Here is a 121,896-nt window from a genome sequence, read left to right on the forward strand (position 1 = left end):
CTGATCCCCACAAAATTCTATTGCTATGTATCCCCAGTTTTGTTTCTGCCCCCAAAGCCATATTTTTTAACTACTAATCTTTTCTCTTTGTTTCCCATGGTTGTATTCCAATTATCAATAATTACCTGCATTGTGAGTTCATGTTTAATCAGTTTTGGACTGAAGAACTTGGTAGCAGTCTTCAATTTTTCATCACTAGCTTTAGTGGTTGGTGCATAAATTTGAATAATTGTATTCATTGAACTTCTTTGTAAATGTATAGGATTATTCTGTCGCAGACAGTGTTCTACTTCAAGATAAAATCTTGAAAATCTTCTCTCACTCTTCTTTTTTTCTTATGACGAAGGTAACACAATTCCTCTTGATTTTGCCATTAGCCTCACCTGCTGCATCCTTGGAGCAGGCTAAGATTGCTGTTTTAGCATGACATGAATCACAGAGTGCAAAATTCTTCAGGGAAGGTGTACTCAACTTGATGACTGCATGTGAGTCAATTTCTATAGAAGGTTTCAAAGGACATAAATCTTTTCAGCCTGAGACAGTCTCATCTTTCTCCAGTGAAGTGCTGATGTGGCTTTGAAGCTTTAACCTTGCAGCTAACAATCCCACATTTGCCCAACATCACTACCAGGACTTCTTTCAGGGACATTTAGATATATGGAAGTACCATCTTCTGAAGTGTATAGATCTAAAAAGAAGATATGTCAAGAAACAAGAGCTACATATCTCAAAAAAATTAATAAATATGACTTTTTTTTATTTGTCTTTGTGTATGTCTAAGTTTCAACCCAGGTACCTGTGAAGGTGACTCTTCTTGGAAATAGATTCTTTGAAGTTTTACATGAAGTCATACTGGAGTAGGATGGTCCTTAATTCCATGTGACTCACCTCCTTATAAAAGAGGAGAAGGTACACAGCGACAGAGGCAAAAAAAAAATCTATGTGGCAAAACAGTAAATCTGTGTGGCTGCAATTAAAGGAAGTCAAGGAAAGCTGGGAAAAGGGCATAGAAGAGTTGCTCTTTTGAGCACTGAGAAGAAATCAATATGACTGCCACCCAGGTTTGGGGTTCTAGCTGACAGAACTAGGAAGGAAAACACACACATATTTTCTGTCCAGCCATCTACTTTGTAGAATTTTCTTGTGGCAACCCAAGTAACTGACACACACAACTTAGCTCTTCTAACACAATTCTCTCCAAGGAAATGTGCCTCATAAATTTTCCTTGATCAACAACTGACCTTATTCTATCCCTTAAGAGGGTAAGAAATATTAGAATCATGCAATTGATTTCTGAATATCTACTTAGAAGTTCCTACATCCCACTACTGTTCATATGGTGTTCAGTAGTTAAATCCTTAGAATTGGACTGCCTATTCCATCTTTCTCCTCTGTTCTTAGAGGAACCCTGGTGGAATAGTATCTACATTGCATTAGTCTGCTAACCACATAGTCAGCAGTTCAAAAACACCAGCCACTACTCGGGAGAAAGATGAGGTTTTTTACTCCCATAAAGAACTTCAATCTCAGAAGCCCCTAGGGGAAGTTCTACCCTGCTTTCTAGTGTCACTGTGAGTCTGAACCAACTACATGGCATCTGTTCTTAGTTTAGTACCACCACTGAGACCTGTGATCCTGCTGGCATTTTAAATACCGTAGGATTACTTTTTGGCCTCATAGCAACATGCCAGACACCATAGTATGACAAACTGACAGACAAGTGTGCAACAGAGGCAGACATTGCTTGGTCCTACACCATTTTTCAAAGCATTGTTATGTTTGAACCCACCATTGCAGTCACTGTGTCAATAGACTCAAATATAACAACATTTTTGATGATAGCACCAGGTCAGGTGATAGGTCTGTTCTACATTGGTTTGCTATGCATCAAAACTGACTTGATCGTACCTAACAACAACTTAGACGTGCCATTAGGATGCTCTATTACATTGTTGTTTTCTGGTATTTATAACTGGTTCAGCCCAAAATTTCTATTATAATTTTTTGTTCATTTCAAGTACTTATACAGAGAGCCTGTAGCAGCATCAAAACCCATGAAGTCCTCAGATAAAAAATTAAAAGGGGGAGTTCCGGCAAGATGGCGCCCAGGTAAGCAGTCCACATTGGGAACTCTGTGGTGATCAGTGAACCAATGTCGAGGAGAATGAATGGGGGTGTTCAGGTAAGTTGAAAGACTCCCGTGACAGCACAAGTACTGCCTCAGGCTGGGAGGTAATATTTCCCCCACTCTACCCACAGAGGTGAAATTGTCATTATCCACAGATGATATGATTTATATATGCAAAACTCCAAAAGCTAGACAAGAGGAGTACTGGAAGTAATAAAGGAATATGACAGAATGGCAGGATACAAGATCTTGATAGAGCAGAGAACTCCTCAAGAGAAAGGACAAAGCTGGAGGGCTTGCTTCACCTGACTTTAGCACCTACTATACAGCAACAGTGGTCAAACCATGTGGTACTGGTATAATGACAGCTATTCAGACCAATGGAAAATAACTGAAAATTCATCAAAGAAACCATCAGCATACAGGCAGTTGATCTTTGATAAGGGTCTAAAACACATCCAATGGAAAGTCGATGCCCTCTTCAACAAGTGGTGCTGGAAAAAAATGGATATCTACCTGCAGAAAAATGAAGCAAGACCCTTACCTCATTCCATGCCCAAGAATAAACTCAAGGTGCGTAACAGACCTCAAGGTAAAACCCAAAATTATTAGGGCCATGAATGAGGGAATTGGGACAAATCTAAAAACTTTGGTGCAGGGATTACATAGGCAATCAGAAATAAGGAAGGACACAAACACAGAGGAAGCACAAATTGACAAGTGGGAGGTACTAAAGATAAAGCACCTGTGTACATCAAAAGACTTCATCAAGAGAGTAATAAGAAAGCCCATAGACTAGGAAAACATCTTTAACAATGACACATCAGACAAAGGCCTTATTATTGAAATCTACAGTACTCTGCTAACCTACAATAAGAAAAAAATAAATAACCCATTTAGAAGATGGGGGAAAGACCTGAATAGAAGTTTCAGAAGGGTGGAAATCCAAATAGCCAACAACCCTGAGAAAACGTTCCCAATCATTAGCCATAAGAGAAATGTAAATTAAAACAGCTAAGAGATACCATCTAACAGCCTCAAAGAGCCCAATTAAAAAAAAAAACAGAAAGCAACAAGTGTTGGAGGGGATGTGATGAGATAGGAACTCTAGTCCACTGCTGGTAGTCCTGCAGGTATGTGCAGTCACTATGGAAATTGATATGGCCATACCTAAAACAAATGGAAATCGAGCTACCATATGACTAAGCAACCCCCTACTAGACATATACCCAGAAGTAAGAAACAAACCACAACCACACGTATGTGCTCCAGTGTTCATCGCAGCACACTTCACAATTGCAAAGAATTGGAAACAGTCTAAATTTCCATCAAACAATGCATGGATTAAAAATCTCTGGTATATACATGCAATGGAGTACAACGCATCCCTAAAAAGTAGTGATTGATACATGAAGTACAGTGGTGCATGGGAAGATTTGGGGGAGATTTTGCTGTGCAAAGTAAGCCTAGCACAAAAAGACAAATACAATATGAGTCTACTGATGTGAGCTTAAAAAGCACAGGGGGCATAGAGAAAAGCCACCAAATGTGAAATTCCTGGGTTGAGATCTAGGCACTCTGGCAGGGGTCAGACCCAGCTCAGGGATGCATATGGCAGCCAACTAAAGAGGTGGGGAAAAGAGGTTAAAATAAAAAGGAGGAGGACATGAATAGTTTAGGAACACGGCACTACCCCACACAGAGGGAGGGTATTGTTCATCTCTCCACAGGAAAGCGAGAAAGAGACCAGACCTCCACCTGGGGTGCCAAGCTTTGAGGGCAACACATCAGCCTGAATCAATGACCTAACAGAGAGGTCTGTGAAGTAGGTCCCAATCCCAGATAAGTCACCCCTTCCCAGAAGAATGTGTAACAGAGGACAGCACCAAGACACTGCATGGGGAGAGTGATGGGTCTGACCAGACCACACTGGAGCAAACTAAGAGGGAAACACACACACACACACAGAGAGAGAGAGAGAGAGAGAGAGAGAGAGAGAACACATCATCCTGGCCCACCTAGTCTCAAGGACAACATTCCTGTTCAGAGCAGCCAATGCACACAGAGGACCATGGGGCTGGCTCCATGAGACACAATGCCCTCTCACTGGCCCACAGTGTTAAGATGGACAGCAATGGAGACACAATGCAGGTATTTTGCCTGGTCTGACCCCACACACACAAAGAGCGAAACACGAAGGGAGCGCACCAGAGCAGCAAGGGTAACAAAACAATGAAGACCCCGAGGAATAAACTCTGGAATCGGTGGGCAGGGCGTGACACTTCACCATCAGAAGGGTCATTTCACCATCAGAAGGGTGGGGGTGGGGCCCGCATGGGAGAGAAGGGAGAGGAGAGCCAACAAACCCAGGGACACAGGAACAATAAAAGATCTAAAATTGATGGCAAGTAGGGTATAAAATTCCTGGGGGTGGAAGGGTTGATGAAGCACAATGTAGCCAAGAGAAAATACTGAGAGTCAAATGAAGTGTGAACATGGTAGTGGGACAGGAGGAAAGTAAAAATAAATAGAGGAAAGAACTAGGAGGCAAAAGACATTTATAGAGGTACAAATATAGGCATGCACATATGTAAATATATTAATAGGAATATAGGTCTATGTACATAATTTAAATGTTAAGTGTTAAGGTAGCAGATGGGCATTGGGGTTCTACTCAAGTACTCCCTCAACACAAGAACACTTTGTGCTATAACCTGGTATTCTGTATGCTCACCTTTCTGACATGATCACTAAAGTCAAAATGGGTGCATCAGCAAATGTGAAGAAATAACCAGGCATATTTAAAGATATAGTGCCTGCGGTCTTAAAGGCTTGAATTAAACAAGCAGCCATCTAGCTGAGAAGCAACAAGCCCACATGGAAGAAGCACATCAGCCCGTGTGATCATGAAGTGTTGATGGCATCAGGCATCAAGTAAATAAATATATTGATGCAGATGATGGGGTCAGAGGAGAGACCCAAAGCCCCTTTGTAGACAATTGGATATTCCCTCACAGAATGGTCACAAGGAAGGAAAGAGCAGCCAGAATGCAGCATAGTAACAATGAAACATACAACTTTCCTCTAGTTCTTTAATGCCCCCCCAATCATGTCCCCAGTTCTACCTTACTAATCAGACTAGACCAGAACATGTACACTGGTACAGATAAGAGCTCTCGAAATGCAGAATCCAGGACAGATAATCCCCTCAGGAACAGTAATAGGAGTTGTGATACCATGAGGGTAGGGGGAAGGTTGGGAGAAAGGGAGGAGAAACAGGGAACTGACTACAATGATTGATGTATAATGCCCCCCCCCAACCCTCCAGGGGACGAACAACAGAAACATGGACAAAGGAAAAGAGTAGACAGTGTAAGATATGAAAATACTAATAATTTATAATTTATCAGGGGTCCATGAGTGTGCTAGTCTGGGTACTTTAGAGAAACAAATCCACAGGAACTCATGTATAAGACAGAGTTTTATATAAAAGTTAAGTGCATATCAAGAAAATATCCCAACCTAGTGCTGCCCAAGCACACAAGTCCAACATTAACTCGTTAACCCATATATCCAACACCAATTCACAAAGACCTCCATCTCACAAAACAGATGCTACGACGCCGACTACAGGAGGAAAGCCAAATCAATGAACGTATAAGTATCTCACCATTGGCAGGGGTCTCCACGCGGCTCTTCCAGCACCCAGGGCTGAATCAAGTTAGGTCCACACGGCTTCTCCTCAGGGATGCTTTGCAGGAAGCGATTCTTGTCAGCTGAAGCAGGGCACTGGCTAAGGCAGCTGCATCCTGGTCCGACTCTCAGAAAGCAAGAGACCAGAGAACTAGAAAGGCGAGACTCATCAAGCCATTTATCCCTCTGCCCTTTAATTAACCTCACATGTGTGCATCTGCCAGGTTAGTACAATAAACTAACTAACTCAATGAGGATGAGGAAGGGAGGGGGAAAAGAGGATGTAATACCAAGGGCTCAAGCAGAAAGAAAATGTTTTTTTAAATAATGATGTCAACATATGCACAAATGTGTTTGATACAATTGATGTTCTAAGAACTGTAAGAGACCCCAATAAAATGATTTGTTAATAAAAAATGATTTAAGAGTCTCCCCTTGGCAGAGTTAAAAAACAGCCCTGTGTCATGTCTTTCCTGGAGAACAATTGCTCATGACCACTCCATGCTCTATTTCTCATTCCTAAGATCATCTGACTTGGGGGTGAAAGATTGACAAGTGGCATTTCTTGGACTCAATCAAAGGACAGAGCCACCTTGGCTTTCTGACTTACCTTCTTCCTTGATCTACCTGTAATTGAAGAAGGCTTCCCTCAATGAGGGATCGACGTAGGTTGAAAAGGTATGTCAGTTCAACTTGGTAAGATTTCAAGGGAGAAAAATGTCCTGAGTCTGTACAAGTCTGTTTCCTGCTCTGACATTTCATAACTCATCCATGAACTTTATGTTGTCTTTTAAATAAAAACGTAATTAAATCTATAGTTCGACAAGAGATTAGAAATGAGACCACAGTGGAGGAGGTGGGGAAAGGAAAATAAAAGGATGAATATAAGGAAGAAAAGGGGAGCGGGGCATGGGGACACTAACCCACCCAAGGGGAGGGTATTGTTTATATCTCCACAGGGAAAGTGGGACCAGACTTCAACCCAGTGCCGCAAGGTGTGAATGCAACATTCCGGCGTGGAGTAGGGAACCAATGGAGAGGTCTGGGAGGCTGACCCCAGTACCAAAAATTAAGTGGATTCCTGCCCCTCCCCCGAGAAGAATTTGTTTCAAAGGACGACATTGATTCTGCAGCTCCGGGAGATGGACATATCTGATCAGAGCATACAGGAGAAGATGAAGGGGGAGGGGGAGAGAGTGGAGCACAGCCTGGCCCACCAGGCCGTCAGGATATTGTTTTTGAGTAGAGCAGCCAGTCCACAGAGAGAACAACATGGCTGGCCCCACTATGAGACATGATGCCCTTCAGTGACCAAGGGTGATACAGGGGACAGCACCGGAGACACAGTGTGGGAATTGCACCTGACCTGATCCCACCACACCAAGGCAAAGCACTGGGGGAGTGCAGTGGAACAGCAAGGGAATGGAGTGGCAAGGTCCCCAGGGAATGCTGAGAGTGGACTTTGGGGCCAGGGCATGGTGCCCCAACAGACTGGTCTGGAAAACACTCCTAAAGGCCAACAAACTGTCCTTGAACTAACTACAAGCTTTTCTTTCTTGATGTGTTTTGTTTTGTTCTTTGTCAGTGGTTTGTTTTTGTTGTTTTGTTGTCTGGTTGTACACTGTTGCTTTGTTTTCCTCTGTCTTGTTTTCGTGCATGTTATTGTCTCCACAGGTCTGTCTAAATAAGACAGGCTGGATGAACTATCTGGAGAAAAAACAACGGGACCCACAGTTCCGGGGGGACTTGGGATAGGGGGAAGTGGGGGGGTAAGGAAGTGGTGTTAATAAACACAGGGACAAGGGAACAACATGGGACCCAAAACGGTAGTGAGGGAGGAGTGGCAGGCCTGGTAGAGAATGATCAAGGGTAAGGTTACATAAAGAAGAGGTATAGCTGTAACCCAGGTAGGGACGGAGCATGGTAGTAGGGCAGGAGGAAAGTCAAGGGAGATGGAGGAAAGAGCTAGGAGTCAAAGGGCATTTATAGAGGTCTAGACAAAGACATGTACATGCAAATATATATATGAGGATGGGGAAATAGATCTATGTGTCTGCATTTATAGGTTTAGTATTAAGGTGGCAGAAGGACCTTGGGCCTCTACTCAAGCACTCCCTCAATGCATGAATACTTTCTTTTATTAAATTGGCACTCTACGATGCTCACCCTCCCGACACAACTGCTGAAGCCAAAACGGGTGAACAAGTAAATGTGGTGAAGAAAGCTGATGGTGCCCGGCTTTCAAAAGAGATAGTGACTGGGGTCTTAAAGGCTTGAAGATAAACAAGTGGCCATCTAGCTCAGAAGCAACAAATCCCACATGGAAGAACACACCAGCCTGTGTGATCATGTGGTCCCGAAGGGATCAGTTATCAGGCATCAAAGAAGAAAAATCATATCATTGGCTGTACACCTACATGATATGATCGCTGAAGACAAACGAGTGCATAAGCAAATGTGGCGAAGAAAGCTGATGGTGCCCGGCTACCAAAAGAGATGGTGTCTGGGGTTTTAAAGGCTTGAAGGTGAACAAGCGGCTATCTAGCTCAGAAGCAATAAAGCCCACATGGAAGAAGCACACCAGCCTGTGCGATCATGAGATGCCAAAGGGACCAGGTATAAGGCATCATGCAAATATATATATGTATATGTATGTATATATGTGTATATATATACCATAGTGAATGAAGGGGGAAGTGCAGAGTGGAGACCCAAAGCCCATTTGTCGGCCACTGGAGATCGCCTCACAGAGGGGTTTAGGAGAGGAGATGGGTCAGTCAGGGTGCAATTTAGTACTGATGAAGAACATAGCTTTCCCCCAGATCCTGGATGCTTCCTCCCCCCCCAACTACCATGATCTGAATTCTACCTTGCAGGACTGGATATGGCAGAGGTTGTACACTGATGCATATGGGAGCTGGAGGCACAGGGAATCCAGGGTGGATGATACCTTCAGGATCAGGGGTGTGAGGGGCAATACTGGGAGAGTAGAGGGTGAGTGGTTTAGAAAGGGGGAACTGATTACAGGGATCCACATGTGACCTCCTCTCTGGGAGATGGACAGCAGAGAAGGGGGTGAAGGGAGACTCCAGATAGAGCAAGATATGACAAAATAACAATCTTTAAATTATCAAGGGCTCATGAGGGAGAGGGGAGTGGGGAGGGAGGGTGAAAAAACAGAGGACCTGATGCAGAGGGCTTAAGTGGAGAGCAAATGCTTTGAAAATGATTAGGGCAAAGAATGTACGGATGTGCTTTACACAATTGATGTATGTATATGTATGGATTGTGATAAGAGTTGTATGAGCCCCTAATAAAATTAAAAAAAAAAAAAAGAAATGAGACCACTTAAAAACTTTATGTTGTGTGCCTTTTAAATAAAAATATAATTAAATCTATAGTTTGACAAGAGATTAGAAATGAGACAACTTAAATATATACAGGGGTAGCACATTCTTTGATTATTCTGGAATGCTAATTTTTAAAAATAGATTTTATATTTTTTAGCGTTAATGCTGGCCAGTGTAATGAACAATGTTTTAAAAATCACTTGAATCCCACCAGTAGAAATATCCATTATTTATATTATGTAAACAATTTCAGACATCTTCATGCATAGGTATAGATACATAAGGAGAGACAGTGCTATGAATTAAATCGTATAACCCCAAAATATATGTTAAAATCTTCATCCTTGTATTAAATATAACTTGTTGGGAAACATGGGCTGTTGTTCTGTTATCGTGGTCATATTGATGTAGAGTGAGTCTTACACCTGACCTGTTCTGAGTTATAAAAGAGTAGAATCGACACAGAAGGAGCACCCACAATCCCTAGCAAACACCAAAAGCTAGGAGAGAGGCTCACAGAAGAAATCAACTTCTGTGACTCTGGGTGAAAATATGTAGCCTCCAGACTTTGAGAAAATGAATTTATGTTCTTTAAAATCACTACTTGTGATATTTCCATCACATAGCACAAGGTTGCTAAAGCAGACAGCTAGTTTAATTGTCTATACATAGAGAAGGAAAGAAATGATTTTATTCTTACATTTAAAAGAAACAACAGATTCTTTCTTTTAAAGATAAGAAAAAAATTCATCTAGCTTCCTTAAGTTTCTTTCTAAGCATCAAGTACGTTAGCCTGCATTACACTGATTTATGAAGATGTTGAAGGTTTGTTTCCATCTCTAAGAGAGTAAGAACAAAAAGGAATCGCCTTCAGAGGTTGCTGAAGAGGAGTCAGTTGAGAATCCGGGATGGATCCCTGAACTGTTCACAAGGCGTTGTCAGATGCTGGAACAGAGAGAGACTGTGAGACATTGAAGGCTATATGAGCTCCTTAAGAGGGCTTGGAGATTAGAGGACTTTTGCTGTCATGCTGGTTTGAACAAGAACTTCAACGACATTTGAAATTCCACTGTTGGCATTTTTTTTTAGCTCTGGTCTTGTATTGTCTGCATTTTACTTATATAAAAGTTAATATTGTGACTGTAAATGTCTGTGAACTTATTTTTAACAGCACTCACTTGACAGATACTCTAAGAGATGAGTCCAAGACCAGCTTTGCGCTCAAATTTTTCCCAGTACCATGAGGAAGTAGCACATCATTGAACAGTGACAGTAAGGTGTGCTAAATACTACAGCAAAGTTATTTGCAGAGAGCTATTAGGGCCCCCTTCCCCCCCCCCCGCCCAAAAAAAATAAAGAAAACGTCACTTAGTCCCAGAAGCAGTCCTGGCAGAGGAAGTGGTGTGTGCAAAGATAGGGGAAGTGACAACACAGGATTTATTTCTGGAACAGAGACTAGTTCCACAGGCAGGCAGAGGAGTCTGGCTGCCTGGTCAGCATTCATGGCTGAGTTTGTTGAGTCAGATGTACACCTGTATAGGCTGACAGACATTGCATACATTGAGCAAGAGGAAATGCTTTTGTGTGTTACCCGGATGCCCATCAAGTCAAGGTGAAATCCTCAAACCAACTTGGTGTTTAGGTTCAATGTATGCCTCAGAGCCAGCCACGTCACTCTGTCTGATTCGCCATCAAAGAACTCGTGTCCCTGACACACACACACAGAGAGAGAGAGAGAGAGAGAGAGAGAGAGAGAGAGAGAGAGAGAGAGAGAGAGAGAGAGAGAGAGAGGCTTCTAGTGAACCAAAACAGCATGCTTTCTTTTCCTTCCCCTGCCTACAGATCCGTCTCTCACCTTCCTTTCTTCCTACTTAAAGCATATCGGAAAATTAATGTTTTCTTTGCAAACAGAAAGGATCTTAAAGATATTGTTTCATTTTCCTTAAGCCATCCTTCTAAGAATTCTGTAAAGGAAAGGTGACAAAATGCAAAATATGGTTATTGGTAATGCCTTCCCTTAACCAGGGTATTTAAAAAAAATAGGTTCTTCCAGATCATCAGCATCACTTGGGAATTCATTAGAGGGACCAGCCCATACCCACTGAATCAGAAACTCTTGGAGTGGGTCCCAGTAGTCTGCAGCCTAACAAGCCCTCCAGGCCATTCTGATGCAGGTTTATGTTTTAGAACCACATGACCACAAGCACTTTTCATATAAGACTGTCAATTATGTTATAAGAATTTCCATCGCTTAAAGGTATTTCTTGGGAGTAATGCACAAACCCCTTAGGGTAATGAGGTGAATACCTTCCTTGAGAGAGTCATGTTAGAAAATAAAGACTCGTGGAGCTAGAGCAGTGCCTCCAGGATATTCCAAGCCTCTTCTTTTACCAACGATAGGACCCAGGTCCAAATAGGCCATGTAATTTGTCTAAGGTCATAATTAGTAGCAAGATCAGATATAGCATCTAGATTTCTTGACACTCAATTACAAGTCTATACCGCAGATACTAGCATAAATATACAAATAAATTCATGGACCCTGAGTCAAACAAGCGATTCAAAGAAATGTACCATGGGGAAAACAACTTATTTTAAAATATTTTTTAATATTTTCTTATGAGGAAAGTAATAAAGGTTCACTCTAGAAATATTGGAATGAGTGAAACATATAATTAAGATTTTTTTAAAATAAGAAAATACCAAGACATAAGTGCGTAACATTTCAAGTCATGTGTGGATAAGTGTGAACGTACATAGAGGATCGATACAGAATATATATACACCTATTTCTCACTTAGCAGCATGGTTAGGTTCCAAAGACCAGGTCATTATGTAAAAATCATTGTTATTCAAAAATGGAGAATGATTACATCAGATCAAAAAAATAATTAAGGATGATTACTTCATTACACAACTGCCAAACTACATCATTATATAACTTCCATACCATTGACCATCATGGACCAGATAAGTTGACACATAACATTAACCATTATAGCCAACATTACTCTTGCTTGGTATTCATTATTGCCAGACACACATCATTAAAAGGTGGATAATACAGAGTGCAGTATAACACTGATGAGACACATGACTATCCTCTAGTTCTTTAATATTTCTTCCCCTTACTATTATGGTTTTAGTTTCACCTCATTAATCTTATAAGACCTGTGTATGTTCATTTGTACAGTTAAGATTGTTCTATGCATGAAATCCGAGATAGATAAACACTTCAGAAATAGTAATGGGAGTAATGTTTCCCTGGGGGTATAGGAAAGGAGCAGGGAGGAGGAACTTATAGCAATGATTATGGTATAACCCCACTGAGGGGACGAATAACAGAATTTTAGGTGAATTGATACATTGGATGGGGTAAGATATGGCAAAAAGAACAACAATAATAATATAATAAGGGCTCCTGGATTTAGGGTGGGGGTGGAGGAGATAAAGGGGAGCTGGTATCAAAGAGTTCAAGAAGAAAGAAAATGTTTTGAAAATGATGGTGGCAACAATTGTCCAATTATGCTTGATCTAATTGAATTATGGATTGTTATAATATCTGTAAGAGCTCCCAATAAAATAATTGAAAAAATAATTGTATAGTAGGCTTTTTTTGCTATTGGTATGAATGTGAAATGTTGACTAATAAAATGGTTAATAAGTGATTGATTGATATATATATATATTAAATATATATATATTAAAGGGCGGCTTCAAAAATTTCTTGGAAAAATGAAATTAAAAGATAATTGGATTTTTCCACAAACTTTTTTATGCCTCACTGTATATAGAAAAAAAATAATTTTACATATGAATTGTATAATCACATAGAATTTTGTATCTCTTTCTTTAATTAAAATGTACTTAATGATCAGAAACCCTGTTTTAATAATGATGGATTAATATTCTTGCAGAAATACTATTTTGTAGCTATTCCTTTTGTTTGACATTTGAGTTTTCCCCATGTTTTGCTCTTATGAATAAGGTGGTGGGTGAGACTTGGCGTTTCTCCATGTTGCAGGAAGGTGTCTTATGTAAGTAGGCTATAGTAGAAAACTTAAGAATGAGTCTCTTGGCAGCCAGAGAATTGAAGGGTTAATAGAGGCATCCTAATTAGGGTGGTGTGGGGGTTCTTCTAGTGTCATGTTTCCTGCAAACACCCGAGAAGAATAGATGATTCTAATGTTGTCATAGGTGCCGTCCTGTGTTTGGATGAGGCAGCTTCATCCAGAGAAACCACCTCAGGTGATCCCAGGCCAGCCCAACTCTCTATTTATGAGTCTTAGAGAGAAGCCACCTTTCAAGTAAGCCTCAGCTACGTAATAACAAAGCTTCTCGGTCCTGCATTTAGTTTGGAAAGAACAATTCAATCAAAGCATTGCTTCAGAAGACTTCATCAAAAACTGCAGCTGTTTTCTCCTTAAGCATTCTTAATCAATGCTTTCTGTTTCCACTCATGTGAACAAAGCCCATTTTTTATTCTAGTACCAAAAAAAGTTTCTCAAATAATGATGGATGGTCTATTTATACCATATAAAAATTAGAGTATATTGGCTCTGGCCTAAAGGGCTATATTTAGGTTGTTCAGCTAAAACATTCTCTGGCTATAAAATATTTATAAAGTAATTTTCCTGTTTTGGCTTTTCAACATGTTTGCAATTAAAAAGGTAGTGCTTGGGTGGACAAGAGGTTTGTATTTTCCTAGTTCAACTCTTTTCCCAAATGCAGAAGCACCTGCCTTCAATGGCTCCTTATTCAATAAGACAATGCTTATTTCTTCTTTCATCTAAATTGAAGTGAGAATTTTAATATCCCTTCCAAGTGATAAAAGTTTGCTTTGAGTTGAAATTTAACTCAAACTCGTACGTGGTCACTTTCATTTGCACACTTTCATTTTCAACTCTTTTCTTATTTCCATATCCAAGAGATTATTTCTAAAAGAAGGATCTCAGGTGGGTTTGGGATTGAAGCATTTTGTTAAATGAGAAGATTCTCAAAGATTAGATCATTTATAAAGTTCTAGAATCAAGCAAGACAATGCTTCTGTTGTGAAAGGCCAGGTATTCCCATAGGAAGCATGGCTTCAGTCTAAGGACCCAAACTCCTGAGCACTTCACATCTATAGACGCAAAACTCACCTGTTAGCGAGTTGATCTGACTGATAGTGACTCCAGACGACAGGCTTTAACTCAGCCTTACTTCTCTGTTGAAGGGAGAGTGTCAGTTTGTTAGCGCTGCTGTATTCAAAATCCCTCAGAGCGGGCGGCATTTTCTCCCGCTCTGGAGTCTCAACGTCCAAATCAGGGTCTCCTTGCTAGTTTCTGATCTCTGCTAGCAGTCCATGGGGTTCCTTTGCTTGTACACAGGCGCGCGTGTGTGTGTGTGCGCGTGCATGCGTGCACTGCGTTTTTGTTAAGACTACTCAGAAGAGATTAAATTGAGGACCCACAGTACTCTGAAATGACATGATTAACATAACAAAAGAAATTGTATATCTAAGCCAGTTCTGAAGGTACTCAAATAACTGCCTTCCTGTACACTCCAACTCACTGCAGCCCTCTAGGACGCAGTAGAACTGCCCCTGTGGGTTACGGGAGGAGAACACCTCATCTTTCTCCTGGGTATCGGCTGGTCCATCCGAACTGCTGACATTGCGGTGAGCAGCCCATGCCTACCCCACTCTGTGTAAGAGTAAAGGGGTTAGGATTTCCAGAGTTCTACATTTTATGAAACACATTTCATCTAGGACAGAGAGAATTCTACTTCAGGAGTCCACCAATAAAGACATCCATCAATCTCTAAAAGAATGCAAAGAAAATTACTTTCTGAGCTTTGCATTGAAGTTATTCCCACAAACAAATTATCTGAGGAAAACATTTCTGACATTTTGATTTGTGGACCTACTTCTTCCTTGAGAGGGTAATGATTTTTTTACTGGTTTAAAATAAAGATGATTTCTTTGAAGAACATTTTAAAATAGTTAAAGAAAGTGAAGCCATTTGACGTATTAAACTGCACACACACAAAAAGGAGTTAAGGGAAACAGGATTAGAAGTGAGGATGACAAGACTTCATCTCATACTTCAGACCCACAAGAGAGACCAGTCCCTGGAAAAGGACAGCATGCCTAGTAAAGCAGGGGAAAAAGAGGAAGACACTCCATAAAGAGGATTGACCCAAGGTTTCCAACAATGAGCTCAAACATAAAAACAGTGGTGAGGATGGCTCAGGACTGGACTTGTTTTCTTCTGTTGAACCTGTGGTCGGTGGGAGTCAGAACCAATAAGGGGAACAATGTGTGATATTAGGTTTATTCTGCCAACCTGGCCAATAAACACATGTGGGGTTAATAAGGTGGCAGTTTAATTGAAGGGCAAAGAGATAAATGGCTCAGCAAGCCTCGCCTTTCTGTCCCTTGTTCTCTGGTGACCAGACCAGTATGCGGCTGCCTTGGCTGGTTCTCTGCCTCAACGTGCAAGCTACACTGCCTACGGGACACCCAAGTTGTGGACCGTGCCGCTGTAGTTTACGTTCCTTGAAGACCTGCTTCATCACACTGCTGGTGTATTCATCACTTGAGCTGGGGACTGTCGGACCCTGCCTTCTGGCTGACTGTGGGAGACCTACCCTGCTGGTTGCTGCCTGTGGTCAGACTGTCTGTATTGCTCTACAAAAGACTCAGCTGTCTGCTTCTTGACTTGCACTCAGCAGCCCTCGTGAGTTGAAGGACTGCCAGTGTATGAACTGTCTTTCTTCTCCCTCCCTCCCTCCCCCTCCCTCCCTCATGAACCCTTGATAAATTGTAGATTACTTTTTCCAGATCTTACATTGTCCTCTGTCACCCCTCGCCCACTTTTCCATTATTAATCTCCCTGGGAGGGGGTTCTAGATTGATCCTTGTGATCGATTCCACCTTTCTGCCCCCACCCTCCTCTAATCCTCCTGGTATCTCTACTCTTGTAGGCCCTGAGGGGTCTATCTCTCCTGGATTCCCTGTGTTTGGGGCTCTTGTCTATAGGAGTGTGCATGCTCTGGTCTAATCCAGTTTGTAAGGTAGAATTGAGGTTTTGTTGGCAGACTCCAACACTTCTAAATAGCATGGCTGAGTCCTCCAAAAAATGCCAAAACTGTTATTTTAAGGTGGTATAAATTATAGTGAAGAATTATTATGGGAAACATGATAACTGAATCTCAAGTGGCTTCCAGGAACCCTAAAACACCATTTTCCGAAGTGTCTAGATTTAGATGGAGGGTATGTTGAGGCATACTAGCTTCATATCGATAGTTTGGTTTATGGAAGGGTTCTAGAGTATGGCTTGCCCTTAAATATTCCCCATTCTGCAGGAGTAATGCTGTGGTCCGGGCCTCCTAGTAACACCTTCGCCCTTCTGCTGGATTAAGGGTTTGTGGAATCCAAACTGAAATTAAGAGAAAAGTAAATTTCCTATGAATATGAAACCTTTGCAGTTTCCTTCCATTGACCCATCCTTGACTTCCCCGAAACAATAATGAGGAGTCCAAAAGAGGACTACTTTCTGCCCGGTCCCTAACCAGGTTTTCCCTGAATTCTATGGGACTCCAGGGTGACTGTAGCCTTCAGTATGATCTGCAAATCAGTGGGAAAACTACCAAAGTCCTTACAACTGGGCCAACAGATAACACCACAATCAGAAACCCATTGCCATTAAATCGATTCTGACTCATAGCGACCCTATAGGGACAGGTAGAAATAGAAAAAGACAAATGATTAAGTTTAAAGAATTTCACCTTGCTTGGATCCACGACCAATGCTCATGAAAACAGCAGTCAAGAAATCAAATGATGTATTGCACTGTGCAAGTCAGCTGCACAAGACCACGTTAAAGTGTTGAAGAGCAAGGATGTCACTTGGAGGATTAAAGTGTGCCTGACCCAATCCCTGGTACTCCCATAACTTCAAACCCAGTGGGCGTGAATAAGAAAGACCAAAGCAAAGTTGATGCGTTAGAATTGTGATGTTGGGAAGAATATTGGAAGTGCCATGGACTGCCAGAAGATCATACAAATAGGTGTTGGAAAAAGTACAGCCAGAATTCTCCTTAGAAACAAAGATGGCAAGACTCTGTCTCCTGTACTTTAGACATGTCAGCGGGAAAGACCAGTCCCGGGAAAAGTTCATCATGCTTGGAAAAGTAGAGGATCAGGGGCAAAGAGGATGACCTTCAGCAAGATGGACCACCACACAGTGGCTGCAACAATGGGCTCAGACAGGACAATTATAAGGATGGCACAGGACTGGGCAGGGTTTCATTGTGTCGGTCACGGGGTCACCATGAGCTGGAACTGACTTGACAATACCTGACCACAGCAACAAACTAGAGTGACCAGCCTCCAAGGAATTCCTTGGGCTCATGACTTTCAGTGCTAAAATTGGGAAAGTTCTGGATAAACGGGGAAAGTTTCACTCAATTTTCAGGCACACCACTTAGATTGCAGTCTTTCCTAGTAGCAGGGGCTCCTTTCCACTGATTCCTACTTACAGCTCTCATTCTAGGGAAACTGATAATTATCTGGGTCCTGCAGAGGCTCAGAACTAGAGTGGGGCCCCTTCCCTTCCTCCTTCAGCATCCCCAAACTCCCTCCCCATTCTCTGCAGAGGCCCCTTTGTCCATCCTAATGCCTCTCAGATCTTGGACACAGAATACCCTATCCTGCTTTACTTCAAAAAGCAGCCCTAGTCATGTAGTGGTTACACATTGGGCTGCTAATCACAAAATCAGCCGTTCAAGACCACCAGCCGATCCTCGGGAGAAAGACGAGGCTTTCTACTCCTGTAAAGATTTACAGTCTCAGAAACACACCGGGACAGTTCTATCCTGTCCTATAGGCTCACTCTGAGTCAGAATCAATCAACGGCAGTGAGTTTGGTTTGGTTTGGGTTTATTTTTCCCTTCATTAGTTTCTCATTATAGCCTGAGCTCGCTGTTTGGGGAGCATTCAGCTACTAACCACAAGACCGTAAAACTCATCGGTCACTCCACAGGAGGAAACTTAGTCTGTCTGCTCCTGTACAGTTTCAGTCTCAGAAACCCTACTGAGGAGTTCTCCTCTGTCCTACAGAGTTTCCATGAGCTTAAACCAACCAATGACAGTTAGCTCAGTTTGGTTTTATCATGATTATAGCATCTCATTTTATGAGATAAATTACCTGGAGACTTCATCTCCCTGAGGTCTGGACACAGCAATCGGGTGCTCCCTCTAGACTGCCATCTCCTTGCCATGATACCTTTGGATGCTCTTTCTACGGAGTCATGACTTGTGACCAATGGGACTGATAAGACCTCCTGACACAGTTTCATCCGGCACTGTCTTGGCCATCCGTGGCTTCCTAACATATCTGTCCTCCTTCAGGCAGAATTGGGAGAAAGATGGGGGTTTCTATTCCTGTAAATGTTTCAGGATCTGAAACTCACAGGAGCAGTTCTACTCTGGCCTACAAGGTCACTGTGAGTTGGTGTTCACTTGATTAGGGGCAGTGAGCTTGGTTTCTTTCTTTCTCTCTCTCTTTCGTTCTTTGGTCTTTAGGCAGAAAATAATACACATTAATTAACAGGTGCTAGAGACCAGGATGCACATCTATTTCCATTAGTTTTGGTATTTTTTTTTCTTACAATAAGACTCTCAGCTTGGAGGCAGTAACAGAGACAAATTTCAGGAAGAGTCCTGTAAGACAAATCATACTTCTTCAGTAGATGAGGGGAAAGAAAAAAATCTTAACTATTAATGAAAGTTGTTGGAGGGAAAATGGATCTCAGCTTAGAATCCACTGGATTTCCCTCCAGTTGTGAAATGAACATATCAAAGGGACAAGAAAGGTGAGATTATGTGAAAAAAACATGATACAACCAACCCAGGAACAAGAGAACAGCCAGTGATCTAAAATTGATGACAAGAAGGGTGTAAGTTGCATGGTGGGGCTTAATCAAGGGCAATGTGGTCAAGAGGAATTACTAAAACCTGAAGGAAGGCTGAACATGATAGTGGGACAAGAGGAAGATAAAAGGAAATAGAGGAAAGAACTAGGAGGCAAAGGATATTTCTAGAGGTGTAATATAGGCATGTACATATGTAAATATATTTTTATATAGCACTAGGGAATATGTTTATATTTTATATACTTTTATATTTATATGTTATGTATTAACATATATTTATATGTTAAGTATTAAGGTAACAAGCAGACATTGGGCATTGGCTCTAATAATCCAGCATTCTTTGATGCTCACCTTCCCGACATGATCACTGGAGACAAACTAAGCAAACTTAGTAAAGAAATCCCGGCTATTGAAAGATATAGCAACTCTGGGGTCGTAAAGGCTTTAAGATAAAGAAGAGGCCATCTAGCTGAGAAGCAACAAAGACAGCATGGAAGAAGCCTGTGTGATCATGAGGTGTCAAGGAGATCAGGTATCAGGCATCAAAGACTCAAAACAAAAATCATAGCAATGTGAATGAGGGGAACATGGAACGGAGTCCCAAAACCCAACTGTCGACAATGGGAGGGTCAGAAGAAAGGGATGAGCCAGTCATGGTGCAATATGTACTGATGAAACATAAAACTTTCTCCTAGTTCTTTAAAGCTTCCTCCTCCCCACTATCGTGACATCAATTCTACCTTGAAAATCTAGCTAAACAAGAGCATGTTCACTGCTACAAATAAGAGTTCACAACATAGAGAATCCAGGGCAGTTAAACCCTTCAGGACCAATAATGGGAACAGAGATACCAGGAGGGGAAGGTGGAGGTGGGGAGAGACTGGGAACAGATCACAATGATCTACATATAACCCCTTCCTAGGGGGATGGACAACAGAAAAGTGGGTGAAGGGAGACAGTGGTTGGTATAAGATATGGGGGGAGAAATGATAAATTATCAAGGGTTCATGAGGGAGGGAGGGGAGGAGGGGGGAAACGAGGAGCTGATATCAAAGGCTCAAGTAGAAAGAAAATGTTTTGAAAATGATGATGGCCCCCTGCTTGCTTCCTGTCTCTCCTCTACAAGACATCAAAGGAGAGCGAAGCCAGCTGGCAGAGAGGATGCTGACTCCCATCAGCAAACAAGGAACCCAAATTTACTGCCCTTGCTCTTAGAAACCCCCTGCACGCCCCCCATGGGTTTCTGAGACTGTTTAAGGGAGTAGAAAGCCCAGTCTTTCTCGTGTGTTGCTGCTGGTGGTTTCAAACTGCCCGCCATGCAGATTTCACCCAATGCATAACCACTACGCCACCAGGCTCCTAGGAGACAATCATTTCCTTTGAAGACAAGATTCCTGCCCTGGAAACATTCTTGACTCAGTAGAACATGAATGCCCAGACACGGAGACCTCCAAGGAATGTAGGCACCTCAGATGTTGTAAAGAGACCAGTACTTTCTACAGCCAACCTGTTGAGAACCTTATTTTTTTTTAAAACAGCCACGTCTACATTTCTTTGTCCTGTACCTCAAGGTAAACAGAATAAAGTTCTCTTTGTAAAGCCAAAAAAAAAAAGAAAATGATGATGGCAACAAATGTACAAATGTGCTTGACACATGGATGGATGGATGGATTGAGATAAGAATGGTAAGAGCCCCCAATATAATGATTTTTTTTTTCAAAGAAAAGACTTGATATCTGGACTTGTTTGGTAAGGATTTTCTATGTACTCTGTTTCAGCCATGCATATATACTAATATTTCAAGCTTTCTAATGTCCAATCAGCATGAGAGTAAATTGTTATTCTCCAACCAATAAAATCTTAGCTATGTTTACAACATAATGACTCTTTGATTACTTGAAATATATTTGTTAAGCTTTAACAACTTGAAATATTATACACAACACAGAGGAAAGCGATTGGTTGTACTTTGGAGAAATTCTTACATATTTCTTAATGAGCACAGGGCCATGAAAAACTATGCAGAATTCCAAAATAAATTTACTTTTGCAGACACAGAGTAGTTAGTCTGAGTTTGGTCCATAATAGATTTATCACATTTTACCAAGATGGGGGAAGAGGCCTGCATATATATATATATATATATATATATATATATATATATATATATATATGGATAAATTTGAAATTGAGACTTGAACACATTGGCAAGGCAAGATGAAGTTTTAAAATTCCTAATGTTCCATATAACTTCCATAAAAGTTATTTAAAGCATTAAAAATCATTCAATACTGACTGATTCACTATCCATCTCACAACGAGGAGCCCGGGGGCGGGGGGTGTTGGAGGTGGGGGCTGAGATCCACATGGTCAGTAGTCTGAAACCACCAGCAGCTCCACGGGCAAACGCCTGGCCTTCCCACTGCCATGAACAGTCACAGGCTCGGAAATGTACAGGGGGTTGCTATGAGTCAGCACTGACTGGAAGGCAGTGGGGTTGTTTTTAGCTTATCCATCTCACAATTAAAAGTGATACTTACTAAATCAGTGGGTTAGTTTACAACTTTGATTCATAATTGGAAGCTTTTAAAAAATAAAGATGCTGTTTAACACTTCATTTCTAAAAAGTATGTGCCATATTTTAAAATCATTTATGTCAATTAAGGTTTTTCTAGTTAAAGTAAAAGACAGCTCCCTTCTAGCTGGTGTAAACAATAAAGGGATGACATTGTTCTACACTTGAAAGTCTAATATAGGCAAGGGTTTTGTTGTTGTTGTTTTTAAATCTTTTTATTGGGGGCTTGTACAACTTATCACAATCCATCCATCCATTGTGTCAAGCACATTTCTACATTTGTTTCCCTCATCATTCTCAAAACATTTGCTTTTTACTTGAGCTCCTGGTATCAGTTCCTCATTTTCCCCTCCCTCCTGCTCCCCCCTCCCCTATGATCCCTTGATAATTTGTAAATTATTATTATTTTGTCATATCTTACACCGTGCAACGTTGCCCTTCACCAACTTCTCTGCTGTATGTCCCCCAGGGAGGAGGTTATATGTAGATCCTTGTAATCTTTTCTCCCTTTCTCCCTCACCCTCCCTCCATCCTCAGGGAATCGTCACTCTCACTACTGATCCTGAGGGGTTCATCTGTCCTGGATTCCTTGTGTTTCCAGTTCCTATCTGTACCAGTATACATCCTAGGTTCCAGCTGAATTTGTAAGGTAGAATTGGGATCATGATAGTTGGGGGGAGGAAGCACTCAAGAACTAGAGGAAAATTGTATGTTTCACCATTGCTACACTGAACCCTGACTGGCTCATCTCCTCCCCGCAGCCCTTCTTCAAGGGGATGTCCAATTTCCCACAGATGGGCCCTGGCTCCCCACTCCATACTCCCCCTCATTCACAATGCTATGATTTTTTGGGTCTTTGATGCCTGCTACCTGATGCCTTCGATGCCTCGCGACATCACAGGCTGTTGTGCTTCTTCCATGTGGGCTTTGTTGTTGCTCAGTTAGATGCCCACTTGTTTACCTTCAAACCTATAGGACCTCAGACACTATATATTTTGATAGCCGGGCACCATCAGCTTTCTTCACCACATTTGCTTTTGCACCCGCTTTGTCTTCAGCAATTGAGGTGGAGCAGGCTGGTGTGCTTCTTCCATGTGGGTTTTGTTGTATCTCAGCTAGATGGCCACTTGTTTATCTTCAGGCCTTTAAGACCACAGATGCTATATCTTTTGATACCTGGGCACCATCAGCTTTCTTCACCACATTTGCTGTGCACCCGTTGTCTTCAGCGATTGTGGCAGGAAGGTGAGCATCTCAGACTCCTGAGTTGTTAAAACAAAGTGTTCTTGTGTTGAGGGAGTGCTTGAGCAGAGGTCCACTGTCCATCTGTTTCCTTAATACTAAACCTATAAATATATTTACATAGATCTATTTGCCCCTCATTGTATATAAATATATTTACATCTGTATGTGCCTGTATGTAGATCTCTATAAATGCCCTTTGCCTCCTAGTTCTTTGCTCTATTTTTTTTTATTTTCCTTTTGTCCCGCTATCATGTTCAGTCTTCATTTGGGTTTCAGGAATTCCTCTTGGTTACATTGTCCTTGATCCAGCCCTGCCAGACCTCCTACGTCCTCCTTAACACTGATTTTGGATCACTTGTTCCCTTGTCCCTGGGTTTGTTAATACCCACTTCCTTTCCCCTGCCTCCCCCTCTCCCACGTCCCCCCAGAACTGTCATCCCATTGTTCTCTCTTCTGACTTGTTTATCCCATATAGGCAAGGTATTTGATGATGTCTGAGCTAGTGGCTCAATGAAATCATGAAGAAGCCAACATTCTTCTTATTTTCTGCTTTGCCTTGCATAGATTTGCTTCATTATAAGACTGGACTCAATGTCCCGGCCAAAAGTTGGCCTTTTATCCAAAATTAGATCATATGAAATCACCAGGGTGTATTTCATGATCCTCTTTTGCTTCATCTTCTTCCTCTGTACTTGTGTTTCCGTTCCCACTTGTCTAAACCTAGTCACAAAACCCGAACCACCCATGGGTTTCAAAGAACCCAAATCAGACATCAGACTAGGCTATCTTTCATGCTAAATTGCATCACTCTGGAAACTGCAGAAGACTTGAAGCCAGAGGAGGGGGCACCTCAAACCCCACAAATTCTACACATCTAGGTGCTCTCTCTTCACTTCCCAACCCCACTATTACCTCTTAAGAAAAAAATCAGATATAAAATTGGTGTGTGGATAGCTTCTGACAACCTCCAACTTCATGAGGGGGAGGATCTGCATCAGCAGCCAAAGGTCCGACATACTTCCACCCTCCAAAATTTTTATCAATTCTTACACCAGCCATTCCCAACTCCTTCTGACAGAGCCCGCTCTACTTCTCTGATAGGCTCAATAACTTGTTTCAAGGGCCACACAGAACTCTCAGACTATACTCACGGTTGTGGAATTTATGATGGTAGTAACACGTTAAAATTTAGGAGCAGGTACCATTCAAAATACAATTCTTCAATCAGGACTTGGCTTCTTCTCAGCCAAGCTCACAATCATCCTCTCTCTGGTCCTTGGCTCATTAGGCCCTTGGCCCCTTGGCCTTGCCTCTACCTTCCTCAGGCAGGTGTTAAAAGGTTTTCTAGCTCCACTGACCATTATCAGGAGATGCCCTACTCTGCCCCAGAAGACTCCTGTCTGAAGGTGCTCAGCTCTCTTCTTCTGTGGGTTGGCATTTCCACTGTAACCCCCCAGCTATGTGGCCGAGAATCCCACTGTACCATCTCAAATCAATCTCCTGCTTCTACTGCTGCACCTCTGACTATCTTGTGCCATCTCGGGGCAGCTTTCTCCCTCTCGTTGCTGTGTCTAGAACCCTAAGAGGTTCTCAATGTGCAAACCCCAGCTTCAAAGGACGTGAGCTGTTCCCATCACTTCTTCTTGGGTCTACCTTTCCACCTCTGGGATACTACTGTTGCCCGAACGTTCATGGTTCATAGTCCACTCAGAGACACCTTGGAAGAAAGGCCAGGCAATCTACTTCTGAGAAATCAAATTTTTTGAAAACATTATGGAACATAGTTCTGCCTCTGACACACCTGGAATCATCATGGAAACTTTTTCTTTATTTAATATACACTCTCTTCACTGCCACCTAATGAGCCCTGGTTGTGTGTGCTGCTCACAGAAAGATCAGCAGTTTGAAACCACCAGCTGCTCCACGGATGAAAGGTGGGGTCTTAGGGGTAAAGCGCTATGGTCTCAGAAACATGCAGGGGCAATTCTCCCTTCTCCTCTGGGGTCGCTGTGAGTCAACATTGGCTCAATGGCAGTGAATGGCATTTTCACTCTGGCTCCCACCACCACAGTTAAATGCAGGCCAGTTGCATGGCTCTCCAAAGTTCCTTATGCCCTTCCGTGCCAATGGCAGCAGGGATTTACTTTATTATTCTTAAAGCTCATATGCACTTATGTAAACATTGTACAATGGAGGTAGCATGGAAAATAATCTGCTCATTAGTCATAAACAAGGTTCTAATCACATCAAAGCCGATGAAACTTCTCAAAGTAGAGATGCCATTGCCACCTTTGCTGACATCTGAAGGGAATCATCCACCTCAAAGAAAGGGATATTTTACGTTTCTTGGCATTTTCTGAAATTCTAAAGTTCTCTTACGATGACTACTAAGATAAGTACTTAATATGTGTCAGTGGGCAGGGGAGAGGGAAGCAAGATAAAGGGGAAAATACTTCAATAGATATTTCAGCATACTTCATGTAAAATTATGCAGGTACATATGTGTAGAAATTAAACAGAACATCTAAAACATAAATATAATTAAAGAGATACCTCTGTCCTTGCAGAAACATTGAATGTTTCCGCCCAGTTCCTTTCATAACAATTCTTATTTCATGTCCCATCAATTCCTTTTCGTTTCATCTTCAGGGTTGCTGGGCGGGGGACGAGCCGCAATCTAAAACAGATTATTGACAGACGGAAGTCAAGACGGAGATTTGGAGTAAAAAGTGCTTCCTCAGCCTGAAGACGAGCATTTCTCTTCTGAAAGTGCTTCCCTGCCTGCTCCTCGAAGGATCGATACTGGCTCAGTCGACTGTTTTCCCTGTGCTACCTGCTAATGGACACAGAATTGCAAAATCAGGAACCAAATATTAATTAACTCCAGGTCCTAAGGCCCTCATTGATTCTTGACAGGTGGAATCTGTGTAAGCATCTAGAATTAGTCAGTCTCTCCATCACGATGGAAGACTGATTTTATTCCTGGTCAATGCACCTCACGCACAGCCATCTCCACATGTCTAGGAAGGTTAACCTGTTGCCAGGATGCTGAATAGGTTACAGCATAGCGTCCAGGCTATAAGAGACTAGAAAGAACGGCCTGGGGATCGACTCAATATCAGCCAGGAGATCACAACCATCAGCTCTCCAACTGGTCATAGGGATGGACAAGATCAATTGAACAGCAGCTAAGAATAACAAGTGAGCCTGCTTACTGCAAGGGAGCCAGTGGTTAAAAAGCTTGTGGTTTCTTTGAAGACTTCTCAATAAAATGTAAAATTGGGTGCCCTCTGTGGCAGAACCTTTATCCCAACCCTGACACTCATAACAAACCCTGTTAAAAATGTACAGCAAAGGAAAAGCAGGCTGTCTTTTACTTAGTCACTGAATAATATTGAAATACCTCATATTTAGAAAAATATAAGAAACTGAAAAGAAAAAAAGTTGCCTATAATCCTACCTCCACCAAACTATAAATGCTCTGATAGAATTCTCTTGGTAATTTTCCTTGAACATAGTTGAAATTGAACTGTATACATTTGTATCCTGATTCTCTACTGAACATTGTAACCGATTCATTATCCACCTCATGATTTTCTAAGAGTATTATGGTTTGGGCACATGCAAACTTCTAACAGCTCTCCAGGAGGAAGCCCTAATTCCTTAGCTTGCCTTCCAAGCTCCCCATTTCATAGCTGTATCCAACCCCCGGGCTCCTCTGACACCTCTCTGTCTCGGGTCCATGTCAGCAGGACACTCAACATGCTCTGTCTCTATGCCACAAAACTCAGCAGTAAATTTCAACTCACATGTTGTCAAACGACCTACTGGGAATAACCGCCACTGTCTAGTCTCTAACCACATTCTCCATTTTTTGAAAGTGGGACTTGGATGTGGGTAAACAAAGCAAATCCATTTTCCTTTCAACAATCCATTCACATTTTGTCAGTAATTGCAGTCCCCATTTCCTCTTCCGCCTTCTCTCCCAACCCTCCTAAGCTTTGTCCTTAAGTAAATGCTTCCCCTCGCATCTCAAACGGGTGAGTATTTTAAGGTGTGCACGCCTCCCTATTCTTATTGTTCCCTTCACACACCTGTCTGTTGTTTAGCTTAAAATTGGGCCACGAGTGTGAGTTCCTCTCCAGACATAAAAGGTAGTGAAAAGGCCATGGACTCCATCCATCTCTATCCAACCAGTCAGTAATCCTAGTCTCCTTTATGATTTTGAATTTGATTGACATTCTTCTCCTGCTCTATCCAGGAACTTCCAATGTGATCCCTCTCGGAGCATTTGGTAGCAGTGGCTGGGCACCATCTAGTTCTTTTGGGCTTGGGGTCATGGAGACTGATGGGTGCGTGCTCCTTTAGTCCACTGAACTAAGGTAAGTGTTGTGATGGGCCTTCAATTTTCTTCCCTCTTCTTCTTCTGGAAAAGACCAATTAGTTGTGCCTTAGATGGCAGCTTACAAGATTTTACCACCCTAATTGCTACTCACCAAAGTAAAATGTAGAACATTTTCTCTGTGGATGAAGCTATGGCAATTAACCTTTGTGTCCCAAGAGATTTTGGTCCTGAGTCCCTAGACACAGTGACTCATCCCTGCAAGGTGTTTAGTTATGTCTGAATTTTCCTCACTCTGCCAGCTGTGTGCTCCACGACATGCATGTATATATTTGCAGCCAAGGTAAATGTTCATTTACTAATGGACCCAGATACATATACCCTCTGTCAAACCTATATTTATTCATGTATACAATTCATATATGCACTCAATCAATCTAACTTGCCCTTCCCTCACCTCCCATCTCTGGTAACAACCAAAATTGCCTCATTTCATGTGAAGCCTTTTCTTGTTTTTTTACAGTAGTTGCCTAATATAGCAATTGTGTTTTCCTGAGGGACAGATTTCCCTCAGCAGAATGCCCTCCAGGTTCCCACCTGTTAGGCGGTGTCCCACAGAGTCCGGCATTGGTCTTTCAGATTTGTGCAGCATTCCAGTTTGCGTGTATTCCATAGCTCATTCATTCTTGGTGGGCACTTAGGTTGCTTCCATCTTTTTGCTACTGTGAATAGGGCTGCAATGAACATACATGAGGGGGTATCCCCTCCCCCCTCAAAACAATATTTTTTCCAAGCTATGTGTTTAAATTTTTTTTTTAACTTATCACCTTCAAAGTGCTATCCATTACATCTACTACACTTGTCAAATATGCAATTCCATTCTTGGAAACATTTTTCAAATCCATCTGCTCAAATGGCTGACAGCGCCTCCCTCATGTTTCTCTTCACTTCTTCTATGTCATCAAATCCCTGTCCTCTCATGTCCCTTTTCATTCTTGGAAAGAAAAAGAAGTTGCAAAAAGCAAGGTCAGGCAAGGAAGGTGTGTGGAGCAATAGAGGCATGATATTTTTGGCCAAAAACTGGCGCACTGAGACGGCTGTGTGAGCAGGTGCATTGTTGTGGTGGCAAAACCAGTCCCATCTGCCATAAATCAGGACTTTATTGTTCCACGTGGTTACACACTCTTTTCAGAACTTCTAAATAGAAAGCTTGCTTAAAAGTCTGACCTGGTGGAATGACCTCCAAATGCACTCTCCCCTTCCCATCCCATCAGGGGGTTTTGGTACCCCTTTGTATATTCATGCTGTAACCTTATTTCTCGAGCCTATATGACAAGTAGGGTCTTACAGCATTTCTATTTCTAACAATAAAATTATTTTATCTTACTCTAATTTTTGAAACTGTAGGCTATATTCAATAGTGCTATAGAAAACGCCTTAGCAAGTGGATTACGAGCAAGCTTTTACAAGGCTACTGAACCCATGGCCATACAGAGATGATGTTTTTTTGTTTTGTTTTTTGTGGGAGGGTGAGTGAGTGAGTGAGTGAGTGAGTTAGTGAGAGAGTGAGTGAGTGTGTTAGTGGGAGAGTGAGTGAGTCAGTTAGGGAGTTAGTGAGAGGGTGAGTGAGTGAGTGAGTGAGTGAGTGAGTGAGTGAGTGAGTGAGTGAGTGAGTTAGGGAGTTAGTGGGAGGGTGAGTGAGTGAGTGAGTGAGTTAGTGAGAGAGTGAGTTAGTGAGTGAGTGAGTGAGTGAGTGAGTGAGTGAGTGAGTGAGTTAGGGAGTTAGTGGGAGGGTGAGTGAGTGAGTTAGTGAGAGAGTGAGTGAGTTAGTGAGGGAGGGAGGGAGGGAGGAAGGGAGGGAGTTAGTGGGAGGGTGAGTGAGTGAGTGAGTTAGTGAGAGAGTGAGTGAGAGAGTGAGTAAGTAAGTTAGTGAGAGAGTGAGTTAGGGAGTTAGTGAGAGGGTGAGTGAGTGAGTGAGTGAGTGAGTGAGTGAGTGAGTGAGTGAGTGAGTCCAGAGATGATGTTTTATATAGAACAGAATCTCACGTGATTCAATGGTGACACATAAGGGTAGCAAAGGAATTTATCTTTCTTTTTAGGTTCCATTACTCTATTTATTGGTAAGACAAACACATACAATATTATATTTCATCCTGGAGCCATTTGGCTAAATATAATGATGTCTGGGGCTAAAATTAAATCCATTGATTTTGGGATTAGACACTATTTATATACTTTTCTTTTTAAGTCATTTTATTGGGGGCGTGTACACCTCTTATCACAATCCATACATACACACATTGTGTCAAGCACATGTGTACATTTGTTGCCATCATCATTCTCCAAACATTTTCTTTGTATTTGAGCCGTTGGTATCAGCTCCTCGTTTCAAAGAGATATACCTGGTCACCTTGAAGTCCTCGTGATACACTGGGTGTTGGGGACACCAGTCTTACTCTACAACAAAAATAGGATTGTGGGGATCATGAGAGCAGCAAGTTGGGGTTGCTGCCCACCACCAGCCTGCTCCTGGCAAGCTGACATGCTCAGGAATGTTGAATCAGGATTTTTCACAGCAGACATGCATCCCCAAAGGCTTACTCAGGGGCTCCTTGGCAGAGCAAGCTACTTCCCTGCAGCAATAGATTTTGGAAGGAAGGAAGGGAGGGAGGGAGGGAGGGAAGGAAGGAGGGAGGAAGAGCCAGGGTGAGTGCAATTGACATAAATATCCCTACCGCCAGTGTCACTGAGAGCCCATACATGAATGTAGCAACAGCACAGGACTTTCATTTCCCGGCAATAGGCCTGGGATTCCTGTACTTGGAGTCTACATAAGAAATTGCCTTTAGTGATCTCTCACTTTGAAATATGAACTGACCGACCTTCGAACTGCACCATCTACCACGCGGGATTTTTGTCACTTTCATTTATTTGTTTGTTTCTCTCTTTACACCTGTGACTATGATGACTGACGGGTACACAGAGATACATACAGGCTTCTTCAGCGTGTGTCTATGTGGCCCCTTGAAATTTTATTGTATTGGAAATGATTGGAGTGACTATGTGTAAACACAATGCACATCTTAACATGGCTCATCGATTTACTAGGCTGGGACTAGCCAGGGCTGGTTAAAGGGCAGTGGGAGCTGGAGGCAGGAGCCAGGAGCCAGGGGAGGTGTGGATTTGCCAGTAACCTGAGGACAATTAGGTGTCTGGGGAGAAGCTCTTTGTTCAGAGACAGATACAGCAGTGATCACGGGAAACCAGAGAGGAGAAAAAGAGAGGCTTGCCAACCGTTAAAGAAGTGGCCGGATAGGAACAGGGAGGGAGGGAATGCAAATTGCAGGTTGGCATCTGAAGGGATGCTTCCCTAGAATGTGGCTTTACCTTGGGAACAATATCTCGCAAGGAGGAAAATTCCCCACACAGCTCCAGTGTGGAAATGTCACTAAACACAGACTCTACGGCAGATTGGGGATGGTTGGAATGTTTTATAAGAATACAGTAAAATTTCAAGAGTACCAAAGAGGCCTTCTGACCAAAATCGTCTTTCCATAGTTCTTCAGATATGTCACCTTTAGAAATTCTGTCCTTTAGGGGGTTTTTGTTTTGTTTTGTTACTTTTTATTGTGAGGCTTTGGATTTCTGGATTGAAACTCGCTGTTCACAAACTCATGCAGGTTTACTGGTGGTGGTGTTAGGTGCCAGCCAGTCATCTCTGACCCATTGCAACCCTGTGCATGACAGAACAAAACACTGCCGGGTCCTGCACCATCCCCACAAGCGTTCCTATGCCTGAGCCATGGATGCAGCCACTGTGTCAATCCATCCCGTTGAGGACGTTCCTCTTTTTCGTTGACACTCTACCAAACATAGTGTCCTTCTCCAGGGGCTAGTCAAGACCCTGACAGGATGTCCCAAGTCTATAAGACAAACTCTTGTTATCCTTGCCTCTGAGGAGCACCCTGTCCGTATTCTTCCAAGACAGATCAGTCTGTCCTTCTGGAAGTCTAGGATGCTTTCATTACTCTTCTCCAGCACCACAAGTGAAATGCACTGATTCTTCATTATTCAATGTTCAGCTTTCACGTGCGCTTGAAGCAATAGAAAATATCATGGCTTCAGTCAGGTGCATCTTACGCCTCAAAATAATATCCTCACTTTTTCTTCTTTAATCATTTTATTGAGGGCTCATACAGCTCTTATCACAATCTATACATCCATCCATTGTGTCAAGAACAATTGTACATATGTTGCCATCATCATTCTCAAAACATTTTTGTTCTAGTTGAGCCCTTGGTATCAGCTCCTTATTTTTTTCCCCTTCCCCCTCTCCCACCATCCCTCTGTCATGAACCCTTGATAATTTATAAGCTTTTTTTTCATGTCTTACACCATTGTCACTTTTCAATACTCTAAAAAGGGTTTATTCAGCAGGTTGACCTAAAGCACTCACTCTTTGAACTCTTGACTATTGCTTCCTTGATCATTGATTGTGGGTCTAAGCAAGACAAAACCCTTTACAACTTCAGCCTTTTCTTCACGATGTTATCACGATGTTACCTATTGGTCCAGTTGATCTTCTTGACATTGAAGTCATAATCCATACTGAAGACGACCATCCTAAATCTTCATCAGCAAGAGCTTCAATTCCTCCCCCCTTAACAAGCAAGCTTGTTTCATCTACATATGGCAAGTAAGTTGTTAATAAGTCTTCCTCCAATCCTGATGCCACACTCGTTTTCATATCATCCGGCGTCCCTGAAGATTTGCTCAGCATACAGATTAACCAAGTCTATTGACGGGATACAATCCTGATGTGCACCTTCCGTTTTTTTAAACTCTGCAGCATTCCCTTGTTTCATTGGCACGACTGTCTCTTGATCCATGTATAGGTTCCTTATGAACACAATGAAGGATTCTGGAATTCCCATTTTTCTTAAAGTTATCCATAGTTTATTATGGTCCACACAGTTGAATGACTTTGCATAGTCAATAAACACGAGTAAACAACTTCCTGGTATACTCTGTTTTGATCCAAGAACCATGTGACATTGGCAATGATAGCCCTTGTTCCACATCCTCTTCTGAACCTGGCCTGAACTTCTGGCAGCTCCCTAAACTGCTGAAACTGTTGGGGGATGAACTTCAGCAAAATTTTACTAGTGTATGATATCAATGATATTGTTCTAAAATTTGAACATTCTGTATGACCAAGAAATTTAGAGTTGAGGAAACTCGCCAGGTAAGTTTTATACCCACTAATGTTAGACAATGCCTGGACTAGGCACCATCCCTGGTCAGCTTTCCACTCTATTACACTGGAGCTAAAATTACTTCTAGTAGACAGCCAGCTAGAGGTAGAGCAGGGAGCACCTCTGTTTTATAAATTTCTCATAGTTCAGACAAAATTCCACTTCTTCCACCCTTCATATACATTCATCTACCTGAGTCCAGAAAAAAAGGGATCTGTACTTCTAAACTCCCATGTAGAAATGTGTCTACACATGTTTTGTGGATCTCGTTTACTTATTCAAGTCATGTGGGAATTGCTCCCGATCTGACCCCACCACACTGAGGCAAAATATTAAGGGCGTGCAACAGAACAGCAAAGGGAACAGAGCAAGGAAGTCCCAAGGGCATGCCAAAAATAGACTTTGGAGCTAGAGCATGGCACCCCATCAGACTCCACGTGAAAACACTCCTAAAGATCAAGAAACAGACTTTGAACTATTGACAGGCTTTTTTTTGTCATTGGTTTTTTGTTGCTTTATTTTCTTTTGTTGCTTTGTTTTGCTCTGTCTTGCTTTTGTGCATATTATTATCTCTGCAGATATATCTTGAAAAAGTAGGTTGTATAAACAAATCAGTTGCGAGGAGGGTGTAAGAGGCCTGAGGCCTGGCAGGGCTGGATCGAGGGCAATGTAACCGAGAGGAATTGCTGAAACCCAAGTGAAGGCTGAGCGTGACAGGGGGACAGGAGGGAAGGAGCAGCAGGGAGCACGGGCGGAGGACGCTCCAAACAGAGAGGACTGTCTCCTCAGAGCATCGTTGGCCGTCATGACGTGGGTGAAGGGAGGCTTTCAGGACCTTCCTCTGCCGATGTGGTCCGACGCTGACGGAAACAGCTGCAGACCCCCTTTAATAGTGGTCATTGGGGAGGGACAAAGCATGAGTGTGAGAAAATTGGAAGCCATCAAAAGTGAAATGGAATACATAAAGATGATTTAAAGGTGAAAATAAAAGAGGAAAGTAAAAGGAAATAGAGGAAAGAACTAAGAGGTAAAGGGCATTTATGGAGGTCTAAATACAGGCATGTACATATGTAAATCTATTTTTATATGATGGGGAAATAGATCTATGTGTATATATTTATAGGTTAGTATTAAGATAGCAGATGGACATTGGGCCTCCACTCAAGTACTCTCTCAATGCAAGAACACTTTGTTCTACTAAACTGGCATTCCATGATGCTCACCTTCCCAACATGATTGGGCAAAGTGGGTGCATAGCAAATGTGGTGAAGAAAGCTGATGGTGCCTGGCTATCAAAACATATAGCATCTGGAGTCTTAAAGGCTTGAAGATAAACAAGCAGCCATGTAGGTCCGAAGTAATAAAGTCCACATGGAAGAAGCACACCAGCCTGTGTGACCACAAGGTGTCAAAGGGATCAAGTATCAGGCATCAAAGAACAAAAAAAATCATATCATTGTGAATGGGGGGAGTGCAGAGTGGGGACCCAAAGCCCATCTGTAGGCAACTGGACATCCCTTTACAGAAGGGTCGTGGGGAGGAAACGAGCCAGTCAGGGTGCAGTATAACAATGATGAAACATACAAGTTTTCTCTAGTCCTTTAATGCTTCCTCCCTGCCCCCACCCACTATCATGATTCCAATTCTACCTTGAAAATCCAGCTAGACCAGAGGATGCACACTGGTACAGATAATAACTGGAAACACAGGGACTCCAGAACAGATAAACCCCTCAGGATCAGGAGAAGGAGAAGGTGGGGGAGAAAGGGGGAACTGATCACAGGATCTGTATATAACCCCATCCCTGGGGGACAGACAACAGAAAAGCGGGTCAAGGGAGATGTTGGACAGTGTAAGACATGACAAAATAATAATAATTTATAAATTATCAAAGGGTCATGAGTGGGGACCAGGGAGGGAGGGAAAGAAATAAGGAGCTGATACCAAGGGCTCAAATAGAAAGCAAATGTTTTCAGCATGATGATGGTAACAAATATAAAACTTTGCTTGACACAATGGATGGATGGATTGTGATAAGAGCTGTATAAGCTCCCAATAAAATGATTAAAAGAAAAAAGAAATTACTCTTCCAGGCATTAAAGTATAGCAGAGAACAAAACTCGATAGCCTTACAGGGCTTAGAGTGGGAGAAAGAGTCTGCTCCCATAAAGTGTTACAGCCTCAGAAAAGTAAAGGAACAACTTAATTCTGTCTGACAGAGTCATGATGTGTTGAAATAGACTCAGTGGCAGTGAATGGATGGAATATAATTTCTAGCAGCTGAAAATAGCCAATTAATTTTCAAAGAAAAATAGATAATTCAGATAATGCTAAAGGTAATTCAGAGGGATGTGGTCATAGGAAGTGTATGTATATGGGAACTGTAATCTTAACTAGTCAGAATGGCCTTTCTGAGATGGTGATGGTTGATAAAGACCAGAAGGAGGTAAGGGAGTGATGAGAGAGAAAACTGAAGACAAGTACATTTGAGCAGCGACCACAGCAAGGTCAAGGGTCGTACAGTAGAAGATCATCAGTGTGCAATCAAGTGACCAGAGTGGCTGGAGGAAAGGAAGCCAAAGGAAGAGTAATAGAGGACTGAGAGACCCTATCATGTAGACCTCGGTTCTGCAGCTCTTAGAGAGGTTTGGGCCTTTACTATAATCCAAAGGAAATACTTTGGGAGGATGTTGAGCAGGTGTGCTTCATGGTCATACTTAATTTAGCATCACCAAATTTTTTGTTAAGGATACTGTATTGGGGATGGGGAGTGGGAAGCAATCTTAGAAAAGGGAAGACTGGTTTTGAGAAAGCCATTGCTGCAATCCAGGGAAGCCTGATCTCATTTTCAGTTACTTGGACCATTGTGGTGTCAGCAGAGGTAGTAAGGGGTGACCTAATTCTGAATATATTTTGAAAGTCAGTGAACAGGATTGAAGGCAGAGTATTAGAAAAAGAAAGCCATCGATATGATTCCAAGACTTGGGGCCTGAGCAGCTGAGAAAAAGCTTGTTCCCATTTACTGGGATGAGTAACACTGTAGGCAGAGCAACTTTGTGAGAGCAGGGATTTGGGAATCATCAGCTTATTATCGTGAGATTGGGTGAGATCATCGGGGTAATGAATGTACAAGTCCAAGGACCACGTCCTGCGGCGCTGTAGCATTCAGAGGCAGGGGCACCAAATGATTTGATTTGCCCAAGGCTGAGTGATCTCCAGGAGACAAGACCTTCTAAGTTTCGAGCAAACCGAGGTGATTGGTGATTGATGGGAATTTTTTAGTCATAGGGTTGTGTTAGTCTTGGTAGACTAAAGAAACAAATCCATAGAAGCACATATGTGTATATGAAAGAGATTTATATACAAGAGCAAGTGAACATTGAGAAAACATTCCAGCCCAGTCAAGATCAAGTCCACAAGTGCGACATCAACCCATATGTCCGATACCAATCTATAAAGTCCTCTTTAGACTCACGAAATACATGCAATGACGCCAAATGTAAAAGATCACAGGCAAGTGGGTGGAAAGTGTGGATCCGGTGTCATTGGAAACATCTCAGCACTGGCAAGGGTCTCTGCATCAGGGTGGGTCCATGTATCTTGTCAGCTGCTATGTCTCCCAGGGAGTGTCAGAGAGAGAGGTGTCTCCCACCTCCAAGGAGGAAGTACCAGATTTCCCAGAGGTCTCCTTGACTATCTCCAGATTGACAGGCTAGACTCCACCCCTACCCTCTTAATCCTCAAATTGACACCAGATTAGATAACCACAAGGGTCAAGAGAAGAGTTTGTTGTTGCTGTTGTTATTGTCCTTGGTATCTTATTTATGGCTGGTGGGAGAGATACGATGTATGTTTGTTTACCAATGGGAAAGATCCAATAAAGAGAAATCACTGGAGCTATGCCATGAGTGGGTGAGGACGAGTGGCATCTCTAAGAGGATTGACCTGAACTTCATGAGGAGAGAGTTGGACAGATAGTCTATCCACTCTAACAGGACAGAATATATGGACAGAGATACACAGGATCTTTAGATGTCATGGAAGGGCTCATCAGAATTCTCTTCTAATTTTTTCTGTTTTCTTCTATTTTATGTCTAGCTCTCTTTAGTGTCAGTTTCGGACTCCTGTTTCCTCCCAGAGGAGAAGCTCCTTGAAGGAACAGGTGGTCTGTGGTTTGTCATCCCGATATCCCCATGGAGTCCAACACTAGCAGTACCTTGGGATGGGAGGTTCTTAGAATAAATCCTTTTTAAAAAAAAAAAGATTCCAAAAGTCCCAGAGATTTCTGAGGTTGAGCCGTTGGGAAGAGGCTCCCAGGATGAGAATCATGGTACAGGGCCAGGGGCCAGGTTTGTTTACTGTCCTAGGAGCAGAGAGAAGTCTCCATGAAAGGACACACGGACACAGCTCCTGCCACAGGCTCCTTCCCATCCCTCATGGACAGAGGACAGGGGCTGCCAGTTATTCTTGACAGGTATTGAGGCCCTCCTAAAGAAACTCCCTTGAGAAAATGCAATCTCGCTCACGTCGTTAGACCCAAGAGAATGAGAGCAAACCGTTAGTGAGCATTTGTGGGGCTTCAGGAACGATTAAAACAGTGTTACACGCCTCTTTTTTATAGCAATCTTGATGGCAGGCGCTCCTGTAACCACCATCCCACGTTATAACAGGAAAGCAGGATTTTATGGTTTCTCTGCATCCCAGGTATAGCACCTTGAGGACAGAACTAAACTGCTCTCCACCTCAGAAATAGTCCACTCATTAAATCCCAAGCCTTCATCTTCCCTTTGGATTCAAACATGGAGCATGCTTTTAAAATGGAAATGACCTGGACAGCCACACCATGAGGAATTAAGCATCCCGGGAGGAATGGGACGCAGGCTCAGAGTCAGAAGACTTGAGGTCCATCCCTGCTTCACCGTCGACTTGGGCAAATCATTTCACTTCTCTGAACTTCCTTGTACTTTCATCCTTCCATAAAATTGGATCTTCCTCTGAAGAGACTCATTAGGGGAAAGAGAAGGAATATCGCCTGCACATACCAGAGATTAATGAAGACTCTAAAATTAGAATGGCCAGTTCCCGAGGGGTGAATTCCAAATCCGGGCGACCCTTTAGAACAGAGAGGAACGGGTCCCAAAGGTTTCCCAGGTTGTCATCTTCATGGTTGCACGTGGACTGCTAACTTCAAGGTCGGCGATTTGAAACCACTAGGCGCTCTGTGGGAGAAAGATGGGCTTCTAGTCCCATCAAGCGTTGCAGTCTGGGAATCGCACAGAGGCAGTCCTATACTGTTCTATGTCATTCCTATGAGTCGGAGTCAAGTCATGGCAGTCATTTTGGTTTTGAGTTTAGTTTGGGTTTATCTGGCAGGTTAAAACCACCAGTCTTTTGGTTAGCAGTCAAGGGTTCAACCATTGCACACAACCAGAATAGCTCAAGGACAAGTTTAAAGCCCCAGGGGAGATCCCAGATCTCAGCAGGGCTGGCTTAAAGGTGACTGGGACAACAGGTGAGAGTGACACAAAAGACATTTTTTAAAAAAACTTTAAAGGAAGTCTAAGAGATCACACTTCTGGCTGCTTGTGGCCTGAGGCTAGTTCTGCCGAGGACAGCACTCACTCGACAAGACCTCCAGGGCTGGGGAGATACCTGGCTTAGGTACTCCTCTTGTATAAGTCAGAAATAGGCATCCCTTCTAAACATCTATCAGAAAAGAGGTCTGGTGTCAAAAGCCAAAAGTACTGCTACAAAATAAAGCTGCGAAGTGCGCATGCCTTCTGCCTAGTTCTGTGCCCCTTTGAAGGTGATGTTTCCATCTCTCTGACGCTTCCCTGGAGAATTCTGCCCTCTTCTATTGCCGCACATCATGACAACAGTTTCAACATCCTCAAAAGGTTCACATCATGTTACTTGTAAATGTTCTATGGGTTTAAGGAACAAAAAAGAAGTCGGAAGGGGAACGATGAGGGCTGGAGGCAAGAGGAAGTTAGATTTCCCCAGGACATGCTCAGAGGACAGCCTTTGCTGCCTTGAGAATGAGCAGGGCCAGGGTCGTGATGGAACAAAAGAAAATCCTCTGTGTGTGTCTGGGTAGACGAGAGAAACACATCCATGGACACTCACATGTGTAGGAGGAAGAGCTTTATATTCAAGAGCAATTGAATATTGAGAAAACATCCCAGCCCAGTCCAGACCAAGCCCATAAGTCTGACATTTGCCCACATGTCCGATACAAATTTATACATTCCTCTTCAGACTCGGGCAACGCATACAACGACGCCGAATACAGGAAGATCACAGGCCAGTGGGTGGGAAGTCTTATGGAGCCAGTGGTGGCGTAAACATCTCAGCCCTGGCAGGTGGATCCTCCAGCTCCAGGGCTCTGGCATAGTTCCATGTGTCTTGTCATCAGGAATACCAAGCTGAGCCTCTGTGTGTCCCTCCTCCAGTGAGCTCTTTATCTCTGTGGTGCCTCCAAATGAGGTCATCAAGCTGTGACCTGATTGACAGGCCAGACTCCACCCCTTCCTCAAGTTGACAAATTATGTAACTGCCACACTCTGCAAAAACTCTCCTGGCCTGTTCCTCGCTGATGCAGTTCTCCAGTTTCTTAAAGGTTCTTCATAATAAGCCCACATGTGTGCCTCCTTAAAGAAAATCTATCAAGATTATGGCTTTGGAAGCCCCAAATAAAACTGCCATAACCTTCTGAGCTGAATTTAACCTCTCTGCCTTGAATTCCCCTGTCCCAGCCAAGCCCCTGAGAAGTCCCTGTTTTGATTGGACCACTCTTGAAAGCACCGTGGTTACAGGCCTCGTGGTTACAGGTCGGGCTGAGGCAGTAGGAAACCCTAGCGGCGGTTTCTGGAACCTCTGCTTCCAGAAACAGTTACAGTCTCAGAGACTCAAAGGGCAGTTCCACCCTGTCCTAGAGGGGGGCGCTATGAGTCCGCATGGACTTGAGAGCAGTGAGTTTTGTCTTTGGTTTGAGATGAGTTGAAGGAAGGAAGAGCAGGTTTGCTGTACCCATCGCAAGTTACAGTCTCAGAAACTCACAGCGCAGCCTGACTGAGAAGGTTGCTATGAATTGGAATCAACTCAAGGGCGCTGAATTTTTCTTTTGTTTACTGTAATGAGGCGAAGACAAGTGTTTTATGGGGAGAAGTTGTCTGCAGCATCTCTTGTGCATGTGAATTGGAGCCATGTAGCAATAGTTCTTGAGTTCTCCTTGTCCTTGGCCTTGTTAGATACTTTCTTCTGACTCATGAAAATACGAGGATGAAAAGCCACCGAGTGGCAGCGTGAGTGGTGCCCTCTAGGGGACAGTGATGGTTCAGCCAATGAAAGCCTGATGCAGCACGGCTGTGTGATTCAAGACGGAACGCGCATGTCCCAGGAGCAGAGAGGTCTCTTCCAATGTGCTTGAGGCCATCACAATTAGGAGGTGAAACGATAGCAGCTAGCACCAGCAACAGGGCTGGGGACGGTGCTGCCACACACGGAACTCCTGTCCTGGGTGACCCTCCCACCGCCCACCCCTCCAGCACCAACCACCACAGCAGAGTAATTTCTTTAGGTTTATATTTAATATTAGAATATAGAGCTGCTAACTGTTTCCAATAAGAATAAGACACGTGTGCTTTGTCAGCAGATCACCCCTAGAATGAAGGCTGGACTTGGTCTGGTTTCCAAAATTGTCTGTATATTTGGTTTATATTGTTTGGTTTTTGTTTGTTCGTATTAGGTTGTATCTCAGAGGTGTTATGTCATTGGAAATCACTCTCTTGAAGCTATGTTATATATTTTTTTCCATTTTGGAGTATATAAAACGCAAGACTGATGAACCTATAAAGATAGCAAGTAGAATAAAGGGTAGAGTGGGGGTGAGGGGATGAAGGGGAGATGGCGTCAAGGGGTCCATGTAGAAAAAGAATGTAAACTGATTGTGGTAGCAAATGTACAATTCTGTGGGGTGTGATTGAAGTATGGAATGATATGATATATGTGTTAAATCCCAATTAAAAAAGAAAATGGCCATGCTTCGCTTCTGGGTGTCAGGCCATTGTGGTGGCTGTATTCGATGTCAGTGTGATCATGTCTGTATGCAGGCAGCAGAGGAGTACCACCTGATAATCAGGTGTAGCCTGCTGATGCCTCCCTAGGGGTGTGGCTTTTATATAAGAGACACACTGAGCATCTTTTTTTCTCTTGCTCTTGCCTTTGGCCTTCCTCCCTGATTGGAGTCTGTCTTTGCCTGCAGGGCCACCCCCATGCAGGGAGCTGTTGGTGCCCTGCCTCGGACCCACCTGAGAGCCACACAATTCTGCACCCACCAGCCTGTGAGCTCCCTGCTTCCCACTTCACTTTTCTGCATCATTGGCCTGCACCTCCATGGTCTGCAGAGGGTTTCAGCTAGCATCAGACACACCCCACAGACTTGAGCTTGACTGGGCTGAGATGCCTGCTTGATATAAAATCACTTCTTGAAATAAAGTTCTTCCTTATACATATCTGAATGTCACCAGGTTTGTTTCTTTAGACAATTCATCCCAGCACAGTCATACTCCAGGAAGCTTCAGATGAGGGGGATTTGGAAGGTCGTTGAGTTTCAGGAAGGCTTTTCCATGGATATTTTGAGCAGATAGGGATCCAGTGATGCCTTAGAAACCTTGTTCTGTTAGAAACCAGGTAGCCATTTATGTTTAGAAAACAAACACGTTCTCATTTCAACGGACCCATTTTTCTAACACTCAGCTAATACGTGTAGTTAAGAAGAGAGAAAGACAAAAAAACAGCATTTATTAAGGTCAAATATAGTGGGTTGGTTTTGTTTCTCTTCCTATATCTACTTCTTGGGTAATTTCCACTTTGAGAAAGAATCACTAATAATAACTCCTTTTGGTGGACTCAGCCTGGCACTCAGCTGAGTGCTTTAAGTGTGCTGTTACATTTAATCCTTGCAACCACCTGTGAGATTGCTATTTTCATCTCACTTTAAAGATAAGAAAAGCTAGGCCAAAGAAGTGAGAAAATGTTGCCCAGAGTAGAAAGGCAGAGGGCTCCCGGCCTGCTCTCTGGTTGCACAGCCTCCTGCACTCAGCGTTTGCGTGTGTCAGTTTCTCTCGGGGCTAGAGAAAATGACGGTTGGAGGGGTGCGGTGAGCTCTGGACAGCTTGCAAACCAGGAAATCCTGGATATCTGGGTTCGGCTTTGTGCTAGAGGACTTATCCTTGAGATCCACATCATGGCTGGTATTTACCTGGGGGATCAGTCTGCCATTCAGCATCCGGAACATTGTGTGTTGAGATCCACATCATGGCTGGTATTTACCTGTGGGATCAGTCTGCCATTCAGCATGCGGAACATTGTGTGTCCTGAGAACAAGGCAAACTCAGCCCCGTAATGTGAAAAGTAAATGAGCCAATCACAGCATTTCTGTAGATGAGGGCCAAGTCAGTGATAACAAAATATGCATTTTTTTCTCTTAAAAATAAGGAAATATTTCAGAGCTAGGCCAACTCATACTTGGCCACATAAGTGAATAGAATTTCCTCAGCAGAGCAAACGTTCAAGATTTCATGCTACTGAAAGCCCGGACTCATTTGTCTGTCCTCCCGACTGCCTTATTTGGCCCAGAAGAGTTTGTTGCTTTAAGGATCATGCTTGGAGAAGACACTTTTGAGAGTTCGTGGAGCGTTTCATCTTGTTTTTCTTTGTCTGGCGTGATGGCACCAACGACCTTACCTCACTGGAAAGGTGGATTAGAAAGAGTATGAACAATCTATGCCAACTTCCCTCGCAACGAGGAAAAATATTTTTTAAGGTGAAAGAAAATCATTTGTATGACAATAAGCATTAAAGAAAATCCTGAAACTGTTAAGTCCCATGGGACCTAAGGGCTTAACGCGTGGGGACAAAAGTCACTGCAGTCACAGGTGCCTCCTGAGTCACAATGCTGCTGCTGATCACCCCTGGGAAGATGCCCCCGCCCCTCGCATGAAGGGCTCTGCCCAGGATGCACTCAAGATCCCCTCGTACTGGGACCTTCTGAGAGAGAGGGAGAGAGAGAGAGAATTCCTGACCCGTTTCAAAAACTCAAATCAACAAAAAACAAATGAGTTCAGGTATTTGTTCTTGGACTACTTTCTGTCCCCAGCTCTTTCCTGTTTCACCATCTTACTTGTATTTCTTAATAAATAATCTCAAAGGAGCCCTCGGGTGTCTTGGGAGCCATGGGGGAGGAACTATTGTCTGATTTTAAACTGTTGGCTTTAAATGATTTAAGCCTCAACACGGTCCAAAATGTCCTGTCATTCTACCTGACTGTAGGTACCATGGAGGTAGAGAATCGGGGTGAGGGGGAAGGACGCAACACGATCATCAGAGGAACTGGAAATTCCCTTAGTCATGCGCACAGCAACTGCCCTTACCGGCACCCCTCGAATGTACGCGTCATAGTTTGTGCTCTGATTCAGCATTCTGGTTGCCTAGATACGGATGTAAACAGAAATGCCTCCTTGACTGCCGAGGAGCAGCCGGATAAACAGCCAGACGAACCTGATGGCGCCCCTCCTGGCTCCGCCAGTGACGAAGAAGAGAAAGCAAGTACTTTAAGCTACTCTTGTCAGAAAGCGCGCCTTCTGCTGACTTAGCATTGCTTATGGGGTTTGAAAGAATGACCTTTTTTTCACTCTTCCCGCATGTCCTGTTTGTAGTGACTTCATACTTGTGGCTGCTGATGGTGTCAGCTGGAAAGGGTTAGGGTCTCAAAGGTGGAGAACATTCCTTGGACTGACTTAAGATGTGGGCCAGAGACCACAAGCAAAAGCTTGATAACGCTATGTTGTTGTTTGCTGGAAAGGAGCCATGGCAGACTCAAGGGCACACTTACTCTCACGTGCAAAGGGGAACACGGAAGAAAAACCTGTCCTTTATGGGGGATTAGCCGATCTTCTCCAGCAATTAAAAAGAACATTGAAAGCGAGCACTGCCCTCCGGCTTTGTTTTGTAAGCGTCATAAAGCCTCACCATAGCATTATGGAAGGAGCCACAGAAAGTAATTTAGCATCAAGGTCTGATCTTTAATATCTAGGCTGTGCAGCTTTGGACAAAGACTTGCCCTCTCTGTTCTGTTCTCTAAAATGGAGATAATTGGGCCTATCATACAAACTTGACCTGAGGTTTAAACGAGTCACGTGGATAAGGTCAAGCATGTAGCGGGTAGGAAAATGGCCATCAACAATGATGGTTGTCACTATTATCTACGTAATCTTGAGCAACTTTGTTTTTGGTTCCATTTCTCAAATCTCTCAAATTAAGTATATTACATTATTTCTGTAATAAGGAAATATTTCTAGATGAAATAACTAAGGCCATCCTCAAAGTAAAGAGAGTGTTTTGGGAAGAATGAAATCGCGTATTATTGTCCCTAAGTGACTGGCATTTAGAAGTATTATTATGGACCAGGTGGAAACTAGCGCAGGTAAAACGTCCTGAAATAACAGATGGGTCCTTCAATGCCATCAAGTTGCCTGCGAGGTAATTTTGTTAGTGAAACAGTTAAAAAATTTAAAAGGTAGATAACTCAAAACTGGTTCCCATCTTCAATTATCAAAGAAAAGAATTTTAAATGCAGTACATCAAAAGTACACGAAAATACATAGAAAAAAAGAGGAAATATATTACAACCTTTACTTTGTATGGCTTTTTAGTGAGATTTTGGTTTTGCCTTTTCTATTTTACTTTTTCTAAATTTTCCTTCTGCATCAGACTTAACATTTGTCACTTTAAGAGAGTGTTGTGGATGTGCTTTTAGGAGAATAGTCCTGTATGGTCTTCCAATCAAACAGAAACATTTTAAATAAAAACCGAGGAGCTCGATATCTAATTGTAGTAGTTCAGAAGGAGAAATGGAGAAAGTAATCCAATCATATTGTGGTTTGGGGCCCAGCGGGCATCATATTCCACAAAGGCATGTGGCGGCTGTTGTTGTTGTTTTTGTTGTTGTCAGTTGTCATCGAGACAGGGACCCCCCCCCCCCAGTCACTAAGTACTATCAAGCCAGGAGGAACGGTGGATAAAAGGGGAGGGATGAGCTGACATGAAGCAGGTGAGAAGCTCAGGGCTCAGAGCTGTCCCAGCACGAACCTGCAGTGAAACCAGGAACCGGTGCAGGAGGCCAATCGAAGCCTCAGAAACGCAGTTAGTTTCCACAACGAAGGCACCTGTTGCTCAGTGGATCAATTTATCAACCCTGCTAAGATAAGATTCAGGAACCATAATAGCCCAGTTAAGCATCCAGCTGCTAACTGCAAGGCTGGTGGTTCAAACCCATGAACTGCACCAGGGGAGAAAGATGAGGCTGTCTAATCCTGCATAGATGCTCAGTCTCAAAAACCCTACGGAGCAGTTTTATTCTGTACTACAGGGTCAGTATGGGTTGCAGTCAACACAGTGTAAACTCAGAGCAAAGGAGGAGATTGGGCTTAAACCCCACTCCACTATGGAAAAGAGGGCCCACAGCACTCTCAGAGTGGCCCTCTGGCTCCATCCTGGGCACCAGTCAAGCCTGCTCAGGTTGCCAATCACCAAGTTGACTGTGTTTGGGAGCCTGACAATGGCTAGGTCTTGTTTGTTACCTATTTCAAGCTTGATTGGTAGAAGAAAACGTTAAGTTTCTCGGGTCTTAAAAGAAGAAGTGACAGTTCCTTGGGCTTTAGCCAAAGGAATGATTTCTGCGCATGGATATTTACAGACGCTGTCTACCATTCTAATATACAATAACCCAAGCCAAGTAAGAATTAACCTATGAACATATTTTGTCACGATTTTAATAGGTAGAATGTCATTTATACTCTCCCATCTGAACCTAGTACAATGTCAGGCTATTAAAATTAGGATATGACTGTATCCTGGTTTTAGACTAAAACAAATTTTTTTAAAGAAAGTTTAATGCATTTTCAGCATATGCAAAAAGGGTGAGTACATTAAATATCTTCTATTGTCACGGAACCCCCAAAATTGTTAGCTTTCATGCATTTTTAACCTTCTAGTAGTATCATTTTATTGGATTTTAGGTTGTCATTTAAGTTTAAGTATATGTAGGGCAATCTATGTGTAATAATAGCAAATTATCTAAATAGCTGTGTTCTAGAGCCCTGATAGTGTGTTCAGCGTTTCACTGCTCACTTCAGGGTCAGCAGTTCAAACAGGGGAAAAGCAGCTATTAAGATTTCATCTCAGAACCCATAATGCGCAGTTCTGCTCTGTCCTATAGCATCAGTATGAGTCAGAATCGCCTCGGTGGCAAGGGGTTTGGTTTATAGTAATCTCTCATCCAGGTTTCTATCCAGTTTGGGCCTTTATTGTGGAAATTAGCTGACTCTCCTTAGGAATCAGAAGGTCAGGAATAATTTACTCCGCCAGTACGGCTTTAGCCATTCAGTCAATAATCATTAGATATCTCATTAAAAATTATCAAGGAATAATCTATGAATTTGACTTTTCCACAAAGGTTTTCCGACCTGTGGATACCAAACCCATGTACTGCAACTCTCCAGTGCTGTCTTAGAACTTAATTTCAGTTTTCATCAATAGCATAAATGGGGCATCCTCAAGGTCTATAATATGCAGTGGATATGTTGTTTAAAATTAAAAATATGTATATAAGGAAAGAATACATAAGGTTTCCCTGTAAAGCAGCGGACAATATATTTTAAACCCATGACCTTTGTTTTAGGTAAGATTATCTCCAGACAAAATGTCAACCAGGAATTCTACAGATCTAGTTGAATATATTGACAAGTAAGTCTACATTACAAGTCTTCATTAAAATGTATTGTCTGTAATGACTCAGCACTTGATTAAAATACCTGAATGAGATCTGTGATCTCAGATAACTTTGTCTTCAGAGGGACTTCATTTAAGCAATCTTAAAAATATGAACCCCTCTTTCCTCCTCTTTTCTGGCTGGCAGATCGAGCTGACTCCACTGGCTCCTTAAATAATCCCATAAGCTTCTGCTGATTTTTTAAAATTAAACAATCATTTTATTGGGGGCTCTTACAGCTCTTATAACAATCCATACATCAATTGTATCGAGCATATTTGCACATATGTTGCCATCATTATTTTCTAAACATTTGCTTTCTATTTGAGCCTTTGGCATCAGCTCTTCTTTTTCCCTCCCTCCCCCCTTGACCCTCGATACATTGTAAATTATTATTATTTTCATCTCATACTGACGGCTGTCTCCCTTCCCCCATGATTTCTTTTGTTCATCCCCTTGGGGGGTGTGGAGGGTTATGTGCCGATGATTATAAATCAGGTCCCCCTCCCGGTCCCCCTCTTCCACCTCACCCTTACCCTCCTGGTGTCACTACTCCCATTCCTGTTCCTGGATTCTGTGTGTCGTGACCTCTTATCTCTTATCTGTACCTGTGCACATGCCTGTTGACTTTTGGATCATTGATACAACAGAGACAGTGAGCGACAAACAAGATTTGAATATGATTAAACTGTTACCTTCAAAATAAATCAAATACATCTGTTGAGCTTATATGATAAAACTTAAGGACATTTTGAAATACATTAATCATTATAAAATTTTGGCTTATTCTTGTGAGGTGAAATTACTTGATACAGGTCTTCTAGCCATAGTCTTTGTCACTCTCACTAAATGGTTGGTGGGAGCATGCAAATATGGTGTCAAAGGCTCTAACTCAGGGATCGGTCAGTTTTGACATTCTGATGGGTATAAGAGTGAGCCATCTCCGAAGCAGGAGCAGAGAAGCCCAAGACCATGCGGGGGAAAAAAGGTCACCAGCAGAACAAGTGCACCTTTTTTGCCTGAATCGGAAGAGGCAGCAGAGGCACTAGAAGCTGCTGCTCCCAGACGAGGCCACAGAGCAGAGAAGTTATGCTGAGACCCTGAGACAGAAGGGTGGGCTTTCTGACCCACCAAAACGACACTGGGAGCCTTCAGGCAGGAGGCTGGCTTGCAGAGGGGTTCCCGTTGGGCGTTTATCAGCATGAAAGGAGCTTTGTGACAGTTGCCTGAGCAAGCCCCTGTGGCTGAGAGGCAGAGCACCAAAGACAGACACGCCTTTCACAAGGGCTGAGAAGAGGGACTGAGGACAACAGAAGGGATCCCGAACGTGGTGCAGCCTGTTCACCCTCTCAATGTGAGTATTGTCTGTGCATTCTGTGTGGTCTCTGCGATGCTTCTAGGAACTGGAGGCAAAGTAGAGTGCCTGGGAGATGGCTGGTGGCAGAATAAGGTTAAGAAGGATGGAGAGGGCAGCATGTGTGACCTGGCCTCATAGCCGTCATCTCCATCTCCCAGGTGTCGCTGGGAGCTCTCAGAGAACAACAGCTCTATCCAATGGCCTGTTCCTAACACGTGCACACTGTTAGCCCTAGCCCTCTCTTCTAAGGGCATGGTTGAGGAGGCAAGGCATATAAATTTGAATGTGTGGTTTTGTGTGTGTGCTTTTGCTGTTCCATACATCAAGTAAATTTGGGCTGCTGCCTCCAGTAATCTCAAAGCACTTGGAGTCTCAGCACCTTTACTGATTTGCTGCGTGGCCTCTGTCAGGCCTGTGCTAGGTTGGGTTGTCCAGAAAACCAAAACCAGTGGCATTCCTACATGTATAAGAAAGAATTCTCTATCAAGAAATAGTCGTTTAGCAAGAGGCACCCCAGCCCAGGCCAGTTTAATTCCGTGGGTGTGACACTAGCCAGAGCCCTCTTCTGACTCACAGAGCGGCAGGCTGAGGATGCAGAGGTGAAGCTGGAGCAGGACGATCACAGGCTGATGGGTGCCAAGTTGAGTGCACCTGGAACAGTGGGAACACGGCAGGGGGCTGACAGCTCCCAGGGTGGAGTGGCCCGATTGCAGGCGCCCCTAGAGGCAGGCACGGAATCAAAATGAGCAAATAGTTGACCTGAGTCCATGTGCGGGGAAAACTCTAAATTCAAGACTTTTTTTTTAATTACCAGGAATAATGAAAATGACAACATTTTATATTCCCTAATTTGTGATATTCTCTCTCTGAAGACGTCCCTGACTCTGTACCTCTCCAGCTGAACGCAATACAGTCTGCATTTCAGCCATCCTGTATGGCCTCTCGGCAAGCCAATCACTACTTGTATTCGATTGTGAAAATGTGTCTACACTTTAGAGAAAATGGAACCAAACCAGAGAAAAGACATTTTTTAAAGCTTAACCATATATTAGGACAGGCACTTTTAAAATTAAGAGAATGGATGTGGTTTGCATCAAAACAGTGGTTATAAATGGCTGGTAGCTGACCTCATCATCCATCATGGAGAGGTACATGGAAACTTTTGTTCCTCCCTGAACCTGACTTTCTGCACGACAAGCGGAGAGAGCAGTCATCCTTCTGTCAAATTCCAAAAGGACCCCAAGGGGGTTGCTGTAGCCCAGACTGGCGACCCCACCCCCCAAAGATGAAAGTGAGAACAGGCTCCTGGGAGATCGCAACAAACTGAAAAAGAAATCCAAGGACATCGCTGTTTCTTGTATCGCTGAGAAAGTATTACACAGAGAAGAAAAATGATTCCGTAAAAGTCAAACCAGAAGTTGGAGGAATGGTAATTATGTCAATATTCATGTCACCTTCCTTTCCTCCTTGCTCTCCCTTTCTGTTGCTGCCGGAACCTGAAATCAGGAGCTTCCACTTGGGAGGGTCAGGTCTTTGTCCCCTTGCGCACCGCTGAAAGGCCCAGCGCTCATGAGGACTCTGGGGCCTTATGCTTAGCCGTTAATGGAAAGGTTGGCGGTTAGTCAGACCCACTGAGCAAATCTAAAGGCAAACACCTGATGGATGCTCTGATCTCATAAAGATTACAGCCTTGAAAACCCCATGGGGCAGTTCTGCTCTGTCACATGGAGTCATCAGAGGTGGAAAATGACCAGGTGGCACTTACAAACAAAACACAATAGCCTATTGAAGTTCTGAATGAAATAATCAATTAATGACCTTGACTGCTAACCAAAAGGTCTAGCCCACATAGAGGCACTTTGGAATAAAGGAAAGCCTGGTTATTTACCTTTTTAAAAAACTCAACCATTGAAGACCCAATGGAGCACAATTCTACACTGACATGCATGGGATTTCCTGGCTCAGAATGAACTCCCTGGGAACTGGTTTTGGTTTATCATGCCGTGTGGAATGCAAACAAACTCTGGACAAACGACCATTGTCAGGCTTCATGGAAAGCCATGTTGGACCAATTGAATCATTAGGACGCTACTTCAATGGAATCATGAAAGAAATAGACTCTTGGTTAATTGCTGAGCTGGACAAGCAGTTACGTCACCCTTCAAGTCACAGTGGCCACTGAGTGGCAATAAATTTGTTCCTAAGCAAATTTACTGACACAAGTAAAAGTCACCTAGGCGTTATGTTGCCTGAATATAAAGTACATATTCTCAGAAGTTCTGCCTTTTTGGACTATGTTTACAGATAATAAAATAGCAAAACCAACAACAACAATAAAAAGCAAATGCCAGCAACAACAGAGATAATATCTGTGCTACCCGAAAAGGTGGGTTCCAGATGCACCCATTATAAAGAGGCAGGCCTGGAGTGCTTGTGGGACCCTTCCTCCTTCGGGCAATTAAAGCAACACCTAGCACGATTATTTGTTTAATGTTAAAACCAAAACCAAACCCATAGCCTTGGAGCCAGTTCTGACTCAATGCCACCTTATTAGGGTTTCTGAGACTTTAATCTTGACAGAAGCAGACAGCCTCCTCTTGGTCCTGACAGTGGCTGGTGGGTTTGAACTGCTGACCTTGCAGGTAGACCCAACACTTACCACACATAATAGAGGGTCCTGGTGATCCAATGAGTTAAGTATTCAGCTTTTAATACAAAGGCTACTGTTCAGCTCACCACTGACTTTATGGCGGGGGGGGAGGGGGGAGTGGAGAAGGCATGGCAATCTGCTGCCAGAACCCCCCGTGCAGCTGTTCTACCCCCGCTAAGAAGCAACTCAACAGTAACAACATTAATAATGCAGAGGAGCTAGAATGCTTGCAATCATTTATAGGAAAGTTATAGTGATGCTATATTAAAGACAACAAATAATTTTTATCCCCCCATCTGTTCATCATTAATTCACGATGACCAGCCATCCACAGTGGATGACTGTGGGTGCAGGGAAGCTTGACTGGAGAGGAAATAGGGAAAGCTCTTTTCTTTCCTTTCCCTTCTTAAGTCGAGCCTTGCATCTGCCTCTAATCAACTACATGACCTTAAGCAAACGAAAATATGTTCTCTTCCCTGGCCAAACTATGCCCCTCTCAGAAAATGGACTAGGGGATTCAGCTCACCAGGAAGGAGCAGCCTGAGTGCCCCTGCACTGTTGGAATTCAGAACAAGACCCAGGTTGCTTTACCAGGATTCAGGTTAGAAAGCTGACCCTGCTGGCTGCTTCTCAGTTTTCCTACATATTAATCTTACAACCAATTTTCTGCCAAGTATCCTATGTAATAAAACAGGTGGCAAAGTTTTAAGAACATATGTTGTACCCCCAAGGAACTTCATTTTGAATAGAAAACAAGAGCTGACCAAAGGCCTTTTCCTTTAAAAAAGAAAGTTTTTCTTCTCATTGCTGAATCAAATGATTTGTAAGGGTTGTTTTTCCCCCATCCCCCAGGTTCTTTGGTCTTCAAAAAATGATTATCACCTTTTATTCATTTAACATCTATTTACTGAGGACCTACTGTGTATCAGGCACTGTGCTAGACATTTGCAGAGTCCTTGGCAAATATAACGAAACCCCAGACCTCATGGAGCTTCTGTTCTCATGAGAGGGAGAGGCTTGCATTGCTAGATAATGGGTCTGGGCAGGTCTCCTTGAGAAACTGACATTTCAGCAAAGTCTAGAAAGAAGCAGGTAAGGAAGTTAGGCCTGTGTTGATCTGGGAGTGAGGGGAAGCCACATCACTAAGGCAGAAGCATTTCTGCTGAATGCCAAGAACAGTATGATATCTGGAACAATGAGAAGTATGAACTTGAACTATGTTGCGATCTGCACTTGATTCGAAAGTCCCTGGATGGAAGGAATCTTAGGTTCTTACTGTCTGTGGAGAAAGGTCTAAATCCCCTGACCCAAAAGGACACCAGGGAAATGAAGCTGTTCTGTGCTGAGAAGCTGTCTGGGTTGGGTTGTCGCCAGTGTATATTTCAGGAATTCCCTTGGGAGCACATTTTGAGAAGACTAGGGACTGGCTGACAGCCAAAGAATGGCTTTGAAAATCTGGATGCATACAGCTTTCAGTACGTTAAATGGGAAGAATAATAAATGATTAATGATTTCTCTTTGTGAGGGAAATATGGCATTCCAAGTCTGAAAAGTATTCATTTTTAAGGGTTTTTTTGCTTAGCACCGTGGCAGACATTTTATTATGCTGTGATGCATTGCTTTTGTTGCTACACAATGAAGACAAATATTTCACATTGCAAGAGACCAAAAAGAATGACTGGTTAATCTTTGATATTAGGTTAGAGAGCTGTAGGCTTTTATGATAATATTGGATCCATTTTTGAGGGAAACTAACTCTTGAGTGAGAAGGCTGAAAGTAGATTGCATGGTTTATGAAGAAAGGGATTTGGGGGGGGGTGCATTGAGGTTGTTGGAAAGTGTTCTATTAACCAGTGGGTCCTCACCTGCTGCAGTCTCCTGCATGCTGTTGCCAAAGATTTGAGTTCTGCCTCTATCAAAGCATCTCTTTTAATCCTCACACTCATGCCGTGAAGTGGATATTATCCCTATTTTAAACGCAGGACACTGGAATGCAGAGGCAGGAAGTCATTGGCCCAAGGCCACGCAGACACTACGTAAGAAAATCAAGATTCTAACATAGGAATATATGCCTATGTTACTCCAAAGCCTATGTTCTTAACCACTAATCTGCCCACCTACCCTCCCAACATGTGCATAAACACACACACACACACACACACACACACACTTCTGGCCATTCCCATGCAGCTTGGAAGATGTGACATAACCAGAGATTTCTGGTTTTCGTCCACCCCTGCCCCTTTGTGGGCACAGGACGGATGGACTCATGGCCCTTGGAAGGAGCTATCTTCAGCCACAACCCACAAACCAACTCAAACTCACTGCTATCAAATTAATTCTGGCAACTCTATAGAACTGCCCCCTGTGTGTTTTCTCAGATTGCATCTCTTTATGGGAGTGAAAAGGCTTTACCCCAAGGAGCCGGTGTAATTTATTCTTTTCTTTCTATCACCGTTCTGTCCATCTGGGATGCCTAAGCCTCTGGCTGTGGCAAGCACAGGTACAGGGATCAGTCACAACAATCCCGAGGTCAGTCAGGGCAGGGCCTACCAAGATGAAGCTCATTTCCTATCACCCTGTAAACACTTCAGCCTCACACCATACCCAAGAACTGCTGGTCAAGGGTGTGGACTGCTCTTTAGGTCATGAGGAGGCCAGCCTCGTTCCTTCACACACAGAGAGAGCCCCTGGGCTTCAGAGAGAGTTCATAGGCCCCAGGAAGAAAGTTCATCAAGCCGTAGCAAGAGTAAGGGTGAAATGACATGATGTTGGGAGAAGTTACCTATGAAACAGCAGGGGAATTAATCCACCTTATTCCTTGGAGGAAAAAAAATCCAAATATAACAGATAGAAACCACTAGTTTCTCAAATCTGTGACATAGGAGAAAGAGCACCAAGAAGTCTGGTGAAAGCTCCCAGCTGAGTTACTTATGGTCTCCAAGCCTCAACTTCCTCCAGAATTTAGAAAAATTACACTTATGCCACAGGGTAGTCGTGGGAATGAAATTAAATGATGTTTATGAAAGTCATTTCTTGACTATAAGATCAATATAGAAATAGGGTAATATTTCTCATATGATATCTTATATTTCTCTTAATATTCCACCCATCAAATATAAAATCTAATCATTATTGTTAATTAGAGTTAGAACAAGGAGGAGTTATAGAAGTAAAGAACGTGGCTGTTGCCGATAGGTTGGCAGTGCAATTGCACCAGTTGATCCACAGGAGAAAGATGTCATCGTTACCTTCCATAAAGATGACAGCCTTGGAAACCCTTTAGGGAACTGTCTCTGTCCCATGGCATCTCTAGAATTAGAATAGACTCAATAGCAATGGTTTTTGTGATTTATAATTACCTATTCATTTAGTTCCTTAAAAGAACATCAGACACTATAAACGGAACGCCTCCGAAAATTGGACCCAGATTTGAGATAGGGCAGAAAAGTGTTCTCTTCTGAGCCTCCTAAGAGAGGTCAAAGGTAGTCATTGACCCAGGTCTCTTGCCTCTTGAATATAGTATAATTTCCTCTGCACATTCCATTAAATAGCATTCACCCCAAAAAGATAGCAGAGCAGGCATTCCGTTTATAGTGAAAAAGGCCCTCAAGGGTATTATTCTAACATGCGGCAGGACTCCACATATTCTCAAAACCAGCGGACGGGACCGCTCACAATGGCTTATCTGTGCCGCCCAGACGCCCACCGTCCCTCCTGCACACGGCGACTCTGCTTGGAAACTGAGCAGTCTGCGACTTCGACTAGAAAGCAAGCCGGCACGCCAGGTAAGCGTTGGCTTCGCAACGGTAGTGCAACGTCTATCACGTGAACCTGAAGAGTGTGCCTTTGAGGTGGAAGAGACCCATCACCCATCTCTCTCTGTTTTTGTCAGTCTCTTCTTGGCCGTGACGCTATTTGGAGCCCCCTCCTTTCCTGTCTTCTGGATCCAGCCTGAACCTCTAGCAGCTCACTGCTCATGTACTGCTGCAATCATTATTGGACGATCTTCCGGAAAATTGCAATATCAATGCTATTGTTCTAAAGTGTGAGCATTCCGTTGGGTCCCCTTTCTTTGGAATAGGCACAGATATGGCTCTCTCCCGTCAGTTGACCAAGTAGCTGTCTTCCAAATTTCCTGGCTTAGATGAGTGAGTGCTTCCAGTGCCTCGTCAGCTTGTTGAAACATTTCAGTCGGTATTCCATCAATTCCTGGAGCCTCGTTTTCGGATAATGCTTTCAGTGAAGTTTAAACTTCTTCCTTCGGCACCATTGGTTCTCGCTCATCTGCTACCTACTGAAATGGTGGAAGTCGACTAACTAGCTTTCTTTGGCTCAGTGAATCCGTGTAGTCTTTCCATCTTCTCCTGATGCTTCTGTCATCATTCAGTAACTTTTCCAGCCATAGAATCTTCCAGGATGCTTTCCTCAGTTCTTTCCCTTGAAGATTTGCGGAGCCTCTGCTTCCCTTTTGGTTTTCTAATTCTAGGTTCTCGCACACTTTATTAAAACGTTTGTCTTTGTCTTCTGGAGATGCCCTTTGAAATTTTCTATTCAGTTCTTTGACTCCATCCTTCTATTTGCTCTACCCTACTCTTCTGACATCCATGCGGATCTTTTTCTTTCCTGTCTTTTTAATGACTTTTTGCTTTCTTCATGAATGGTGGTCTTGATGTCCTCTCACAGCTCATTGCTGACAGGGAGCTGACAGAAGTCCAGGCCAGATTCAGAAGAGGATGTAAAATAAGAGATAACATTTCTGGTGTTATATAGATTCTGGCTCAAAGCAGAGAATATCAAAAACATGTCTATTTGTGTTTTATTGACTATGCAAAAGTATGTGAATCTGTGGATCATAATAAAGCATCAGTAACCTGGAGAAGAATGGGAATTCCAGAACACCTCATTGTGCTCACGAGGAACTTGTGCATGGATCAAGAGGCAGTTGTGCAAAAGGAACAAGGGACTATTGCATGGTTAAAGATCAGGAACGGTGTGCAGCAGGGTTGTATCCTCTCGCCGTATTTGTTCGATCTGAATGCTGAGCAAGCACTCGGAGAAGCTGGATGATAGGAAGAAGGGGTGTCATCAGGATTCGTGGAAGGCTTATTAACAAGCTGAGGTTTGCAGATGACAAACTTGCTTGCTGAATGCGAAGATGAATTGAAGCACTCCTAATGAAGGTAAGGATCGCAGCCTTCAGTATGGATTGCAACTCAATATAAAAAAGATCAAAATCTCCACAACTGGACCAGTAGGTAACGTCTCCATTCATGATAAGGGGAGAAAAGATTGAAGTCGTCAAAGATTTTGGCTTGCTTGGATTCACAATCAATGCCCATAGCAGCAAAAGGTGTGTTACATTGGGTAAATCTTCTGTACAAGACCTCTTTAGAATATCAACAATCAAGGATGGTTCCTTTGAGGATTAAGATGCGCCTGAACTAAGCCATGGAAATTTCAGTTCTCTGACAATGCAGGTGAAAGTTGGACATTGAGTAAGAAGGACCAGAGAAGAATACATGCCTTTGAACTGTGGTGCTGGAGAAGAATATTGAAAGTACCATTGTGTTAGTCTGGGTACTTTAGAGAAACAAATCTACACAAATTCATGTATAAGACAGTTTTATATAAAGGTTAAGTGCACATCAAGAAAACAGCCCAACCCAGTGCTGCCCAAGTCCACAAGTCTAACATTAACCATATGTCCAACACCAATCCACAAAGTCCTCCTCCATCTCACAAAACAGATGCAATGATGCTGAATGCAGGAGGAAAGCCGAGTCAGTGAATGTGTAAGCTTCTCAGCGCTGGCAGGGGTCTCCACACGGCTGCTCCAGCACCCAGAGCTGCTTCGGGGTAGGTTCATGTGGCTTTTCCTCAGGGATGTCTTGCAGGAAGTGAGTCTTGCCCACTGAAGCAGGGAACTGGCTAAGGCAGCTGCACCCTGGTCCGACCATCACAAAGCAAGAGACCTGAGAACTAGAAAGGTGAGCTTCACCAAGCCATTTATCCCTCCTCCAATTAATCCCACATGTGTGTATCTGCCAGGTTGGCACAATAAACTAACTACCTCAACCATGGATTGCTAAAAAGATAAACCAATCTGTCCTGGGAAAAGTATAGCCAGACTGCTAAGAAATAAGGATTGTGAGACTTCACTTTACACACTTTGGACAACTTATCAGGAGAGACTGGTCCCTGGAGAAGGACATCGTGCTTGGGAAAGTGAAGGGGAAACGAAAATGAGGAAAGCCCTCATAAAGTGAATTGCCTCAGTGGCTGCATCACTGGGCTCAGGCATAGGGAAATTGTGGGGATGGCACAGGACCATGCAGTTTCTGTCTGTTGTGCTCAGGGACACTATGTTGGAATAGACTCAAGAGCACCTGTCCCTTCCCTTGCAGGCCCCACATAGCCCTGACCCCATCAGCCTTGGTTTACCTCCTCCTCCTCTGGGCCCATTGAAGCCCCTTGAATTACCTCCCTCACCCCACAGAACACTCAGCCCTGCAACTACCTTAAAAAGCAATGAAGAAGCTCAAGAAAATAATGTTTTCAATGCTGTGCTCCCCAGATATACTCAGAGATTGTTTTTTATGATGCATCAAAGTTGTTTCCACAATCTTACTTCATAGTGCGTTTTTGCAGCACCCTATGCGCTGAGCATGTTGTTGTCGTAAGGTGCATCCAGTCGTTCTGGTGCATAGTGACCCTGTGCACAACAGAAAGAAATTCTCCCTCCTGGTTCCTGTGCTTGAGCCCCATGTTGCAACCACTCTCATCAATCCAGCTCATTGAGAGCTTCCTTCTTGACCCTTTCCCTCTGCTTTACCAAACGTGATGTCCTGTCCCGGAGGCTGATCTCTCCCAACAACATGTCTGAAGTATGGAAGATGATATCTTGTCATCCTTGCCTCTAAGGATTAACTCTGGCCATACTTCTAACAAGACAGATTTTGTTTGTCCTTTTGGCCATCCATTATTTTAAAAATAAAAATTGAAATTTTTTCCCGGTTCACCCATTTGTGTTCCAGCAAAAGTTTAGAATGTTCTGCTTTCTACCTCTGAGGATGATGGGTTGCCAGAATAGCTAGCAGAATCGCCTAAGTAAATTTAGTGCTCTATTCACAAGAACAGAACAGGCAGGGCAGCAGAACCTCTGTGTACCAAAGAATCCATGTGTCTGCCAGCCACAGCCCAGCTGGTGTGAGTCACACCAAACTGCAGAGAAATGGAACTCCGAGTGTGTGGAAAATCTGTTCTGATTCCGTTGTTAGCTACATAATCAATGATCTATGAAGAGCCTGCATTTCTCTGGGAAAAGGCCCTGTAGGAATTCTTCCTTCTGTAATGACTGACCCCCATCTGGATGGTCTGGACTAATGAGCCCTGCCCCCGCCCAACCTCCTTTACTGTTAACTTTAGATGTAAGTCCCATTGGTAGAATAAACTAGTGGGTTTCAAACTGCTTGGAAATTTTTAATTAAAAGACAACGGGATTTTTCCTTGAACTCTTTGAAACCCCTCTCATATTAAGAATGCATCTGATTTTTATTTATTTTCTTTCCTGATGAGGACTTGAAATGAGTGAAAGGCTCTAGTTTTCTTGGATAATTGATGATTCAAGTCATGCCAGCATCAGGAATCTCTCTGAGAAGCCTGAGACTATTCGTGTATTGGTTCTTCCTTTGGTTGATTTGGGAAGGTCAGTCAGCAAACACGTGGTGAAAACAGGGGGATACGTATGACCTGTTGCCACAGTAGCTGCAACAGTGGGCTCCGGCACAGGACCAATTGTGAGGATGGCGCAGGACTGCACACTGTTCCGTTCTGCTGTGCAGAGGGTTACTCTTGTAGGTCAGAACTGACTTGATGCACCTAACAACAACAAAGATAAACACATCATAAAGATCAAGTATATACAACTGACACAACAGCATCATGTGGTGCTTCATTACACTTTATTCTTTTGGCAATTTGTAACTGTTTCATTATCAATGGATTATAATAAATTATGGGTACCATTAGAAGAATGGGAATTCCAGAGCATTCAGTTATGCTCATAAAAACCTGTACATAATCCCACAGGCAGTCATTTGGATGAGTCAAGATAATGCAAGGATTAAAATTAAGAAAGGTGTGCATAAGGACAATATTCCCTCACCATTCTTCCTCCACTGTGTGTGAAGCAAATAAGAGAAGCTACAATATAAGAAAAATAATGTGACATCAGGATTGGAGGGAGGCTTATTTTTTAAAATAGTTTTATTGGCATATAATTACACATTCTGCAATTCATTAGTTCAGTCATATTAAGAAGATTGGTGCAAGCATCACCACAATCAATTCCTGACCGTTTTCTTCTTCCTTGCACTCATCGTAGTGAGTGCCCCACCCCCACCCCCAACATCCCCCACCATGCTCCTAGATAATATTCATCCACTTACTGTCTCTCTAGATTTACCTATCCTGGATCTTACATACAAAAATCATGCAAAACTCAAACAAGAAAAAAGCAAAACAATGACAAAACAGGAAAACATCCATGGGAAAGATATCAGAAAATATTAAAAATGAAGCAACTTTAAAATGGGTTAAAAGGGCGATCAATTGATATTTGTTTTAACCTAACCACATCTGCCATCATCCATTTTACAAGGCTCTCTGTCTGATAGGAAGGTTAATCATGCCCTTGGACGATGGTCAGAGGGGATTCCATGTGCCAACGGGTCTGGGGATTTCACTGTCATCCACAATGTCATTTACACAAACAAAAGTTGGATATAGGGCAAAACTTTCAGTAATGTTTATTCACAAAGGCAGAACCATGCAGGCAAAATGAATATACGTCATAAAAAAGCAAAGATAGCAATAAAATAGTAAGTAGATGACAGTCCCTGGCCACTATTCATTGGGCACTCTCAAAGCAAGGTCTCCAAACCAGAGCCCAACCATGACCAATTCCATAACCTTGGGATAGTGTCATCGACTTCTTCTCACCTTAGGGTGTATCAGCCGTAAGTCCATGGGGGTAAGTCAGCTCCTTAAATCTGCCACAGGCGAGTTTAAGATAAAGGCCTGTTCACTTTGTGAGGTTCCAGATTGAATCCGTCTAGTGTGACCTGTGAAGGATGTTATGTGCCTCAAAAGCACACTTGTCGATAGCAAGTGGCCTGGTCAACAAGGCTGGATAGAAAATAGGTCAAACGTGTCCAAAGAGGAGCAAATAAATATCGTTAAGTATTTTTGCTGTTATTGTTATTTTCCGATGGCAGATTGCCCCACCCAATATACCAACCAACAGAAGCATTACACATCCTTCTAAACTTCACTCCCATTAAGTCAATGCCAACTCCTAGTGACCCTATAGGACGCAGTAGAACTGCCCCTGTGGGCTTCTGAGACTAAATCTTTACAGAAGTAGAAAGCCTCATCTTTCGCCCACAGAGTGGCTGGTCGTTTTGAACTGCTGACCTTGGGGGTCACAGTGAAAAAGTGAGCCAGTACTCCCCAAAGGCTGCTTCTGCACATTACTAGGATGCAAGAATGATAATTCTCTCTGTTGTTAGTGATCAAGTTGGCTCCAACTCATAGCGACCTCATTACAATAGAAGGAAACCCTGCCATCTTCAAAATCGTTTGATACACTTGGGCCCGCTATCGTTGGCACTGTGTGTTTTGAGTGCCTTTCAACCCACAGGGCTAATCCTTCTGCACTATGTTAGGTAATATTCTGGTATGGCTCATAGGATTTTCATTGGCTAATCACCAGACCTTTCCTGTTTGTGTAGACTGGCAGCGCTTCAAATCCTGTTCAGCACAAATGACCCTTTTGACATTTGAAATACTAGTGAAATCATTCCCTTTATTATACAAACACACAAGCCGCTTCAGTGTGATTAACTGGTAGATGGGTGTTTTGATAATACTCAAATTTTATCACAATCAAAATATAAATCTTAGTCATGAAAAGGAAATTCAAAGAAGAAATCTTTCCTCTTATACGTAAAAAGTGTCCAAAGTAAACTGTAACCGCTGGTAGGCACAATGACATCGCTGCAGTGTAGCATCAAGGTAAGTACTTAGCAGCACCAAGGCCAAGGCCAAATCTATTTGCATATCGCTAGGTGTTGCCTGCCGAGAAGCTCCTTTCAAGTGCCAACAGCAACACTGAGGCCCGCCTGGACAGGCGTGGCCACAGACTGGCCTCTGAGCAGACGGGCACCCTGTCCCACTGCTGCCTCTACTGGTGTAGGTCTGCTTCCTCACTGATCTTTCTGGATACAACCTTGACCGTCAACCAACACTACCTCTCCAGCCTGAGTGCACTTGGGCCACTCTTCAGTCGGGACTGCAGACAGGCTGCCTGGCGCTGACCTTAGCACCCTCCCGCTACTGGTTGCTTCTGTGGCCTTATGTAGAACTCACAACCCTCAGCAAGGTTGACCTCATCTAAAGGTGCAGGAACCGGAGCACTGTGTGCTAAGTGTAGATCTTACCACGTTGCTCTTCTGAATGTCTAGAGGAGTTGAGGGTTCGTATTTCATATTTCACACTTTAGCACCTCATTATATATCCTATCTTTTTAACTCATTTACTAAGTTACGTGATCAATCTTAAATAAATGAATGGTGTTCCATCTTTAGAATATATTAGAACCATCTAAGTACTTGCCTAAAACACCAACTCTTCCTTTCCTTCATATGCTGCCCCTCCCCGAATTGTGATTTAATAGGTCCGTGGTACCCTGTCCAGTAAGCATTGGACTGCTTACCACAAGGTCAGCTGCACCTCTGGGGGGAAATGAGGTTAAATGCTCCAATTAAAATTTGCCGTCTCAGAAATCCTAACTACAGAAGGTGGATATATGAGGTGAAATCAACTCAGTGGCAGTGAGTTATTAGGAGAACCTAAAACCCTGCATTTTAACAGCCCCCCCCCACCCTTTCCTCTTAGGCCAATGATTCTAATTCCACTTTGTAAGAAAAACTGAATTTCACCAAATTCCTAAAGGGACAAAATACCCAAACACATGCCTATAGATTAGATATTTAGTAAATAATTATTGAACAATATTTTTCTATCTCAAATCACAATTTTATTTTAGTTGCGCATCACAGAAACTCTATCTAAAATTGCTCGATTGATTCATTTACATAACCAACATTTTGGTGAATTTGGTCAATTTGGTGGCTCAGCACCACCATCAAACACCAAGGCCCTTTCTACCCTTCTTCCCTGACACACTCTCCCCTCACGATCACACTGTTGACGGCAGGAGTGCCAAGTAGCACATCCAAACATAACTACGGCCAGCAAAGGAGGGCTTCTCCTCTTCTGTATGTCTCTTAAAAACAGCAGCAACAACAAAAGCCTTCCTCAGAAGCCCTCCAGAAGGTTCCCAACCAGAATTGCTTCACATATTCTTACCTAAATCAATTGCAATTTCAACCCAGAAGAATGGGACCCTTATGACTGCCCTGCCCCCCTGCCCCACTGCAAGACGTGGGAAACAGGAGACTGAGCCAAATTAGGCCAAAGAAGAATGGCTCTTGGGTGGATCATCAGCAGTGTCTGCCACAAAGGAACACCTAAGAGTTTAAATTAGATTTAGATCTTTATCAAGTGAGAAATAGATGATAAAGCTGCATGTTTCTATGAGAGGCGCATATTTTACACGTGTCTGTACAGGAAAAAATACTAAAGATCAAATACCTTTTCACTGGCAACACCTGACTACATAGTGTCTGAAGGCCACACAAAAAGCGTTCACTCAAGGAAAATAATGAGAGAACTGATTGTCCCCTGAATTCAAGGAAAATAATGAGAGAATCTATAGTCGACGGCCGGGCCCTGTGTTCGTTCCATCAGCAGTTCCCGCTGCCTCTGACTCTCACATCCCATCCAGAGCAGCAGGGTCAGCACGTGGGATTGATAGAGAACTGGATTGTATGTATCTGAACCACCATTTGGTAATTTTCCAGAACCTTTTTAAGTCAAATGCGTGATAGATGGAATCTGATTAATGTAACGCCTTGAGAAAACCTCTGCCTCTCCCAGATGTTAGCTAATAGCAAAGAAGGATCTTACCAAGCTCGAGGCTATTTTCTTGGGGAAAGAGGAGGGGCTTGGTCCGTCTCATAACTACAGGGGTGAACAAAATGAGCTATGAGCCTTGAGCTGTAAACAGCCTGTAGCTTTTATGGAGCCATTATTTTTTTCCTCCGATTTTCAACAATTGTGTTCTGGGCGAGAGAAAACAAGCAGCCAGTGAACAGATACATATTGACCACCCACTCAGTGTCGGGCCCTCCTTTCAGGGCTGAGTGCACTGGGATCACCATGTTACATAGCAAGCCTGCCTCCAGGCCAGAAACTAAAGCCAAACACGTACACAGGAAGAGTTTTGCTCACGACAAGTGCTATGGAGAAGAGAAAAGGGCATGCTGTAACAGAAACTAATGAATAGGATGGTATCTCTGGAGAGGGACTATTGGAATTGAGACCGAACCAGAAGGAGGCAGTCAGTCCAATGGTGACTCTGGGAAAGAGCACGAGGATTGCCAAGTGCCCGCTCTGCGCTTGCCGTGGTTCATGGGCGGAAGAGAGTCATGTGGTTGCGTGAAGGAAAGGGTGTGGGGGCACAATGAGGGAACATGGACCGGAGAATGAGGAGCCCTCACAGAGCTATCAGCAGTGAGCGGTAGCACTCTCTAATGACTCCTCTAGCTGCTGGGCAGTGGCTCTCCACCTTCCTAACGCCACGCCCCTCCCCTAATCAGCTCCTCAGGTTGCGGTCACCCCAACCATAACATTATTTTCATTTGCTGCTTCATCACGGCAATGTTGCTATTGTTATGAATCGGGTGACCCCTGTGAAAGGATCGTTTGACACACACCCTCCCGCCAAGGGGTCGCGACCCAGATGTTGAGAACCGCTGTGCTAGGGAAGTACGCCCTCTGCTGCAAGGCAAAGGTAGAGACAGGATGGGATCCAGGACCAATACAGCGCTAACAACGGATGTAGAATCTGTGGCTGCATGTCCTTTCTGCAGCTACGATACATCATAGGATTGCTGTTTATCAAAGTGTGTTCTGCTAGCTACTTCCTGGAATCGCCAGAAAACACGAGGGTTGGAGTTGACATTCAATTTGGGAGTCAGACGAACATGAGTTTTAAGTCCTGGTGCTGACATCTCCACTTTGGGTGATCACTCCGTCTTTCTTCCTTAACTTCTAAACCACGTCTGCGTTCTTATCTTTCTCCTTTGTCATATTTCTCTCATTTTTATTTATTTCAACTATGTTTTCCATAATTAATATTGCTCATTGCTGACTTTTTCTATTTTCTAGCCTTTGCTTCCATTTTGCCAATGGTTTCCTATCTTCGATGCATTTATTATACTTTTTTTTAACAATTTATTGGGGCTCATACAATTCTTATCACAGTTCATACATATACATACATCAATTGTATAAAGCACATCTGTACAGTCTTTTCCCTAATCATTTTTTCTCCTCTTTTCTTTTTTTACATTTTTTAGGGACTCATACAACTCTTATCACAATCCATACATATACATACATCAATTGTATAAAGCACATCCATACATTCCCTGCCCCAATCATTCTCAAGGCATTTGCTCTCCACTTAAGCCCCTTGCATCAAGTCCTCTTTTTTTTCCCCTCCCTCCCCTTTCCCCCCTCCCTCATGTGCCCTTGGTAATTTATACATCGTTATTTTGTCATATCTTGCCCTATCCGGAGTCTCCCTTCCCCCCTTCTCTGCTGTCCCTCTCCCAGGGAAGAGGTCACATGTGGATCCTTGTAATCAGTTCCCCCTTTCCAACCCACTCACCCTCCACTCTCCCAGCATCGTCCCTCACACCCTTGGTCCTGAAGGTATCATCCACCCTGGATTCCCTGTGCCTCCAGCCCTCATATGTACCAGTGTACAGCCTCTGTCCTATCCAGCCCTGCAAGCTAGAATTCGGATCATGGTAGTTGGGGGGAGGAAGCATCCAGGATCTGGGGGAAAGCTGTGTTCTTCATCGGTACTACCTCGCACCCTAATTAACCCATCTCCTCTCCTAAACCCCTCTATGAGGGGATCTCCACTGGCCGACACTTGGGCCTTGGGTCTCCACTCTGCACTTCCCCCTTCATTTAATATGGTATATATACATATATACATATACATATATACATATACACACATATACACATACATACACACACTTACATCTTTTTTTTTTTGCATGATGCCTTATACCTGGTACCTTGGCACCTCGTGATCGCACTGGCCGGTGTGCTTCTTCCATATGGGCTTTTTTGCTTCTGAGCTAGATGGCCGCTTGTTCACCTTCAAGCCTTTAAGACCCCAGTCACTATCTCTTTTGATAGCCAGGCACCATCAGCTTTCTTCACCACATTTACTTGTTCACCCACTTTGGCTCCAGCCGTTGTGTCGGGAGAGTGAGCATCATAGAGTTCCAATTTAATAAAAGAAGGTATTCATGCATTGAGGGAGTATCATCTTCTGTAGCACATTGGTTGGTGGTAAATTGGGCTACCAAAATCTATGCTCCTAAAACGTCTCATGGTTTTGGCCTGTGAATTCATTTTCCATTGGAGATTGTGATCGGAAATCTCAAGATCCAAAAGAATCGGGTCAGATCCACTGAGCTCAGCGAGCAAGGTCTGCATGAGCCCCAGGAACCAGAAAACCACAGTCAACCTACTCTCCGTGCTACAACGTGACACCTCTACTCAGGTCTTCACTTTTGTCCCCCAGGGTAAAGAGACATTAGGAGAACTGTTACTTACCCATCGCCCCGGCATTTGGAAGTGGATCCATGGGAAAGTGATTGCATAAGATCAGTTGTGACCCAGCTTCTATTGCTGGTTCTGCTGTGGGCCAACACAGTCCTTTTGCCCTGCCTTAATCTTACTCTTAGGGACACCTGTAGACCAGAGTCCAAAATGTCATGAGTTGGGAGGTGCTATTTTTCCCAAAGCCATTGAAGAGGAGAAACAAAAGCAGTTCCCTACCTTCTCACAGTCGTACTGAGCTGTCTCTTGCCCCAAGCCAAGGCTACCATCTGAATCAGGTTGAGTTGCCCAGGAAACAGACTCTGAGACAGAGATGGGGGAACAGAAGGCTTCCTATGGAGTGCTCTGGAAACCACATACTGAAGGCGATGAAAAGAAAAATTAGACAAGGAAATTGTGAACTCTCTTGGTACATTGATGTAGTACCAACAAAAGCCTAACTGACCACCGCAGGGATGTCCCTTTATGTTATTCTGAAGAGGAGAAAACATCCTAGATATTGACACACTCATATTGACCAGTCACTGACCATGAGCTGTTTGGGAAGTGGGCATGACCTTGGGTAAGGTGACACTCTTCACCAAGGCAATGATCAGAAAAAGTTGTCAGATGAGCACTGGATAGTTAACCACAACACAAGTGGTTCAAATGCACTAGCTGTTCTGTGGGAGAAAGTTGAGGATAACTGGTTCCATACAAGTTCAGAGCCTCAAAAGCCCTATATTGGTTGGCTCTGAGCCAGAATCACCACAATGGCAGAGGGTTTGGGTTTGGTATCAGCTAGTAGTTGGGGAAATAACATCCTTTCTTCCTGATGTGCAGGGGCCCTGGTGGCACCGTGGTTATGGATTGGGGTGCTAGCCTCACTCTGCAGGAGAAAGATGACATAACGCTCTCTACTCCAGTAAAGCAGTACAGCCACAGAAATTGACCGGGGCGATCCTATAGGGTCACTATGAGTTGGAATCTACTAACATGTGCCTCCGCACATGTTCACCATTTCCTCGTGTTCACACTCTACGGCCTCCCTGGTTTTACTGGGGGCGGGGAGACGATATCACCACTCCTACTAGTGCATCATGATAGTTCAGCCTTTGGGGTGGGACCATAGTTAGGCCAGGAATGGTTTACTCAGAAAATTGCGTAACTCGTTTCCTTTCTTCCTCTGCTCTCTATTTCATGAGCTGGCATGTTCCACTGCAGCCAGAGCTCCCTGGAGCCGATTTATTTTCGCTGACATCTTCACAGTCGATCTCAACTCTCTCACGCTGAAAGGCTCAATTTGATCACGAGACTGAAACTGGGTGGATTTTTTAAATAAGCAAGGAAACCTGATGAGCAGAGGTGCACTGTGGCTGAGAGCAGCCTCACTCAAGAGTTCTGCCACCACACCTGACGCCCTGGGAGCGGAGGGGCAGGGGGATGAGGAGCGGCAGTGTTTGCCAGAAGACCAGAGGCTGTAGCTCGTCCGAACAGCTTCAGATGTACCTTCCTGTAAGAGTTTTCTGATGAAGTGGGAGGAGAAGAGGCGGCGAAAGGTGCAAGTGGAGACAGATGGCTGGACAGTGCGGCCGTCCTGCAGGGCACCCCGGGAGTTTTGCAGTCTCCAGAGGTGGAGGCCAATAGCCCTCCTCTTGTGTCAAAGCTGGACTCCGTGGCTGCCTCCGAGAACCTGGACTACAGCAGTCGTGATTGTGTATGACTTCAGCAAGGAGGTCACGAAAGTGAGCAGGTTCAAAAGTACTTCAAAAGAAAGCAGGAACCGTGCAAAATCCTGAAAGACCGTCTTGAGATTTGTCTTTTGTCACTTCCCGCTGCAAGTGGACTTCCGGGAGGAGGCAGCTAGATGTGATGGGTCTTTCCTTCACGGCAATTCACTCCGCTCTCTCTGAAAACCTTCCAAGCCATTGCAGTGGTTTCTTCCAAGATCCAAATGACCTCTGCACTCCACAATTTATTATTTCATGTTGCAGAGATACGTAACACTGCTTGTCATGTTCCTCCGAGCGGAAACTCCCCCTTGTGGGACATCATTCTTTCTGTTTCCCTCCTCGCTGCAGTCCTCTTCCTTTTCAGCTTCCTTCATCACCTGCACCGCCTCACATCAGGCTCCCCCACAATGTGCCCTGACTGTTTCCTCCTCAGTAGTGGTTCTACTGTTTACTCCATTGCAGTCTCTTCTGAGAAGCTGGGTTATATGAGGAGGAGGGCAGCGTCGGAGTGGGCGGAAGGCTTGTTAATACAGCCTGCAACATGCAGCTGACACACCTTGCTTGCTGAAAGTGATAAGGACTTTCTGATAAAGATCAAGGATTGCCGCCTCCAACATAGATTGAGATTATCTATCTAATTGATGTAGATTGCAACTCAATGTAAAGAAGACCAAAATCCTCAAAACGGGACCAGTAGGTAACATAATGAGAAATAGAAAAAAGATTGAAGTTATCAAAGAGTTCATCTTGCTTGGATTCATAATCAATGTTCATGGAAGCAGCAGTCAAGAGCTCAAGTGACGCATTTCATTGCTGCACAAGAACTCCTGAAAGAGTTGAGAAGCAAGGATGTTAGTTTGAGGATGAAGGGGTGCCTACCCGAAGCCAATAGCCTCACATGCGTGTGAAAGTTAGACAATGGGTAAGGAAGATCAGAAAAGAATTGACGCGTTTGAATTGTGGTGCTGGTGAAGAACAATGAAAGGACCATGGACTGCCAAAAGAAGAAACTAATCTGTCTTGGACGATGTACATCCAGAACGCTTCTTAGAGGGAAGGATGGAGAGGCTTCATCTCACATACTTAGGACACATCGTCAGAAGACATCGGCCCCTTCTGAAGGACAGCGTGCCTGGTACAGTAGAGAGGCAGCAAAAGGAAGGCCCTGGATAGGATGGATTGACACAGTGGCTGCAACAACAGGCTCAAAAATAAGAACAATTTTGAGAATGGCCCAGGATCGGGCAGTGTTTCATTCTCTTGTACAGAGGGTCACTATGGGTCGGTACAGGTTCAATAGGGCCTAACGACAGTGTTATCAGGATGAAATGGAGGGCAAGACAGATCTTGAAAATAAATAGGCATGGGAATAGGGAACCCAGGGAGATCAGTGGGATATGGACTGGTACACGGAGGGGATTGAAATGGATGAGTTGAAGGAAAATGTGTATTCAACGTTGGATATAAAACTGATGAGATGCTCTGTAAACCTTCACATAATTCACAGCAAAAGTGGTTTCTTAAAGTTGCCATTAGCCTTACACAAAACAATTATTTTGGCTCTTCTACATGGAGCCTTGGGGCACAAGGGTTAAGCACTCGGCTGCTAACTGAAAGATGGGTGGTTTGAACCCACCCACAGGAGCAAGACCGGGCAATGGGGCACAAGCACTCCCCGGGCAGGTCTGCTCCCATAGAGATGGGCCACCTTGGAAACCCTCAGGGCGTTCTGCTCGTCCTATTAGGACACGCGCTAGCACCATGAGGTTTACGTGGGAATCACTGACTGACCAGCAGCGATTGGTTTGGTTTTAGTCATACCTCCTGAGACAGAATCTGTTTGATTAGAACAATCCAGTCTTGCTTTGCTTTTGTTTCTTTTACTTAATAATTATTAACATTCTGCAGAGCGGATTTTTTTATCATTTTATTGGGGGCTCATACAATTCTTATCACTATCCATACATACTTCCATTGTGTCAAGAACATATGTACATTTGTTGCCATCATCATTCTCAAAACATTTGCCTTCTACTTGAGCCCTTAAAATCAGCTGCTCATTTTCTCCGTCCCTCCCCACTCCCCCCTCCCTCGTGAACCCTTCATCATTCATAAATTATTATTATTTTGTCATATATTACACTGTCCGATGTCTCCCCCCGCCTTCTTCTCTGCTGTCCCTCCCCCAGGGAGGAGGGTATATGTAGATTCTTGTAACCAGTTTCCACTCTGCATTCTCTCTACCCTCCAGGCATCGCCACTCTCACCACTAGTCCTGAAGGAGTCATCTGTCCTGGATTCCTTGTGTTTCCAGTTGCCATCTGTATCTATGTATATCCTCTGGTCTAGCCAGATTTGTAAGGTAGAATTGGGATCATGATGATGGGGGAAAGGAAGCATTTAAGAACTACAGGAAAGTTATATGTTTCATCATTGCTATCCTGAACCCTGACTGGTTCATCTCTTCCCCACAACCTTCAGTAAGGGGTGTCCAGTTGGCTACCAGTGGGCTTTGAGTCTCCACTCTGAACTCACCCACATTTTCAATGATATGATTTTTTTGTTCCTTGATGCTTGATACCTGATCACTTCGACAATTCGTGGCCACACAGGCTGGTATGTTTCTTCCATGTGGGCTTTGTTGTTGCAGAGCAAATTTTAAATGAAATCGCAGTGATGTGAAAGCAGTGTTCCTTAAAGCTTATTCTGGATACGAGTTTATAAAAGTGTTTTTTAAATAAAATTTCTCAACTAGAGTGTTGTAAAATTCTAATTTTATGTACTTTTGCAATTTTCTAACTTTTTCAAGCTTTAGTTATCTTTATATGGTAGCCAATTTCAGCATATTTAATATTAGAAATTTACTTAAGGAATATCAAAACTTTTTCAGTTTGCTTTCCCTTCATAAGATAGTAACAATCATGAAGAAATATAATGGTCTTACAGGAATATTTAAAGTAAATGTCTAACTTTGTTCCATGGCAACGTGGGATGTTTCCATGCTCATGTGTGCAAACTATATCCTGGTCAGGGATCAGAAATCAGTACACACGCCTTCGGAAGTGACTTGTGTTTAGGGAGTAAGATAATCAACTGCATTAGCCCGTGTGCTCAGCAGAGCCAAGAACAATTCCTGAACAATGATGAACTACTTCCTCATCTGTAAAATGAGAAAGCCCATGCTGACCATTAGTTTGCTAGTGCACAATGTGAACCATTAAGAGAAGGGAATCATCTGCAAAGTTTTTCAAATTTATTTGTTCATACAATTGTTTTTATAGTGGCCTATTTTACTGGACTAGACAGATTCTTCCACTTGGCACTTAACAGATTTCTACAGTTAAAGGAATTTAGATGGTTTCTAGATTAGTGTTGTCTATACAGGGATATATTAAGACATGCATCTGGAGAGAAAGGCTTCTAATAGCTTCCTTCATGAATCCTCTCCTTTCCACTCCTACCCATTTGGCTTGAAAATATACCATCATAATGTATAGAACGTTCCCTGCTTAAGTAGCCTAAAAAATGCATGCTACAAGACCAAAGCAGGCATTAAGTCTGACTTGCTTTCTAGCTGACATTTAAACCAAGATTCTAACTCCATTGGTACTTAAACTACTACTGAATTTCTCCTGGTGGAGAAAAAATAGTAGTGACGATGTGAGTTCTGGTTCCTGAGTCCTCTAGCTTCGTTTTGTAATATCCACTCTGTTATTTTTCCTGACCAGGGGTCATTCTTTCCTTCCCGTCATTCCAAACACCCAGAGAAGCCAGTTAGAAGACAGGCTAAACAACCAGGAGCGCACCATCGCCTTCCTCCTAGAGCAAGCCTTTCGCATCAAGGAGGACATCTCTGCCTGTCTTCAGGGGACCCACGGCTTTAGAAAGGAGGAGTCACTTGCCAGGAAGCTGCTGGAGAGTCACATCCAGACCATCACCAGCATAGTCAAGAAACTCAACCAAAACATTGAGGTGGTTCTCTATTTTTCATATGTTGGCATTGCTTGACAACATTTATCAACCAACAGCATCATTTTCCATCTCAGATATGTGTAGCTACTATTGACGTCTAAATGGTTACAAATTTAGTCATCCCAGAGGAAAATGGTTCAATTTTTCAACTGCTTATTTATGCCAATGGAACATGTATTGCTATATATGAATTTGTGAAAGCAGCAGACATTGTGCTAAGGTTCTTATTTTAGCCTAACTATCCGAGTTTCCATAACTGCAGTCATGTTAATAAGAGGTTTTACTAAAACATTACTAATGTTTTGGGAATGAAGGTTCAGCTGGCCCGTTATAATCTGGTCCCTGCATTCATTTTGACTCCATCTCCCACTCTTTGCTCCTCTACTCTGGCCACACTGACCTTCTGTTTGCTTGTAAAATATAGCAACGTGCTCTGGTGCAGGTTTTTGCCCTTGCTGCTCCCTCTGGCAGAAGTGATCTTCCCTAGGTTTCCCGTACTGTGGTAGCTCCTGATTCTGGAAGCTATGCTCTGTTATTTCAAATACCCGAGGCTCCCCTGGGGTGGATAGTTTAGATGATGCTTGCAGACTAAGACAGATCGTGAAGAAAGGCCTGGCAATCTACTGTTGAAAAAAATTGATGAGTGAAGCCCGATGAGTAGCAGCAGAACGCTGTCTGATCGAGTGCTGGAAGGTGAGCTCTTCAGGTTGAAAGGCTCTCAAAATGCAGCTGGAGAAAGGCCCCCTCCTCTAAGTAGATCAACGTGAATGACGTGATGGATCAACGCGAATGACGTGATGGAACCACGTCCTCTAAGTAGATCAACGCGAATGACGTGATGGATCCACGTGAATGACGTGATGGATCAACGCGAATGACGTGATGGATCAACGTGAATGACGTGATGGAACCACGTCTTCTAAGTAGATCAACGCGAATGACGTAATGGATCAACGCGAATGACGAGTGGATCCACGTGAATGACGTGATGGATCAACGCGAATGACATGATGGAACCACGCACTCTAAGTAGATCAACGCGAATGACGTGATGGATCAACGTGAATGACGTGATGGAACCACGTCCTCTAAGATCAACGCGAATGACGTGATGGATCAACGCGAATGACGTGATGGATCAACGTGAATGACGTGATGGAACCACGTCCTCTAAGGAGATCCATGCGAATGACATGATGGATCCACGTGAATGATGTGATGAATCAACGCGAATGACGTGATGGAACCACGCACTCTAAGTAGATCAACGCAAATGACGTGATGGATCAACGCGAATGACGTGATGGATCAACGTGAATGACGTGATAGAACCACGTCCTCTAAGTAGATCAACGCGAATGACGTGATGGAACCAAAGTTTTCAGGGCTTTCATTTACCAATACGGCATGACTCAAAATCAGAACATAAAACCTACAATACATGGGCCAAGGAAATCGTCGGAAATTACATGGAATGCTTGAGATAACCATCCCAACAGTAGTAGACTGATGGTGACCGTTTTAAATCAGACAATAATATGTGTGATCCTGTGCCAAGAATGGCAATGTGAACAGTGAACAAAAATGGTGTCACATTCATTGTCAAAAGGAACGTTGCAAGACCTATACTGAAATCCAATGTTGCCAGTGAGTGGATAATGCCTATCTGCATAAAGGAAGACCAGTTATTGAAGTAATTATTCAAATTTACTCAATTAGCAATTCCACTATTGAAGATATTTATTGACTTCTGTACTCTGACATTGATCAAACATGCAATCAAGGTGCATCAATGATTACTGGTGATTAAATGGAAAAGTTAGAAACAAAAAGGAAGAACCAGAAATTGGAAAGTGTGCACTTCGAGACAGACCTAGCACAGGGATCGCACAGTGGAATTTTGCAAGACCAAGAACTTATTCATGATACATACCTTTTTTAAACAACAGTAACAGTAACTATACACAAGGACCTTATCGGATGGACTACACAGGAATCAAATAGACTAGATCGATGGAAAGAAATAAGGGAGAAACAATAGCATTCATCAGTCAGCAAAGCCTAGTAGCTGGCTGAGAAACAGACCACCAACCGTTCATACGCAAGCTCAAGTTGAAGATGAAGAAAATGAAACAAGTCGATGAGAACCACAGCTAAACCTTAGGTGTATCTCAGCTAAACTTGGAGACGCTCTCGAGAAGAGATGTGATGCGTGGAACATGAATAACCATAAGCCCAGAGGAGTTGCAGAATGATGTCACGGATAAGAAAACAAGACCACTAACAGGACAGGCGAGGAAGAGAAGGCTTAAAGGGGGTGTCAGCTGAGACTCTGAAACGTGACTGCAAGCTTATCTAAAACTAAAGGGTTTTTTACATTTAAAAAGAAAAACTAAATAGGGAGGGGGAGCAGGGACGGAGGGGGACAATGAGGAGCTGATACCAAGGGTTCAAGTAGAAAGAAAATGTTTTGAGAATAATGATGGCAACAAATGTACAAATGGGCTTGACACAGTGGATGGATATATGGATTGTGATAGATTTGTACAAACCCCCAATAAAATGTTTTTTTACTAATAGAAAATTTTGAAAAGCAAAGTATTACAATGAAATTTGCAAAGACCTAGAGTCAGAAAACCAAAAGGGATGAACACACTCAAGATGAAAGAACTGAAGAAAACATTCAAGTCTAGCGTTGCAATATTGAAGGCATGATGTAGGAAGAATCTAAAGAAGATGGGCAGAATGCACAGAATGGTCAACATTCGATCATCTGGAAAAATAAGGTGACGAAGAGTCAATGACAGTGTAGGAAAAGCCTGAGTTACACTGAAGGCTTTAGGGAGGAACATGCTTCCAGGCACTCATGGGATATCAGTTGAGATGTTTCAACAAACAGATGCGAACTGGAAGGACTCAATTTTCTATACGAAGAAATTTGAGAGAGCTACCTGTCCAACTGACTGGAAGAGTGTGTATTTGTAACCATTCCAAAGAAGCATGATCCAACAGACTGAAGGAAATATTGAGCGATATCACTAATAAATATTACATTGCAAGTGAAATTATGCTGAAGATAATCTTTAAGTGGCTGCAACATAACATGGACTGAATACTGCCCAAAATTGAAGTCAAATTCAGAGAAGGACCTGCGATGATGGATATCATTGCTGATGCCAGATAAATAATGACCGAAGGTAGAGAATACCAGAAAGATGTTTACCTGTATTTTTTATAGACTTTGCAAAGGCATTTGACTGAATTAGGACAAAGTATGTGTGGCATTCAGAAGTATGGGAATTCAAGAACCCTTCCTCGTGGAATCTGTACATGGAACAAGATGCATTCACTGAAAGGAAAACGAACATGCTTTTGCATGATTTAAAATCAGTAAATACGTCAGGGCAGTGTCTTTTTGCCATACTTTTTATCAATCTGTTTGCTGAGGAGATCGTCTGTGTTAGTCTGGGTACATTAGAGAAACAAAGTCACAGAAACTCATGTATAAAAGAGAGCTTTATGTAAAGGGCAAGTGCACATCAAGAAAACATCCCAACCCAGTGCTGCCCAAGCCCACAAGTCCAACATTAACTCATGTGTCCAACACCAATGCATAAAGTCCTCCTCCATCTCACAAAACACACACTATGACGCCAACTGCAGGAGGAAAGCCGTGTCAGTGAATGTGTAAGCATCTGAGCACTGGCAGGGGCCTCCACACGGCTGCTCCAGCATCCAGGGCTGCATCAGGGTAGGTCCATGTGGCTTCTCCTTGGGAATGTCTTGCAGGAAGTGAACCTTGCCCACTGAAGCAGGGAACTCACTAAGGCAGCTGCACCCTGGTCTGACATCACAAAGCAAGAGACCTGAGAACTTGAAAGGCAAGGCTCACCGAGCCATTTATATCTCCATCCTTCAGTTAACCCCACGTGTTTATCGATCAGGTTGACACAATAAACTAATTCATAATCCAAGAAAATGGAGTATATAAAGAATAATGTGGCATCAGGATTAGAGGAAGACTCATTAAGAACCTGTGACGTGCAGAGTGACAGTCTTGTTAAAAGTGAAGACAATTTGAAGCACCGAATGATGAAGATCAAGGCTTACATCCTTCAGTGTGGATTACACCTCCGCATACAGAAAACAAAAACGTTCACCTTTGGACTGATACATAACAGGACACTAAATTGAAAAAAATACTAACTTAGTAAAGGATTTTATTCCGTTCGAACCAGTCCGCACCTATAGAAGCATCAGTCAAGAATTCCAACGATGTGTTGCATTAGGCAGATGTGCTTCAAAAGACATCTTAAACGTGTTCAAACACAAAGATATCACTTTCAGGACTGCTGTGCACCTGACTCGAGTCTCGGTGTTTCACTTACCTCATATGCATATGAAAGCTTCAGAACAAATAAATAATGGATGCATTTGAATTATTAACATGGAAAGTATGCCAGAAGAACAAACCAGTTTGTGCTAGTAGTACTCCATTACACTTCTCAGAAACGAGAATGGTGAGATTTTTGTCTCACTTACTTTAGACACGCTATCAGGATGGACCAGAACCTGGAGAAAGACATCATTCTTGACAAAGTAGAGAGTGTGAAAAAGAGGAAGAATCCACGTAATGTGAACATGAAGATGGGAGGTGACATGTACAGTCAGCTCTCAGCCGTAGGTGTGTGCTGGCCCCGGTGTACCACTGAAACCTTGGCTTTGCTATAAAGGTATTTGCAGCTTGTTGTTTATATCTTAATTGTGCTCATAATGTTTTTGCAGGGCTTTCATAAAGCCTTACTTTGTGATTTCTCTCATTACTTTGAAGATTAGCAACTTCATTCAGAGGTGAAAGTATTTTTATTATACTTTATTTTAAGGCCTAATTTTTAACTTATGATTTCATTATATATTTTCTATCGTCCATTCTGATGTATGTAGGGCATAAGGTAAGGATCTAAATTCATTCTTTTATGAATAAATAATCAGAAATCCCAATATGAGCTGTGAGATTCTTTCCCTATTGATCTATGAGTTTCATGTAGAGCACATTTCTTCCTGACACTTACCAAGACCCTCATTACATTTTGCTATGTTATTTGGCTATATATCATTTGACTCTATAGCAACACCACATTACTTTAATTTTATTTTATAACGTTGTGATATTTAGTAGGGAAAATTTTCTTTTACTATTATTTGTTAAGAAAACAAAAACTAATTAGATTTTTGACACCTTTGTTCCTTCAGTTAAGGCTTTTTTTTCCTTTTTTGATTTTAGGTTGTTTCAATCTGCCCATGTATAACTGAAAAAAATTGTTAATATTATTGAATTCTTTGAAATTATTTGAATTCACTGGCTACAGGAACTCCTGTATTCCTGGTATAGCACATAAACATAGTTCAAGCATAGTTGAGGTCTTTGTCAAATATAATAACAAAACTTGCATGTATTTTCCAAAGTGATATACTCTAATTTCAGAGTAAAACCAAATCTCATATATATTCCTAGTTTCTCAAGTCAAATTCAATATTTTTAAATGTTAAACAAGACTTAAATATGCTCTTCAAGTAGAATTATTTTTATATAGAGAGTTACAAAAAATTAAGACCACTGGTCTGAGGACCAACCACATGGTAGTGTAGGAAAGTCAGTTTATTTCCAGAACCAAGATATAATAAGGACATCATTACAGATACACAAGGATAAAATCTGAATACACCCACAGCTAAGCCTCGAATGCTTTTGAAGAAATTTAGAACAATGCAAATCCTTACAATCCGATGTGAGACAAGCTGAGCGGGATCTGCTCACATTCCTGTGTGAGCTGCACTGCGGTTCAGATTAAATCTACGAGGGGCATTTCCTGATGCCACATTGACAATTACTTTTTCTAAACTTGTCACCTATTAAGGAAACTGTGTGTGTGTGTGCGTGTGTGTGTGTGTGTGTGTGAAAACCATGATCCCCCAGAAAGCAAACCATAACTATATCTACCAATAACCTGTAACTGTTCACCAATAAATACGTGTTGTTTGACCCATATCAGTTTTATACAGGATGTTGAATAAGATGTCTACATTTTTTTAAAATAAGGAGAATCCATATGATCTTTTTTCTTATATATGATGATAAATTAATGAAATTTTAACTAAAAATTATAGGTTTTGGAAGAACAAATAAGAGCAAGAGATGAGGCGGCCACAGGGACTAATTTTGCAGTTCAGGAGCTAAACTCCAAACACTTACACGGAGTTGGAGACCTTCGAGGAAGAGTAGCCAGGTGAGAAAAAGAATAATATTTAATAGCACTTAGCAGTCACTTCTTTGTCACTAAAGTCTCACATGCACAGTTTCATATTGTTATTAATAATACATGGTCTGATATTAAGCTAAACTGGTTAGATGGTGGCCTCAAAGTCACAGGACTTTGAAAGCCTAATGCTGCCTCTGAGATGCAGGATTTCCATACCTTTATGCAGAATGTTCACTTCAGTTCCAGCTAGAAAGTTAGCAGAACAATCTTTAAAATCCTCAACTGTCCGAATAAAATTCTCGTACAAAGACAAGGCCTTATAAAAATCCTCAGGTGTGTCAGATTTAAACATTAAAACATTAAAAATGTACAATAATTATTTATGTCTTATAAAAATTGACTAACAAATAGATACTATTTTTGAATAACATCTCTTGCCTGCAAATTAAATATCAGGGTAATGCTGTGAAGGTCAGAGAAAGTATGTAGGTCTTGACAAGGTGGGGACCGCTCTGAAGGCGTGCCAAGGATGACTGAAAAATGGCTAATCATGGACACCACTCCATCGCTAGATAAGAAAGTCACCTGGCATAAGAGAAAACGTGTGTGCAAAAAGAACTGAACGATGAATTGCTTTGGCATGTTCAAGGGCTTACCTATGAGAAGAGTATTTTGGTTATGATGTTTGTGTTCATATTTAGGAGGAGAGAGGTGATAAAGTGGTCCAGAGTTGGAGATAATGTACATACACACATGCATACATATAGATATTACTATTTTCATAGATGTATAGATACATTTGAAGGATACATGGTTATATTTTGCTATATAATATTTGATACCTATGAAATAATTCTTATAATATTAGACACATTATGAAGAAAGATAATAAAACAAACATCCACCAATATGCCACCTTCCTTGGATGCACCATGTTTTGTTTTGTTTTTGCACCATGTTTTTAAAAAGAATCCAAGTACCAAAGGACCATTATAAATGAACCTGGCGATTTGGTGTAAGTTGGTAGTGTTCACATAGCACTCTCAAGGTCTATTTCTATTTGCAAACCACTTACAAACTTATCATTTTGCCTACAAGACAAAACAACCAACAAATTTAAATGAAATTAAATGGTGGATAGAGTCATATCAGGGAGAAGATTGACAGCCCTTTGATCTGTCCATCTTCTTATTACATATTCTTTTTCATTCTTAAGCAGTGATTTCAGGACACCATGTTATTTTTCCTGGAAATGTCTCACTTTCGTGGAAAATGTCGAGTCTGTTTGGTAATTCAAACAGAATCTGGCTACACTTATCTTCACCCTCCCACTGCCGTTTCCTTTCTGTGTTTTTGGAAGATGAATGGGGGCAAATTAATCACTATCTTTCCACTTATTTTGACCCTAGTTCCATTTAACATTTTGGCATGAGTAAAATTAGGTTGATGATTTTCACATAATTCTAGAAAGCATTTTTCTACCTCATGAATTAAGCTCAGTCGTTTATAACTGCAATGAGCTTCACACTCTTCATTCCCACCCCAATATAGTAGCAGTTTCAAAAGCAAACGTTTCCAATAAAGTAAGGTTCTTAAAGTTTCCTAGTGTGTTTCTGACACCTTCTCCTCTATTCAATCAATCTTACAGCAAGAAAGGGAAAGGAGTGCTAGCCGAAGGGCACCCACAGGGGTAGATATAAATTCCAGTCGCAGCAACAACAGAGGAGGTCCACAGCCTAGCTGCTAGCTCTTGGCAGAGATCCATACTGGAAAAATCTATGTGTGATTAAAAATAAGAAGCATGTTCCATGTTCTATGAAGAAACAACAAAGATATAGATTGCTGATATTTCAAGCCACCACTTGTGTGAACAGAACAAGGGAACGCTGCGTTGTTTAAAACCAGGGAAGGTGTATGTCAAAGTTGTGTCCTCACATCTTGCTTGTTCCATCTGAATGCTGTGAAAATCATCAGAGAAGCTGGATTATATGAAGAAGAATGTGGCACCAGGCTCATTAACAACCTGTGATGTGCAAATGGCGCGACCTTGCTTGCTGAAAGTGAGGAGGAATTGAAGCATTTGCCGATGAAGATCCAGGATTGCAGGCATCGATATGGATTACGGCTCAATGTAAAGAAGCCTACAATTCTCACAACTGGGCCAATAGGTGGCAACATCATGATTAATTGTGAAAACGTTGAAATTATCGAGGATTTCATCCTGCATGGACCCACAATGCATGCTCATGGGAGCAGCGGTCAAGAGAACAAAAGATGTGTTAAGTCGACCTGCTGCACAGGAACTCCTCAGAATATTGCCACTTTGAGGACTAAGGTGAGTCTCCCCCAAGCCATGGTGTTCTCATTGGCTCATGTGTGTGTGAAAGGGACATTGCATAAGGAAGGCCAGAGGAGAACCGATGCATTTGAACTGTGGTGCTGGAGAAGACAAGTGCCGTGGGCTGCTACAAGGACACGCCAGTCCACCTTGGGAGAAGCCCAGCCAGAGTGCCCCTAAGAGGCAAGGCTGGGAGACTTCATTTCACGTACTGTGGACGTATTATCAGGAGAGACCAGTTCCTGAAGAAGGACATGCTGCTGGGGGCAGTGAAAACGTGGAAGGCCCTCCACAAGCTGCATTGGCACCTTGGCTGCAACAATTGGGAGGACGGTGCAGGACCTGGCAGCATTTCTTCCTTCTGCATTATACGGCGGGTTGCTATGGGTCACAACTCGAGGGAACTAAACAACAACCGCAAAAGCTAAGAACAATTGATTCAATATTTCACTCTGCTTTTATCACTTGGGTCATAACAAAGCCGCTGAAGAATAGAAGGAACACAAACTCTCCATCTTCAATGTAACAAAGAAGTTGTCACAAATACTAACCAGAGACAGTAAAGAAAGTTATAATAAGGTCATCTTTGGATTGATACAGGCATCCTTAGAACATAAACAGTGATTTTCCCCAAATCAAGAGCCATGATCCTGAAAGACTTAGGAAAAACCATTTGGGTGCGATTTAGAAACAGCTCAATGGCAACAGGCTAAGAACCCTTTCTCCAAAAGTAACTAGCTATTATTTCTCTGCAAACTAGCAATGCTGGCTATTGGTTCCATTTGTTTTCTTTGCCCTGAGTTGTAATTCGTAAGAAATCCCTGGTCTTCAGCAGCACTTCTCCATGACCACCTGACTTTCATCATAAGTTGTTAATAAGCTTTCCTCCGATCCTGATGCCGTGTTTATCTTCATAACAACCAGTTGCTCAGTTTACCTGCTCAATATATGGATTGAATGAGCATGATGACATACTTCAACCCTGATGCACACCTTCCCTGATTTTCAACCCTACAGTATTCCCCTGTGCCGTTTGTTTAACTGCATCTTGATACAAGTACAGGTTCTGCATGGGCACAATTAAGTGTTCTAGAATGTCTATTTTGCTCAATATTATTCATAATTCCTTAGACACTTGAGTACCCCTGCGCAGTCAATAAAACACAAGCAACCATAGTTCTGGTATTCTGTGCTTTCAACCAAGATCCATCTTATTTAGCATTGATATCCCACGTGCAAGGGACGCTTCAGAATCTGCCTTTAATTTCTGGCAGCTCCCCGTTGTTGAATTATCATGAGCAAAAGTTTACTTCCTTGGGATACTAATGATCTCGTTCAATGACTGCCACATTCTCTTGGGTCCCTTTTCTTTGGAAAGGGCACAAGTATGGATCTCTTCCAGTCAGTTGGTCGGTGACTGTCTTGAAGATTTGTTGACATAGAGGAGTGAGTGTTCCCAGTGCTCCGTCGGCTTGTTCACACATTTCACAAAACATTCTCTCAATTCTGGTGCCTTAATTTTTGCTAATGCCTTCAGTGCTGCCAACACGCTTCTTTCAAGATTGTGGATTTATGTATAAATATTTCCTTTTGTGATTGACTTCTTTTAATCATCAAAATATACTCCAGGCCCAGCCATGTTATGAGGCATTTCTGAACATCTTTGTTATTCTTTAAAATTGCCTAGAATTTCATTGTATGTCTTTGCCAGAATTTGTTTATCCATTTATCCATTGATGGGCCCTTGGGTGGCTTCTATTTGCTATTGTGAATAATGCAGTGAACATGGGTGTACCTATTTCTATTCATGTTCAGCTCTCTTTTCTTGAGGATATTTAGTGGTGGAACTGCTGGATCAAATGCCATTTCTGCTTTTTTCAGGAAGCACCATACTGTTTTCATTGGCTGAATCATCTTACAAGTTCACCAGCAACATATAGGAATTCCAATTTCTCCATGTTCTTGCCAGTATTTGCTGTTTTCTGTCTTTTTTCACTTGTTATTGTTGCTGTGTAAATATCCCATTCTTGTTTTGATTTGCACTTCTCTAATGGCAAATAATTGGACGCAGTTATAATGTGTTTGTTTGACACTTGGATGTCTTCTTCAGACAAGTGTTTATTCATGCCTCTGCCCATTTTTAAAATTGAGTTATTTGTCTTTTTTGTTTGTGTAGTATTGAAGTTTCCTATAAATTTCAAGTATTTGTCCCTTGTACAATGTGTATTCTCATCCCCTCAAAAATATTTTCCTCCATTTCTTTTCCTGCTGCTCCTCTGTCTTCCAATTGGCTGTGCTGTGCTGCAGTCTCTCTCTCTCTCTCTCTCTCTCTCTCTCTCTCTCTCTCTCTCTCTCTCTCTCTCTCTCTCTCTCTCTGTGGCCTCAGGTCACCATGTGTGAGGTGCAGTCCTGTGTTCAGTTAACTGTAAAACCTGAAACTTCTTCTATCCTTTATGAAAACACACTTGAATCACACACACACAAAATTCCCCCAAAATTGGAAGTTCTCTTTTTACTCTTTTGGTAACCGTATAAATGGTTCATTGTTAGAAGATCTTTGTTTTCTAACTTGTCTTCTGCTATCTGTGCATTTTAGTTATGCTTTCTAGTATACTTCTACCATGTGTTAGAGTCCCTAAGATTGCTGCTCTTTTCTTTTTATGATTTTAATACTTTCTGTTTTATAATCAGCTCTTTGACTCATCCTGGCTAACTTTTTGCGTATCGTGAGAGATATGGCTTCTGTTTCATTTTTCTCTAAATGAACATGCACTTTTGCCAGATTAATTTGCTAATGAGACTCTCTTTCCCCATAGAATGGATTTTGTTCTTTCATTAAAGATCAGCTGTCAACAGATATATTTACGTCTGGGCTCTTAACTCTGTTTCATTGGTGTGTGTGTGTCTGTAGCTGTAGCAATACCAGGATGTTTTGGCAACCATGCCTATTTTGAGATTTAAAAGTATAAGGTCTCCTATTTTGTTGTTTTTCTGTAGCAGAGCTTTCCTTCTATAGGGTCTCTTTTCCTTCCCTAGGAAGATAGTGATTAAGTTTTCCATCTCTTAAAAAACATTGATAAAATCTGGACCAGGAATGAATTTTGCCTATGGATTGCTTTGTGTAGTACTGACATATTCACAATGTAAGCCTTCCTATCCATGAGCATACATTCTTGAGTATATGGCACACGAACTTAGAAACCCACTCAAGAACATATAAGACAAATTAAACAATATTACCACAGACTAGATGAGTTGTGGAAAGACATCATGAACATCATGCATGAAGACAATAACTGAGCATTAATGGTACAAGGCGAAAAAAGAAGCCAAAGTAGATGTTAGAAGAGACTCTGGATATCGTTCTTGAATGTACAGTATCTAAGGTAAATGGACAAAATAATGAAGTAAAAATTCTTAACATTTCAAAAGGCAAGTCAAGAAGAGATACTAAAGTAGTAGAATGAAATGAGCAAAGACTTGAAGTTAGAAAGCGAAAGGGAACACGCAGCATATTTCAAGCTGAAAGACTAGAAGGAAATTTTAGATCTTTAGTTGCCATATTGAAGAATTCTATAGTTAAAAGAATGAATGACGTAGGAAGCACAAAAATAAGATGAAAGGGGATACACAATCACCATATCAAAATGGTTGTCATTCAATCATTTCAAGGGTAGCATAGGATCAAGAACTGGTATCGAAGGACCTGTGCTGATAGCACTGGTGAAAAGCAAGCCTCCACAAATTGACAGAATACAAATTGCTCATGAAAGCAACAGTCAAGAAATCAATTGATAAATCACTGCATTGGGTAAATCTGCTGCACAAACCCTTTGAGTGAAAAGATATCACTTTAGACTATGGTGCACCTGACATAAGTCATCGTATTTTCATATGCATGTGCAAGCTGGACAATTAACAAGAAAGACTGGAAATGGATGTTGACATTGGTAAAGACTATTGAAAATATGGAATATCAAAAGAACCAACACATTTGCCTTGGAAGAAGTACGGCCAGAATGCGCCTCAAAAGTGAAGATGACAAGGAGTCCAGGAAGAAAAGGAATATTTGGAAACAGATTGTGGTAGCAATCGTACGATACTGCTTGACATGATTGAGCTAGGAAATGACATGATATACATATTAAACTCCCCATGGATAATAAATTTATTTTAAAAATTAAAGCTTACAAGACTTTGTCTCACATATTTGGACATGTTACCAGGCGGGGCAAGTCTCTGGAAAAGCACATCATGCTTGGTAAAAGAAAGGAAGAGTGAAAGAGAGGAAGACCTTCAAGGAGATGGAGTGACACGGTGACTTCACCACTGGGCTCAAACAAGAGTGGTGCAGGACGAGGCAGGGTTTCATCCTGTTGTACACAAGGTGCCTGGGAACAGGAGCGCACCAACTCATCGACCCCTGACAACAGCTGCCGCAGCCCAGCTGCAGCAAGGTCCGGGGGTCCCTCGAGGTGAGTCAAGGCGTTGGCGAATGGGAGACAGAAACCACACGACTCAAAGGTTGCGGGTGACTGTTCCAATTTTATTCATGCAAAGCTTCAACTTATATAGTCTTTTTGCTTGCCTTAAAGCTTATGGCCTAAGGTCATACATCAGGAAATTCTCAGGCCACAAGACCATGACAAATTACGTAATCACATAATGATTCTTGGTTAAAAATTAGTACACCTTGAAACTAAAATTGTTTCAACCACAAGGGTGATAGACAAACCTTCTAATAATACTGAGCACACTTTATCCAACTAGGGAGCATTGTTCTAACTATGAAATCAATAAAGCATTAATGCATTTTATTATCAATCACAAAAATTACTTGAAAGGCTTTGGCTGTTCTTTCTGTTCCTTCTTAGCTGTTCCTCTAGGGCTTTCTTTTTTTTTGTTGTTCTTTCTTTTCCACTAAGTTCCCATAAATTAAACTCCCCAAAGTCTTTCTGTACCAAGGTATGAGTTCCCTCACAATAGGTAGCTTTGCTTCAGTGGACTTCAAACATCACAGGGGCCCTCCTCTTGCTAACCCTTCCATAAAATTTAAACTACTAAAAGGAAATTGTATACCTTCTTTGTTAACCATTCTTATGCTATTTTCATTACAAGCCCCTGTACAAGGTAAATCAGGACCAGGAACTCTATTTCTCTTTGGGTTATTTCCTGGAGGGGGATGCCATATTCTACCCCCTATGCGGTAACCAATATAAGGAGAGGGAAAAACCGTGGGAAGAGGATGATAAACTTTTTTAGAGTCTTGCTCAAAAGCTTCCAAATGAGCCTCTGAGATTTCCGTGGGTTTTGGTTGCAATAGTTCAGCCTGCTCAAGATGTAACATAAATTCCTTAAGGGAGGTTTCTGGCTTCCAGTTTCTAGTTTTATTATACAATACACTTTGCACGCTATCAGGACATGGATCTTTCAAAGCCATAGGAAGGGGAGTAACCTGAACTTCTGGAGAATATTCCTCAACTGACATCAGGTGCTTCCTAAAAGGGGAAGTGATCAAAATTATCAGGAACCAGAGAGCAGCTGCAATAATGATATCAGGCCAATAATTTCATAGGGTTCAGAGAAGAGACGTCCTTGGTGGAGCCTTCTTTGAATGCTCCTCCTCCATGCGCTGACTTTGTCAAGGCCCATGGATGGAAGTGGTCTCGGGACACAGCATCTATGAACATGATGTCACCCTGTGTTTGCAAATCTCTGCTTGCTTTCAACAGTGCTTTGTAGGTGTCTGTATGTCTTTTTTATTTCTTGTTGCATTTATTCCTAAGTAATTTTTCTTTTTGGTAACTATCAACCAATCCATCTGACCTCCTCTGGCTTCCATATTGCGAAGAGACAGAGGTCAGACGTGCTCAATGCGCCCCACTGGTTTACGTATTCTGACCCCAACTCTTCCTCCTATGGCACTCTACTTCTGTGGTGGGTTTGCTAATTCAGGAGATTGGCCCCACAGAAATCACAGACTCATATAAAGGAGGTTAGCAGGGAAGCTGAAGAAAGATGGGGCTTTGTACTCCCACAAGGAGTAATGGTCTCAGAAAATCACAGAGGCAATTCTATCCTGTCTTAGTGGGTGGCTGTGAGTCAGCATCAACTTGATGGCAGTGAGTTGTTGGTTATTAGGAAATTCCTTAGGTTACTACAAACCAGGATCAGCAACTATTAGGGATTGCCATTGGTCCACAGCAACATCTCTTCTCAGCCAGAAGACAAGCCTCTCCCTGGTCCTCAGTCTCTCAGCCATAAGGTCCCTTAACCTTTTTCTTCGTGGGCTAGGAGGTCAGTTTACCCCTTTGCCTCACAGTCCCACAATCTCAGGCCAGCCGAGGACAAGGTACCCATAGTAACGGAGCTGCTGCTCTGGGCCTCTGAAGCATCTGCTCTCAGCAGCCTCCGCTACTTGGGCACAGTAATGATCCCATCCGTGCCCTCTTTTTTCTTTGTAATTGTCACCATTTTCCAATTGATGCCTCTAATTACCTAATTTCAGTTTTGTACTTTTTTGTTTGGTTACTTATGGTTTTTGAGAATTATTTCACTGGATTGGTTTCTGGGTGATGTGTCTAAATCTCTGGTTGTTGTCTGACTTGGTTGATGCTCTGTGCATAGAATTCCCTGTAGGATTTCATTTAAGGTTAATCTGGTTTGTATAAATTCCTCTATCTTGCTTAACTGAAATATCCTAATTTCAACATTATAATCAGGGAACTGTTTTGTATGATATGTAATTCTTGGTTGGTAATTTTTTTTTCTTTTAGGGATTTATGTCACTCCATCGCCTTTTTGCTTGCATGGTTTCTGCCAAGAAATGTCTAGTTTTATTGGATCCCTTTTAAAGTAACGTTCGGTTTTCTCAACTGCTCTCAAATTCTTTTTTGTCTTTGGTTTGCAAAAGTTTTATTATATGTCTTTTTTTCTTAAATACTTTTTCTGGGGCTCTTACATCTCTTATCACAACCCATACAGTCATCCATTGTGTTAAGTACCTTTGTTCATTTATAGCCATCATTATTTTCAAAGCATTTTCTTTCTATTTGAGCCCTTGGTATCAGCTCCTCATTTTGCCCTTCCCTCATGAATCATTGATGTTATAGATTATTCTTTTCATATTTTATATCATCCTCTGTCACCCTTCACCCACTTTTCTGTTCTTCATCCCCCAGGGGGAGGGGGATTATATGTTGCTCCTTGTAGTGATTCCCTCTTTCTCCCCCCTACCTTCTCCTTATCCTACTGGTATCTCTCTTCTCATTGTTAGCCCAGAGGGATTTATCCATCTGGATTCCCTCTGTTGCAAACTCTTATCTGGAGCTGTGAACATGTTCTTGTCTAGCCATATCTGTAAGGTAGAATTGAAGTCATGATAGTGGGGAGGAGGAAGTTTTAAAGAATTAGAGGAAAGTTGTATGTTTGATCAGTGCATACTGCACCCTGACTGGCTCGTCTCTTCCTTGTGACCCTTCTGTAGGGGGGTGTCCAATTGTCTACAGATGGACTTTGGGTCTCCAGTCCACGCTCCCCCTCATTCACATTGATTTGAATTTTTGTTCTGGGTCTTTGATGCCTAATACCTTATCCCACTGACACCTCATGATCACACAGGCTGGTGTGCTTCTTCTATGTGGGCTTTGGTGCTTCTCAGCTACATGGCCACTTGTTTATCTTCAAGCCTTTAAGACCCCAGGTTACATATCTTTTGATAGCTGGGTACCACATTTGCTTATGCACCCATTTTGTCTTCAGCAATCGTGTTGGGAAGGTGAGCATCACAGAATGCCGGATTGTTAGAACAAAATGTTCTTTAGTTGAGAATATTTGCGTCAAGGCCCAATGTCCATCTGCTACCTTAATTTTTAACATATAGATATAAGTACATAGATCTATTTCCCTATCATTATATATAATTATATATATTTATTTATATAGACCTCTATAAATGTCCTTTGCCTCCTGGTTCTTTCCTCTATTTCCTTTTACTTTCCTCTTGTCCCACCATCCTGTTTGACCTTCGTTCGGGCTATTCCTCACTGTTACATTGCCCTTGATTAAGTCTCACTAGGCATCCTATGCCTTCTCTCCGTCAATTTTAGTTCCCTGAGTTCGTTGTTGCCCACCCATCCCCTCCTTTCTCCCACCTCCCCTTCTCCCGTATCCCCCAAACTGTCGGTTCCATTGTTTTCATCTCCAAATTGTTTATGCCACCTGTCTTATCTAGATAGACATGCAGACATTAATAAATGCAAGAAAAACCAGGCAAATCCAAACAAAACAACAGACAAAACCAACAAAAACAAAATAACAACAAAAAAGAAAGCCAATGACAAAAAAGGAAGAAAAGCCTATAAATAATTTCAGGTCTGGTTTTTTTTTACCTTTAGGAATGTTCTCCAGTCAAGTCTGATGGGGTGTCACACTCTGTCCCCAAAGTCTGTTTTTGGTATTCCCCAGAGACTTCATTATATGCTCCCCTTGCTGCTCTGTTGCACACACTTAGTGTTTCACCCCAGTGTGGTGGGGTCAGATCCGGCACAATTCTCTCACCGTGTCTCCAGTGTTGTCCCCCGTAACACTATAGGTCAGTGAGGGACGTTATGGCTCGTGGTGGGCCCAGCCATATGGTCCTCTCTGTGCATCATCTGCTCAGAGCAAGAATATCATCCTCGGGCCTTGGTGGGCCAGGATGTGTTCCCCTCAATCTCCACCTCCTGCATGTTCTAATCAGATGTGCCTCTCTCCACAAGCTGTAGCTTCAGTGTTGTCTTCTGAATTGCATTCTATTTTTGGGGGGGTGGGGGTTCCACATAGTTGGGATTAGGGCCAGCTCCACAGACTTCTCTATTGGTTCCCTGGTACATGCCAGTATGTTGCATTTACATCTTGGTGCATTCGGTTGAAGCCTGGTCTTTCTCTCCCTCTCCTGTGGAGATATAAACAATAACCCTCCCCTTGGGTGGGTTAATGCCCTGCTCCCCACCTACCCATGTCCTTTTTTGTTTTCCCTCTTTCTTTCCCCCCTCCTATTAGTTGGCTGCCATATATATCCCTGGATTGAGTTTGGCCCCTACCATAGTACCTGGACCTTTCCCCAGGAATGTATGTATATAGTAGCTTTTCCCCTATGCCCCATTTTTTAAGCCTACCTCAGTGGACTCATGTTATACTTGTCCTTTTGTGCTTGGCTTACTTCGCTTAGCATGATTTCCCCCAGTTCTTCCCATGCAGTGATGTGCTTCACGCATTCATTGCTGCTTTTACAGGCTATGTAGTACTCCATAGTATGTATGCACCACAGGTTTTTGATCCATTCATCCACTGATGGAAATTTGGGTTGTATCCAATTCCTTGCCATTGTAAATCGTGCCGCGATGAACATTGGAGCACAGAGTCTGACCGTGGTTGGTTTCTTGCCTCTTCTGGGTCTATGCCCAGTAGGGGGATTGATGGGTTATATGGTAGCTCAATCTCCATCTGTTTAGATCTCACCAAATCGATTTCCATAATGGCTGTACATAACTACAGGTCCACCAGCAGTGGATCAGAGTTCCTATCTCACCACAGCTCCTTGCTACTTTCTGATTTTTTGAATTGGGCTATCTTTGAGGGTGTTAAGTGGTATCTCATAGTTGCATTAATTTGCATTTCTCTTATGGCTAATGATCAGGACATTTTCTCATGTTTACTGGCTATCCAGATTTCTGCCCTTGTGAAACTTCTGCTCAGGTCCTTTGCCCACCTCCTCAGTGGGCAATTAGATTTTTTCTTTTTGGAAGCTAGCAGAGTATTGTAGATTTTTATAATAAGGCCTTTGTCTGAAATGTCATTGCTAAAGATCTTTTCCCAGTCTGTGTGCTCTCTTATTACTCTAATGGTGAATTCTTTCAATGTACACAGGTGTTTTATCATCAGTATATCACACTTGTCAATTTGTGACTTCTCTGTGTTTGTATCCTTCACTATTTCTTATAGCCTATGTATGCCCTGTGCCAAGGTTCTCAGGTGTGTCCCAATTCCTGCATTGATGGTCCTAATTATTTGGGGTTTCACCTCAAGGTTTGTGGTCCACCTTGAGTTTATTCTTGTGCCTGGAATGAGGTGAGGGTCTTCCTTCAGTTTTCTGCCGGTAGATCATCATATTTTCCAGCACCACTTCCCATTCGATATTTTGGGGCCCTTATATGATATGTCTTAATGACTTTCTTTTAGTGTCTATCCTGTGTCGAGTTTTTTGAGCTTGTTAGATGGACATCTTTTCATTTTCCTTGATATTCGAGACAATTTCTGCTAGCAAATATTCCATCCTACATACATTATATGTATGATAGATGTTTGATGTTAAGTATAAGTGTGATTTCATTAATGTCTGGAAAATAAATATGGCTAAAGAATTGTGTATAGGTGCCAAGTTGGCAATTATTCAAGAGAGAGGTTGCTTTGATTACAACAGAAATCTTGCTGTCTATTACAATAACCACGTCCACCCTGTTTCTGCTGATTCAGTGCTGACACCTGCCCTCTACCACCATGGGACCCAATCAGCCCCATTGTAGGCAAAAGTGGGAGTTCACTTAGGGCAGTTTCCACTGTTAATCCTGGTGCACTTAAATAGCAATCATAGGAGTCTTCAGAGATGCTGGGGCCCACTTCAAAAACTTGTCCTTAAGGTCGTGGTGAAGGGTATGTCCTCAGGACACCCCCTTTTGGGGTCTATGGGAATATCCTGATAGATCCATTCCAACGTACCAGTTTCTCTAAGCTTTTGGATGCCTTCCTCTACAGTGTACCAAGGTAGGTCAGGTACCTCAAATTGGTCTAATCTGGGTCACCTGGCAGCCCATGCTTCAGTGAACCAACTAAATAAGCAATTAGATCCACTCTTAAGCTCTCTCCCTGAGACATTGAAAGAGGAATCTGTGCTTAGGGGTTCCATATGCAGAAACTCAGACTGGTCTAATGTTACATTCCTTGCACCAGTGTCCCACACCCTCAGTAACCATTCCCAGGGAGATTCCCCAGGCTTCTGCTTGTACGTATTCGAAAACTGCAGCAGATCTTTATGGATATAGCATGCTTCTTCCTGAGTAATCATCTCAACCTCGCCGTTAGGAGCTTTCTGAGCCTTAATTTTAGTGACAGGCCTAAAGGAAATAATGGGCTACAGATGCAGCCCCACCTGAAACTTCAGCTTGAACAGTGTAGTTAATCTGCTCAGGTGTGGGTTGTTTTACTGTTAGTGGATTAATCCCCTCAGCTGGGAGGGGTGGATCTACTGACTGGGGTGGCTCAATCTTTTCTAGGGGCTCGATATTCTCCTTGTCTGCATTTTCAGTCCCTATGTTCCCATCCCATGTTTCAGGGTCTCAAGTTTTTCCTATAAATGTAATTACTTTAGTATCAGGTGTTTCTCTAGATCTGCAATTCAGCTGATGTTGTAATTCAGCCATTCGCATGATGAGACTCTGGACCTGGTTCTCAGCAATGTCAGCTCTATCACTGGAGGAGAGAAGACTCTCCTTTGTAGCACAGGCAGAAGCTTTTAGGTCTGTTATTCTGCACTTATGATGCGCTTCTGGGGTTCTGAGACCATCCCTCTCCTCAATCACACTTTCCATTGTCAGGAGGACCAGCCATCCTTCCTTCTCCCAGTCTGCACGTAGGGCCTCGTGGGGAGTTCCTTATGGTAATTTAACTGAAGACCAGAAAAGTCATGCTTAGTTTACGGATGGCTCTGCACGATATGCAGGTGCCACTCGTAAGTGAACAGCAGCAGCACTACAGCCCCTTTCTGGGATCTCCCTAAAGGACAGCGGTGATGGGAAATCTTCCCAAAGTGCAGCACTTTGAGCAGTGCACCTGGCCATGCAGTTTGCCTACAAGGAAGAATGGCAAAATGTGAGACTGTATACTGATTCATGGGCTGTGGCTAATGGCTTGATTTGATGGTCAGGGAACTGGAAGGAACATGATTGGAAAATTGGTGACAAGGAGGTGTGGGGAAGCGGTATGTGGATAGACCTCTCTGAAGTGGCCAAGAAAGTAAAGCTAATCATGTCTCATGTGAACGCTCACCAAAGGGCTACCTCTGAAGAGGAGGACTTTAAAAATCAAGTGGATAAGATGACACACACTGTGGAGACTGGTCCTCCTCTTTCCTCTGCTACTCCCATCACTGCCCAATGGTTAACATGAACGAAGTGGACATGGTGGCAGGAATGGAGGTTATGCATGGGCGCAGTAACATGGTCTTCCATTAACCAAGGCTGGCTTGGCCACTGCCACTGCTGAGTGCCCCATTTGCCAGCAACAAAAATCACCATTAAGTCCAAGATATGGGACCATTTCTCGGGAAGATCAACCGGTAACCTTGTGGCAGGTTGATTACATAGGACCACTTTCATCATGGAGGGGACAGTGTTTTGTTCTTACTGGAATAGACACCTACTCTGGATCCGGATTTGCTTTCCCTGCACTCAATGCTTCTGCCAAAACTACCATTTGTGGACTTAAAGAATGTGTCATCCACCAGCACGGCATCCCACACAGCATTGCTTCAGATCAAGGAACTCACTTCACAGCAAATGCAGGGTGGCAATGGACCCACGTCCGTGGAATCCACTGGTCCTATCATGTTCCTCATCATCCTGAAGCAACTGGCTTGATAGAACGACGGAATGGCCTCCTAAAGAAAAGTGACCAGAGTTGAACATTGGTAAAGCGGGACACCATTGATAAAACTCATATCCTGGGGAAATAGCCACACGGCAGCCGAAAACCATATACCCTAGCTTGTCGTGCATTTATTCCAAAAATTGGAACGTTTTAAAAACGCCGTGGGATGCAGAAACAATTGTTAAAAATCAGGACTGTCCTGCCAAAAGTGGTACGTCAGGTCACCTTATCCTAAAGACACAATTATGGCACCAGCTAGGTGGCAACAACTTGCGGGGCTGGGGCAATGTTCTCCAGAAGGCTGCATATTCTCTAAATCAGCGGCCAATATATGGTGCTGTGTCTCCAATAGCCAAAATTCATGGGTCCAGGAACCAAGGGGGCAAAGCTGGGGGGCACCACTCACTATTACTCCTCGTGATCCCCTTGCAGCATTTTTGCTTCCTCTCCCAGCAACCCTATGTGGTCAGACCTGGAGGTCCTGGTCCTGAAGGAAGGAACTCTCCCACTCAGAAACACTGCATGGATTCCAACTGGTGGCTGAGAATGCCCCCTGGCCACGTTGGGCTCCTCATGCCTTTGGATCAACAGGTCAGGAAGGGTGTCACTGTACTGAGTGGGGTGATTGATCTTGATTACCAACGAGAAATTGGACAGATCCTACATATGGAAATAAAGAAGAATGTGTCTGGAATCCAGATCTCATAGGCTGACTCAGTGCTATCATGCCCTGTGATGAAAGTAAATGGTAAACCACAGCCACCCAATCCTGACAAGACGTCTAATGACCAGGCTGCTCAGGAATGAAGGTCTGGGTCACCCTACTGGGCAAAAGAATCACAGCCAACTGAGGTGCTTGCCAAGGACAAAGGAAATACCGAAGGGGTAGTAGAAGAAGACAGTTCTACCTTTCAGTTAAAACCACATAATCAGTGGCAAATGCAAGATTTGTGATGGTCAGTTTATTTTCTTTATATGTGCTTAATGAATATCTTTCTTTTGTTCATGTATGATGTATCAGATACAATTGGACTTGGTGTGTTTTCATTTATATGTATGATAGATGTTTGATGTTAAGTATAAGTGTGATTTAATTAATGTCTGGAAATTACACATGGCTAAAAAATTGTGTACAGGTACCAAATTGGCAAGGAGTGGATTGTGATAGGTAGGTTTACTGTGCCAACCTGGTCAATGAACACACGTGGGATTATTTGAAGGGTGGAGAGATAAATGGTTTGGCGAGCCTTGCCTTTCTTGTTTCTTGCTCTTTGATGATCAGACCAGTGTGCAGCTGCCTTAGCTCGTTCTCTGCCTCAACTTGCAAGCTACACTACCTGTGGGACACCTACCCCATGGACTGTGTGACTATAGTTTGAGGTTCCTTCAAGACATGTTTTGCCACTCTACTGGAGTATGCATCGCTTGAGCTGGGGACTGTTGGACCCTGTCATCTGACTGACTGCTGGTGACCTGCCTTGCTGTGTGCTGCCTGTGGCCAGATTGCCTGAATTGCTCTACAGAGGAATCAACTGTCTGCTTCCTTGACTTGCCCCCAGCAGCCCTCAAGGCTTGAAGGACTGCCAAGTATATTAGCTGTCTCATGGAAGTGAGTTGCACTCAGCCATTTGTACTGCCTATAGACTAATTAGCCATTTATTTCATATGATATATATACTCATAAGTGTCCTGGTTTTGTTTTTCTAGAGAACCCCGTCTAACATATAATCTGATCCATTATCTCAGTCTTAGGAGTTTCAGTAGATTTTTATATTTCAGGGATACAACCTGATACCACTTAGTGTTAGGGAAAATAGATATCTTTCATTTACTGTTTAAATCATGAGTATAACTTTCCCTTTCTCTCTTTAGCTTCTTTCTTTGGACTCTTGGTGGTACAGCACATTTTGTGTTGGGCTACTAACCACAAGGTTAGCAGTTCAAACCACCAGTTGCTCCACAAGAGAAAAATTAGGCTTTCTACTCCCCAAAAGAGTGATAGTCTCAGAAACCCACAGGAGAAGTTCTACCCTGTCCCATAAGGTGGCTATCAATCAGAATAGACTTGATGGCAGTGAGAGACAGAGAATGGTATTGAAAATGTAGATGATTTGTAAGGTAGAATTGAGATCATGATAGTGGGGGGAGGATGCATTTAAGAACTAGAGGAAAAGTTGTATGTTTCATCATAGATACTCTGCACCCTGACTGGCTCGTCTCCTACCCACTACCCTTCTGTAAGGGGGTTTCCAGTTGCCTACAGATGAGCTTTGGGTCTCCACTCTGAACTCACCCTCATTTACAATGATATGACTTTTTTGTTCTTTGTCGCCTGGTACCTGATCCCTTCTACACCTCAAGGTCACACAAGCTGGTGTGCTTCTTCCATGTGGGCTTTGTTGCTTCTGAGCTAGATGGCTGCTTGTTTACCTGCAAGCCTTTAAGACCCAGATGTCATATCCTTTGATAGCCAAGCACCATCAGCTTTCTTCACCACATATCCTTATGCACACATTTGTCTTCAGTGATAGCTTACAAATCTGGCTAGACAAGAGGATGTACATTGGTACATATAGGAACCAGAAACACAGGGAATCCAGGACAGATGATCCCTTCAGGACCAGTGGTGAGAGTGGTGATACCTGGAAGGTGGAGAGAAGGTGGGATAGAAAGGGGGAACTGATTACAAGGAGCTACATATAACCTCTTCCCTTGGAGATGGACAACATTAAAGTGGATGAAGGGAGACATCAGACAGTGTAAGATATGACAAAATAATAATAATTTATAAATTATCAAGGGTTCAAGAGGGAGGGGGAGCAGGGAGGGAGGGGAAAAATGAAGAGCTGATATCAAGGGCTCAAGTAGAAAGAAAATGTTTTGAGAATGATGATGGCAACAAATGTACAAATGTGCTTGACACAATGGATATATGTATGGATTATGATAAGAATTGTACAAGCTCTCTATAGATTGACTTTTTAAAAGTTTATGAATCTATTGACCTCAAAACCCATTTTCATATCGTCAATAGATGTGATTCCAGTATTGTGAAGCTTTCTGGAGATATTAACTTCATGAGGCATGAGTACCGTCAAAATGAGAAAGCAATTCAAGAGCTCATTTCAGCCCTGGAAAATATTTCTAAGAATTTGGATATGAAGGTAACTGAAAACAGATGAAAGTCTTATATAATGCGTTATTTCCAGAAATAAGAGCATTCTGTGTCGTATTAAAATACCCATCAAATGATAACTGTTTTACGTTATGTGTGGTTTTTCTCCCCAAGGGTTCAAATATGCCAACTAATACATAGACACGATGCATATAGTCAGCCCAGTAATGAAATATTTAGTAAGTTCTTCCTTGTTCCAAAATAGTCACATATTTTGAGTAAATGACCCTTAAGCACACTGTTACCATTAGTCTTACTCTCTGGGTTCCCATCAAAGACTGGGGAACCAGGAATTGTAAGCAAAGAATTTCCAAAAGAAACTATTATTGAAAGATCAACATAAATGTGAGTTGATCACTTATTTACATCACTGCTTAAAACTCTGTAATAGAGTATTTCACTTACAAATGAGAAACACATCTCTGGGCCTGGACTTTAAAGGCCACCCGTTCCTGTATCCTGGTCATCCCTTCAGTCACATCCCTTTGTTTCCTGGCTTACCCAGGAGTAACTGAACTACCTGAAAGGTAGTCCCACTCACACCAAGCTATTTACACACCCTCCACCTTGTTGCTGCTCGTTTCTGCCTGGATTATCTTCCTCCCTTGCCCCTCCACCCAGCCAATGGTTTGACCAAAATGGAGTCCACTGCAAGGCCTTCTCTGCCCGACGCCATTCTTGCCCTGCAGAATGCAAACACATCTCTTTGAGATATTTTGGGCAGCGCAAGGCAAAGGTCCTTTGGAAACTGGAGGATAAGAAGTTAAGGTGTTGGCTTATTTGGTGTCGGAAGCAGCAGATGTTGTAGGAGAATAGAGTTTACTCCAATGCCATTCGGATTCCCTTGTTCAACTTTCTATTGACCGATCCAGTTCGTCCCAGTATTATGGAGGGTTGTTTAATTCGCTTCATTTTCAAGGCATTCAATTGTATTAACTACTAATCAAGACAAGTTTGTGTCTGGCTTTCTAATTTAGAACCTCGTCACTTAAAAAAAATTCATAGTCCAGATGAGAATGTGCAGAACACTGTTAAATAAAAAATATCACTATAGCAGGAGCCCTGTGGTCTAGTGGTTTCAACTTGGGCTGCTGACTGGAAGGTCAGTAGTTCAAAGACACTAGCTGCTCTGAAGGGGAAAGATAGGACTTTTTACCCCCATACAGGGTTATAGCCTCAGGAACTCTCCGGGTGGCTGAGAGCCGGCACCAACTGGGTGGCAGAGTAATGGGTTTGGTTTTTGGTATAGAAAGCAGTCTAACTTCTGAGGAACACTGGGGATATCTCTATTATTGATGTTAGTTGTTGGTTTGATAAAATAATTTTAAATTATATTAAGGAAGCTTCCATTGATTCCTACTTTACTTAATTTTACAAAGACTTTACATAACTAAGTCATTATATTGATTGTCTTTTGGTCTGACTTCTGTTTGTTGTTTATTTTACTTCTCTGGTCTTCTAATATCCTCTGCTGATACTTGTCCTATTCCTGAAATATTCTTATATTTCCCTAATGAGAGTTATACAATCTTTCAGTCTTTCATTTGCATTTAAATTAAAAGGTGAAGTTGGGAGATTGAATTATAGTTCTCCCTCCTGCTTAGTTTTTGGGGTTTTTTTAACGTGATACATCAATCTAATAAGTCACCATTCATCAAACCCCTCATATGTAATATTTTTATTATTATGTGAATCTTTTCAGGATGGCTTTATTAAGAAATTAGCAAATATACATATCTATTCTTATTTATCCCTAAAAATCAAAACATATACTACACACTTTGCTTTTGTTTTTTAAACAAACCAAATAAATCCTTGAGATATTTGTTTATGCATACTGGTCTGTACGATAATACAATAGTTCATTTAGGTAAGTCCTTTAGAGGCGGACATTTCAAATTTTCACTCTTTCAAACGATGCTGAAGTTATAACCTTGTGTTTTTGTCATCTTAGGCGTATGGAATATGTGTATGATAAACACAACCAGATAGCGGGACTGTGGGGTGAAAGGGTGCATGCATGTTGGTATGATTAATCTTGTCAAATTCCTCTCCATAAAACTTTAATACGACTGCATCCCCACCAGCAAAATGTAAAATGTCCTAAATTCCCATAGTTTCATCAGTGGAGCGATGCTCAACTTTTGGCATTTTGATGGGGGAAAAATGGTCTGTCATTTTAACCAGCTTTAAAATAATTATCATTATGAGTGAGATTGAGCATCTTTCCGTATGTTTAAGAAGTCCTATGTGTCCTTCTTTCTGTCTGTGGGCTGCTTCTTGGCGTGGCCTGCCCGTATTGCACACCTTTGTCTTGATTTCTGGGAGCTCTTTATAGGTCAGCCCTGACATCGTCAGGTAAGGTTAGACTGCTGACCCGAGGTGCGCCATTCACGCCATCAGCCTCTGAGCAAGAGAGGAGGCTCTGGACCACATGGGCTCACCCAGCAGGTGCCACAGGGAGCTCGAACACGACAACAGCGGTGCGATGGCGCGGGACGGGTCACTGAGTCAGAACCAACTCCACGCACCACACAGCAGCCACCGCAGCGGCTTCTCTGAAGAGTTATAGCCGCAGTTACTCTAGAGTCACTATTTGTCAGGAGTGTTGCATTGGGGGTGGGTCTGGGCTTTTCCTCTAGATGTTTGAGAAATGAGCCTTTTCTCTCTCTTATGAGCTCCAGATACATTGTCCCAGTTTTTAATCTTTTCTCTTGGAAAATGAGAGCTAAATGTAATTCTTTGGTGGCTTTGAGATATTTCAGTCTTAGTGGGCAAGCGCTTCCTCAAGCAAACACTTAATGTCGCTGACATTGTCTCCTAACACTACCTCGGACTTAGTGTTGGCATTGAAGCCCTTGGCCCGTTTGGACTTTCCCATCGTATTCTATGTCTTATTGTTTAAATAGTGAGGCTTTCTTCTACCCTGCTAGAACTAGTCCTTGACTTTGTCTTACTTTTTCTACTTTCTCAAAAACAGTCATTTGATTATCTTTCCACTTTTTTTATTTTACCACTTTGTGTCTTTATATATTTGTATTTTTACTTTTTATTCTGGCTTTTCTAAAGTGATCCAGTCTTATTATGTCTTTGTCCCTTGTTTTATTCTGCTGTCTAATTTTCTATTCTGCTATCACTAATTTTAGCCTTTCTTTTTATTCATTTTTTTCTTCTTGCCATTTTTGTTGTTATTTTTCTAACTTCTTGGACCACATTTACTTGCATTCTTTCTTTTTTCCTGAAACACACACTGACGGAATGTTCCTGAAAGCATTCCTTGTTCCAGTATACCCTAAGACTTGACGTGTAATGTTGTACCTTTGAGTTAGAGAGTTTTTCCTTTGATTGAGTAGTTAAGCTTTTTTTATCACGGTCACTGTTGGTTTTCTCCATGAAAAGCACTCTGTTTCCACACTAACATTCGTGTTTGGGTGTATCTCAATGAAATGTTCTTGTCTGTGCCAATTTTAATATTGGGAGTACTTGAAAGGACATTTTTTAAAATTTTGGTGACCTAGTGTATCCATTTTTTATAAATGTTTTAAATGAAAGTAAATTTTCTAATTGGGTTCTCTACATAAGAAATAGCCAATTGCTTAGGATTTCTGTATCTCTTATTTAATACTTGGTCGACCCTTTTGCTTGGAATTGAAAGGAATGAATTAAAGTCTCCTATAATCACTGAAAAAGGAGCCCCAGTGGAGAAGTGACGATGCCTTGGGCGGCTAGCCTCAAGGCAACAGTTGAAACCACAAGCCACTCTGTGAGAGGAAGGCAAGGCTTTCTGCTCCAGTAAAGAGTTACAGTCTTGGTAACCCACAGGGGCAATTCTACCCTGTCTGAGAGGGTCACTATGAGCTGAGCTGACTCAAGGATAGTGCGTCTTGAATTTTACAGTTATTGAAAGGATCCCTGGTAGCTCAGCGGGTTAAGCATTCAAACCCACCGGCCACTCTGAGACAGAAAGAGGAGGCCATCTGGTCCTATCAAGACGTATTGCCTTGAACACCTACCGGGCACTTCTACTCTATCATTTGGACTCGTTCTGCACGGAATTGGAACTGACCCAACAGCAGCCGAGGGGCTTGGTGGGGGGAGCATTGTAATTATTAAGCTCCGATTTAACTCGCAATTTCAGCTTCATGATTTTTTTTTTGGCTAACTTATTTGCTTTGTTGATTTCATAACCATCTAGTCTCATTCCTAATTTTAATTACTTTAAACTGTTTTATTGGCATATAATTCATGTATGATACAATCAATTCCATGGTTTAAATATATTAAAAGGATTGTGCAGTCATCACAATTGATTTTAGAACATTTTCTTCATTCTTGTACTTAGTATTAGCTTGCCAGTTCTTCCCGCCAACCTCCCCTGCAATAATTCTAAGTAACTCTGCACCTAGTTAACTATTCATCTAATTGTTGATGTTTTTGCCTTTTCATATTCAGCATAGGACAAAGCCTAGGATTTACATGTAAATTTTATTTTCTCATTCCCAAAACATACATGTATTGGTTTTCGACAGCTGCCCAAACACCACAAGCCGGCACACAATTATTTATCTCATAGTTTCTGTGGGGCACACTGGGTCCCCTGCTTAATACCTGACAAAGCTAGAATCAAGGGGTTGACTGGGCTGCATTCCTTCGAGAAAACTGGAAATTCATCTCCTTTGAAGCTCATTGAGGTTGCTGGCCAACTTCAGTGTCTTGTTCGCGCTGTGTCCCTTGCTAGCTGTCAACTGCGAGCCATTCAGCACTCCCAGCAGCTGCCTACATGTCACGTGCTATTTTCCATGAGGCTGCTGTACAGCCACGGCAAGTGAAGACTCTCAGCCTTCACCTCTCTCTGACTTCAACTACTGCCTCTCTCTGCCTGCTGTTGAATATTATCTGCTTGCAAGGGCCCCTGTGAGGAGCTCTGGTGTCACTGTGGATTAGGCATTAGACTGCTGACCACGAGGTTGGTGGTTCAAATACAGCAGCCACTCAAAGGGAAAAGATGAAGCAATGGCCTGCTTCCATCCAGAGTCACAGCCTCAGAAATCCGAAGGAGCAGTTCTCCTCTGCCTTCTAGGGTCACTAGCAGTGAGAATTAGCACATTGGCAGTGGGTGGGTGTGATTAGATTGGGCCTATTTAGAAAATCCGAGGTAAAACTACCCAGATCTTAAGGTCTGTTCATTACATCTGCAAAGTCCCTCTTGCCAAGCTGCATACTATTGGCTGCAAGGCTCTCTCCGAGGGCCTGCCTACCTAACACAGATGGTTCCTTCATTCTGCTTTCATGCACTCGGGTCTGCGACTCCGTTTTGTGATACGAAGCTTGTACATGTTCATTCTTTCCTTTGTAGTTACAAAAATGTTTCACAATGATAAATTTGTGTTCTTCAGATCTGTAACATATCATTGCTTCCCAGGTAAATTGGACAGTGTTGATTTACTTGTGGAAACCGATATTCGCCCAAATCCATTTGAAAACAAATGCCAAAATAGCATCAGATGTACAAGAGATTTATAGATGGGAAACCCTGTGAGGGAAAAATGAGAAGGGGGTCACGGGGAGCCTTCAGACCACAATACAGGCCTTACTCCTGGGAGAAACGTTAATTTTACAAGTCTGAGACTACCTTCAGACTCAGAGCAACCAATGGGACAGGGTAGACCTTCGCCTGTGAGTTTCGGACACTGTGGATGGCAGTGAGAGGCTGCCTTGAGAAAGTTACAAATTACTAGACCAATCACAGGAGTATGACTCCGATCTAGACTGGGAACAGGAAGCCTAGCATCAGCACAGCGGGAGGACCCGTTATGTTCCCCACACCAGGAAGCCTGGGAGATGCAGCTCCATGTTGACAACACTAGAACCAAGAATGACTTTTTTGTGGTTTTTACTCAAGTGCTTGGATTTTTGTTTCTCTATATTTTTCTGATTAATTTCTAGCCTTTGTGCAATAATTCGGTAGCTCTTTTTGTAAAGATCTTTTTTATTTCTTTCTTCATTTTACGCAAAGGGAATTTCTCCAGGCTTCTGGCAACGTGGAAGGCGCTCCCAGCCTCATTTCCAGACCTGGAGCTTATCTTCGCCCATCTTTATACGCCCTGATTATTTTCGTTTGGGATTCCTTGGAGCTCGTGTCTGAATCCCACCTGGAAACGTCGAGAACTAATTCTGGTGTTTGCCTCCGCTCCTGCTTGCATTTGTATTCCTTGTATTCCATTTGTTGTGTTCGTTGTGTTCCCTAAGTATTTGTTGAGTGTTTACCTAGAGGAGTGAACAAGAACATTTGCATTACACCTGGGGAGACTGCAAGTAAAGTAATAATCAAGCTAGCAACTTAATAAACACATTAATGCTATTCATGTGGGTCTGTGCATCACTAGATGCCTTCTTATCAAAAGAAGTATTTCAGACAACAGAACGGAACATCCCCCACTAGCCTTTCTTTGGAGAGAGTTCAATAAATATTGAATCATACTCATTTGAAAAGCATCTTTTCGATTGCAAACTTGCTTTAAGTTCAAGTCTGTTTCCTGACCCTACTAGGCATCAAGTGTAATTAATATAAGAGCTCGTGGTTTTGTTCACACACGCAAACAAGCTCCTTCTTATACTTCCATTAGGTAATGCAGCTCTTAGGAAAGATAGAGGCTTCCAGTTCTGAGCAAACCTCAAACTTAAAGATGATCCAGGGGGATTATCACCACGAGATGAATCTTTTGGAATTCAAGTAAGTGAGTAGAAGATTTTTAATTCTGTTAATGCATTCCAAAGGCTTTTGCCTAATGAAAATATTGGCATGAATTGTCTATACTAAAGTAGTGTGTGCATTATTCATAATAAAAGAAGAAATGTGAGTGGTAATGTTTTTGTCGTGCTTTGTTTTGGTGATTGATGTTGTCTGCATGACAGCGCGACTGAATTGGAATGTTCATTCTGACTCTCCCACTTGAGTAATCTTCTTTCATCAGTAACTATATACTGAAATACCGGAATATAAAGCATTGCTGAAAATAAACGTAACCCCTAAGGTTATCAAATCACTTTTAACAAAATCATTTGGATCTACAAGCTTTTCCTTTACGATTTTTCTCTTCAAAGATTCACCACTGGCCCCATTGTCTTTTAAGACTGTCGGCTCTAGCCCATCTCAGATATCCCCCCTACTCCATAGAGAAAGCAGTAAAGGAAAAAAGGCTCTACAGATTCTCAATTCATTGCCCTCCTCCTTCTTCAACCCCTTCCTTCTCCTGATTAATCGGCCCCCATTTTCCAGGCTCGTGATGAAGGAAAGGGAAAATGGATGATATTTTCTTACTGACTGCTTCTATCTTTGTCCTCCATCCTCTCTGTTCACCATCTTGGTCAAATCCAGTACTTTGCTAATGTTCCACTTGCTTTATTTCCCCTCTGTCTGCCATAATTCGTTAACGAAGTGCCATTGGCGTTAAGAGACACCATTTTTTTTCTGTATCTCTAGGACTCTCCTGTGAGCCATCGTGGTGTAGTGGTCAGCGGTTGGAAAGCACCAGCCCCTCTGTGGGAGAAAGATGAAGCTTTCAATTCCCATAAATAGTTACGGTTTCAGAAACCCACCTGGGCAGTTCTCCCCTGTTCTTAAATTCTAGCATAATGAGGTTAATCAGCAAATACTTAGGTGGCACTTGATCTACGTATTTTCACTTAGAATTAAGGTAAAGAAAAATATCAATAGAAGAAGTAGGGGGAAAATGGTTTCTAGACATACAATTTAAGAATTACCCTCGTGGCATAGTGGTTATGACTAGGACTGCGAACCACAAGGTCAGCAGTTCAAAATTATCAGCCACTGGACGAGAGAAGGCTAGGCTATTTCGGTAAAGCTGCTTGTCTCAGAAACCCATAGAGGGGCCAGTCTACCCTGCCCTCCAGGTCGTTTGTGCATTCTAATCAGCTCAACAGCAGTGGGTTGGGTTTGGTTTTTGTAGGGAAGAGACAGAAATTATATCCTGACTTAAGGGGAAATTTTTTTTATTTAGAGCTGAATGTTTCACTAATGAGATTGCTTGCTTTTTCCAAATTAAAAGCAGAAGTCATCTAAATAGCTAAATTTGAATCTTTTAAAATGAATATTTTATTCACTTTAAGTAATGAAGCCCAAAGTTTCATTAGTATTACAATAGGGAACCATGAATTTATAAACTAGATTTTTACCAGGAAAATAATTAAGAGCTCTAATAATTCAATTATATGATTGAGTATCTTATAGTTAAATTTTCACCATCATTTTAATTAAAAAATAATATTTCTTTATTACAACCAACCAATAAAAAACAAAAGAGATGAAAAAGAAATACTTAACCAGATAGATAGCTAGCCAGGATGTAGTCTTCTGTATTTTTGTCTTTGTTTCTATAATTAAATATATAACAGACAAAAAGATGTCATACAATGAACTTCAAAAAGTTCATGGAAAAGTTTAATGAAAATACACTGAAACTTTTCCATGAATTTTCTGAAGTTCCTTTATATATGTATGTGTGTGTGTTCATATATGCACATATTATATAAATTACACATGTGAAGATAAGGGTTTTGAAAATAAATTCTGCATCATTATTCAATTATTTGCTTTTTCCAGATATTTCTCCAGATCAGTAAATATTATCCTAACATTATTTTAATGACTGCATAATATTCTAAATCACAGATATGCCATAATTAATTCAACTATGTATCTTTTGTGGAATAGTTTATTTCCAGTTTATGAACACCACAATTAATATTTTACTAATAATTCTTGTGTATTTGTCCCTGGGTATTCTTAGACACTGTTTTATTTCTCTAGAGAAGATTTCTGGGTTAAAGAAGATATCTCTCTGTTAATTTTTATAAATAATTTCTAGAAGTGTATTAACTCACTCTCACAGGAAATGTATGAGAAGAACTTTCTCTATATTCTTGCCGGCAATGAGCTTCTCTTTTTATTACCAAAAACCAAATCAAACCCATGGCTACTGAGTGGATTCTGATTTAAATGGACCCTATAGGACCAAGTAGAATTGCTCCTTAAGGTTTCTGAGACTGCACATCTTTTTTATTATTATTAATCATTTTAATGGGAGGCCCTTCCAATTCTTATAACAATCTATCATTCCACTGTATTAAGCACACTTGTACATATGTTGCCATCAACATTTCCAAAACATTTTCTTTCTACTTGAGCCCTTGGTATCAGCTCCTCTTCCCTCTCGTGAATCCTTGGTCAGTGAAGTATTATTGTTGTTATTTCATGTCTTACCCTGTCCGTTGAGACTGCACATCTCTAAAGGAGTAGACAACCTTATGTTTCTCCGTCACGGCAGCTGGGGGATCTGAACCAACAACCTGGTAGTGAGTAGGCCAACATTCGTTCAATTGTGCCAATACAACTCCCTCTCCTTTTAATGAAAAAGAACATTTCTGATGTTCAGTTGTCTTTCCTTCCACATTTGAATTCTTTTTCTGTTAATTGCCTGTTTGTCAAACGTCGCACTGGGATTTTTTCAAACATTTTCATATAAATTGGTGAGATTCCTTAACATTAGAAATATTAGCTCTTAAGCTAAGATATATATTGAAAACAACTTGACTCAAAAGAAAAAGGAGGTAGAGCTCTTTCTCTTTCAGTCAGAGCAGTCTGCTTTTGTTTGTTTGTTTTAAAGACCATTTTATTGGGAGCTCTTACAGCTCTTATAACAATCCATACATCAATTGTATCAAGCATATTTGTACATATATGGCCATCTTTATTTTCTAAACATTTACTTTCTATTTGAACCCTTGGTATCAGCTCCTCTTTTTTCCCTCCTCACCCTCTCCTCCCACCCTCGTGACCCCTTGATAAATTATAAATTATTATTATTTTCATATCGTATACTGACTACTGTCTCCCTTCCCCCATGGTTTCTGTTGTTTGTCCCCCTGGAGTTGGTGGGGGGTGGTTATGTGCCCTCTTTGCTATCTGCTCCCCCTTTCTCCCCTTCTCTCTCCACCTTCCCCCTACCCTCTTGGTATCGCTACTCCCATTTCTGTTTCTGAGGTTTTTATCTGACCTGGATTCCGTGTACTGTGAACTCATATCTCTCCCTGTGCACATGCTCCGGTCTACCCACAGTGAAAGGGAGGCCTGGGGTCAGGCTAGTGGGGGCTGAGGAAGCCTCGAGAAACCAGAGGAATACTGTGTGCTTCATCAATGCTAAAGCGCACCCTGTTTTTATCTCGTACATTGGATTTCAGCTTTGGGCAAGGTGGCCTTCAAACAATAATTAGACAAAAAACTTCCATAACTCCACAAAATTGTATGGTCACCATTGCTAATGTTAGGAGGATATTGTGGTTCATAGAGATTTTTTTCAAAGGACAGATGGGGAATAGTTTTTTTTTTTTTTTTTAAAGAAAGGACTGTCTTATAGCAAGGGATTCACTTTAAAAGAAAAGCACCCAATAAAATTAAAAGGTGAGCCTTATGAGCCCCAATAAAAAGATTAAAAAAAAGAAAAAGGAAAATGACTAAGGCAAAGAATGTACAGATGTGCTTTATACAATTGATGTATGTATATGTATATGTATGGATTGTGATAAGAGTTGTATGAGCCCCTAATAAAATGTAATATATATATATATATATCCCTAAAAAAAATTAAAAGGTAAGTTTGACTCCGAAATGTTTGCCTTTAGAGACTTTTACACATTTGAATTGAATTTCTGCTAAACTGACTGAACGTACAAGCCGCAGAGCGGTCTGGGTTTTCTGGTGGGTTCCTGGGATTTGGGGTGCTCACTGGACCTGACTGACACAGGAGGCCCATAACTCTGTACTCTTTGATCCCTCCTTTCAGCCTCCCCCTGCCAGAGGGGGCTTAGTCAGATGTTGAGCTAATCAATGTCCGAAGCCTGCAAACTCAGTGCTCACATAGCAGAGAGGCTTGCCCAAAGATGTGACAGCATAAGCTCCTGTCAGTCACTCCCCGGATCTAGTCAACAGTGATTTATTTCCAAGAAAAGAACACATCTTTGAAGTAATGAAATGTTCACTCACTGCATAGACTTTTCAGTTTGATAGTGCCTGATTAAATGTACCCAACCCACAGCTGACACGGATTCCACCTCCTAGTGCAGGACAGGACAGAGCAGTACTGCCGCAGGCGCTGCCGTCGGCAAGGACGCAGACTGACTCGTCTTGCTCTCGCGCCGGCCGGCGGGGTGATCTGTGAACTTTTCCAGGCAGCAGCCAAGCGCTTTAACTTAATGCATCATTCAGACTCCTTAGGACACGATTAAGCACTTTTAATCACTATCGACATCCGCTCTTATCTTTTTTGTCCTTTGTCCTCTGTTACGTAACATGCCTATGTTCCCTGGGGGGTGCACACTGTTGAGCTCCCAGCTACTGCTACAGAGAGACAGTGTGCACCCCGCCCCCACAGGTGTCAACATGGCTGGCTCATGAGCCTCAGTAGTAGACCCATTTTGTGATCGTATGTCGTCATTATCCCTTTGGGGATCTGCTGTCATTAGTCGGCTTGTAAACCCTAACCTCTATGGTGGCATGAGACCCGATGCAATCTATAGGATTAGGGTGTATTTTGACTCCATCTCTTTTGGAATGTAGAAGGAGGAGCAGAGATCAGAGGGAGTGGCCTATCCAGAAAGAAGAGCCAGAAGCAGACCCCATCCTTTGGACCCAGGATCCCTGTCCGTCCTTGGCCCAGGGAATGACTGGTCCCCACACACATGGAGAGCTTCGAAAATCACCAGGCCTACAGATGCTGGAAGGCAGCCAGGACCTAGCTCCAGAGCCCACAGAAAGATAAAGCCTTCCATCAGAGTCAGCGATCTGAATTCAGATTTCTAGCCTCCTGCTCTGGAGAAGAAAACCCTCGTGGTGCCCTGGGTGCAAGGCTGGCAGTTCAGACTCACCAGTGGATCCACAAGGCAAAGCTGAGGTTGCCTGCTTCTGTACAAGAAAGGCAGGGTTGGAAACCCTGTCGTCAGGATCACGATGAGTCAGAAATGGCCCAATATGAGTGGGTTTTAAAGTGCACCAGGGTACATTTCTGCTCAGCAAAACCCGCCACTGGCGGTATGTCTGCTACAGTGGCCCTACACAGGTAAGACAGTGACACCAAAGGGGCTGCAAGTTCACCCAGAGGAATCTCGGATGGAAAGCTTGGTGATCGGCTTCTGAAATATCCGCCATCAAAAGCCCTGTGAAGCACAGTTCAACTCGGACACACTTGGGGTCACCATGAGTCAAAATGGGTTTTTTGGCAGCTGGGAAATAATAGTATACAATTCTGCTGCCCTTAGCACCCTCACGGACCTCTGCCCATTGTGCCTGATGGTGCCCCACACTACAGTGACCTGACCGCCTCTAAATCCTCCCTCTCCCCAAACACATACATCAAAGAATCACGGCTAGCAGTGGGGACTTCACTGAAGATTCCACCAGAGAATGAGGGGGAAACCTGGACGCTCTACTTCCCCAAAGTTCTTGTTCGTGTGCTCGTCTTCTCTCTGCTCCCCTCAAACTTTGCTCCTCTCTAGCAGACAGTGCTGGCCCTCGGGCCCCACCTCCCCGAGCCTCACAGGGGCCCTTGTGAAGAAGGCTGGCAAACGGGCCCTCAGCTTTTCTTATACACCCCACCGCTAAGAGTGGCTCTTATATTTTAAATCATGTGGGTGTGTATATCTAGGTCTATGTATGTATACATGCACACATGAACTACTCTAGGATTTCATGCACACATGAATATTTCATGGCAGGTGACAATGATATGAAATATAAATTTCAATGTTCTTAAACAGAGTTTGACGATAGCATGTCCATGCTCGTTCATTCATAGATTGTCCGTGGCCCCTTTTCCATAGCAATGGCAGAGTTGAGAGTTGGCAATGGACAATGTGGCTCACAAAGCTACTGGCTCTTTCCAGAAAAGGTGTGCCAACTGCTTCCACAGACTAGCCCTCTCCACCCCACGTGACTTAGCCGAGTATATCGGTCAAGGGCACAGACTTCATGGAGCCCTGCGCGGAATTACACCAGGCGTCCCAGGCAGGGCCGGCTAGCCGTGGCTGTGCTCTTGGTTATTGCATGTAGAGGCTGTACATGAAGAGAGGTGGTGTCAGCCACTAGACAGAATACAAGCTCGGACCAGGGGCTCACAGTGTATTTCCATTGGCTTCCCATCTCCCGCCAGTGCTTTCCAGGGGCAACCCTATAGGGCAGAGAACGGCCCACCGGGTTTCCAAGGCAGTAAATCTTCAGGAAAGACATGACAGTGGTTGGTGGGTTTGAACCATTGACCTCTCCATTAACAACCAAGTGCTTCACCATTGCACAATCAGTGCTCGGTTCACTTCCCCCAAGTTTAAACCCAAACCATTGATTCTCTTCCAACCCCTGGTGACCCAGTAAGACCGTGGAGAGATGTTCTGTAGGGTTTCTGAGACTAGAAATCTTTTCAGAAGTAGAGAGCCTCATCTTTCTTTGGCGGAGCTGCTGCTGGTTTTGAACCACTGACCTTGCATCAACAGCTCACCCTGTGCACCACCATGCCTATCTTCTGTCTCACACAGAATCCTATAAGCACTTGACTCAGGACATTGAGCCAAATCACCTGAAAAACCAGCAGAGATTTTCAACACACTAAATTTGGGATGTTTTTTTGTTTGCTGTCTTTCACTTACTTTAAATGGAACAAAATTCTTTTTTTCCCCTCTTAGATTTAATTCACTTTCAAATAATCTCTATGAAGAAATTGAAAACAATAAAAAATGGACAGAGAACCAGCTGGTCAACTATGAAAAAGATAACCTCGGCTATATCAATCAAGGTTGGAAGCTCCTACAGGATAAAATGGTAAGAAGTTCTGTTACTTGATGTAGTAAAACGTCATTGTGTTCATTCGGTCAGGCTGCCACAACTAAATACCATAATCTGTTTCTAAGGCTTTGAGACTCGACAGGACAGAGTAGACCTCGATGGGAGCAGACAGCCTCATGTTCCTCCCTCTGATTTGTTGGTGGGTTGGAATCATTGACCTTGTGCCAGCATCTCAATGTATAGCCCACTAGGACACCAGGGTGTGTGGTGGGGGTACGGTGATACGTGAGCACAGCTAAACCACTGATCCTTTCTAACTGGAGCTCATTAGTAGATCAAATATGATCATTCTGGTATCTGAGCAGAGAGACTTCCTGAAGCAACCCAGTAAGGAGTACCCTCAGCCCCCTGCCTGAATTTATAAGCAAGTGATAGAGACAGGAGTCCAAGAGGAGGAGATAAACTTGCCAACTTTGTGCTGATTGGGACTTTTCAGTTGATGCATTACATCTGTGATCATTTGGGCCTGCTCATTCTTTACCCCTGAGGTAGGCAGACTCCCTGAATCTGGCATTACCAGGGGACCACGGGGTCACCTTACAGGCGGAGACTCCCACCATAAGGCAGAGAACAGAACCCACAGCCCATAAGGTAAGCAGGACCATACACAGAAAAACTAAATGGGCCAGTAGCTCCCAGTTCCTGCTCACAGTTTTATGTTGGGGGAAAAAAATCACTGCCCTTCAGTCAGTGCCAACTCATAGCAACCCTGCAGGACAGGGTAGGTCTGCCCCTGTGGGTTTCCAAGATTGTAACTTTACAGAAGCAAAAAGCCTCATTCATTTCCTGAGGAGCAGTTGGTAGCTTTGAACTGCTGGCCTTGTGGTTAGCAGCCCAATGTATAACCACTACACCACCAAGGTTCTCACATGAGGTTGTCTCTGCAGTCCCCATGCTAGCTGCACATTGAGATCATCTGGAGAGCTTTAGCAACTGACCCATTCCTGGGGGCCATTGTGGTGTTGGTATTATTAGCAGCCACCTAGGCGGCTCCCAACGCATGACAAACCTATGGTCAACCAAGCCAATGTCACCTGCTTCTACGCCATCCCCGTATTTTGTTGTGGATTACAATTTTGATCCAAAGAGCTTTCATTGTCTGTATTCTAGAAATCCAGCACCAGGTCTTCCTTCCTAGTCCTTCTTAGTGTGGAAACTCCACTGAAACCTGTTCGTCCTCAGAACCACACACACGCCTCCACTACCAGGTGGCTGGTGGCTTCAAATTAGGTGCATTGACTGGGAATTGGACTCGACCCCCAGCATGGAAAGCAGCATTCTATTACTGGGCCATCAGTCCCTCTCATGGGCTCGCTTGAAGAACAATTAAATACTTCTAGAGAGGGGCATGGCCCAGGTGATTCCGACTGAGGCTGTGGGCATGGAGAATTTCTGTCCATGTGGAAGTATGCATATCAGCCGAGGTGTCATCTCCAAACCCTTCCTTGGCTACACTTCTTTAGCACTCTCTTAAAACGCCAACCCGCAGTGCATTTCAGGAAGGCTGCACATCTTTCTTCCCTGTAGAAGTCCAACGGCCCCCTATATTATACTGGAGACTAAAAGTTGTCAAAGAAGGGGCTCTAGCATGGTTTGAGATGCAAAAGAATCTGAATTTTCATGTTTAACATGCAATTTATTTAAAACACACATTTTCTCTAAGATCCTGGTTTTCCTTGTCTGTGGAATTCCATCACATGATCTCTCTTACAGGAAAAGTCTGAAAATAAAATGGAAGAAAAAATGCTACAACTTGCAAGCAAAATAGAGAATTTCATTAACGCACAGAAACAGGAAGCAGAATCGAACAAAGTGAAGCAGGTAGAAAATAAAATGTCTAAAAAGATTAACCAACTGGAAAAGCAGATCTGGGATGAACTAGAGAGAATGCAGATTGAGTATCAATCAGGTGAGCAGCTATGGTTTGTTAAGTAAAGGAAATACGTTCTTCCCTGTCCTGAGTTTTCTACTTTTAGCGAGTGGCCAGGGATCAGTCTCGGCATTAGGGACAGCCATATGCGTATGATTGGATTTGCACAGCATGCCGGCACGCCACTGCAGGTAGGTAACCACAGCATGTAGGCATGCCACTGCAGGTAGGTAGTCAGTGCAGGTAGGTAAGCAAATTAGCTTCCTTCATTCACTAGTGGCAGTCTCAGCAGACCGTCAAATCTGTGGAATGCTTGCATCTGAGATACTGAAATCTCAGAATCTTTTAAGCAAGAATGGTTTTCGGAGCTCGCCAAGATGTGATTGGTGAGTCTACCAGGAAAATAGGAGCTTAAAGCAAATCCTCCTCTCACTGAACTCCAGGTAAGAAGCCTGGACAGATGTCAGACTCAGGCCGGACCTTTAGAAGTGACAGGAAAGAGGAATTAGCCAAGCCCCATCTACTGGTTGCTTTTCTTCTTGAGAGGCTAATGGCAGCAGTGTCAAGATGAGCTAGCATGGAAGAGGATTAATGTGAAAGGCTCATCTAAGTTGTGAAAGAGAGGGGTTTGGGATGGGTGCTTTGGAGCGACCATCTGCCTGGAGTCACAAGTAGAAGGGCTCCTGCATTACAGGAGCCCTACCCAGTTTGTCTTCTCAGTCTTTGGGGGATGATGTGAACATTCTGTCAAGTCTAGCCCTTCGCGCAGATGCCCAGAAGGGGCCTGGAGGAGAGGTGGCTGCGTTGGCCAGAAGTTCCCAGCATAGAAAGAGAATTCGCTGTCTAGAAAGCTGGCCACGCACCCCAAGTCCCCACCACCGCCGCCAAATTAAAATCACATATTTTTGGACCAGGAATTATATTCCAAATTTAATTAGCTGTTCTTTTAGGGCCCTGCTTTCGGGAGAAAGGCTGGGGGTTCTACTCTCGTAAACAGTCAGTCTCGGAAACCCGTGGGGGTCACGCTATGAGTCAGCATTGACTCCAAGGCTAGTAGTACCCCTTCCTGGGGGACAACCCAGAATGAGTTGAAGGGGCCTTTACAATCAACAGCAGTGGTTCTCAAACTTCCTAAGGCTGAGACCCTTTAATACAGCTCCTCATGTTGTGGTGACCCCCCCAACCATAAAATTATTTTTGTTGCTACTTCATAATTAGAATTTTGCTACTGTTACAAATCGGGTGACCCCTGTGAAAGGGTCGCTCAACCCCCCAAAGGAGTCGTGACCCACAGGATGAGAACCGCTGATCTACATGTTTCTGCATTTTACTAAGTGGAAGTTGTGGCTGAGGGAGCTCAGCATTTATGGTTTCCAAATATGTTGGGACTGGAATGGGTGATGCCTTAAGGAGCTTGAGGTCTGGTAGGTCTGGGGTCATGAGTGTCTATAAATGTTATAAAAGACACAAAGCGCTTGCAGGTTGTGGAGAGGCAGGGCAGGACTTCAGCAAGTTACTTTTCATTCAACTTGGTAATAAGAATTGAGAAAGGGCTCCCTCATCTCTTATCAAAGTCTTCAGAAATAAGTCAAATTTTCCATTTCCTTCTTGAAATGTAGAAATGATTTTGTTTTATAATACACTTAGAGGCGGGATAATAAGAATTGAATTCAATTTTCAATTCTTTCAATTAATTTTAAATGAAAAAAATTAAAATGTTTAATGAAACCAGATGCCAAATGTGTTACTATTGCTAATGAATCTGCATTCCATACAAGAAACTGGGCTGCTGTACAATTTTAGGTTGGTCGTGCTGGACTATAATGTGTTTTGAATTAAATGGTCAATTGTAATGAGAGGAACTGCTGATTAGCAACTCATGTTTTTTTTTTAAAACTTGCTCCAATGCATAGTTTAATTTCAGTATGCCTTTTCTCATCCCAGGGTTTAAATCAATTCATGACTCTCTCAGCTCCCTTCAACAAATACAGAAAACAAAGATGCAATTAGAGAAGCACAAAGTCCAAAAAGATCTAAAGAAGTTACAGCGCAAGCTAGTCGAGCTCCAAGAATAGCGTTCCCAGCGGAAGGCGTGGCTGTGCGGGAGGCGTGGCTGTGCGGGAGGCGTGGCTGTGCGGGAGGCGTGGCTGTGCGGGAGGCGTGGCTGTGCGGGAGGCGTGGCTGTGCGGGAGGCGTGGCTGTGCGGGAGGCGCTGAGGAGGAGAATGTTACCATCTCTGCGAGCTGAGGGCTTCTGTCCTCTCTGTGCTTCCCAGCGCCTTCTGAGGGGATGAATGTATTAAAAGCACCAATAAAGCAATGGAGCCGTATGATGTGTACTAATTTATTAAAGAAAAGATGATGGCACTTATTCACACACCAATTTATATTCTTGTTTTCCCTAGGTCAGAACAATGCACATAAAAGTAGACCAAGAATAAAACATTTTAAAAAGGTCAGAACTATGGTTAATGGGAGAAGACTTACACATATAATTAGCATGTAGGAGGACGCTCCAAAAGGATCGTGGGGAAACGGAATTGAATTTTTTCCACAAATTTTTTGAAGCCATTTGTATTTAACCCATTATTCCTTTTTTTAAGAGAAAAGAGACCTATGAAATATCTGTGTTTTTTAAACAGAAGTGACTAGTTTAAATGTTTTTTAAATGATGAAACAAATATCTGTGGGCATATTATATTGGCTACCAATTCTTGTCTCTGACCCAGAGACATTAGTTTTCTAATACTCCCAATATTTCTAGAAAATCTAATTTCTGCATGTTTCCAAAGTAGATTGCAGACCATATCTGACCTCTCTTGACCACCCAAGGTTAGAGAACCCATTTTCACCCCAACCCAAGGCCTGGTGTCACAAGGCAAGGGTCAGACATGTCTCCACCCTTCATCTTTCTGTATCCAGTTCTCACATCAGTCATTCCTCTCATGAAAGTCTAATTTTCTGTTGAGCCTGATAATCCCGCACATAACCCATAAACAACACTCATGCTTCTGGGGGTTAGTAGGGAAGTTAACAGAGTACCACAAGTCAGGATCCTAAAGCCTTAAGGATATAGTCTTTGGTCCAGAATAGCACCTCTCCTCAGCCAGCAGCCAAGTCTTTCTCTGATCCTTTGATCCTCAGCAACATGTTCTGTTGGTCTCTGTCTCGTTCCATGACCAAGAAGCCCACAGTCTCATGAAGCTCGGCCTCGCTGTCTCATGGTTTCTCATCTCCCATGCCGTGGCAACCTCTGGTCTGGTGCTTCTGGACCTCAGTGTGGCATGTCCTCTCTGCCTCTGCCACTTTAGGCAGGAATCTCAAAAGATCTCACCCAGTCCTTTGGTGGGAGTTATATAGGGACATGAGTAGAAAAGCCATGTACTAAGAAAATTCACGATCTATTCAAAGCATAGATTCATTGTGCTCAATATATCAGACTACATGAGCAGGGAAAAAGCAACCTATGCCGAATAGAGAAGCCAAGAGCCTTCATGGAACATACCCAGCTACCACATTCAAAGGTACTACTAAACCACTATTTAATTTTCCAAAACATTAACACACATCTAACTTTTCTAGATAAACATGAAAATCATTAAAAGTAGACCTTGATCCTGGGCAACGGAATCAAGAAAGAAAAAGAAAAAAATGGGGGGAAAGATGCTAAAACATTAGCATTGGCTTGGAAAGGAGAGTGGGAATATCTATCTACTTTAATAAAGAACAAAGGTACCGCCCACAGAACTTTGACCCCTTTGTACCTCCCTGGAGTTTACTGCGTGAAATTTGTCAATTCCCCACCATTATTAATGTGCATGTAGTATCAGCTTCACATCAGGACTTTGAGAGCTTTAAATGCAATAGTAAATGACGACCTTTGAACTCAAATGCCACGCTAGAGTAAAAAGGTAGTATCTCGATTAATTAAATAACCCTTACAAGTCAGTAAGAAACCAAAAATATACCCAATGATTTTAAAAAGCTGCCAAAGGCTAGGTACCTGGTACTAGATGAGCCACGGCAGGACACAATGTCATAGTCATGTCATGGATTGCACTTTTAAAATCCAAGGCCTCTGACTGTGTTGAAGGCTGTCAATGTGAGAACATGGACCTAATATAGGTCTTCATGTCCACCCGACACCAACCTTTGGATATGTTCTTTAACTTTGCCGTGTCTTGGCTTCCTTATGTTCAAAAGAGGATAGGAATAATGTCACTTGTAGCTTTGGAAGAACGTTTGCTGTTAGTTGCTGTTGAGTTGATCATAACTCATTGTGCTCAGAGTACAATTGGTCCATACGGTTTTCAAGAACTGTGTCCGTTGGAAGCTGACACCCCCCCCCCCCCGCAACCCCCAGCCTGTTAGCTGAGGTGGCTGGCACCTGGTGTGTTAAAACCACCCATGACTGGCAGTGCAGGCCTTAACCACTTGTGCCCTTCATGGACTCCACCAAAAGAGTAAGTGCATTCATTGAGTTATTACCAGGTATCAGGCTTTCTAAGCACTTGACATAGATTAACTCAGTTAATCCTCCAAATAAGTGCCCGTGATTGAGGCACAGAGACGTTAAGCAGCTTGTCCAAGGCCATGCTGTATAATAGAGAGGAGCAGTCAGGATTTGAACTCGGCAGTTCAAAGAACTAGTCTTGAGCATTCTGTTATGCTGTCTCTATAAATAGATGTAGCTGAGCTTGAAGTAACCTCAGTTAACAGGAGCAGCTCCGTCTTGTTTCAAACTGCTAGCAGTTAGCCCCCTTCTCCTCTTCCCTCTCCCAGCTCTCCCAACAAGACCTTGACTCTTCTGAGATGTCTCTAAACTCTGTCTGCCCAATTAGCAAGCAATGCACACTATCTTGTAAGACCTTGAACGAGCATCTGCTTCTGTGCTGTTGCCCCCAACCCCGTTACCCTGCCAACCTGATAAGGATGTAACAGCTAGAATAGCCCTCCCCTTGAGCCAGCTCCCTATTCTGAACTATTAAAAAGTTTGGAATTTCATTGTTCTGATTGAGAGGTTTTCCGGGTGCTAGCCTACTCTCGGTCCAGCTGCATAATAAAGGCTGTGATTATTTAATATCGTGACGTGGCTGATCATGCCCATTTACAACAATCTAATGAAGTGTTTGATACATAGTAGGAACTGAACTTGATCCATGGTAGTAATTAATAATAAACAGAGGCTCCAAATAGGATGGGGGAAGAAAGACAAGTCCCATGGTACTTTGAGTAATATGTGGTTCAAATCCGTATCTAGAAATAACTTGTTTAAAATGCCCTTTTAATAATTATGAGAAGAAATACCCTGCCTTGCAAGATTTCTAGCAATAGCCAAAGCAGAGGGAAGTGCAAAATATAGATTTCTCCTGGAACAAGATTCTGACGGGGAATAAACCCTCTCCTTCTACCAGCGCTTCTTTCCATGAGGGAGGCGAAGGGCTGCAGAAGCATCAGGGACATCGGTGCCAATGTCCAGGGTGGCAGACATCCTCCATACGCCCTGACCACGGAAGCACAGCCAACAGCCATTACTGCAAGTGCAAGCCATCAGTATCTGACTGCAAGGTGTGTTTGCAAAGGCCACGCACTAAGTTCATATGTGAAGTATTCAGGGAGGAACCTCCGGTCAGGGAGCCCACCTGAAAGCATGAAAAATATCCTGGACAAAACCCACCCTTCCACCGGAAACCAACTCCTATGCGAAGGAATCCTATCATTTACCACTTGAAAGCGCTGAGGTATTCACAACACCCGCCACCAGGGCCTCAGCGAATGCAGGGTGGATTACCAGGAAGCTCGCATGAGAACCAACGGGCCTGCCTGGCTCTCAGGTCTCCTCTGCTCTGCAGGGCCGATGGGTTGATAACTAGAGAACAAGGCCCTTCAACAGCAAGGAACAGAGTCCCTAAGGACGCAGGGGACAAAATAAAGCTGACGGGGTTGTAAAAGGCCGAAGAGAAAACCCATTAGGTATGGGTTGTGATATGACCCCCAATTAAATTATTTAAAAAAACCAACCACCCCAATACCTTTTCCCGTCAAGTGTAAGCCACAGCAAACGTCGCGTCTCCGCTATCACCGCTAGGTTTTCGTGTGTAAGTTGGTCCCTGGGAGGAGGCTCTCCTCCCACACTCCTCCTGGGATTCAGAGTGTCGCCGGGAAAGCAGTGGTAGGTAGCATCTGAGCATCTCTAGGATGATGGCGCCAGCGCCCGCACAGTTACAGTCTTTGAGGGGACAAGCGTGATTAACCATCATTAACAACTGCATTGGAACTCATCACTGGGCTCCATGCCACTGGCATAAACACCCTCACTAGACCGTGTTGCCGAAGCACCTCCACAAACCGGATTGGCGCAGTACGACCCGAGGGGCTCAGACCTATCACAGGCGAGGAGGGGCAGGACCCGGCGGTATTTTGTGCAGCTGTACATAAAGTTGCTATGAAACAACAACAAGACCACGTCTGAGGAGCTCTGAAAGTGTCGTGGGCTACCCATCTGGCTGCTAACGACGAGGTCGGCAATTGGAAACCACGCTTGGAGCTAGCAAAGATCAGCTGCCTTTGGAACCCACGGGGGCAGTTCTACTCTGTCCTGCAGTGTCTCTATGAGTCAGAATCAGCTCAATGGCAGTGATTTTGGGGGAATATTTTTTCAGTGTGTGACAATTTTACTCTAAAAACACTGTGGTCATGTTCACAGACATGGGGTCTGACACACTAAATGTGGGAGTCTCTCTCTCTCTCTCTCTGCCCTTCAGTCTATTCTGATTCAGAGACCTTATAGGGCAGAGCGAACTGCCCCCATGGATTCCCAGAACTGTACACTGCATGGGAGTCAGAAAGCTTTATCCTTCTCTGAGGAGACACTGGAGGGTTTGAACCTCTGACCTGGGAGTTTGCAGCTCAACAGGGAACTCGGGTCTCCAGATGTGAGGTCTCAGTGCCAAAATAAAGCCTGCTGTGTGGAAAAACTTTCAATTAAGGGTTTTGTACCAATATATTTTTTATACACTTCAGTGCATCATCTATTATGCACTATTCTCTTCAGTTAACCTTACTTCCAAAGTATTCTAAATAACCCCAAGTACCTTTTGTGTTAGGCAGGGTGGACTAGAGAGAGAAATCCAGTGACATTCATATATGTATTAGAAATAGCTTTATATCAAGATGCAATTATGTATCATTAAAGAAATGTCCCAGACCAGTCCAGATCAAGTCTGATACTAGTCCATAAGTCTGATACTAGTCTATAAATCCCTCTTCAGACTCACACAGTCACAAGGGCAATGATGCCAAATACAGGATTGGAATATCAATGGCTAATGGATGCACAATGTTGGGGATCTAATAGTGGTGGACACATCTTGAGGGCGCTGGCAGGTCTCGGAGCGGCTGGCTGGCATGAAGATGAAGTGGAGAGAAGGAGGTTCCAAGACCCTGTATTTAAGAAGGCCATGCCCACAAGGAGGTGCCATCAGGCTGTGACCTGATTGACAGACCAGATTCCACCCCTACACTTTCATATCTTCAAGTTGACATGAAATTCTATAACTACCACACCTTTCCTGAAACTGATTTACTGTCAGGTTTACACCATCACAGACCCAGTAGGCACAATTGTACAGCAATAGTAAGTAAAGATTATAGCCAAGTCATAGAGAATAAGGAGAGACAGAGAGAGATTGAAATAATGGAGTCAGACACATTTCATGGTCACATGCTCACCTCAGCTCCTCTTGGTGGTACAGGGCAGGTGAGAGGGAAGGCTTTATTGCTAACCAAGCCTTATATATCTTTTGGGGATGTGCAAGTCCCCTAATTACAGGTAAAGACATACATCATAGGAAAGGGTTGTACTATAGGTAATACAGTAATGGGAGGGGGACAATCTAGGGGTATACATGCAATAGGAAGGGGAGGAAGGGGAGGGATTGAGGGTATGCATGTGACAAAATGGGCAGATCCTAGATTCCCCTAGAACTGGAGACTTTATTTAACCTAAGCTTTCAGGGGAAGCAATCCACTGTCCCTAACAGCAGGGAGTGAGCTCTGCCTATTGAGGGAGAAGCAATGATGTCTGCTTGCTCTGGATGGCTGGAGTCTTCAGGGAGGTAACTTGACAGTCATTTGCCATTTATTGCAATCAGAGTCCTAGGTCTAACATATATATTTGGGGGAGTCGAGCTGGGGAAGTCTTTTTGTATCCCCCAGTTTACTACCATGGGATACTACTGATCATTTTGACAGAGGATCAGTAACCAGCTCCTTCATTGATGTTAGGTTTGCAGCACCATGTGCTTGAGCATCTGCTTTAAAGGTAGATATCTGTGAATGATAATATTTTCCTTCATTTAAGTGTCTGTTTAGTGCCAATCAAAAAAATTTAATGCCCCAAACTTCATGGTCCCTGATATGCAGTAACCTAAACATAATTCATAGAAATTTTGAAAATCAGTTCTATTTAGCTAGCCTCAAATTATGCAGTCATGACACAGTAGTAAAGAATGTGAGACCCTCTGGGCCTGGATGATTAAAAGAGCTGTATTTTCAAACCCCTTCGCACGGTCACAATACCACTGAAGATAGACTGGCTCGATAGCTTAGGAAGCACAGTTGTGAAGTTGCGAAGTTTTTATAACTATTACTTGTTTTCATTTCAAATGGTTACAGCATGCTTTTAATGAACTGGCTTACACCACTATACCTATTCAGGGTGTTTATTCATTTGGTGGTTTGCAAGTGTTTGCTCCATAATCAATCTGAAAAACAAAATTCTAATTCAATATGAGGGACAAACAAATAATGACTAAGGGAGATGTTGGACAGTGTAAGACATGACAAAATAATAATTTATAAATTATCAAGGGTTCATGAGGGAAGTGGGGAGGTACAGGAAAATGAGGAGCTGATACCAAGGGCTCAAGTAGAAAGCAAATGTTTTGAGAATTATGAGGCCAACAAATGTACGCATGTGCTTGACACAATGGATGGATGGATGGTGATAAGAATTGTACGATCCCCCAATAAAATGATTTTTTAAAATGAATAATACAGGCAAGTGTAGGATTTATCTGAGCCTATCGTTCATTCATTTCATTACCTGTCAAATGAGGATAACACCAACTTTAAAATCATTCGTAGGATTTAAAGAATTATAGTGTGGCATGTAATCTTCATTTGCTCCGTCCCTATCCGTACATTCATGGCTGGGGAAGCCCTAGCATGTGACATCTGCCTCCTGACAAGAAGATGAAGCTCCTTTGTATGGCAACAATTAGCTGGCATGGTAAGATCCTTTGCAAAACAAGATCCAACTTGGACTTTGATAAAGCTACTTGATTTGTAGCCCTAATCCAAGAATTAGTTCTTATGACCAGCCCTATTTGCCCTCATGAAAAGATCACTGAAGGTATGGGTGCTATAGGAAAATGTGAAGGAATCAGATTGTGCCTGGCTCTCAGAAGGAATGCTATTGGGGATCTCAAAGGCTTGTCTTCAAACAAGCAGTAATCTAAGTGAGACAGAAACTAAGCCTACATGGCAGAAGCACACAAGCCCGTGTGATCCAAGGATTGTAAATAATAAAGTAAGAAAGTGAGGAGGGAAGAGAATCAGAGCTTAAATTCTAAGCACCGGGTTTTCAGAAGGCTGTGGATGACAAGGAAGACCCAAATCCGTCTGCAGAATCCACACATGGATTAAGCCTCCAGTGAACTCCCTCTGGCCACTGACAAGACCCCAAACCTCCAAACTCAATGTCACGGAACCATTTCTGAGATTGCAATTCTCTATAGGAGTAGAAAGCCCCATCCTCCTCCCTCAGAGCACCTGGTGGTTTTGAACTTCAGACTTTTGTGGACTGCAGGTCTGGCTGATCGCAGTCTACTGTGTAATCACTAAGCCACCAGGGCCCCACAACCATGGACAAGGGGTGTGAATAGCCTGGTATCAGAGAGTGCATTGGAAGGTGGGCTCGTATTTTCTGCCTTCTTTTTTATTAAAGTTTTTCTCTACTTATTTTGCCACTCTTGTTTTTTTATATGCTTTTCTTTATAAGAAATCCAGGATGGATAAATCTATAGAGACAATAACTAGATTAATAGTTCCTTAGGAGCATAGCAGGGAAGGTTAGTGGAAAACGGGGAGCTAATACTAATCAGTATGCAAAATCCCAAAATTTTCTAAAATGATTGTGATTTCAATTATTTTTAAATATATTTAAACCATTGAATTGTATATGTGAATTATGTTAACAAAATGAAACACACGTATTTTTCTTTGATTGTCCCCAAGGACAATCTCATGAATTAGAGTGCAATGCAGTGTTGTTGAGCAACATGCGCTGTCAGCACCATGTGGGGTGGGAAAAGTTCAGATGTTCTCAAGGAATTAAATGCCCACATAGACTTAAGTGTAAAATCCTATTTCAGGGTTACCCTCACGGCAAGTCACCATTTTCATGAACACATTATCTGATCACTCCTTTTGCAAAAATGCAGAGGACGATCCTTTCAGTGATCCTGTGAAATTCAAACTCAGAAGAAAGTGCACTCAATTTAAAAGAATACACTGAGCAAGAACTAGTTTTGAATTATTGTCCTAAGTTCCACAGACTCCGGGCCTTAATAGGTTTTATAAGTTAAACAGCTGTCCAAATTGAAAGCTGGATGTAGGCATGGCTGCCGTTCCTTTCTGGCGGCTTTAAGAGAAGAACGCTTCCTTGCCTAACCCAGTTTCTAGAGGCCTGTGTTTTTTCTTAGCTGAGGTTCCTTCCTCCATCTTCAAAGGCAGCA

The 121,896-nt window shown here is 42.7% G+C and overlaps 1 protein-coding gene across 1 annotated transcript; it reads left to right on the forward strand.

Annotated features, from left to right (window-relative positions):
• Positions 1-42,740: 42,740 nt before the first annotated feature.
• On the forward strand, positions 42,741-113,317 carry FAM81B (family with sequence similarity 81 member B). The gene is made up of 9 exons (XM_075542666.1): positions 42,741-43,109; positions 46,247-46,311; positions 70,619-70,862; positions 77,031-77,149; positions 95,179-95,308; positions 101,946-102,052; positions 109,069-109,204; positions 110,942-111,137; positions 113,043-113,317. Exons 1-9 carry the CDS (start codon positions 42,741-42,743, stop codon positions 113,171-113,173), a joined length of 1,497 nt encoding a protein of 498 aa, XP_075398781.1. The 3' UTR covers positions 113,174-113,317.
• Positions 113,318-121,896: the final 8,579 nt, after the last annotated feature.

The sequence above is a fragment of the Tenrec ecaudatus genome, chromosome 2 (assembly GCF_050624435.1).
Source record: "Tenrec ecaudatus isolate mTenEca1 chromosome 2, mTenEca1.hap1, whole genome shotgun sequence".
NCBI lineage: Eukaryota > Metazoa > Chordata > Mammalia > Afrosoricida > Tenrecidae > Tenrec > Tenrec ecaudatus.

Coding starts and splice junctions, on each gene's coding strand:
- FAM81B (XM_075542666.1), top strand. CDS start 42,741: ATGGGGGAGGAACTATTGTCTGATTTTAAACTGTTGGCTTTAAATGAT. Junction 43,110..46,246: donor CCAGTGACGAAGAAGAGAAA/GCAAGTACTTTA, acceptor CCTTTGTTTTAG/GTAAGATTATCTCCAGACAA. Junction 102,053..109,068: donor ATGAATCTTTTGGAATTCAA/GTAAGTGAGTAG, acceptor TTCCCCTCTTAG/ATTTAATTCACTTTCAAATA.